The 114,068-nt window shown below is 43.0% G+C and overlaps 2 protein-coding genes across 6 annotated transcripts; one reads left to right on the forward strand and one right to left on the reverse strand.

The window, feature by feature from the left end:
- The first annotated feature begins 19,009 nt into the window (after positions 1 to 19,009).
- Positions 19,010 to 73,184, forward strand: PASD1 (PAS domain containing repressor 1). Of its 4 annotated transcripts, none has more exons than XM_065846539.2 (21): positions 19,010 to 19,192; positions 42,339 to 42,430; positions 43,914 to 43,970; positions 45,361 to 45,515; positions 46,073 to 46,164; positions 48,003 to 48,092; positions 49,181 to 49,301; positions 50,010 to 50,123; positions 50,816 to 50,934; positions 51,782 to 51,864; positions 56,077 to 56,183; positions 58,958 to 59,105; positions 61,162 to 61,243; positions 62,373 to 62,496; positions 63,263 to 63,372; positions 63,830 to 63,916; positions 64,854 to 65,012; positions 65,570 to 65,767; positions 66,613 to 66,809; positions 67,904 to 68,111; positions 69,363 to 73,184. In XM_065846539.2, exons 3-21 carry the CDS (start codon positions 43,939 to 43,941, stop codon positions 69,525 to 69,527), a joined length of 2,391 nt encoding a protein of 796 aa, XP_065702611.1. In that variant the 5' UTR covers positions 19,010 to 19,192; positions 42,339 to 42,430; positions 43,914 to 43,938; the 3' UTR covers positions 69,528 to 73,184. The 4 variants fall into 4 exon arrangements, with proteins under 4 accessions (XP_065702611.1, XP_071669587.1, XP_071669588.1 ...); XM_071813486.1 differs by having other exon boundaries at positions 50,013 to 50,123; XM_071813487.1 differs by lacking the exon at positions 63,830 to 63,916.
- Positions 73,185 to 74,593: 1,409 nt separating this feature from the next.
- Positions 74,594 to 112,090, reverse strand: TBC1D8B (TBC1 domain family member 8B). 2 transcript variants are annotated; one of them, XM_065846176.2, is made up of 21 exons: positions 111,876 to 112,089; positions 103,395 to 103,505; positions 99,292 to 99,410; positions 98,440 to 98,665; positions 97,255 to 97,495; positions 96,427 to 96,634; positions 94,663 to 94,830; positions 93,281 to 93,430; positions 91,489 to 91,639; positions 89,925 to 90,139; positions 89,363 to 89,480; positions 88,393 to 88,678; positions 87,018 to 87,147; positions 83,666 to 83,764; positions 82,447 to 82,515; positions 81,994 to 82,234; positions 81,084 to 81,149; positions 80,642 to 80,725; positions 79,783 to 79,839; positions 79,369 to 79,466; positions 74,594 to 79,018 (listed from the first exon to the last, which is right to left on the reverse strand). In XM_065846176.2, the coding sequence occupies exons 1-21, from the start codon at positions 112,003 to 112,005 to the stop codon at positions 78,608 to 78,610; spliced, it is 3,378 nt and encodes a 1,125-aa protein (XP_065702248.1). In that variant the 5' UTR covers positions 112,006 to 112,089; the 3' UTR covers positions 74,594 to 78,607. The 2 variants fall into 2 exon arrangements, with proteins under 2 accessions (XP_065702248.1, XP_071669590.1); XM_071813489.1 differs by lacking the exons at positions 74,594 to 79,018; positions 79,369 to 79,466; positions 79,783 to 79,839; ... (3 more) ...; positions 82,447 to 82,515; positions 83,666 to 83,764 and adding an exon at positions 83,788 to 84,605 and having other exon boundaries at positions 111,876 to 112,090.
- Positions 112,091 to 114,068: the final 1,978 nt, after the last annotated feature.

Here is a 114,068-nt window from a genome sequence, read left to right on the forward strand (position 1 = left end):
CCTAAAAATTAAAAGGTTTAGGCCTGACTCGACTGCAGCCTAGAAGGAGCAGCTATTCCCAAGAAGGAGCACTTGTTAATAGGGGCTTCTCCTGTTTGGCAGATAAAGGCATAATGAGAGTGAATGGCTAGAAGGTAAAATTAGGAGAATTCCAAAATCAAACCAGTTTTCATGGATTGTTGTGGTTCATCAAGAGTTGGGCCACATCTTCGTGTGCAGGGAAGGTCCAAGTCCACACAAAATGACTTTCTAAAATGTCAGTGGATGGCTTGAAGGTTCTTTCAGCCCTAGACAATGGCAGCACTACCTGGCAGCAAGATTAATGACTGTCCTTGTAAAGACAGCATGGAGTGGCCAGCAGTCATGTACCACACTGAGCGGTGGTGTATCACTGCTCTAACACTCCTGGTGTGCTTCAGCACTGGCTCAGGCAGGAGTTAATCATCCAGAGATCATATTTCCTGCATTAAAATCCAGAGCCCTGATGAGATGGCCAAGGTAGATTTAGGCTAGAGGAGCAATATTAGCCCTTATAAATGCTGCAAAGAAATATAACACTGTTTGGCCTGATTTTTCAAAGATAAAGAGTGCCAGGGATGACTTGAAATTTGCTTAGCATTTCTGAAAATCAAGCCATAACTAATTAATCCCTGCACACCTGTGTGCTTAATTCTTTTTTCCACTTAAGAGAGGAAAAGAGAAACTTTAGTCTTCTCAAAACTTCGTAGTGAGTTTGTGGCATGATCAGAACTCAGAAGATCCTGAGCATTCTTCACATCACTACTGTTTCTTCCTTCTAATTACCTCAGCTTTTACTATCACCAATGCAGTCTATTATATAACATAGACCATATAAACTACAGGAACAAACCTCAAAAATACACCTGACTGCATTCCTGTTCAGAACAGTGATAAGACAGCCAGGTGTACATCCTGCCTTTAATTATACTGAAGAGGTCTTGGTGATCTGGTGTCCTACATCAGTATTAGGAAGCTTGGGCATTGAATTGCTATAAATCAAGAGCTTTGCTGTTCTCACAACAAGCCCAGTGGGAGCCTGACTTTCTCAAAGAGCTTAATTAAAGAATGCTTATTGTCAGCTCACCCCTGTAGCCCATTAGAGCTCCACAGAGATTTCTGTTCTCCAACATCATTGTGAAAAGTGGGACAGCCCTTGCTTCTTAGGAAGCTCTGTGTTCATAATCACTTCCTCACATGTCAATACAGTCCTGGTGATCTTATAGTCATGTTGCAATTAGTTGGCAATAGGTGTGAACAGGGCATATGTGAATAACTGTTTATGGAGATCCTATTGGCTAGACAGTTATTCAACACAGTCATAATTTTCCTCATAGCTAGTACTTTGTCTGCATCTCTGAGTGCTTGGAGAAGCAAGATTAATGACTGACATTTCCAAAAAACATCTATTTTCTTTTCTCAGAAGTGTGTATGTCCTTGCCCGCTGATTAACAGTGCCCTTTTTGATTTACAGAGAGTTAGAGGAACCCAGGTTTCCATGTCACGGAGACCCTTCAAAATGTTACTGACTTGTGGCTTGAAATCCATGTTAGGGTAGAGTTGCACTGTGGTATAGTTAAATGAATTACTCAGACCACAACCCCTGCTGGTTGGTAGCGCCAGCTGAAATTCTTTGTGTGCATAGGGCTGATAACACTTGGGTTACAATCAATCTTGAATGGAGGATTTGTATGACATCAGGCTGCACAGGTAGAGAAACTGGTGGGAAGCGAGCAGTTATGTTTTAGGCCTGTACCCATGCTGTCCATTTGTAGTATTATCACTCACAGATGTGGAACAGAGAGGGGGTGTTGTCATTTGGGTTTGACTTGCACTGCCCATGGCACAAGGCCACTTGCAGTGTGTTTCCCAGGCTTGTCCCACCTGCTCCCAGAGCCATGCAGAAGCTGTCATGCACTGTCATCACCCACGTGTGACCCTGTAGTGCTGAGAGTGAGTTTTTAAAACGTGATTCAGAGTGGACACTTCTCCACATTGTGGAGACAGGAATGGCCACGCTAGGCTTGGGCAGTGTTGCAGCCGGGCACGTTCCACTGCTCTGCTGGGGATTACACAACTTCAGGCTCTGCTGGCTAACCCACATCTTAAAGGAGCTGAGAGGACTCTTTGATTCAGGTTTGTCCATTACTAAGTATTATTTCCCAATGCATCTATGGAGCTATCCTATCTTCAAATTTCAACCCAGAAAAGTCAGAGATGTTTGGAGGCTTTGAAAGAAATTTTGGATGGCAAAAATGAGAGGGAAGTCTCATGGGTCTAAAAGTTGTCCTTATTCTGCATGTCCTCCTTACAATTTTCTCATCTTTCACGATTGCAGCCATGAACCAATCTAGTATTAATTTTAATTAAACTCTGGCCGACTAAATGTGCCAAGAAGGTTAAGAAGCAAAGCGTGGGCTGTCATCCCTCCAGTGGCCATTCCCAGTGCAGACCTGACTTTACAGAGTCAACTGATACACAGAAAGCTCTTTGCAGTGATACTGCAAGGGAAAGACTTCTCTGAATTGTGGTCTTCACTATTACGGCAGTGTTTATCAATTTCCTATGGGTACGTGTGTCCTTCGCTGTACGGTAAGCAATCCACAGGATGCTTTCATTGTATGCGTCATCATTGTCTTCATGACGTCTATTTTTCCACCCAGGGAACTGTTTGCAGGATTCTCACGGAAGAGGCATTCATCCCAGAGACAGAGTGATCCTGGAGGGGAAATCCTGCCTGTCAGCAAGTTGTTAACATGGAAAGTTGTCAGTCATTTGCTTACACTTCATGTCTCATGCAGTGATTTGTCCAGAGTGCCCTGATGTTTCACCGTGATGTCGTTTGTGCAGATACAGATCTGTACAAACACAAATTCTTCACCTGCCTTTTGGCGCAGGTGAAGAAACAACGCAAACTCCACTACGCCCACACAGCAGATGCTGTGCCACAGTTCAGGACAGCCTTAGGTGTCAGCCACAGCATGCTGGGTTTGGGAGCTGGCTAGGGAATGGAACGAGGGAAGTGTCACCCCTGGCTGGGGACATCTGCCCATGGCAGAGTCCGTGCGTCAGCGGGCAGCTCGGGGAGGCAGGATTTCCCCACCCAGGGTAGTAGTTTTCTGCAGTGGAGCTGTGGAGCGGGACTGACTCCTCAGGCACGTGGAAATGGAAATCCCTAGAGACCTGGCAAAGGGAAGGAAAATGTGGCTCCTGTCATCTTGGCGTGCAACTGGTCCGGTTTTGCGGAGCAGGTGGGCTTCTGGTTTTAGAGAAGAGATGTTAAGCAGAAGTTTCTGAGCTGGCTCTGGTGGAGTAGTTCCTAGGATGGTGCCCAATGACTGAAGGGAGCAGCTTTTGAGGAATACATGTAATGAGTGATTAAAATTTAATTGTCAGCTCAGTTGGGCTTAATAGTATATTTAAAGAAACAGCCAGCCAAACCAAACCAGTCCATCTTATCAAGCCAAATTTCACCCTATTCCCCTTTTACCAAAGGCAAAGATGTTCCCCTGATTCAGTTGAATTTTTAAATGTCCAGTGATGCTGTTTCTCTGCCAGTGTCTACAGTTCTGGTTTGCTATAGACTTGCTTCCTCTGTTGCATATTTGGGCTGTTATGGCCCAAGGAAGGGCGCTGAGACCCCGTGTGGGGTCACACCAACATGTTATAGCCATGGAGAACCAGTATCCATTTTCTTCCAATGTCTTCATATAAAATTGCACTTTGTTGGTGATGAAAATGCATTTAATAAGAAAACCAGAGCATTAGAAAATGTGTGTGGAACATAGCAAAGCATGTGAGGAAGGTGAAGTGCAAAGTAAGGCACACTCATAGCTGCCCTGAGGCTGACCCAAACAAGTATGGATCACAATCCAAGCTATTCCAGCAGCTCAACTTTTCTTATTCAGAGACTATGCTCTTCCAAGCTCAGAATGCAAAGGTAGCTTTCTCTTGTTCGCTGTAATAGCTGTGGTAGTGGAGGCTGCATCATCTTTTATTTTTGAGCCTTTCTTGAAAGCAGATGACTGTTCCACCGATGTTGAAATCCAGAGATGTTGTAGGCTAGTGCTGTGTGCTTGATTGACCTCCTGACCGGTATATTTTGTGGATGTTATTGTTGAGTGAGTTAGTCACAGGTATGGCTGTGCCAAATCTGGAGTTATTATCAATAGAAGAAAAGACTACTTGTGCGTCTGGGTTATATAAAATGGAAAGAACTTGAAACACATAGGGCAGCAGTACTGCCATTATCTTTTTAGCTTTGTGCTTGCGTGGAGATTTAAGATTGCACTTACATCAAAGGGCTGCAGGTATGAATTGAGGATACTGGGTTGAACTTCAGATTGAAGAACATTTAAGTTACTGAATTTCTACCCTAAAAGCAGCTACATAAAATAAATGAATATAACTATGCATTGACTGAAAATTCTGAACCGTTTAAACAAAAAGCAGTCATTTAGCTCAATTTAGTAAGTGTGTTAATAATGGCAGCCTAAATGCAATGGGGCTTTTTTCTTTTTAACTAAACGTAGCCTGTTTTTTATCCATCTGCAACTGGCATATGGTTAGTAATAATAACAATTTGGTATGCAATAATAACATAATAATTTGGTAGCAATAATAATAATGGTGATGATTATGATTATGGTGGTGATAACAAAAGTAATAGTAATACTAGTAATAATAACATCATTGATAAGTGTCAGAGGCCTGCTAGATTTTGCCACAATTCACCCTCAAAGCCTTTCTCTGTCCTTCATCTATGGGAGAAGAGATCATGTGGTTTCTAATGATTGTAGACTACAGACAGAAGTTCTTATTTCCAGTGAACTCCAAAAAAAGAATTTTGTTGAGGACAATGATGACTCTTAGAAATAGTAACTCCCATCTTCACAGTGTTTTATCAGTGTAAATAAGGGTTTCCACATACAAGAATAGCTAAATAGCTGTCATAACATAAATTTTAATGGTGTGCTGCATTCTGAATATTTTTGCAATGTAAGTGCTCCATGCAATGTTACAGTTACATTGTAGAGGTATTTTCTACCTACCTGTTTCAGGATTGGGTCTATTAGTTTTATTCTGGAATGGAGCAGGTGGAACAACTGGAAAATGCATGCTTTTTTTTTTTTTTAATATATTATGTTTACTCTGCTCTAGTATCCTGTGTACTTTGCCACTGCTCATCTGATGCATTTAGGTCTCAACTCATCATTTTAGAGAAGGATAATTCTCAAGACTGCTTACATTAAATTTCTCAGTCTAGGCTGATTGCGTCCCAAATTGAAGGATATTGATTAATTTTGACAAGCGCCTGAAATACTCTCCTGCATTAGCAATGAGCTGCATACTTGGCAAACTTGTGGTACTGTAGCAACATCTGGAATTCTGTTCTTTATGGATAAAGGGTGAGAACAGAATTCTGTTTGGCGTGGTGGTAACAACAGGTAGCGCTACACATGGGAAACGATGCTGGATATCAACGGGCACCCACCAGCCTCCCAGCAGCGCTGAGGGCACCGTGCTGTGCCCCGTGCATCTGCTGGCATCAGCCCCAGGGTCTGTCCCCTCTCTCCTTAGGATGAGTCTTCTAAAATCTCCTGAGCTTTCTCTGTTGCCTGCAACATTTCACATGCTTGCGTAGTTCCCTCAAGTGAAACCGTCAGCCCTCTGAAGTTGTATGTGTCAGCTTTCACTGCAAATTGGCAGATTTCCACCTGAGAAAATGCCTGAACAAGCTTCAGACTCCTGAGCTTTGCCTGTTCTTTGTCCCCAAAAAGACTGACACGCTGCTCCATTTATTGACTGTTGAATCTGAAATTAAGATCTAAGAGCCTGAGTATACTAAATGTCATGGTGCTTCTTATCAGTGCACACCCAGAGCTACTCCTTCATATCCACTTTAACCAGATTATCTATAATAGTAAGTAGGATAAAATTTTCCTCCATATTTACTAAAATAATACTGGCAAGAAAACTGTGTTTTGCATGAACACTTCTTGGTCTAAAACACTTCTAGGCTAAATATATTCTTCTAAGATAGGTGCTGTGGGCATCTGTTTTCATGCTGCATTCTCTTTGCAAGTGGCACGGAGATGCCTTTCTTTGCCATCACTGTGTGCAGCGTGGGTAGATCTGAGAATTCTGCCTGAAGATTTCTGTTGTCTTTCTGTTCAGTCAAAGGATATGCCTTTCATTTTTCTCATTTGAAAACTGCACACAAAACGCAGAAATTTCAGTTATACCTTCCAAGCTATTCTAAGAATTTCAACTCAGGCCCTGCAGCCCCGAAAATTTAAATCCAGGGCTCCAACATGCTGGGTGGCCTAAAAGTGTGTGCTTCTTCACAGCACACAGATATCATCCCTGCTCTCTTTAGAGAATTGGTATTCAAAAAGGCTTAGTTCCCTTTAAAATTTTGCCCATTATGTGTTTTATAAGGACACAGGAGCAAAGATCTCATCAATTACCATTCTGAGAGGATTTTCTTCCTACCAGACTTTGTGAAGAAAGGGACACCTTTCTACTCCCTCTGGGAAGCTTAAGCAATACCAGTTCTGTAATCAAATATACCACCTGGTTGTTTGTCTCTATTTTTGCAAGTGTCAGACTCACACAAAGTTCAATGTCTCACCTTTACAGGTGAATAGTGCATACTATTCCAAAAAGCTCTCTATGGCAAGTCTTTTCAGTCTCAGAGGCCGTGTTCAAATTTGCCATCACGAGGAGGCAGCAAGCCCCTCCTCCCCCTAGCTCTGCCAAAAATTCAGTACTTGTTTCTAGTGGTGCTTTTGGGCTCTTGTTTGTAACATCAATCAAAATGTTAATTTGCTTACATTCCTCTGAACAAGGAAAGGTCACAATACAGAGCGATTAAGTCCTTTTGTAGATATGAGTAGTGGAAAGACTACATAAAGGAGAAAATTATTCTTCCAAGGATGACAAATAAGCATTATCTCGGATTCCTCAGCTCTGCCAGTCAGCCTTGGGATGAAGAGTCTGTCCTGTGGATATTCACATTTCCAGCGCTCAGTACACAGGCTGCAAATGCTTTTGCCTCTTATTTTCACTTGTGCAATCTCTGATTGCTGCAGCCTTTGTGAGCAGGGGACGCTGTGCATTCAAACTGCTGCTACAGCCTGGGCGAAGGAAAGCTTGCAGCACTCCTGGGACAGGCGTAGTTATGAGAGTGGCCTGGACATCAAGATGACTTGGTATAGGAAAGACCCATGTTCATGAGTGGGCTCCGCCAGCTGATCCAGAAAACCAGCCTCAAAAAACTGCAAACAGGCTATCCTTTTTTTTTTTTTTTCTTATTATAATTGACAGGACAGAAGCCGGTCCACTGAAGTCCCAGAGTCCAAAAATCTGAACAGCGAAAAGCAAACTATCCTCACAGAGAGCAGAGGTTCTCCCAGCTCCCTCTCTTCCCCAGCCTGTCAGCACAACCTTAGGCTTATCTGGGCTGGGTCACAGCCAGCTTGCCCTCGTTCAAGCCCTGATCCTGGCAAGGTACTGGGTACTAAGCCGATCAGCCGCTCTGGCAGCCGAGACCTGAAATAGAAATGCACAGCTGAGTGTTGGCCATGCACTGGAAGATCTCCAGTGTCCTCATGGAGGCAGGAGGAGGACACCTTGCTCGGAGATCATTTCATTGCTCTCTGGATCCAGTATGTTCTTGTCAGCACTAGCCAAAGTGTCTGATGCCCATGTGGACTGTGGGGTTTGCCTGTGGCAAGCAGGAAATTACTAAGTCAATCAGTTCAACCCCTCATGCTGTAGGCCCTTCTTTTAGTGGAAACCTGTTGGAAAGTTGAGGATTTCCCAGCCTCACCACAGGCTGTGACTCTAACCTTATGTACCCAAGTCTGAAGATTAAAAATAATAAAATAAAAGCTGTAGTCTCATAGTCCCTAATCTGCAAGGACCTGGGCGTACACGGGCAGCTGAAAGCTTGCGTTTAATCGTGGCTGGGCAAAAGTCCTTGCTCCCTTCTAAAAGGGTTGTCATGTTTTTAACCCCTTTTTGCCTTTGGTCCCACCACTCTCCCTGGAGGCACCTGGGCTCTCAGCACTGCCCGCCAGATGTGCTGAGGAGTGACTGCAGGACCCACACTGGGGCTCACATAGGAGCACCTAGAAATAGCAGGGTGGTGAGACACAGACAGTTATGCTTGCTGAGGATTTGCAAAAGGCACATAGAACAGAAACAGCCTGTTCCTTTCTCATCTTTAATAGGGAGTGGAGGTAACCTGCTCCCTAGAATAAATCCTGATTTGCAGTGATAAAATTCATTAGGACTTTTTATCACTTTAAGTATTTCAACCTGTCTGCAGTTTTTCATACAAGTTCTCATACCTCTCTTGTGTGATCTGCTATGGCTTTGTTCACAAGAAGCTACATATTAATATTTATTTACTGAAGAGAAGACAGCCAGAAGGGTTTCTGAGCAGATGCAAACGTGTGAACAGTCAAGCTGAGTCTACTACGACAGCACAATTGACGGACAGGTAACATTTAGTCAGCTGTCTGTCTGGGGAGTCAGGATGGAGAGCACTTCACTTTCTGAAACATGGAAACTACACAGGCTACTCCTGCCAGGGTTTGTGGGTCCCCAGAATTACTTCTCCTTTCATCTTTCCTCTTTACTGCAAAACTGATCTGTCCAAGGAATAGAAATCTTTGTCCATTCTATGAAAACACACAGAGATCGTGGGCAGTCATGATGTCAAAGTGCAGTTTGAACTAAGGCCTGAAGTCACTGTTAATTATTTGTAAAATTTACCACCTACAGAAGCATGAAGTGTTAAAGCCACCAATTGGTCAAAACTCTTCCTTGCCCATCAAGGCCACTGTATTCAGACAAAATATCTATGTGATATGTTACTCAGCTGGGGCAGCACATGAACAGCGTTTCATAAGATGCTGTTAAAGAATACATTGGCTCCTTGCAGTATGTATTAGATTCCACATCTTCAGAAAAAATGTAAAATTAAAAAAAAAAAAAAAAGTACACTATTGCCTCCCCATGTGAATGGAAAATAATTTAATTATGAAATGAAACGACTGTGCAGCACTGCTAAGAGGGCAAACAAATGAGAACTTAACCAAAAGGACAAAATTGTCAGTCTTTCAGTGCATAACCATTTTGTTCTGAACAGCAGCAATTATGGAAATGTGCAAAGACTGCTCCACTGATGATAAATCTGCAATATGTCAAGCAATATTTGAAGACTCATATTTAATTACTGTGACTGCACAAATTAAATAGTGGAAAAAAGTTGTCAATGCTGTTTTTTAAAGCAGAGAAATAGATCCAGTGCCAAAAGCTACATAGTTAACGTCAGTAACTAAAAGAGAGTTTCCCTCTAGGCTAAACCTTGTGATAAAGGAGAGATGTCACTTATTATGCACTTCTGAACAAGTCTGGTAAGGTTAAGAGGTAAATAGCCAGAATTATTATTGTCTGGGTTGGTAATGGTTTTCTCAGCCACATATTGACTCTGAGCATGTTCTTTGTGTTCCAGGTTACTCATAACTCTTGATCACAATTTGTTGGGTTTTTTTTCCCCTCCCCTCTAGAAATCATTCTAAGGCAAACAACTTAGAAAACTCCATGCTCCCCTAACGGCCAAGGCAGGACAGAGCTTCAATGAGTTCATATGATAAAGTAAGCACACCTCATCCATCTGACTCAGTGGTGTTCATTCGGCAGCGCTCACAGCGCGTGTCCGGCGGGGAGCAGCAGGGCTCTGCCGCAGCCGGCAATGCGCGGTTGGGCCCGTCTGCCAGCGCAAAGCATGGGTTTGTATGGTGTTTGGAGCTGCGGGCTGACCAGAGTGAACAAAACAAGGAGAGCGCGTAATTTATTCCAACACGCACAGCACAGGTCAGTGGCAGCAGTATGAGTAACCCCTCCGTGTGAACGGGGAAGGATGTTTCCAGAAGCATCTTCTGGAACAAAATGTTCCAGGGAGTGTCATCCTTTTCCTGCCGGGTGCTGGGTGGCATGGGGAGTGCCCCATCCCCAAGCCCGCCTGCAGCATCTGTGAGCCTGCAGTCACCCGGGTACACCACAAACCGGGGTTCAGTGAGAGCACTATGGTGTGGTGCTCATGTTTAATCAGCGGCATGGATGCACTGTGCTCACGGAAGTTTTCCCCAGCAGCTGCTCTGCCCCAGTGGTGCAGATTTTGGCCGCAGAGTTCATGGGGACATCCCACCCTGTTGCAATGAGAGCTGTGCTCCTGTTACCCTGCCATACTCACCCAAGGGACATGGGCACAAATGCCAGTCCTGATACTGCTGTGCTGTGGGGCCTTGTGTGAATTTTTTTGCCTGTATTGCTCATCTGTAAAATAAGCAGGTATTTTTTGTAAGGATTACCTTTGCAAAGTACTTGCAGATCCAATACTGAAAGGGATATGTAAGAACCAAGTAATAAATAATACTAGACACCAGGCAATATCCCACTGTAAAATGCAGAAGAGTTAATCACTGTGCCTGAAAATCCCACACTGAATTGCTCTCAAGGACACAGAATTTTGCAGGATGTATGAATGAGAGCAGTTCCTTAAGATGCTCTGTGTGAAGTGGATTGTGTGCCACGCTTTGCTGCAGTTGTCATGGCGAGTATTCGTATTTCCCATAGCAACAGAGCCAGTAAATAACTGCATAAAAAGCTGCATTAAGCGACCAGGGCACAAGTTAATTCTCTCATCGGCATCCTTAACTTGAGCACTCTTCTGTAGATGAAACACTCCACTGAAAAGCAAGCTTTTCCTTCGGCTTGTGATATGTTTCCTTTTCATAGTTTCATTATGATTCACCCACCAGTTGCTACACTAGTGACACTGTCTGCACCACATAGGTAGGACTGCATGGTGTCTGAATTAACTGAAGGAGATGATGACAGGGCAGCAAACCTGCAGTGAGCTCTGGTTTTGTAGCACTTCGTGCAAGTGCTGTCTAATACAGGTCAGCCGAAGTTCTGCAAGTGAAAGGACTGAAGCTCTACAGGAAACAATGCACTTTTTATTTATTTATTTTTGGAGTCTCTCTTGTTTTTCCTCAGCTGAATTGACTTGTTATTCTGCGAACTAGGCACCACCACCAGTGTTAAGGACAGGCAGGTGTAGTAAATGGACAAAGGGAGGACAAAAACTAGGGGGAACTAGGAAATGTCACTACAACAGCAATGATGCTCCAAAGCAGGACAGTCTTTCACATTAATTTAGAGAAATGTGTTGTAAGCCAGCATTTTCTTACATAGTGTCATGCAGAGCTCTGAGAAACCCTGGGTGGGCTCTGGTCTACAGAACCATGTTGTTTGTATACTCTGCCAAATGCAAAATTGGGTGCAAAGGTCGATGTCATCTGTGAGAAACACTGCAACTTGACAAAAATCAGTTAGTCCAAAACAACTAGGAACCATTTTTCTGAAACAAACCACTTTGGGCTCATCTGTCCACCCACAGGTGTGCTGGGAAGGTGCTGCTTGGCTTGCTACAGAAGATGGGTGCTCCCCTGGAGGAAGAAGGCAGAGGCGGTGCTTGATGTGGAGAGGACCAGCAGGATCTGTTGTTAAGACAGCCAGGGATGCAATGGAGAGTCTTGGGGTCAGGATGGGAGGAATGGCAGTACTTCACTGTCCACATGGCTACCACCATACTGGCACCAAGAAAAAAGACAAGCTGTCCAAAGAAAAAAAAATCTAACCCATTTCCTGCAGGTTTTGCTTCTCGTCTCAAGTTTCATGACAAGCATGTGCATTAGACAAATCCTCTCATCAGTCGCAGCCCCACATTCATGAGCCCTGACCAAAACTGATCTTGATATTCATGTTTAGATGAGGAAATTCCAACTGTCTTGCATATTCAATTCTCACAGAGGCACAAAAATATGACCAGTAACTTATAGTTGCATAATAGAAACTGATTTCACTGGATCAGTTGGGGATTTGTTTCCACTATTTAGGACTGACTTTTTTGTGACATTGCTTGTAGACAAAATCTGTCACATAATACTAGTTTCTAGAATCATAGTCAATTCATCGATGGTGTTCAGCATCTACCCTGTGCCTAGAAAAAGCACATGCATTTCTGTGAATAGAGAGTGCAGTAACATCCCACACAGTTCTGTATTTTTTTTGACACATTTCAGTATCATTCAGTGGTAAAACACAGTGATAAAGTCTCGCAGACTTGCGTTTTAACTTGCTTTTGTTTAGGTATGAGCACAGCAGCATAGCATCAGCCACACATGATGCTTTCGGTCCATCCTGCTCCCAGGGTAAAATCTCTGGCGAATATCAGGCTACTTGTTTTATGAGTTTATTAATATTAGATGGTTTCTGTGTTTTTAAAGAAGGCAGAAAGAAAACAGTGGAAGTTACCTGGGAACTCTGTTGACTTTGGTGCACTTGGGATCAAGCAAACACATTCTTTTTTTTTCTTGCGTATCCTAAAAGACCATTACAGGAGGTGTTTGCAGAGCTGTGCCCTGGGGCCTGTGCTTGGGGCCCCTGTCCTTCTTAGCATCTGGCCTTGTTGTCAGTGGTCCCTTGAGACAATCAGTTTGCTCAATTCTTCTAAAGAACCACCAGCACAGCTTTTGCTTAAGAAGTCACTGCTTGACATTTCTAATCTGGCCATCTAACTATACCTGGTCTTTCCTCAGTGGTTAAGTACATGCAACTGCTTGTGGTGAGTTTGCATGGTATCAGATACACAAGCAGTTACATACGTACTGTTTTATCAGTCTTTGCAATCAGGGTGTAGTAGAAGGACTGTCAACCTAGCAGTCTTCTAAACATGAACACCCTGTCTGCTTTCTACTGGGTCCTTCTGTGGTCTTCAGTAGTCTTGATTTTAATATCTTCTTGTATGAGCACAGAGCAGGGAAATGACTGTACTGGTCACTTTGCTTTGGAGAGGAAAATTTTACTTTCCTTACAAATCAAAACTGAGCAACAGCTTCTCTCAGCACCCCGTTGCATGTGGTTTTGCAGTGAAAGGTCTCCTGCCAGCAAGGCTTTGCTGGGGATGAGCGGGGCTGTGGGAACCACAGTACTTTGTGACTGCAGGTCGCAGCCATCCTAATGCCACTCTCCATTCCAGTCACCCAGTTTCCAAAGGAGATTAGGATGTTGTTGGGAGCCCTCTGGCTGCAGACCAGTCCAGCCAGAGCAAAGGAGGTGAATGTCAGGAGCTGGGAGACTGATGGAAAAGTCTGGATGAAGGCAGCTCCTGTCCAGAACAGCCTGCTAGGCCCTCACAACACGTGTCCTTTGTCACCCACGTGTGTGCTTGGGAGTCTGGTCAGACCCCAGGTTACAGAAGGAAGATCGGGTGACAAGGACAGCCAGGAACACATTGGCCAGGAACACATTGCTTCTTGCCTTGGAGTTGGACGCTACTGCTCTAACCCATGATGTTGAAAACTCAGACGACACTGTTAACAGTGCATTTGCTCAGGATAAAGGCCAGAGTGGAGAAGTGGAAACTTTTCAGTGCAAGGAATAGTTGACCTGTAGAATTCCCAACTGCTCTATATGGCATCAAGCAACTAAGAACAGGCAAGTACCAGAGAGGAACTTTGAAGTGTTACTGTTTTGTACGAATAAAGCTTATCATCAGCAGAAGTACGAATAGGAAATATCCATGTTTATCAATGTAGATTTAATGTGCTGATCAGTAACAACTGTGATTTATTAGAAAGAATGCACTTGCAGGCGAGGGACAGTAATTCTGCACTGACTTGCCTGTTCTTCCTGTGTGCTTCATCCACCGGTGATCCGTGCTGTTGCCATTACCTGGTGCTCCCTCTGCCCATTCGTCTTCTAACTGCTAAATTCAGGGGGATTTGGGCCTTTAGCATAATTATTCTTAAGTTTCTATTTTATGACTCTGTTCATGAGGCCCCTCAGTAGCTGATTATACTAATCAGAGGTGATTATTGCCTGTGCTCACTTAACCCATATTTAAATGCAGCAGCCTGAATTTGTCTTCAGCAATCTCCAGAAGATATGAACCCAGCATCAAAGAAAATTAATTCATAGGTACATTATCTTATGGGATCAAGCTAAAATATGGTGTCATTCTGTGGTCGGAGAGCTTTAAAGTCAGTGTATGTTCACATGGAAGGATATGGGTAGAAGCCATGTTCTTGTTTGTGCAGGTTTTTTTTCTCCACTTCTTTGAGTGAGGCAGAATAACAGATCACAGGAATGCTTGTCCAAGAATATTTTACTGCAGTTGAGAGAGAACACTTTTTCCTTAATAAAAATAATAATTATTGTTAAAAGTATGATCAGCTACATTAAAATTATTCTTTTACACTTTTTCCTGGCCAGATCTCTGACTTGGGCACCTCTCAGCTTTTCAAACAAATATATTCATCTGGCCATGCTTTTACTCAAGCACAAGAAAATACATGGCCTTAGATACACACGAAATTTGGATACCAATCTTGCCTCTACAAGAACCATCTTAAACCATTTTCTACAAAATATGGTGCTGGATCACGGAAACAAAAATATTCCAGTTGGTTCTCAAAGGTGGAATTTTGTCCTAAATGGTGATTATCTCATTTATATTTCTAATCCTTTTAAGCAGTTGCATAAAGATTTGAAGTGGTGCTCAAAGATGCTGGGGAGGACAGCAAGTATTATAGCTCCTTCCAGCCCACAGGGATGCAAGACTTTATACTAAGGGGGAAATCCTGTTCACACTGGAGTAAATGTGGTTTTTGCTCTGCCTTTAATGGAGTTTCCATTCCTTTTTCTGAACTTAAATGAGAATGGGATTTTACCCATCTTCTCACATGATTGTGGTGTAAACCTGAATTTTATTTTTGAGTCTTTTTAAAGGCGGAAAATGGAGGTGAAACTGCATAAGCCCAGAGAACAGATGCATCTCCAGAGGGAGAAGGACTCTGATTAAAGTGCAGGGTGTTGCTGGAAGTGGAGGTGTGAGCTCTGAGCACACAGACACTGCAGCTCAGCAGCAATCGCAGCAGCGCTCCAAGGAGAAGGTGCTGCACAGCCTGCGGTTCTCTTACTGGTGGCAGAGTTGTGTCTGACCAAAATGCACTACCTTCTCCCCACTGGGGGGTATTTGAGATGGGGAGAAGGTCATAATACCACAGAAGGGAAAATGCACTGCCATTTCCAGGTGTTTTCAGTGAAACTTTAGAATTCACAAACATAAAGATAGATGAGGAATTGCAGCGACAGAGTTCCACCCAGGCAAACTCTTGGGCAGTATATTTTTCATGTTGCAAGTAAATGTGATTAAAATATTCCAGAAACTTCAACTATATTCTTTACATTAATTTCAATAATTATTTATTCATCTCCCAACTTTGATTTTGTTAAGTAACCAGCACCAGAATACAGTGGCAAGAATGCAACCCACAGAAAATTCTGTCCTTGAAGAAGATCAAAGTGAGTCCTGTGGTGTTAAGCACACACCTACAGCACTTGATCCTGAAAAAAAAAAAAAAAAAAAGGGTGTTTCAGACAGCCTACCCTTTTTTTCCTGGTTCCTATGCATTAACCTAAGCCTTTGCCTGAACATTTTCAGTGCCAGGATCAAGGACCCTTGGAGATCTCCACACTGGCAGAGTAGAGGTCTGAAAATGTAGCAAGCAAATGCAGAACACCAGCCAGCTGTGGTAGCAACGCCTGCTCGTTCCTCCTCATCTACCAACCCCACAGTACAAGACTGAAAGCCTCTTGGGTGATATAAATATGAAAGATAAGTGCATACAGTGGAACACAAAGGTGAAATGGCTCTGTTTATCAGGCACAATTAAAATGAATAGATGATGACTAATAGAGAGGCAGTTTAAAATCTTTACATGACACAGTGTCAAGGCAGCAGTGTTGTGCAATAGCACTGACACAACCAACGCTGTGTCCCTGCCTTGGGCAGTGCTGGGAGGGGGGTTCCCTGCCAGCCCCTCTGCACGCCCCCATGGCAGGGACTGGCTGGGCTCCAGTACCTCAATTCTGCACTCGCTGCCGCATCCCAGAGTCACAGCAAAACCTGCACAGAACCAGCCTCTTCGGATCGAGGCAAGGGTATTTTATCCGCTTTGATGTTTCATTATCCCAAGCCTCACAGTTTCTGCTGCGTGGAAAGCAAGAACATCATGTTGAATTTCTGGGCATACTCGGGAGTGAGACAAGGCTGAGGTGCCTGATCCTGTACTGGAGCTGGTTCTTGACTTAGCGCTGTGCAATGCAAACATTTTCTGGCTATGAATTTTTGCAATATGTAATTTAAAGGTTAGTTTGGACAACCCTTTTCTTCAGAAGAAAGGTTATGCATGAGTGTGACCTTGGAAAATGCAGCCCAAGCTATCCTTCTATTTCTTTGTTGGTTTTTTTTCTGTTACTCCTTTATGGTGCCTGCTAGGCTCCAGGACTCTCCAGTGTGCTTGCTGAGTGCAGCAGGTACAGGCTGATTCTTTATTTTTATACATATATATAAAATATATACATATATTCTGTGCTGTTTCTCGGCAAAACTGGTTTTCTCTTGGCTTTATTGCTGCTGACATAGCTTTGGAACACAGCATTGTTAAAAACTAATAACATAAACAAATCTGAGGCTATGCCAACCACCGCAGAGTACAGTCAATGCTGCCAAACGCTGCAGCTTCTGAGCAATGTGTGAATGTTGTTGTGTCAGAAATGTCTGTTTCCCTGTCCTTTTTTAATTTTTGGAAAGATCTTAGTGGAGAGTGTGTTTTTCTAAACAAGGTAATTAATGTCATCAACATGTAAACTCTTCCAGCTTAGTAGCCCCTGCGTTCCCCCGCCTGCTGTCTCTACCTGCCAGGAGTTCTTTGAAACACCTCAAATAAAACATGATTTCTGGCCAGAAAATCATGTTATTGCAATTAATGTTTAAAGTGGTATTTCTGAGTGTTTTGCTTTATTAGAACAGTGCTCGTGGTGTTTGCTGTTTCTGCCGTGCCTGTGGAACGATGGGGTGGCCACAGAAGTGTCCCAGATGTGGACCTGGCCAGGCAGTGCCAGCACAACTGGGGCCATGGCTGTGGTACTCAGTGCCTCCAGGGCAAATCAGCCCCAGCCCAGACCCTCTGGGGCCACATCCTGCCTGCGCAGCCCACAGCATCCGTCCGCAGGTGCTTAATTTTAAGTGTCTCAGCTGCAGAGTGCAGTATTCTCTTTATTCCTGATCTAATTCCCTGATGTGAGTCCACATGGCCACATACGTGTGCAATGGCATCTTCGCAGTGACCGTCCCTCAGGTGACAGGGCTGTACCGCAGGCTGCAGAGACACACCTTAACTTGAGTGAAAAAGGAGAGAAATGCCACATTCGATACCTCTTTATACCTTGCCTGAAAGAGGGCAAGAAGGATTTTTCCCACGTGAATGAGGGAAGGGTTGCTGTGTTTTGTGTGATGAGGTTTTATGCCTCAAAAACCTGCTCTTGGGGGAAAATGAGATTTGCCACTGGTGGCAATCAGCACAACCATGCTATTTGCTTTGCCTCTGATAAGAAAGAAAATAAGAAATATTAACTGCATGCAAAGGTGCCCTTTCTCTTGTCTTCATCAATAATAGCCAATGTTCCTCAGGGTTATTGCTGTAACCACATCAGTTCCCTTCCCTCAGTGGCATCAGGTTTATCTTAAAAACCTCATAGCAAAGCCTCTTGTTCGCTGTCCCCTTTTTGGTTCTGCGCTTTGGGGCACTGGCACATGCAGAGGATGGGGCCATGCCCCTGATCACCCCCTTCCCCTGGCAGACGGAGGGCTGGGAGAGGAACAGGAATTTTAGCTGAACAAAGAATGGCAGAGGTCAGGTATGCCAGCTGTAGGAAAAGGCTACTGGGCAGGAATGTGCTCTCAGAAGAAGCAAATCTCCCAGCATTGTGCAGGTTGAGGAGCAAGTTTCCAAGAGGAGTTGAAAGGGGGAAAAAAAAAATCTAACTTGATAGTAAGGGAGAGTGCGCTCAGTTTTGGAAGAGCATTACATGATGCAGCCACTTGCAGCAGCGCGGGGCCAGGGTCAGGGGCCCAAGCGATACCCCCAGCCTCGCATAACCCCAGGTCACCCCAACTGTGGCGTAAACCACGCGCTTCCCACTGCATCACCCCAGCGAGTGCTATTTCCCCCTGGGGGTACCTTGAGAAGGGAGAGGAGGAGGCTATAGACCAGTCTTGAAGACACAGCTTTTGGTATCCAGTGCTTCCAGAAACAAGCGGAGTATAAATCAAGTCCCCGCAATCAGCATTACCTAATGGAACAAGGGAGAAGCGGCCCCACCCCCGACTCCCCGGAGCTCCCGCGGCAGGGCCGGTGGGACCCGCTGCCTCCTGACCCCGGCTCCGGCGCCTCGCCCGGGGCTGGGCACGGCTGCTGTCGCGGGAAGGGGGAAGGAGCAGCTCGCTGTCCCTGGAGAAGAGGGAAAATAATTAAGGTAGAGAAAGCGAAGAAGAAAAAAGTCGCATGAGGAAGGCAGCAGCAAATGTTAAATCAGTGACTCATGGCATGGCATGACTAATTCCGTCAAAGCGCAGCTCGCGCCGGGCATGGAATTGGTGCCCAACGCCTGGTGGGGAGAGCAGACAGGTGGGGAACACGGGACCACGGGGGCAGCCCGGGCGAGGGCGCATCGGGCGCGCCGGGACCTCCTGCCGCCCCCGCCTGCTGGGCAGCCTGAGCCGCGCGTCGTTCCCCTCCGCAGCGCGCTCGGCCAGAACCAGGGCGGGGAGGAACGGCCGGTCCCGCTGGGCTCCGCAGCCCGGTGCCCGTGACCTACTTCCCGGCGGCGGCCCCGCCGCTCCCCGCGCTCCTGGGCGCTCCGCCGTCCCGCGGGTGCCGGTGCGGCGGGCGCGGGGGAGGAGCGCGCGCCTGTGCAGTGCCGGGGGGGCCGGGCCCAGCCCGCCGCCGCGTTACACAACCGGCCGCCGCAAGAGGCGAGTTTCACAAGTCCCGCCGCAGCTCGCCGGCAGCCCGCACCCACCGTGCGCCCACCCCGCCAGCCCTGCGCCGTGCCCTGCCCGCGTTCGTGCCATGTCTCCTCCGGGCAGCGGGAGCCCGGGGCGGGCGGTAACCCCTGGCACCGGGGGGACACCGCGCCGCAGCTGGGTATGGCACTGAGAGCGGCTCCGCGATACGCATCCTCCCGGACGGTACGTATCACCCTGCGGCGGGGCCACGGTGCCGCGGAGCCTCTCGGGCTGTGGGAGTGCGGGACGGGGGTCTCCTCACCCTCGGGGAGCGACGGGCCGGGCTGCGGGGTGCCCCGGGAAGAGCCCCCGCTGTACGGCGGGGTGTGCGGCACCCGCCGTTTCGCCCTGCCCTCACCCCGCACCTCCGGGACGGTCTCAGTTAAGTTTTGGAGAGGAAAATTTACAGCCGCAACTTAAGTCATCTGGTTTCCCCAAAAAAATAAAATTGTGTCTGGGCAGGATGGGGCCGGGACTGCAGCGCAGGCTGCTTGGCGGGATCCCGTTGCGGAGGTGAGGCGGGGAGGGGGCTCCGGGTGCGGCGGACCCCGGGTGAGCGGTCGGGAACAGCCACGGGACTGAGCACGACTGAGAGCTGCGGGGTGTTTGCGTGGGGGACACCGTTTTTCTGGAGGCTAAAATAGGCCCGATCGCAGTTTTTTCGTTCTGTCTTGAAGTTCTGTCGTTCTGGGAATGCGTTTGTCTGAAAACACGGCGGGGGAAAAACCTCCGAATGGAGTCTCACATCTAAATATAGCAGCTAAAATCCAGGTTGAAAAGTTACTCCTCCCGCCATGGTTATTGTGCCATTTGATTTTACAGACTGTTTACCTTGTAAGTGGGAAATTATGAAGGCTTTGAAAGTTGCTCGTATGTGTCAACTGTGGATTTGTGAATGATAACTCCAAGCCTTGGTCCTTAATGGTAGAAATTGCGAACAGATTGCTTTGAGTAGCTTGCACTGGAAGCGTGCTTCAAAGCTGAGCCCTGCGTGATTCATAAATGAGGTGTTATAAGCACTTCAGAGAGCACTTGTCCTTTGTAAAATGCCACCGTTCTCAAAGACAGGAGGCACCTGGGCCATCTGCAGAGCAGGTCCCTCCTAAGTGGGTTTTGGAGAAGTCCAGCACAGCAGTGCCTTTGGTGGGGCAGAACTGGCACCTAAGTGCCAACTAGCAATTATCCCTGAATGAAGCTGTCTTCTTCAGCAGGGGAGTAGCTCTGGAGATGAGATACCTGAAATCAAAGCTATTAAAACATGCCATGCTTTAACTGCCTGCGAAGGTGCAGTATATAACCAGGGAGGGGAGGATTATTTATTAGCCTGAGTTTGTTTTGTCATGTGCAGTGAAAGCGGAGGTGCTGATTTTACTAATTGGACAAGACATTCTGGTGTATAGATTGGAAAATGTCAGGAGTCACTTCATTTTTAGGCAGAATGATGGTGCTCCCCTGTCCTTATTTTGCTAGATCGCTGTTTGCTAATCGTAGCTCTGGAAATGGAAACTTGGCTTAAAGAGACAGCTAGTTCTTCACAGTTCTGATGTGTAGGCTTTACAGTCCTCATAGGTCCCTACGGATGCTGTTTGAAGCAGGAGATAATTCAGGAGTATGTGGTGTGAACCCCTTGTACTGAACATACTACAACAGGTGCTGTTTCGTTTGGGAATTTGTGTAATTTTACAAGCCTCCTAGGCTGCAATGCCTCACTATGTTATCCAGCCAGAAAAATACATTTGGATTCTTAGTTTTCTAGAAACCGTATTTTTTGAAAGATAATTTTCCTGGAATGTGCTAATCAGAGTAGATCAGTGTGTCAGTGATGCATCGCAGATGAACAGAGCACCCTGTGCACTGATGCACCATCGTGACAGCACTCGGGGCTCTGTCGCTGATGAAGTTCTGACAAATGCAGCAAGCACTAATGAGGAGAGGACACTCAGGAGTGCAGCCAAAAGTGGGAGTTTGTGTGGAAGGGAGGCATTCGTATCTCCTGGGCAAACATGTTTACTACTGGATCTTTAGAGTTTTTCTGAGAGATGTAATAGGAAAAATGCAAATGGCTTTCAGAGTGGTTGCTTACTGCTCATTTATTCTGTTCATTTAGAGCTGTGGATTACAGTTACTTGATCTAGAGGAAAAAGTAGAATTGGATAGAAATTTTTTTGATAAACTGCAAACTTCAGTGAAATTTGGCAGTAAGGTTCCTGCCAAATGGTTCCTGGTTTTTAGCTGCTCAGACTATGCCTGTACTAAATTATTTTGCTGGTTTAAGACACATATCAAGTTCTCAAAAATAGCTCAGGGTTAAAGATTAAAATTAGCAAATAAGTAGTTCATAATTAAAGTCTCATGGTGTTGGAAGCAGCATTACATTTCAGAGATACTGATGTCAAATTCAACTTCTGCTCATTAGTAGTATTAAAAAAAAAATGGTTGAATGTCTTTACGGTTTGGAGCTAAGGCTTGCCTATGCACAGAAGTTGCATTATTTTGCCCTAAATTACGCAACCTCCCGAGATTCACATATAATGATACAAAGGTTTTAATGCCAACATACCTTATTGCCTCAGTCTTTAAGGAATGAGCAATGTGCCTATACCAGAACTGAATCCAGGCTTGTACCGGAACAGTTATGGATTCTAGTGAAATAATATGGCTTTAACCAAAATAATAAAACCTATAAAAACCAAAAAGTATGGACCAGGCTTTGCTGGTAGTATTAAAATCATACACCTCTGTATCACTTCAGTTCCAAATATCTATTAAGGAAGTCAGGCAGGTATAAAAATGGTATTTATTTGTTATGACCTGGATGACACCCTTCTTTATGTGAATCTTTGTCCAACCAAGGCCATGTTCTGCTCGATGTGTCCCTCATCTTCCCTCTGCAATAGCGACTGTGCACGTCGGCACAGCCACAGCCGGGGGGTTCTCCTGGCTGCAGCTCTGCCATGTCTGTCCCGTTCTGCTGTCCAGCCTGAGGCCGTTTCCCTTTTTTTCTTATTTCCCTGCTACTTTTGGTGCACTCAGGACGATGTAGTATGGAGCAACTTCTTGCCCTGTGGCCTGTATGCTGAACGAACAGTGCCGCTGTGCAGAAGTTCTGCAAAAGACTATTATTACTCCAGTCCCACTTGAACCTCGTTTTAAGTGAGGTTGAGCTGGTGGCGAGGCCTCAACAAGCACTCTGCACAAAGCTGGGCTTGCTGGCTGTGTGTCTGCTCAAACTCAGAAGCACCAGATTCAGTCAAACTGCAGAGGTGTGTGCAGTTCATGAGAGACATTGACCTACTTCATATTCCATTATTTGCTTTGGCCTTGTCTACATGGGGAGATTACACCAATTTACTTTAAGTCAATTTTTAAAGTGATTTGATTAGCCTAATGTGAGCTCACCTAAGGACATTCCTATTTTGGTTCAAATGAACTTATTTGGGTTCAACTAAAACCTGCACTTAGTAATTTACATCAAACTGAAATTAGCTGTGCCTAAACTGAAAGGAGAACTGATGCCTCTAAATAATGACACAACTTTCTCATGAAAGCAGAACCTTCTGTAGAATCTGGAACAGAGTGTAATTACTAACAAATGTGCAGAGGACTGAAAGCTATTCATAGCAAAGTTAAAAAAAAAAAAGAAAAAAGAAAAGAAAGAAAACAAGCGAAATTTAAATATCTTCATGAGACAAATGAAGACGAGCCAATTTAATTCCAGTCCTGGAATACTGAAAGCAGTGGCACAACACTTCCTTGGCTTGCAGCAAGGCTATCCCATGGCTCTTCAGCTGCAGAAGAGGGGAGGCATTTGTGTCCTGTACACAGAGTCAAAAAACCTGATGCAGGGAACTATAGGCCTATTGGTTTGAATGCAGTAGTACACTGTGTCTCATGGCATATTTTGTAGGAAAGAATAATTAGACATGGAAATAATGAGGAAGCAGGCTAAATTACAACAAGATTTTTATCAAAGATGGATTGTGTTAGACTTATCTAACATCTTTTTTGTATAACAGATTATTTAGGTGGGGTAAGGTAGGAATGTAATTTACGTAAAGCCAAGCATTTGATACCATGCCCCACAGGACATTATTGCTTAAAATGAAGATGGTGATTCAATATAAGAAATGAAAGGTGGAAAAGGAGCTGGCTAAGGAAAAGATACAACAGTTGCATGCAAATAAAGTCTGAATGGAGAGAGGTATTTAAAGAAAGTCATCAGAATGGAGAGAGATGAGTGTTGTTGCTCCCTTGGGACCAGGCTTGTACCTGCTGAATGGAGCTTGCTCTGTGGGCAGGATTTGGGTGTGTGCACGGGAGTTGTGCAGGATTGACACGAGGTTGGGAGGTATTGTCAATATGGAGGAGGATCAGATTATCATATGAAAGGAATTTAGATGACTTTGTTGATCGCGGTGATAGAAATAAAATGACATTTAATAGTGCTGAGTGCAAAGTCATACGAAGTTCTAAACATGGAGACCAGTAGCAAGAATTTCCAGTGTGAAACAGGAGGTTGTCAGCTGTCTGTGACAGAAAGGAGAGATGTGGATGCACTGGCTGGTCAGGAGATACCTGTGAGCAAGCAGTGAGATACAGCGGTGAAGGAGACCAATGACATCCTTGAATATCAAAGGAAAATAGTGAGCGAGATTCAGGGAAGTGTGGTATTATCCTTGTGCAAATCACCATACAGAGCATCGGTACAAGAGCTCATGAAGTAGCCTGTTCACATTTTGCATAGCTCTGGACACCCCAGTCAAGAACATATTAAATTACAACAGTAGGAGGGCTGGAGGTATTGTTGCACAAATGGACCATTTATTGTATGAAGTGAGGTTAAGGAGTATAATTTGTTTAGCTCTGGCCAGTTGAACAAATGAAGGGACAGGTTACAGTAGGTCTTTTTATGCATGGTTGGGACTAACTAGCAAGAAGACAGAAAAACTAAGTCAAAAGATAGCATCTGCACAAGATCAAATTGTCTAAGTTGATCATGAATAAATTTGGATGGGAAATTAGAAGAAAACTTTTAGCTACCTAAGGATTGAGGTTGCATAATAGTCTTTCAATTACGGTTGTTTTGAGACAGATCTTTATAATCTTATGAAAGAGATTATACAATTAAATTAGAGAGTTCCTGGAGATAGGAAGTCAAGTTCGCAGAGTTAGTCCTTTGGTCTCCAGTAGAGTCATATCTTTAATGTAAGGTTGAAAGGAGAATGGACCTCATTTTGTTTGCACTATTAACCCCACGCATCAAGGCTTCTGCTGTTTTCTTGGGAACCAAAGCAAGAATGAGTTTTCCCTGTTGCTGCAGATTTGAATCTTTTTTCCCCCTTATTTGCCTTCCTCTCAAGCGACAGAAGTTGGAAGTGTGCAGTGCAGACTCCTTGTAGCATTAGACAGGCACAATTGCCTGCATTTTTTTCTGGCATGCTCCCTGGTCTAATTTGTTTGTCAGATTTTGGGCCAAAGAGGCATTTTTCCTTCAGGTTGTCTTGCCAGTAACTGTATTTTACTTCATGGTATATTTTTGTGGGATCTGTTGCTAGCACTGTTCACCCATCCTTTTGTGTATCACAACATGGTTTAAACTTTGGTGCTTCTGATGTGTGTCGTTAAGTTTGTTGTAGGATGTGAGGACATGTTCTGTGGCTCCTGGTGCATCTGGGCAGGTACTGATCAGAGCAAAACTTTGTATATTATGCAGAATAACCTGTAGAAGAGGTAAGAGATTGCTGACCATTAGTGATGGATTAATAATTTTAAAAACACGATTTTGTCATAGGAATGTTGAATGTATCATGTGCATCCTATTACAAGAAAGAGAGATGGAAAGGGGAAAAAAAAAAGGGACAGGAAGCAAGCAAGCAAGAAGGAAAACAGCTTGGCTTAGCCTGAAGCAGAGATCACATACTTGATAAGCTGCCGATAAAGAGAAATTGAAATATGGAAAAATGACGGTGCAGACAAGGATAATATTGAGATGGTAGAAGAGTAAGTATGTTAACCAGACTCCATGGAGCTGTTGAAATGCATTTAATCATATGGCTGTGACTTGTATTCTTAGGCAAACACAATTGTATAACTGATTAATTTGCCAACATTTCTTTAGTGCATAGCACTATGGTAACCAAGAGGCTCACTAAACATTGTCCCAGAGAACACTGTAAAATACATCTTTCCTTAGGAAAGGATCCCAAGCAGGCAAGGAGAGCAAAAGGCTTGGTCTTCTCCACACCACTGCTCATGTGGCATGGAGGACTATGCCACCCTGCACATCACCCTCCATCAGCCCCTGGGACCTCAGGCCTCTAAGGATGCTTCTCAGAGATTTGTTGCATAGAGCAGAAGCATGTGCAGTTTTATACTGAGCACTGAGTACCCTGGACCTGGCTGATAGCTGGGTTGTCTCTGCAGTTGCCACGTGGGCTGCTCCGCGCCCTGGCTCGGGGCAGGGATTTAGGCAATGCCCGCCTGGCTCAGCAGACACTGACACTAGACCTTCTGTCTCCCCACGATTTGTGTTCTCTCTCACCTATAGATGAATCCATAAGTCAATGTGAGGTGCTTTGTTGAGTGCCAGATATAGAAAGATGGAATAATTGATTGACTAGTAGATAAATGCAGAGATATTTGTAGGTGTGTTTATTCTTGTTTACAAACTGCCCAAGCTTAGGCAAGCTTTTCAAGTGTGTAGCAATGGCAGGAATCATATGCATAAAAATGCTAATCTCCTCTCTTGCTTCATCAGTTCAGCCCACAAACGCAGGCATACACATATGCTTAAAAGAAATTAATAAGGTTGGTTTGTTCTCTGCTGGACTCAGCCTACTTTAATCTTAACTCACAGTACAGTGTGGCACATTGCTTCAGGACAATAAAGTTTTGACCATAAGCAACATTCCAAGTAAACTTTTTTTTTTGATAACTAAATGAACAATAGATGAGCTGATAATAGCTCTCATTGCCATTAATTGTTTTGTATGGACATGGCAGCATTATAGGAAGATTTTTAAGCAAATGCAGAGACTTTATCTGAAGGGGATGAGATTAACCCCTGTCCCTAATGAAGCCAAAAGTTGAGCGTCCATCAACTTCTCTGCAGTGAGAACCTCTTCCAGAGTATCAGCCAAAGAGAAAAATAAACATCCCTTGGATTTAGGCTGTTTAAGGCTCTACTGCACAAACGGTAAATACATTTTTATGTATGGAGGAGAATGCTGTGTGTTTGTTCCACTGTTGGCTTGTTGCAGCAAACACAGCAATTAGAGAGGCTGTAATAGCTGGGGAGGGTTACACCCCGTGCTGAGGAAGTTTGGCCATGAACCTGTTTGTCCTGTCTCTGAGTGCAGTGTACACTGGCACACTTTACAGTAAATTAAAAATATTCACTCTGATCGAACTGTTTCAAATTAAATTTTGTTAGGTGATGTATTAAGTGTGTGTTCAGTGAGTCATGTGCAGCAAAATGCAGGACGTCGGTTGACTCTGCTCCTGATGTATATGTTAAAGATGACTATTGACAGTTTGCTTTTTCTCTCAAATAGAGTAGGTGGAATGGCTTCATTTTGGGCCAGGCTTTAAGTGGAAGGGGCACAGTAGGAAGTATTAATAAAACAAACTCTTTGTGCTGATCTTAACACCTACATTTTCTATTTAACCTTGCTCAGTGCAGAGGGCAGAGCCTTGTCATTAGCGGAGACAATGTGTCAACACAGGAAAAGTGAGCTACTTTATTTTCTTTCTGTCCTAAGTGCCGGGGTTAACCTCCCACACGGCAGCAGTGACTTGGAGCTGTGTAGTTGCAGAGGGAGTACACATTGGCCCTTGGGTGCCAGTCCAGGGACAGATGAGTCTCATTGCTTGTTCTGCTGGTGCATGGACTTCTGTGAAGCTGAATCACTTTCTTATCTGGGGCATCTTCATGTCTCTTGGGACTTGGCTTTTCCACTGCAAGACCTCCTTCTGCTCTGGACCCAGTGAGACATAGATAGAAGTCTGTTTTGGGGGGAAGTTTGCACAGCTCCAGAACCCTTATTGAAAATGTTGTGATGTGGGAAAATTGCCTACAACTCTGTTTTTATACTTTCTGGAAATAATTCAGAGTTCAGAAGGAGGAAATCCCAGAAGAAGGTTGTTAGAGTAGAAGAGTGTATATGATTCTGTAATAGTCCTGGCGTGCTGTCTGGAAAGGGCAAAGGTCCGTTGCCTAAAATGGGAGAATAATAAATGCAATGGACTAAAATTGCCGCAAAACCATTTGGAAACAAGAAATGTGGCTGAATCGCGACTTTGTCGTATCCAGAGCACGTGCTTTGAATCTGGAGCTGAATTCCTTATCTTAGATATATTAATGGTTAAAAAGACAGCTAGTGGGGCTATCAAGATCTAGAGTATTAGACTGATTAGCTTGTTGTGGACTGTTGTGACTAGAGCAGAATCTCTGGTTTTGCTTGTGGGGTGGAAAAAAATATTAACAGAAGAGGAACAACTTCTGTGTTTTAATTTTTTTTTGAAGGAAAGCATATTAATATTAATAAGTGATCCAGCTGGAATAGCATCTTCCTTAAAAATTGTCCTTAGAGATAGTGTGCAATCAAATTAATGTTAATATAATATACTAAGTAAAGTTTTATAAATATAAATCATCTTCTTATTTCAAGAGCTGAACTGCTGAGGAAACTATGCTGGGATTTTCTAATATAGCCTGATTTGAATTGTTCGAATAACAAGAGATACCAGTGAATAAATCAGATAATGAGCTGCTTTACACAGAAGGCATAATACCTATTTATGATGTATAGAAGTCCTACGAGAAATGAATTGTCAGTTTAATCTTCTTTGGTTGTGTTTGAAATCTACTTTTATGAGGCATTCCTGACTGTTCAAGTGATTACTGTTCAGACTCTTATATAGAGTTTGTTCATATTTGATTTAAAGCTCTAGAAGTTCCTTTGCAGGCAAATGTTCATTTTCTTCAGTTGTTTTTATTTGTTTCCTTGCCCTTGAAGTAAAATTTATGGTGATTACAGGTGATGCCAAAAGTTTTCTTCTGACCTAGCTGCTCTTGTCAGAACTTAGGAAGCACTGTTATCTCAAAGGATGCACCTTCCCAGAAAGAGCAGTAGTACAGATCATTCCCTTCATCATTGGCATCTTTGACACAGTGTTGAAGAGCTTTGCGGTTGACCTGAGAGGGACAAAGATTTCTCCATTGCTCTGTGCGCTAGTGAAGAATATTGAGTTTGAAGACACTTCAATAAACACTGCTTTTTCCTGCTTTTTTTTTTTTGTAAGTTCTTGTGATAAATTTCCTGTGGAAGAGAGAATTGTTGGATGAATTAAATCAGATTATCTAAACATTCAGTTTCTCTGTCTGTTTCTAAGAGTGCATTGATATTGACCCTTTACCCATAATACAGCTATTTTTTGAGCAAAAATGTGGAATTTATTTTTGTATCTGACATGAGCATCACGTTTTATTAGGGAATTGTATCAATCAGTTTTACTAACAGCTGATTTTCCTCCCAGCTTTACAACACTTGCAGTGGCTTCAGTCATAGAGCCCTGATGGGGAAACATTGCTGGAAGGATGATGTGCAATGCTGGAGTCTGGTGGGGCAGGATTGCTGCTCTGCATAAAGCAAGCAAACATCTCTGAGATATTAAAAACTTTTGACAGGGATAGGAAGATAATTCTCAAGATAATTCCACGTCAAGCTCTGCTCTAACTTCTGTCTTCTGCCAGGCTTCCTAAGCCCTAGGTCACAAGGTTAGAGAAAATTGTGGGCTGATTGTGTCATCCTTCACCTGTAGATACAGAACGTCCCGATCACAGTCAATCACCACCAGACCCAGATAGCCTGTCGTCACCCTCCTATTAAGGATGACTGTTTCTAAAACATTAACATTCATGTCAGGTCTAGATATGGATCAGCGCAGGCTAAAATCATTGTCAGGAACAGATGTGAGATACCTAATCAGTTATTTCCTAAGGAAAATGAGTTTGATTGCATGAATAGTTGTAAATATTTCATTCAGCAATTCAGCTACTACGGCAATTGTAAACAAGCTTCTGAGACTGAAGAGAAACATTTTGTGGCACTGTACTTGATTTCTTATTCATTTAAACTTTAGTGTGGAAGAAAGCAGCTTAGGTACTTTGAATTACTTTTTGTGACAGCGTTGATCATAACCAGGGACTCACTCTGAAGAGAGCCTGCCATGCTTAACCCTAATAAACATGGCCAGCTTCATCCTGGTTTACAATGTTTGTCCACAGGATGAGCACAAAGATGTAGATTTTGCTACTGTGACATGATCACAGCACAGGAATTAGTTCTGGCTTCAGCAGGGGTTTGATAGTCTGAGCATCAAAAGCCCATCCTCTGTCTTGGTTTTGCACTTGCCCACCCAAAGCCAAGCTTTGGTCATAAGCCTGGCCCGTGGCTGGGAGTTGAGCCAGGACTAGGTGCTCTGTGCTCCTGTCATGCAATTGCTACATGATAACTTTGCTGGCTCTTCCAAATGTTGGCTGTACGTAAGCAATAATTAAGGACATGGCTTCAATTTCTTGTTTGTTTTGTGCTTATTTGCTGAAAACAAAACTTAATTAAATTGGAAGGAAATTTAATGTTAAATCAGGATCAGGGTAGTACTAATTTCAGTGAAGCAGGCAGGAATTTTATCACTGATCTTTTGCAGAAGAGCCGATAAGAGGAAGAAAAGGAAGGAGAAAGTTAGCTTTTTCTCTGCCTAATTGAGTGTTTTCCCTGCTTGAGTTTTGGCTAAACTATTGTATATTTTGATCCTGATTTTTAGGAGACTTGCACAAAAACAGTGCATGAAAGAAGGATGTTTGCAGCACAGATGATATTTGCCTCTCAAACACGGTGTGAAATTCCGAGGAAACTGGGACTGTCAGCTAAAGGTCATGGGCATTTTTAACTTCTGCTGCTGGCTTCATGCTACTGCGTACATGTTCGTCAGGGATCTTGCTGGCCTTGGTGGTATTGCATAGTTAGATTATTACAGAAACAAGCTCCCTTTATACCCACGTGTTTCTTATGCATCAACATTACAGTTTGGTTCTTTCCATCAGCTGTTTTTAATGTGTATTTTCTCAGCTAGCATAATTCTGTTGTGTACAGTATGAATATTGTTAGTATCTGGATATATCGTTTAATGTGATTTGGTCAGGAAAGCTCTAGGTAATAAATTCATGTTTATCCTCATTCTGGAAAGCACAAATGAATCCCATTGTTTTCACTCAAGAATTACACAGATGGTTAAAAAAAAGAGACATGGACAATGGATCTGGCTAAACGAAGGGCCAAGCTTTCCCATGTTCTTTTCACTCTGTCCTAGGTAAGAAGTGATCTCACACTGCAACTTGTTCAGCTGGCCCAGCCTCTTACTTGAAAACCAGTGACTACAGATATCTATAGGTACAGATCTGCTGTCCTTGTCAGCCACATCCATACAGCCAGGATTGCTCAGCAGGACAGCAGTATCCATTGCTGTTGGCATTAGCTATCTAGTAGAGGAGAGTTATCCTTTGAGAGAGATAGACCCATTTATTTAATTTACTGGATGTATTGGAGTCTTGGTTTTGGCTCATACAATGAGGATTCTTAGTACTGGGCGTTGCAGATGTGAAATAAAGCATGTTTTAAAATGTTCTGCCTGCATGCAGAATTGTAATCCATAGACATCATTTAGATGTCCAGAAAAACCCATATATCCTTAATTTCAGGGACACCTGTCCTTAGTTTCAGGGATGCCCATCCTTCTGAGACATGACCAGTTCTCTGTCTTGCATCTTCCTCTGCCATCAGTGAGAGGTCCCCGCATGTCCATGCTGCAGCGGGTGACAAGGAACTGTGGCTCTGCAGCCCTGCGCCTCTTTGAGGGCAAGGTGGTTTGGTCTGTTCCCTTTACCCCACATCTCTGTGTTTACTGAAGTCTTTTTTACATGAACATTATCTGGTAGGGATGCATATTTTCTGTTCTCAAATAGTTAAAAAAAACCTGCAAGAGAATCCCCAAAGCAAAATGGACAATCAGTCGTGCTGAGTCATATTTTGTTATTATGCCTGATTATCCAGCCAGCCGTGCAAATAAACTGCAAGGAGAAATAAAGGATGCGTGTGAATATCTTATCTATGATAAAATGAAGTCTTGGGTCTTTGTGCGTAAATGTGTAACAATAATGACCTAGTATGAAAGTGTTCCAGTGACTGACATATTTGCAGCCTAAAAAAGATAATGAAATAATAAGAGAGAGATCTGTGGATGTTTGTCTTTCTGAAGGCAAGGTTTGCTTTCTCATTATATGTCTAGTGCATATCAGTAGTACCGTGCAGAATGATCAATATGATTGCAATTAATTATTTAAATATTCTTTTATTCCTGAAGCTTTCAAAACAAATAACTATCTTTTGAGGAGCTAGTTGAGATGTGAGGTGGGCAAGATAGCGCAAAAGAGAATATTGGACATGAAGTTAGAAGTGCTTCACAGAAGAGAAAGAGAAGTGCATGTATGTGTGGGGGTGTTTTGTAGAAGGAAAAAGAAACAGTTATTAACAATACCAGTAACATAAGTGGCAGTAATTCTTCTTTTAAAAAAAAATTTAAGCTTCAATAGCTCAAATCCATCCTTGTTGTAACATTGATGGAATTACACTTGGACCAACATATTTTCTGGTGCATAAGTCTTCTAGTGTTACTTTAATGCAAATACTACAAATAAGCATGACTTTGTCCAAAATGCATTTGCTGACCATATTTATCATCTGTATTCTTCATAATAAACAAGGAGACACATCTGTGGAGGAGGTCTGGTAGCTACAGAAAATATTGCATCATGGTGTCTGACTGTTGCCATTATGAGCTATTCTCAGCTCAAAGGCCTGGTTTTTAGGGCAGCTGAAACACAAATGTATATTTGGTGTTTGTGACCCTTTGCAACCGTATTATATATTTGTAATGCAGGAAGTAAAACACTGGATGGAAAAGTGCCACTTCAAGACAACCATGAGTGATTTTGGAAATTCTGAGTAATGAGATGATTTTTCTCACAGTAATGCTCAGGTCTAGCCCTTAATCATACACCTGAAACAAGTGGGCTCAGACCTTATGAAAGGTGTTTATTTATCCAGCTTTAAGGCACAGGCCAAGAAATAACTTGATCGGATTAGCCAAGTTTGAATAGGAACAGCAGCAAATAGAATCAAATGAGTGTGAATGATGCTGCTGTGCTCTCTCTCAGAAAAATATCTGCCAGCTGCCGTTGTAGAGTATAATCCTGCAAGATGCTGATGCCTCCAGTTCCCATTGCCCGAGGGAGCTGGACTGGGGCACTTCTGACGTGCAGCTCCCATTACTCACCTTAGTCAAACAAACGTTTTTCTCTGAAATCCTTCTTTTTCCTGTTATATAAAAGCTGCTTCTTTTCTGCCTCCTCTTTCTTGAAAGGCTCTTGACGTGCACAGGGACAGGGTGCGTTGCTGGTTATTCTCAACTGCAAGATTACAGAGATGGCAGCAGTAAGGTCAGTGGGGCATGAACGCGGCTCAGCTGGAGAGCAGCTGTGAGCAGATCATTTAAGGAAAGCAGCTGAAATTCTCGGAGCCAAATGAGGATGAGACAAATTTTGAAATGTAAGGGCTTTGTTTAAATTCCTTTTGACTTATGTGCACATTATACCTGGAATGCTCCAGAATTAAACATACCAAGAGGATAAAGAAGTTTCTTATGCTTGAACTTGGATGTGTGAAGCCAGATATGTAAAATGAGGTCAGTTAGCTCAGCTGCAGTGAATCTTTTGATATTCATTTAATGGATAAGTAGATAAAACTCTAAGTAAGCTTGCATGGGAGACTTTGAATTTTAACTACTAAAGCTCTTTATAATTTTCTCACAGGTCTTTTACATAGTCTGGACACGGGAAAGCATTTCTTTACTGAGAGTGTAGTCGAACAGTGGAACAGGGTTCCTAGAGAAGTGGTCGATGCCCCAAACCTGTCAGTGTTTAAGAGGCATTTGAACAAAGCCCTTAATAATGTGCTTTAACTTTTGGTCAGCCCTGAATTGGTCAGGCAGTTGGACTAGATGAGCACTGTAGTCCAGCTGAAACATTCGATTCTCTAGGGCAGTTTAACTGTTCAGACAGCTAGTGCTGTTCCACTTGTGCTGCAAATACCACTGCAGGTCTTCTCAACCTGTTTTCTCATTTCTTCTGTCTCTGAACCAGAGGTGAAGCAGTCTTTGGGTTCAAAATTTGGACTGTAATCAAGAAGTTGAATTCTGGATCAGGAGCTGAATTCTCATCTGGTATAAGGAGACTTTCAATCTAGTTCAGACCTACCTCTAATCCTTTTGTCGTAGTATTTCCTTTATTTTTGAACAGCTTCCTTATGTATTGAGTACCAGAAATTCCAAGCTGGTGATACACATGGAAAACAGATTGCAACAGAGAGCAGATTAAATTACTCAGCTCTAGGATTACTGAGGTAGAACTTTTTTTCTTTGTGTTGTTTGGAAAGGGAGAAGAATCTTCCTTTTTTTTATTTAATCTATAGAGAGAAATTTGAGATCAAATTACTCTGAGCTGCCCTTTCATTGATCAGTCAATGATCACTTAAGGAAGAAATAACGAACTGGGGTTTTTTTTCCCCTCCTTCATTTGAAAATCAGCTCTTACCAGTGCTGTGTATTTAAGGGAGTTCTAAGACTATAGTCTTAGGTGCTTCAGGAAGCTTACTGTAGGAGGGAAGAATTGACTGAATGCCAATAGACAGGGCTAATCATGAGGACATCTGGATTCACTTCTTAACTCTGCTGCATGATATTGGGTCAATGATTTAGGTCAAGCTTTTCCAAAATGTGTATTGTTTGTAAGTGCTTATGCTGGGTTTCAGCATTACTGAAAATTAGGCTGTAACTGCATTTACTGTTTCAAATTCAGTTTACCGCAACTGGGACACTCGTAAAAGGAGACAGAAGTAAAATGTGTGCCTGTTTCCTCACTTACGGAGTGCACCAAGTCTTCCTGATGCACAAGCATTGGAGGAGTGAAGGGATGGCAGCAAGCTGCTTGCAAAGCATCAGAAAAGTAAATGCTGTTCAGCACAAATCAAAGGATGCTGAACAAGAACCAGACTTTCAGCCTTACCTGTCGAAGGTCTCCCCGGGCAGTGTAGAGGACCAAGCAGATTAAAGGAAGTGCGGGAATGACGGAGTCAAGGATAGACGGCTACCTGCAGGCTGTACAGCATCCAACCCAGCCAGCTGCCTTCCCATGTGTTGCCCAACAGCAGCAGAGGAGTTTCCGTTTCTTGGAGAGGGGATCCGGGGCCATAGCACCGAGTGTGGACAGGACAGGGCAGGTGTAGCAAGCCGTGTGCTTCCAAGAGGCTGATTTGTGTCACACTCAGTCAATGTGTGCATGCTGGAAAGGGGCAGGCCTGCTGGGCAAGTGTGGGTCAACTATGCTAAACATCCGTTCATGTAATGGACATGTCCTGATAGTGTCAGGCTCCTTTCATTGAGCGGGCTAGGGAGTTGGTAGACTCTTCTTGCTTTCACAGGTGACAGGAGTGTACATCCCTTGCACAGGTGCATCCTGACTCCAGGATCAACTGTGGTTTGTGTCAGGCTTTGGCGTGAGCTGAGGCACATTGGCAGGGCAATGGCCAGTGGAGTACTGTACATAGACAGATGTTCAAGTTTGAAAGAAAATCCTCCAGTCCACAAATAGCCCCCACCATCTGCTGATCCTGCAACCTGTAAGCTGGTGGACTTTGAAGCCAAGTCATATACAGCGTTTTTCTGCTCCCTGGAGCAGAGCAGTTTGGGAGCATGGTCCTGGAACCACCGAGGACCCACTCCTGACCCAGCTGAAGGCCCCGGCTTTTACAGTGCAAGGTAAACAACCCTCAGGCCTTCTGTTTATTTCTGCATTAGAAGTTCAAGTTCCGACACAAGCAAACACAAAGCAGAAGTGCTCATCTCCTCATCTGTACTGTCCTCAAGTGTCTGAAATGCATTGTATATACAAGACTGGGAAAGGCAAAGAAGAAACAAAGCCAAAAATGTGTTGTTTGAGAAGAAAAAGAGAACAACTAAGGACATGAATGCTACTATTGCCACTTTCAATGAACTGGTAGTTGCTGGGGTTGTTTTTTGCTAAGAAAAGCAGAGTAGAAGGTGTTTAGTTTAATTAGATAGCTGGTTCCCTTTGTCTAATGATTACATTTATTCTGTGCACAGGGAGAGCATAAGGCATAAAAGTGGGTATTTTAATGACACATAGACTTTATGTAGAAGTCTGCTGGGAAAGGCTTTCAACCATAGTAAATAGAAGGGAAGAGGGATTTCAGGGTAACACATCAAGAACGACAGCTTTGACATGTTTGTCCTAGTATCTACATAGTTGACAAAACAAAATCCGTAACCAAAAAAGGAGCCCCTGACCTCATTTAATGCCATAAATGCAGTTGATGCAAGCTGGGTCCTCTTGGTGGGAGTAACGCACGACACCTCCCAGGGAGAAGCTCCGGCTGGTGATCCCTGAGAGCAGAGCACGGGGTGTTGGGATGCCCTGCACCCATTTCACAGGCAGTTCTGCAATAAGTGCAGAAGCCAATGCTGTCAAGTTAGCAGAGAGTGCTGATCTCTCTTAAAAATGTTCTTTGCTGCTTTGCTCTGGTAGTGTCGACACTACCAGAATTTTTTGAATGAAACCCTGAATTATCCAGAATTTCAGCAGTGGGTTTGTGATCAGATGTTGTCCGTATTGTTTAAGCTGCAGAATAGATAGCTTTGGGTTTGTTTGTTTCATTGCTGAAATTTACTGGGTTAACTTTCCCACATGCACCCCATCCTTTGTGGTTTGCCAGAGAAGTGAGCATGACAGAAAGTGGCCTGAGGTGTGAGAGGAGGAGCTCTGCTCACCTTCCCCTCACTGCACTCAGCAGGAATGGTCACTTAACCTCTGCATCAGGAGGGGAGCGGTGCAGCAGTCATCCTGAACATCATCACTGCTTTCCTGGGTAGAAATTGCTCTGGGTATCTTTTTGCAAATTGCTCTGAAATAAAATGTGTGTTTATATATGTATGTCTATGTACCCACCTACACACATGCATTTGCACCATCAGGATCAGCTATAAGCAGCAGCAGAGCTACTGTATTTGATGAAAATTTTGGAGAACATTCTGTTCAAAAGACTTCTGACTCTTGGGTTTCAATGTTGCTGTATTCTCTTTAGCTCTATGTGCCTTTCCTGGAAATAGTCCCACGAAAGCACACGTCTCAATTTCTGCTGAAGGATTAACTGCAGAAGAGTGCCTTTGCTCCCATCCTACATGAGGGAAAACTGTTATTTTTTGAGGGTTCTTTGGCTCTATGTCTGACTGAGTCAGATGTGCTAAAGAGTTGTTTACAGGTTACATATAATTATTTCATACTACAGCACACATGTACCTTTCCTGTAGCAATTGAACGGCTACAAATGAACGCAAGTGTTCATCCAAGACCACAGAAGAAATATTATTTTTATATGCATTTTTATCCTAGCCTGCTTGTGCCAGTAGAAATACAGTTTTGTACTACCTCAGGTTGTGAATCAGCAGTTCTGCCTTTTGCCATGTTTTGAGAATTTTAAGGGGCTATTAGACAAATTGATAGAATTAATTTAATGCATGCCCTTCTTGTTACAGAAACCCTGGAGACATCTAAGTAATATTCTCTAATGTTGTATCTTTACCCTGAAAGGTTCAGTAATTTGCTGGAACAGAACAATCTTGGCCAGTTATTTTCTCCAGGATCTGACAAAAATCCTAGAGAACAAACTCTTCCAGTAATCATCTTTTCAAGTGTCCAGTTTTAATCTTTTTTTCCCTTTCTTTTGTCAGAATGGCATATCCTGGTTAAAAATAAAAAGAAAACAAAAAAAACCCCAAACAAAACAAAAAAACTCCCAAACAAAACCAGACAAGCACACTGCCATTGTTCCTCCCTGTATCTTTCACTTAATTTCTGTGTGAATCACCGTGCTCTGATACAGCCTTTTTCATGGTGTAATTGTTTTCTATAATCCATTTTCTTTGGGCACCTCTTAGCTTCTGTCTGAAGCTGTTACTGCTGTAATGAATGTAGTCATAAACCTGTCACAGATAACAAGCTAAATTTAGAGCTCGATAAACCAGGGGCTAGTGTGCTGTAGGTAAGTGAGCACATTGGGGTGCAATAGTTACAACAGTGGCACAAACTTCTGGCACTTCTGACAGGTTAACAAAAGAGCACACAGGATATTTGGTTCCCTCAACTGATTCACCACCATTTTCCATATTCCGGTAAACAAAGATGCTGTGTGAAAATCCAGGTACCGTCATGGCATGTCACCCTGCCTTGGCACTCCCCAGAGGGACAGTGTGTGTCCGCCGCCAGAGATGAGCGTGTTGCACGGGACCGTTTCCCTCAGCCCCCCACCGCGGAGATGCAGGTGGCGTAAAGGATGCTGTAAAGGATGGAGCTGCACAGCTACCACAGAACTGAGCGGGTCCAGCTCCTCCAAAGAGGCAAGCGGTCTGAATCTGGAATTAGGAGCTATCAGCGGGGCAGGACCTGGTGCTCCTGGACCTGGACCACGGTGGTGTGGGAGCTGACCGTATTGAAGACTCTCTCTGATCCCCACCAGCATAATTTCTAAACAGAATTTGGCAGTCCTGTATGCTTCAGACCTGGGCAAGCCAAGAATTCCCACAGTTAAATGGCTGATTGATGGTCAATTCAGAGATCATTATAACATTTTTATTTCTCTTTTGAGAAGAGGAAAGTGAAGAACACGGAGAGGAAAAAACAATGAAAATATGAAGGCAGGTAACATAAGAAGCAACAAAATGGAGAGGAACCGCATTCAAGAAAGATCCAGTTCTCTGAATTGCAAACCAATGGATGTTAAGTAAGAGGGATAAGTGAAAGAAGAGCAGGAAAGAGTAAAGAAGAATGGAAGGCAAGGTAAGGCATGGCAGGGAAAGGAGAGGCTAAAATGCAAGCAGGAGAGAGAAAAAAAAGGCAAGTAGGTCAAATAATGCAGAGGTGTAGCTCCTTTGCCACATCTGCTTTAGTCTTTGCATTTCCATGTCGTGCTTCACCCTGAGCTGTGAGGCAGTGCCAGGTGGGGACTCCAACAGGGGGTGATGCGGTAGCAGGACAGAGCAGCTGCTGCCCCTATTGCTGAAGTGCTGGGACAAAGCCTGTCCAGAAACATTTGTCCCAGGGTGGGTGAGTTTGTCACTGCAGTCTGCACAGTATAAGAGAAAGACCTTTGCAGCAGAGGGCTGTGAGAGCCACTGCCCTGGCTTTCCTCCGGGCTCTGTAAGATGGGTGGCTTGGCAGTGGGCGGCACAGGACAGGCAGCAGGGCTCTGGTGCTCCATGGTGATCACTTCTTGTGCTAAACAGCCCTGTTTGGTTTTTCAAATGTCATTTACATTAGCATCTTATAATTGAATCAGTAGCACTTTACTGAAAAGGTTAAATTCTGCCTTTTAAAAATTAAATCAGCTCCCTAGCTGTCAACCACAGCTATGCCCTCCTGTTCCCTCAAGAAGAATGAAACATTAGCGTATTGACATATAAATCGTATTGCCAGGGAATACATTAACTCTCGTATTTATGACTGCATTGTGCCACAAAGTGCTGCATGTTGTAATTGAGGGCTCTCTGCTGAATTCGTTGCATGTAAAATCTGTGGAAGTTATTAGCACAGCACATTTCCATAATTGAAATACTTTCTATAGTATACATTTGAAGACTCCCTATCTGCCATGTGTTACTCAAATGCAAAATTTTATGAAAATAAATACAAGTACAACAAAGTTTTTATGCATAGGAGATATTTTTAATTAGACCAGTTGATAAAGTTGGGAAAAACAGTCAAATTACCTGGGTTCAGGGATCCTTTTTAGGTGATCGATGAAAGCTTTATTTGCTGCTGATCACAAAGAAATGTGCAGTGTTGCACTCATAGAGTGATCTTTGCCTTGCCAAATAATTAAAAATAAAGCTATAATGAAGCATTAATGGGAACTGTTGGTTTCAGGACATGATTCTTACTAATGTGATGTTCCATTAAGAGTGATCCCAAGGTAATGTTAATATTTTGACAATTTACAGCAAGCCAATAAATAAACATTTTCTTTAGTCAAAAGTCTGCAGGTTTAGATAGCTCCTAAAGCTGGGCAGTTCTACAAAACGAAGGATTTTAAACAAATTCCCTCTCACATTCCTTCATCAGTAAAAAATGTGCCATAATATTGCAGATAGCATGGAATAGTGCTTTATCTATTAGCTGTGTGTCTGAGAAGTCCATTTGTCTTGTTAAGGCTGTCCTACTACCTTACCCTTTCTGTAGCCCTGGAAGCAACTTCAAATACTGCAATATTTGAAAAGCCTAAAATATAATTTGCCATTAAAATGCTGTGAGTGTTTTTTGAGACTACCTGTACAAGAGAAGAAAAATCTTTTCCCTTTACAGAGGACATTAAGTAACGATGGATGTGCCTTTCTTTGTGGGAAAGCTGATCCTCACCTGTTGTAGGTGGGGTGATAAAACAATACCAGCAGCACTGACAATTGTCCTCTCTTTACCTGCCCATAGATTTGAGGAATCCTTCTCTCCAAGTGTTGCATGAGAGGATTTTCAGGAGGCAATAAATAAATTTTGATCCCTCTGGTTATACAGTTAAGGTCAAAGACATTCTATCTGGAGCTATTTAAAATATTCTTAACATGCAGACATACTGCTGTCAGTAGTGCTAAGTGCCTTATCTTGCTGAGGAGTGTCTACAACTGTTATAAAACTATTCTTAAGTATTCTGGTTACTATATTTAGCTCTGGCTCATAACATTAGACAAAAAGCACTTAGCTAAATGTAGTCCTGAAGTGCTTAATCCGGTTAAGAATATTTTGTCCTTAGGTGTCTTCTATTAAGACGTTTTGCAGCTCACCGTCCTGCTGCATCGTGCAAAAAGCCTCTCTGTGTGTTTGGGCCTGTGCAGTCTTTTCTGACCATTTATTCTGTTGTAGCCTCAGAGCCTGGTGTTGACCGAGGATGTCTGTCACTTGGTGTCCCACTGGCACTGACTGGGAAGCCTCGTTCCTCTGCCCCTTGCAGCTCACACCAGCCGTGCAGCCACGGGATGTGTTGGTGCTACTGAGGAATCTGGGCTTCATTTCCCAGTTGAGACTCGGTGATCGTTAACCACAATGGTGTCTCTCTCAGTGACCAAACAGCTTCCCCTAATTTACCACTGTTCAAACTGACTGGGAGGGCAACCACATGTACAAGGCAGAAAATCTGTCAGGTTTCTTGGGAGCTTTGAGTTGTTAGAGAACCTATGGGGGAGGCAGCGTGAAGGTTTCTGCATAAAGCTTTGCACTCAAAGCTCGGGAAGAATCCTTTTGTTTGGCTGAATTTTCACATACTTAAGCCCGTGTGGAAGAAATTTTTCCTGAAAAGTTGTGATAGATCTGTTTGTGTATTCACAAGTATTTTTTAGAATTTAACCCATTGCTTTGAAAAGGCTTTTCTTTCTACCTACGTATCTCCTAAATTATTACAAGTTAGCAAAACTTCTGTACAAGTCATTCTTCTAGAGGAGGAGCAACTGTATGATTTTGATAAGACAGGACTGACCGATGAGCTGTGGTGACTTAGGTAAGCATCTCAGTTCTATGATAGCTCAATAGGGTAACAAATAAGGTCACACCCTCCTTCTGAGCTAGGTTAATAACTTGTAACTTGACCAGTGTACAATGACCGTGAGAAGAGAAGCCTAGCAGAGCCACCATGTTTAAACTCGTTATGTAGCTGTTGTTTTCAGTTGCGGCTTCACTGGGGATATTGGGAGTTGTGTGGAACTGTATGTTTCAAAATGAGAATGCTCACTTCGTCCCAACTGCAATTTTTACTGAATCACTTGCCACATTAGATATTTTATATGTTACTCTTGTACTTACATGAGGAGGTTCAAACCTCTTGCGGGTAACTTCCATATGACATTTACAACCACTGTATTATGCTTTATCTGAGCTGATAATTTTGAGCAAACAGACTGACATAAGGTCATTTAGCTGCAATAAGCACGAATTTGGCTTGTTGTCTCATGTTACTCACATAAGCCTGCCCTACAAAGCACTCTCAGGGTACCACTGGTCGGGGTCTGTGTTGTTCATGGTGTTTAGCAGCGGCCCCACGCTGTCAACCCCTACCCCATCCCATCTGCCCTTGCCAGCATGTGTGCCTGACTTGTCTCTTGCAGTGTTTCTTCAGCCACCTTCTTGTGTTTTCTTCCCTTTGAGGTGTTTTCGCTATTTGGAGAAACGAACAAGCTCTTGCTAGTTCTTTAGATGATCAAAAATGCGGGGTATGTTTGCTTGTTCGCCATGGTTACAAGTGTGTAAACCTTGGTAGTGGCAGCGAGTTTTTTGCAGTGTCTCGAGCTGATGCTGGAACCAGTGGTAACAGGAGGAACAGGCATGAACCTGGGCTTAAAGCAGAGAGGTCACTTCAGGAGCATAAAAAGCTTTTTAAATTTGCAAGCCCAGTATCTGCCTCTTGTTAAAGATATTACTGTCAGTCACGGGCAGCCTGGTTGCGTCTGTATCCTTCCTGAGAACGAGGCTCATCTGAAGCCAAATAAATTTCAACAGTAACAGAGAGATGGGCACTGTGGTGTGGGAATAGTCATGAGCTCAGGTTGTTCATTAGTAACCATTTAAATCACAAGCAAAAAGGAGATGCGTGTGTCCCATAAGTAGCAAATCTTGGTAGGAGGACTTAAATCCATCAGGTGGGCTGTTGTGGCTTGTGCTGACTTTAAGTAATCATATTCATCTTGAAGGAGGTTTGTGATTGCAAGGCTGGGTAGATGAAGTATGGACTGTACTCACTGGTTTTCATAGCACACATGCCAGGTAAACTGCCATACTTTGGAAGGACTCCAGTCGATTCTCTGTGACCCCAAGCTAGTTGGACCATTCCTCCACTCTGCTGGCCCACATGGCTTTTTGGACATGAGAGGTCCTGTTGGCCTTCCCAGTCTACTTCTGCAGCCACAGGTGGTACACACAGAGCCAGGACCTTCAAAACATGATCCAGCTCCTGTTCCTGGAGGCTTTGCTGAGCTTTCACCAGTTATACTTCAGCATGTTTCTAATTTATGGTGGTAGATTTTTTCAGCTCAAAGTGATTACTGCTCCGTAGGATAAGTCTTGCCTACAACTGTGTTTTAAATGCATTTACTTTCCTTCCAGGATTAATTTTTCTCCATCTCTATTTACATGGTGATAAGAAGTGTTAATCCTACCCCGTCAGTCTGGACTGATGAATCTGAGGAATAGAACAGGTAATTTCTAATTTGTCTTGTAGCTTTCAGTGACTCAGGCAGTGACAACCACTCCTCTCTCCAGGGAGCACATTCATATTTTGGGACAAAAGAAATCATGCGGTTTCTTCTGCCAAGGTCATCTGCAGGAAGGGAAATCCTTGTCCTGGAGCAGGAAAGGAAGGGTCAATTTTTGTAGGTTTTACTGTGAGCAGCATCTTTGACTTGTTATCAGTTGTGGGTGTTTTTATTTCATGTTATTTCTATAGCCACCAAGTTGTTCAAGCTTGGAGTAGTCTTAAAGCAGGGAGAAACATTTGGATGTACCCATTGAAAAATGTTCTTTGAGTGCTGGATGGTCTGGGAGGGTTTTGCCAGTGAAAGTGCTCACTAGAGATGGAGGGAGATTGGTGCTAACACCAGGAATGGGTGCAATCTCCTCTTCGGAGGTGTCTGAGGTGGGTGCAACCCAGCAGAGCTGACCCGGCTGACATGACATGGGGTGATGGCAGCTGCCTTGCCTGCACCTGCCTGGCTGCCTGTCCCTTGGACTTAGCCTGTCTGAGTCACAGGCAGCAAGTCACTAGTGAAGAAGTTACCCTTGTGTTGAATTTTCCGTAATTTCACAGGATTTGACAGTACTCTGTCCTTACCAGGAGTTGTTACCAACTGTTCTCCTTACCTGTGCTGCAGGAACTGTTAAGATAAAGGCAGCAGCCCAGAATGACTGTTCTGGTGCAGGGACATGCACAAGCCAGGGAAGAGAGGTCACTTTCCCTTCTCTTCACTGGTTAGTGCCAGGTCAGGGATTTTTAACTTAAAGTCTTGGGTGTAAATCCCAGCTCAGATAATGTGGTGGAAGTCCACCAGTGCAAGCAGCAGCCATCAACTGCAGTGTGCTTTGGATGAACCTGTCTGTCATATCATCTCTTAGATGTCCTGATAGTACCCCGCTGTTGCCTAATACTAATCCTTTGGGGGATTAGCACAGTTTTCTTCTTCCTCCTCTACCCTTTCACTGTGAAAAAAATCTCAGATGCTTTTCAAACATTGCCATGCTTGAAATCAACCAGCAGCCTGTTTGGTTTTCCAAAACAGGACCAGGCGCAGTGCTGCCTGATACAGACATCAGAGTCAAATCGGCTCTCAGATTTGCAGGGGAGATGCTGATTCCTGTGCAGAGTTCAGTGCTTGGGCAGAGTTCCCCGTCCTGTGGTGAGTGGAGCACAAAGGCAGGCTGTGGGGCTGCTGGCTCCTGGCTCTTTCTCTCTAAAGTCACGCTTGTTGTAGCTGTATGTTGCGGCATATAGCAATGGTTTCACTTCTCAAGCCTTACTGGTTGACAGAAGAAGCAAGAAACTACATAACAAGAGTGGAGTTTGGGAAAGGGAAGATTGAAACATCCAGGAGATCATAAAGTACAAAGCAGTGAGCTCCATATTCTGACATCCCCAACAAGATCAGGGAGTATATCTCAGTAAGTACTTCTGTCTTTTCCTTCCAGAGCCCTGTGCTGTGTAAACGAACTGATGGATGAAGATGAGAAGGACAGGGCAAAGAGGTACGAAGGGATGCAGAGAGCACTGGGAGTGGAAGCTCTCTCGAGGGAGAATTGTAAATGTCGTGTTGTCTGATACTTGAAAAAGCACTTGGGACCACTGATGTCAGAGGCAAAACCCTCATGCCATTTACAGGCTGTGTATAGTGCAGCACAAGCAGCATAATTAAGTCACCATTTTCAAGCTTCTTATAGTGTGTTTGACCACCCCTACAATGGGCTAATCTGCTGAGCAGTCCTTAAATTACATTGTCATGCCCTCAGAATCTTGAGCTGTTTATTATCTTGATGCAGGACTCCTGACCTGTGATTTTACTGGCATCATGCAGTGCTGCCCACCTGTAGAGTTCCCTGTGAAACGTAGAGAGCAGTCCTGCTTTAGCACAGGCATGAGTTAGTTTCACTTCAGAGAAGCATTTGGTTCAGTTGTAATTAGTCATTGTACACAAGTGCCAAAACAGAGATGGCTGTGAATGTAAATGCTGGATCTGAGAACCTCTAAATGCCACGCTGAATGTGAATGGAAATGCTTTCTGCGTACCACCCTTGGTCTAGATCACAGGAAGCATGTATAATCATGAACACACTTGTAAAGAAAATTAATTACTACTGGAAAAGATTGTATGAAAATAGTGTTTTTTCAGATATAAGCACTGGAAAGATCATTTTGGAAAATATTGAATGGATTTGTTTTCTCCTTTATTGTTTTTAAGGGAGAGGAAAACCCTAATAAAACATTCTTAAATTGTATTAGAGAAAGCTGGAAACTATTCTGTGGTTTCTGCAGCCAGACTCTTAACATTCCCAGTTTCGTATATCATAGCAGCAGATTTTCAAACCCACATACAAGAGCATGTGCTTGACTTCATCTTGCAGCTGAGTTGTCTCTGCACGGTATTGTCTCTCTATAAGGTACTTTTGCAAGTACCAGTCAGGGAGTAAGGTATCCTTTGGATTTCGTGCATCTACTTACTGCAAAACAAAAGTTCTTAAAAATTAGGTGGGAAGAATGTGAGCAAGTAGATGCAAGGACTTCTTTCTCGTACTGTAGAAATTTCACCCATAACACCTTCACCTCATTATCCATGGCCTTTGAAACAATGGGAACTGCTGCTGAAATGTACACAGGGATATGGTTTGGCTCAAATGAATGTTAATCCTATTTGTTACCTCCAGATTCGTCTTGCTAACAGTGAGCTCAGTCCTGCTGCAAGGCTCTAGGCACCAGCAAGGCATTTACACCCAAGCCTAATTTTAAACAAATGAGCAGTCCCAGCAAAGTTTAGATTCTTGTATCTGAAGTGTTTTGTTGAGCCAGGGCCATTTACCTTTCCTTGGGTCAAGCTGTACATTCTTCATTTTATTCAGTGGCATTTATGTTTCTGTCACCCAGGGCATCACGCAACAAATCTGAGAAGAAGAGGAGAGACCAGTTCAATGTCCTCATTAAAGAGCTTTGCACAATGCTGCAGGGCCATGGCCACCCTCTCAAGATGGACAAGTCCACAATACTGCAGAGGACCATCGACTTCTTACAGAAACAGAAAGGTACTGGAGGGCACTGGCTGCTCCCATCGAAGGCACTGGCTCTGCATCTCACTGCCCTCCACGTCCCCTGGCCCGCCTTGTATGCTATCAAACAGAACATGGGGGAGGAAGAGCTGAGGAACAGCATGCAGTGCAAAAAAATGGGGGAAAAGAGTTTCTGTGCCATGTTCCCAGATCTCCTGGGGCAGGGCATGGTTGGGTGCAGCCTGTCCTGCTGCCTGGGCACTCCTGTGAGCCTTCCTGAAATGGCTCCAGAGTCATACACACCCTCTGCTCACGGTCATGCTCAGCTACTCTGAAATTAGCTCATTGACCTTAATTTTTGAAGGATATCGTCAGACTACTCAAAATGTCTCTTCTTCCTTTTCTTGATTTCTAATGCATTTGTATCGTGGTGGCGTGGGAAATGACTGTTGCATACAAGAAGGCTTTGTGTGGAGAATGATCTGAGGATGATTCCTCTGAAAACCTCTTAAAAGAAATCTAGTGTTACTTCAAAATGAAAAAAAGTCCAACTAGAATGAGTCACGTTCCCTTTTTGATGTTTTCTCTTTAAGAAATCACAGCACAGACAGAAGCCTGTGAGATTAGACAAGACTGGAAGCCTTCATTTCTTAGCAACGAGGAGTTCACCCAGTTGATGTTAGAGGTAAGAAGAAATTAAAGCTGCATAGATCAGTGAGAAGTAATCAGTTCAGTGGAGTAGTTCAGAGACATATTTTTCCTTTTCACCTGTAGGTCCCGGTGTTAATGTTAATAATTTATACTCTGCTGGCATATATAATACAAACCTGACAGAGACCCATGTTGTGCTAAATGCTTTGCAGACACAGAACTAAAAATGTGAATGCTTCTCCTTAAAGATAAACAGCTTTTATTTTAGGAATGAAGACCAATTTGGCGCAGATTTGGCCCGGTGTCAGAGGAAAAGGAGAACTGCTCTTCTCAGAAGAGCTGCTAGAGCTAGCAGTTTTGGCAAAAACTTGGAAGGACCTGAAAAAAGCAGAGGAACTCTCTTCCTCCCACATCCCATTAGCCAGACAGCATTTACTTTGCTGCCTTTGCTGCTGCAAGCTGTGTGGTGTTGTACCTGTGATGTGAATGTTGTATCTTTTGCTCAGGTTGCCTTTAAGTGCACTCAGGAGAGCAGCTCTGGTACTCTCACCTCTGAAATGCTTAGCTGATCTAGAGACACCCCGTGAGCCTTTTCTAAGGATGCAGCTTTTGGTTTGTGCTGCATTTTCCTCTGGTGAGGACATCTCCTACCCTGCGTGGGCAGCTGGTGCTCCTTGCCCCACCAAAATAAGGGTGTATGCTGGGATAAGCTGGGAGGTGCTACAGCATCTTAGTTACTCCTTTTTGTCAGGATGTCATGACTCACCTCCCTGGAAAAGTCTGTTCATTCTTTCTGGGAATTTCTCTCACCAAACAAGCTAGTTTGTTCAGCTGAATCGAAACAAATTCCCCCCTTAGAAGTGGCAGGGGGAAGACAGCCCTTTAATAACTGATGGCTTGCTAGACTACATTAGACTGTTGACCAGTTTACTTAAAAATCAATGGTTTTTTTCTGGTTAGAGCTTATTTTCAGCAAAGGCAGAATATGACAATGAGGTGGGGAATAACTGGCCGTGAGGGACGTGGTGAATGCTGCATCTCTGGCTCCCTGTAGCTAAGCTGCAGAGCAGCCTCATGGCATTTTTGGAACAGTTGGCTTTGTCCACACTGCTGACCAGAGATTAAACCTCTCAGGCCTTGGTAAGTGTTAGAGAAGAATAAGGATAGACACTGGGTCAATAGTACAAGAAGACGTTGTGAAGAATAGGGAGCACACCCAAAGAGGAAATCACATGCAGTGACATAAAAGGGACAGAGAGCTTAAACTCCAGGACAGAAACCATTGTAAATAAGAAAGGAGAAACAAAACGGATTTTAAAATTGTTGTGTCACTAGCCTAACAGATAAGTGCTTTAAGCAAAATAAATAAGGCTTTAGATCTTGTCTATATTGTCCAGAAATTGCTAAAAATACAGCATTGTATAATTTTTCCATTTCTCTTTATCCATCCACCCACCCATCCATCCACAATGCTGGGTTTGCCGTGATGCTATCTAACATTTCCTTACGCACAGAATTGGTTAACTATTGTGTAATTCAGAACACACAATGAAGTGACTGAAGTCACTAGGATTGCGTGGGTGTAGAAATTTTAACCACCACTGTCTTGCTTTATGTTAAATAAATACTCGCTGAGTGAAAAATATGAGACAATTTAATATTAATAAGCAAATAAGACTATAAGAAGAATGTTGAATTAGACAGCATGTGTAATATTTATTTTTCTACATTGAACTATTATTTCGTAATTTATTTATGTTAGTTTTAGGCTGTTAAAAGCATCACCAAAGAATAAATTAACCTGTTACATTTTAAGTTCCCTTGCATAATTTTTTTTTTTTTTTTTTTTTTTTGCCTGCCTTTTATCATTAGGCACTAGATGGCTTTCTCATTGCTCTTACCACTGATGGGATTATTATTTATGTATCTGATAGTGTCTCGTCTCTGCTTGGACATTTACCGGTAAGTTCTGACAACGCAATATGTTGAAGAATCATTCCTCTGCCTTAACGCAGCCCCATCACTGCAGGGCTGGGGCTTGGTTTTGTCCAACCAAAGAGGCAGCTGTTGGTAGGGGATAAATCTACAAACTCTTAGGGACTTTCTCAGGCTCCTGTGAATAACAGATTCTCTCTTGGGGTCTGTGAGTTAGCTAAAAAAACTATGCAAACTCAATGTACTTGTAGCTCACCTCTTGGCTGCACATCTGCAGGAGGGTCGGGGTGGTGTTCATCCCATCAGGTATATGGAAAATCTCATGCTTGTGAAATCTGTGCATGCTGTAAAGATTATTTCAGGGCTCAATCTCTGCTGTTCTAATGATGTTGGGATTTTCTACTTTGAGTCCATGGCCTTTAGTAACAAGAATGTGGCCTCAGAGTTTTCTGGGAGAATTTCTAGAAATCAGTTAGCTGTTGGGTGAAGAAACTTCTGCTGGCCCCTCAAAAGTGTTTTTTAATTTTTATCTAGTGCCAAGCATGAGGTATTAAGGATGCTATGATATATGATGGCAAGCTTGAGCACACAGTTGTCCTGGCTGAATGTCCTGGTGTGCAAAGAAACAAATATGTGCTGACGTTTTGGTAGAACATTTAGTCAGGATGTGTGGGTTTATCAACACTGAAACACTTGCAGGTCAAGCTGATTTTGCCAGATGTTCAGCCTAGAAGACAAATAGAGGATATGAGGAGGAGCTCTCCCGCTTCTATCTTGTGCTTCCAAAGGGAAATGTTTCACATTTTCATTTTGATACAGTATTTTTCATCATGTTGTATTCCTGTAGTACCAGGTTTTCTTCTACAGCTTGCATCTGGCTGAACTGAAGGGTAACTCCTGGGACCCATTCAACCTTTTGCAAAAAGATAGCAACCCCAGGGTAAAATAATCTAAGGGTTGTATTCTGCCCTAGATCAAATTGCAGATTGACTGGGCTTCCTTGTCTTAAACATTTGTGCCAAACCGGCAGCGTCCGTGCTTTGCTGTGGGGTGACAAAGCGTGTGGTTGTGTCGGGTTGTACTGCTGAACATGACAAAGCATTCTTTTGTATCAGTCAGATTTGGTGGACCAAAATATATTAAACTTCCTGCCTGAGCAGGAGCAGAGCGAGGTGTACAAGCTCCTTTCTCCACACGTGCTCATGACAGATCCTGTTGCAGCTGATTTCCTAAACGGTAAGCTCTGCTCTTGTCTGGCGGTCAGGGAAGTTTGCCAAAGGCAAACAGCTCCTGGGGGAGCATGCACAGGACTCTCCAGCTATTTAATTCTCCTGCCTGACACTTCTGTTTTGCCGCGGTTAATATTTCTGTGTTTTAATGTAGCACATTGTCTAATAATGTTCCTACGTGCTGCTAGTGCTTGGTCTTTGATATGAACAGACTGGGTTTTACTCTCTGATTTGCATCACAGGACAGTGAAGTCACCCTCACTAGATGTTTTACCCAGGGCAGGATGCTGGTCTGAGCTTGTAGAAGGAGTGAGGGGCTTGGGGGAAGGAAAAGTGTAGGAAAAAATCCCCAAGGGTTTTGGCAGAGTCTTTGTCCCTTAGGAAGCTTGCATGTCTCAAGGCACTTGAGAAACCCTACGTGTGATCTAAGCCACAGCCTTCCTATCTGAACACTCCATCCAGATCTCTACCTCTGGCTGCTGTCCCACCCCCAGTATGTCCCTTTCCCCCAGAAAACATCCCCAGCACCAGAGCGGGCAGCAGCATCTTCCTAACCAACATTTACTTACAGGAATCAGGAGCGTCCCCAGCAGGTTGTGCTCAGACACCACAGCAGCAGGGCTAGTATAAACATGTAGATAGATTCAATATATGGAGTGTGCTAAAGTGCAGATTTCTGGTAACATTGCATTTGTCTCACTCTCTTTCATTTCAGCAGAAAAACAAATAGAGTTTTGCTGCCATTTAGCAAGAGGCAACTTAGATCCAAATGAACCCCTGATGTATGAATATGTGAAATTTGTAGTGGATTTTAAATATTTTACTCATGGTAAGTTACTGCTCCAACCTGCCTTTACCTCTCTACCTCTTTCCTTTAATTTGTGTGTTGATTTGTAGCCTTCTAACGGCCTTGTTTCTGCTGAAAATGCCCCATAATCGGCAGGGATGGAATGAGCTCTGGATATATTGAAGATATTTTTCTTATAAAAGTGGTGGGGAGGCAACTGGTCAGAAAAGTGCAATCTTCTGCATTCTGTGCCTAAGGAAGTGATGCCAGACTGATCCCACCTCCATTTGACCCACTGCCAATTGTAAAGCAGCCTACTTCACAGAATCATAGGATCATACTTATTCAAATAACCAGTAAAATACGCTACTCTGCCTCACTTGTGGCAATCAAATGACTTTTAAAATATTAAATAGTTTGAGAATCCTGTAAAATCTTGAATCGTGCAAATGTTGTGCTGGAGAAAGGCTGACAAGGAGACTGTAGCTGCATACTGTGAGCTGCTCAGAGCTCTTATGAAGCTTCCCTGCTAGCCAGGAGTAGGTGGTTACAACTGTGTAACTCAGAGCCTAAAGGGTCATGATTTCAATAACATCAGCACGTATCAGTGTGGCATCACCCTATGAGTAGGACGGGTTTGCTGCTTGGGTTTCATCAGTCATTGTACTTGCCTTAACATGAAAAGAAAGCTCTCCTTCCTCTTCTTCTTAAATAAATTGTCTCGTTGTGTCTAGTGCCTACACCCTCCTGTAATGGCTTTGAGTCAGCTATTGCACGAGCTTTCAGGTCAGCCACGGAGGAGCAGGTTTGCCTCGTAGCAACTGTTCGTCTCGTCACCCCACAGCTGTTAAAGGTGAGAGCTCTTTGATTCCATTGTCCCTTTTGCGCAGGGACGGTCGGTGCTCAGCGGCAGAGCCGCTGCTGGTACCACGAGCCGTGTTGCAGGGGCCTCTTGAGGAGGGAGCTCAGCAGCACAGACTGTTTGTGCAAAGGGTTGGTAAATGAGAGAGGACACCACTGTGTTTTTGGCAGGAAGATGACATAAAGTGTGCATTTTGGAATGACGAGGTAAAGCGGGAATTACGTTTGAGAAGAGGTGGTGGTGTGGTGGGGTGTCCCAGAGCAGTCAGCCCAGGAAGTGCCAACACAAGGTGACCAGCTAAACTGCTTGAAAAGTTGCAGCCTTTAAAGAAGCACATCCCACCTCTCCTTTGTATAAGAAGTCCACTTGCGTCTTGAAACACTGTGAGCACCATGTTCTGTGGACTCTTTCCGCTCGTCTGTCAGAGTTCTGTAGTAGAATGCAGTGTGGATGGGGATAACGACTACAGGTGCTTCTTGCTCAAGAAGACATTAGCCAGCTGGGTTTGAGGCTGGACCTGGTGCTGTCATCCATCTTCAGATACCATTATCTATAAAAAGCTGAGGACTTTTGCCCACAGACTGCAAGATGAGTCCCTTGGACTATGTATCCTAGCTCTGAAATTCAGCCCAGGGTAAATATTCAGCCACTTTTCATCAGTTTATGTATCTATAAAACTAGGCTTATACATTCGTTAGAGAAAATAAGTCAAATGCTTTAAAAGTCCTGTATTTTGCTGGGTTTTTTTATACCAAGAAGATGGATCCTTAGTCTTGTTAGAGGGCTCCTTTTGGCATTTCATGGAATTAAATGTCTGAATGTGCCAACCGTTTTGCAGGAGCTCTGCAATGTTGAAGAGCCATGTGAAGAATTTACATCGAGGCATAGTTTGGAATGGAAGTTTTTATTCTTGGACCACAGGTAAGACATTTGGTTTTAGCCACTTAAGAATAAACAAAAAGTAGTTTAAAACCGGAAAACTTTGTATAGCTGTTGCCTGACAGACCGAGCAGAATAGCTCTAATTAAATGCAACTTATTAGGCATCCTTAAATGCTTTGCTCCCTTTCATATTTTAGGAAGGTAAGAAACCATATTAAATGGTGGGAAAATATCTAGAAAAATGTCTAACTTCACCAAGATATTAAGTCTTTAAAACTGAGCAGTGTGGGTCCTGTTCCTTGTATTGGTTTAGTTCCTCTGTTTTCCACCTGCAACTTTCAGGAAACCTTCTGAATCTTTTACAGTGTCAATAAACTTTTGATTGTCACCTTGAGAAATTGTGGAATTTACAGAAATAAAATAAAAGGCATGAGTTAGATGATTTAATTGTAGATTTAGTTTTGACAATGCATATGGTGGACTAGGGTTCAGCTTGGTGAATGAAACAGACTGGAACCATTTATTAAGCTGATTAATATAGGATTCATTTTCTTCAAAAGAAGCTGGAGGGTTTTGTTCACTCGCTTCTCTGTATTTGACATGTAAACATAAACGCATTGCAAAATCCTACCCTTTCCATTATCCCTCCCTTTGCAAGCTTTGTAAAGGTGCTAATTTCATTTCTAGAAATAGAAGACTAGTAAATAAGGCTGTAGGGAAAAAAATATTTGGGAGGAAAAAACCTAAATATCATCTGCACAGTTAGATTAAGAAAGAGAGAGAGCTACTATAAACAAATAATAACTTGCATTTATATGGTAAACAAGGTGTGTACCTAACGCATCAAAACTTGAAACATGGAGGAACTGACCCTGCGACAGCTCTGCGGTTAATGCTGTGTGGTTTGTGACAGTTGGCTTGTTACTCATGTTGTCAAGATCTTGCTGGAGTGACTTTAGCTAGCCTGTCCAGTAATGCACATTTCCAGAATCAGGCAATTAATGTTAAGATCTGTAAAAGAACCCTGAGCCCCCTGTTTCACTGTTTGATGAGATGAGCTGTTTTCCAAAGAGCTGTGCCCTAGTGTCCTGCTTTTGGCTAGGGTAGAGTTAATTTTCTTCTTAGTAGCCGGTATAGTGTCGTGTTTTGGATTTGGTATGAGAATAATGTTGATAATGCACTCATTTTTGGTTGTTGCCAAGTAACATTTAGACCAAGTCAAGGACTTTTCAGCAAGGAGGCTGGAGATGCACAAGAAGTTGGGAGGGGACACAGCAAGGACAGCTGACCCCAGCTGACCAAAGAGATATTCCACACCATATAATGTCATGCTCAGTGTATAAAGTAAGGAAAAGATAGCCAGGCAATTGCTGCTTGGGAGCTGACTGGGTATTGGTTTGCTGTGTGGTGAGCAGTTGCATTGTGCATTACGTGTTTTATATATTATTATTATTTTCCCTTTATGTCCTATTAAACTGCCTTTACCTTAGCCCACGAGGTTTACTTCTTTTTTTCTCCTCCCGATTCTCTCCCCTGTCTCAGCAGGGCGGGGGAGAGTGAGAGAACGGCCGTGTGTGCTGTTGAGCTGCCTGCCGGGTTAAACCACAACACCCAGCAGCTCCCGTGAATAAGGCGAGCAGGAGCTGCTTTGAAACCTATCAAAGAGTCTTTTGATGAGTCTGGGTTATGACTCAGAGAGGAATCTCTGTGCCGGCTGCTTGCAGCCACTCTGGTTCCACTGATATCTCCAGTGAGGAAACCATTGCTACAGAGAGTAAGTTAAGCTGATGCAGATGCTGAGGCAGAGTTTGTGACAGCCCCAGGTGTGAGCAGTGAGCCCAGACTGAAGAATGAATGGAGGATCATGTGGGTTGTCTCATTTAATCACCAGTTCAAACCTCTCTCCAGCACAGTCCGCAGGACCCTGTGAAATGGTGTTGGGTATTTTGCTATTTCTTGCTTATTTGTGTCAACTCACACCGCCTGACACTGAGGTGTGCCATCAGCAGGGGCAAAGGATACCCAGCATGAATTGAAATCAGGACCTTTGCTCTCATGACAACAACATAAATGGGAGTAAAGATAGATAATGCAGAAAGCACTCCACAGATCTGGATAAACACTAGAAAACCAGGAAAAATCTTTATTCTGGGTTTACATGAAAATAGGTGTAGAGGACGAAAATCTGTCAGCTTTGATAATGGTCTCTTTTCTCTTCTGCACTGTCATCCTCTCCTTTATTAAAGGGCTGCATTCAAAAGGTTCTCTGAAGGTCATGCATGACCATTTGCACAGTGAGTTGCAGGCCTCAAGGCTGGAACTTAAGCTAACAAGACACTTCTAAACTGTTCACAAACAAGGCAGCTCCTTGTCAAATGACAGATGAGGAGCATTTTGTGGTTGCTTTCTCATTTAAAGGATTCTGGCAAAAGTCTGGAAAGCATAATGCTTTCCTGATCAGCTTAAATGTTTATCTGATGTGCATCTGAAAGACTTTGTTGTCTTGAATATAAGCATGTCATTAAAGATAGGAGAGACACTGGCATGTTCTGCCAAAGAGACAGCAAGGAAGGACACTTTAATAAATACATGTATTATCAGCATTAACAGAAATCTGGGTCACATGAGGAAAAGGAACACAGTGCTCTGTGAAATGATATTTGAATAAATAAAGCTGTGTTGTGATGGAGACCACTGTGTTTCAAGAGATTTGCCATCAGAGAGTGTGGAGGACCAGCTCTTCCATCCAACGCCTTGTGCTGGGGCTTGGGAGCTCCTGCTGAGACCTCGATCCTCCTGGGGCTGCTGTTGATCGGATCCCTGGCTCTACTTCCCTTTTCCCCTCTTTCCAACTTGGTGCCAGACTACCCATAGCTGTGGGGAACAGAGAGCTTATAGACCTAGACCTGTCTGGGCTCTCTTTACTTGAATAATTTGTGCCTTCTATGCCTCTCAAGAGTACAAATGTGGAACTGGGTTGCTCAGCCAGGACAGGAGAACTTCCCACATTAATATCCAGAAAACTCAGGATCAATCCATCCAAACCCAAATGTACTTACACTTAAATCATTTTTTGCTCATATTCTTGGCCACTTTATGGCATTCAGCCTTCCTTAAGAGAGTCTCTTGACAAACCAAGAGAAAGGCAGCGGGAAAGACATGTTTGATAGGCAGTGACACCTTCAGACTGCCCTGGTTTTGAACTGTTAACCATTTCGCTTACACATCACCACCTTATTCCTGAGGAACAGGCAGAACTTGGCAGGTGAGCCTCATGCTGTCAGCACATCCAGCAGCCAAAACAAACAGATGAAACCAAATTAGCACAAATCCTGCCTCACCAAGGACATGTGATGATTGAATTGGTGCAAGCAGGAGTGTACTTGAGCACTAGGGGACAGAAGATGGCATGTGATCTAGGCAGTAGTAGCAAAAATAGTGGTTTTCTCCTCACATTTCAGTGTAGTTTCATAATCATAAGCTAGCAGGCTCTGGTGAAGGCAAGCTCAGTATTGCTAGGACACCTGCTTAAAAAAAAAATCTCATATTTTGCCTAGAAAATGGAAAATGTAGCATTGGCAGCAGAACAGTCAGGTAAGTCATTGCAATGTGCCCATCTAAATGTTTCCTCGATTCCTTATCTACCTGCCATTGAAATAACAGTCTTTAAAATCAGCCCCATGCCTATTCTTATCTTAACTACCAGCACAGACGCATTTTTCCAGGTGAAAATTTCCCGAATTTTTCCATAGGAACAACTACTTTTTCATTTGTCCAAGCTGGTCCTGACACATATTGCAGCTTCCCCACTTTTCCTTCTGCAGTTACTACCCAGATGACATTTACATTCAACCTACTAGATAATTTTACTCAAGCTCCAAGTTATTATGCACACGAACAGCCGTAGTGTTTCTCAAGCTGTGTGTCTCACAAGCGTGCTTAAAGAATTGAGTCACTTGTGTACGTACATGCCTTTCTCTACACCCACATAATGAATAGGCTATGAAACAGTAAACATACACCTTTTCATTTTCTTGATTTTTACCTCTCCCTCGCTGCCTCACTGGTGTTTTGTTTTTTGTTTTTCTGCTTGTATATGAAAATACATCATTGTGTATATGAAAACTCACTTCTGATTTCCCTGCCAAGTGAACACAGAAGATGGTTTTGGTTATTAGTGTCACAGCGTGTCTGCCAGGATGTCAAAGTGTCAGATTTTGTGCTCACTCCCTGCCCTTTGCTTCCCTTCCAGGGCTCCGCCTATTATAGGATATTTACCCTTTGAGGTCCTGGGAACGTCAGGGTATGATTACTATCACGCAGATGACCTGGAGCTTCTTGCTAGGTGCCATGAACACTGTAAGTTCCTCTCCCTCTGCAGCATGCCTGTCTTTGATCTTGTCACTCATGCAAAACCTTTTACTGTCGTCACAAAAGGCATCTTTGTCAGGAGCACAAGGGAATTCTCTTTTTCCCATGACAGGCTGTCATAGCTGACACTTACCTGGGAGGCTGAATCCTTGCAGAATTCACTCAGATCAGGAACTGTTTGTGCAGGTTTCCCAAACTGACAGATACCGTGTTTGAGCACAGGTTGTCTGAGGAGACTGAAATAAGATTAATAGATGGGAAGTCAGAACTTTACACCCTCTGCCCTCAGCTTGTTAGGGCAGCCCCAAACCCTGGTAGTTTTGTTGATTGTCACAGATCATGAATTCTTGCTGGTCCCCAGGGCTCTGGAGTCAGCCAGGAGGCTCAGCTCACCAAAATGCCTTCCAAAAGCAGCACTTGGATCACCTGCCTGTGCCGTTAGATGTTGTGAAGCTCACTGTTAGCAAAATGCTTATGGAGATTCAGACCCTTTTTTAAATACAAAAGTACTGAATATGGATTACCTGCGGGTGAAGGTGGCACATTTTTGGTCAGCCTGAAAGTAAAACAGAAAAGTCCAGTTTGGGCTGATGTGTGAACATCAGGGAATATCCACGAAGTTCATCTTCATGCAAGGTGGAATACTGTGACCTGCAAGAGCCCAGGAGGAGCCAGGCAAGAAGGAGTACTTAGCCCAAGCACTGCAGCAGTGCAGCCGGCTGCTGAAGCACCATGTCCTGCTGAAGGCTGGCGATGATCTGAGGAAGGGCAAAAGGTGGCAGCAGACATGGTCTGCTGGTAATCAGTATGCTTTTCCTACCAGATGAGCGTGTGAAATGCTTTATCCCTGAGACTGTATTTTTCCATTTTATTACATGGACTTTGGACTGAGATATTGAGCCAGAATTAGGTCTGTCCTCCAGCTGGTTTGCATTGCCAAGTACTCTGATGATAAGTAGCTACCCATTTTGTAAAATGCATCTAGGTAATCAGATATTTTGCCAATAAATATTATGTATAGGTTTCCTGTTGGACAAACTCTCTGTCTGTTTGCCTCTCTGCTCTGTCCATTTGTAAGGAAAGTGTTTTCTCAAAAGGAACACCCCAGAGAACAGAGAAAGTGGGATGCTGTAATTGCTCTGAGATGCAGAGCAGTGTGATGCAGGGACACCAAGAAGCTCCACAGCCCCCCAGCACAATGGAGCTGGATACACTGAAACAGCTTGACATACAAACATCTCTGACATACAAACCACCCCCATCTCTACCACTTACCCTCTGCCACCTACATTGATGGGATGCTCAAGGACCTAGTAGAGAATGGAGAAAATGGCTTCTTCACTGAATGTCAAGTTTCCCCACTCCACTTCTCTGCCAGTTTTTCTGTCAAGGCAAAACGCTGGTGCCAAACAGGCGGCAGGGACATGGGCTGCCTGGCTGAGCACACAAAGGAAGCTGTGAAAGGGGCTACACACAAGCCATGTCAAGTGTAGCAAGCATGTAGATGGGAATATTAAAGGAATATTTGAGTTTCTCTGGAATATAGTACTTTTTAGTGCTGATTGTTTAAAAGATGACTCAGAGAGAAGTGAGCTACTTAACCAGATGATGTCCTTTTGGTAATATGTGCATGCAGTTTGAGGGAAACGCTAACTATACTGAGAGTGGTGTCAGATCACTCAGCAGAGAATCTATTTAGTGATTTATGTCCTACATCTCTACTAACTGTGGATCTACTCATATATTAAGAGAGCATTTGCACAACACACTTGAAGGAAATGGTGCTTTAATCTTACTGTGCAGGTTGACAAAGGTGCTGCAAAAGTGACTTACAGAAGTTGCTTTAGGAAATCTCTGCCAACACTAGTAGCTGAGTGACCCCCAGCATGGCCTGTTAGTCAGAAGACCTTCGCTAAGTGCTTCTTCTAAAGCCCATCACTGTTAATGGGATCACTGAAGAAGTTAGTCCTGGTATTTAGCATACAGGTGTGCAGGAGAATAAAAATACTTGGGTTAGTGTGACTTGATAAGTTCCCATTCATCAGGTTGACCACTCTTGGCAGGCATCTTCCCTACCGTGAAATTGTATGGGTTTGCTTAGACCATGTGAATATTTTACTTTGCGTTAAGTACGGCTATTTTAAGCGAGCATGTTTCATTTTGTACTCCCAGCAGTCTGGGAACAATTAATGTAGTTATTTAATGTAGTTCCTCTCTTTATTTTCCAGTAACACCACTTGAAATTTTTCTGGACATACCCTGATAATATGTACCAGGTCTGTTGTATTTGGGTCATCTTTCAAAAGAAAACTCTCAGTTAAACTGCTAAAACTCCACTATGTTATTGTTTTGTGCCATTAGGATCCTGACTTCAAGTCCCCGATCTTTGAAATTTGTTTTCATGTACCTGTGAAAGGCCAATACTTTTTTTAGTTAATATTATTTATGCTTATTTCAGAGGAGCCCACAAATAAAAATACAGCTAGTTATGTAGTTATGCAAATTATTAGTTATGCCAATTATTAGTTATAAGAACAATCTCAAAATAGCAAAGTGCAGTCTTGAAAATCTGTGGCAGAAAAGAACCCAAATAAGAGCTCAGCGCATGGTTGTGTATCATCTGTCATGTTTATAAAGCCACGAGACCCATTTTAGTGCAGTAGCAGACTGCAAGGAGGGCATGGGGCTGAGTGTTTTTTCTGATTGCCTTTGTACCGTGAAATTTCTGTTTGCTCTAAATTGCTTTCTTGTTGGTTTGACAGTGATGCAGTTTGGAAAAGGAAAGTCCTGTTACTATCGGTTCCTGACCAAAGGCCAGCAGTGGATATGGCTGCAGACACACTACTACATCACCTACCACCAGTGGAATTCCAAACCCGAGTTCATCGTTTGCACGCACCTGGTAGTTAGGTAGGAGCAAGCACCAAGCACTTCACAATGTGTGTCCTATGTGCTCATCCATTATTTTTTCTAGTCCTGTGTTGTGTTAGCCAAATATTTGCTGTGCGTATTGACAAGCTAAGATTGTATGTAATTGTATAACGCTATTATGACAGGGAGCATAGGGAAAAGCATAATGTATTTTCATTACTCTCTTCTTTTTTTTTTTTTTTTGGCAACCAAGCCAAAATCCTGGAAGCCACCATTGGCCGAGTCTATCAGTGTGTTACATTCCCCTTTTATTCCTAGCCATGCCATGGCCCTAGGAAGAATTAAAGCTATTAGGAATCAGATGGATTTACGGGTGTGAATGGGATCATACATTTCCTACAAAACCTTTTGATCAGAGCTTTAAATATTTATGACCTGCAGTTCCCCGCTGTCCTGCTGGCCCTGTTCCTCAGCTCAAATTCAGCCCAGGATCCCCACCTAGTGGGAAGCTGCTTGTGCTCCGTGCAAACCCGAGCTGGAAGGCAGCGTGGCTGGGATGCTCTGTGATCCACACCTCTGGGGGGAATCTGCTGATTACCACTGTCACCTCAAAACAGACTGTGTTAAGACTGAAAATGTATTTACCAAAGGACTTGAAAAATAGGGACATTCTGGTTTGCTCTGTTAACTCAAGTAAATGTATTGCTCCCTGCATCTTTCTTTACTGTCAGGAAGCAATTAGTGAATTTTTTTTCTGGTCCTCTGTTTTTTTCTTGTCAAACATCTGGAAGAACAAACACCAGTAAACTGGGATGTTCTGAGACACAGACTGAAAACACCCTACACCACAAAACAGGTGTAAGTGATTAGAGCTGTGAGTGCTGATACACAGTACATGTCAAGTGTTATTATAAGCAAATGTTAGACAGAGGGATTGTTTCTGAGTTGTGTTGCTTCTGCTGTCCTTCAGGGAGCTCGGCTTCACTTTAAGCTCTGAATTTATTGTACATGAACTTCTTTGCTCTTTCTGCTTCCAGAGCTTCTGAAACCTAGTGATATAGTCCTAAATAGATTTTGAAATCCAATTCTGTCTCATGTTGTTAAGGTTTAGAATATGTTATTGAAACACACAAGTTAGAATGCGATTTCAGGAAAATTCATTGTCTACAATGATATAAGTGAGTTCAGTTTGGCAACTTCTTTTGCCTCCCACAAAGCTTATTACTCATTAATATTTCAGCACCCTAAATTCTGGCATCTTTTAGTGCCCACGTCTTTAAAACATCCTCTCCAATTTATCCCAATGGTGAATCATGTGGCATTGCTTCCTGTAAATATTTTATTATTTTAAGAGAAAAAATAGTAAGGAAAGCAAATATACACTTTTAGACCCACGTTCCCGGGGATTCCTGCACCTCGCATTGCAGCTGCTCAGCCATCAGAGCTTCCACCAGCGTGAGGGTGTTAATGCTGCTGTGGCAGCTGCACGGCACCGTGTGCACCCTCAGAGAGACCTGACCTGCTTCTTGCCAAGGCGCTGCCTTCGCTCTCACTCTGCTACCATACCACATGCAAAAAATTGATTCTTGACCATCAGCAGGTTAGAAAATGAATGTTCATTTGCTGTGGCATTTTACATGCACAGAAGGTGTAGGATCATTTTTCTGCCTGATTATGGAAAGTAGGAATCTCCTTTATTAGCAAAATTGTACTGAGGGCAAAGACACCCATTTTGTCTCCAGTAGCCAAGTGCGCTTTGCTTTTAAATTAGTTTTGCTTGAAGGCATTCAGAGCCAAAATTTTCAAAGGAGTGTCTACATTTGTGCTTGAAATGATTAGTGCAATTAATCATGTAGCTTCTGCAGTCCTGGGTGCAGTGGGACTGGGACACTGCCCTGTTGTGTCTAATCTGTGGATATTCAGTTATTTGTGTATTTCAAGGCTGGATGATTACGTTCCTCGAAGCAACTTTGATGTGAGAGTGTGTGTGCTGTGCAAAACTTACTACTCAACATGAAAACTCCATAGTGATGTGTAACTATGCAGTAAACAACATCCAGGCTGAAAAACTGGATTTTATTTTTTTTCTTTTTAGTTATGCAGAAGTTCGAGCTGAAAGAAGGCGAGATCTTGGCCTTGAAGAGTCATCGATTGAACTGGCATCCTCTTCTCTAAAGGTACCGTGGCCCTTCACAGTTGAATGAGTAGGTGTTTAAACCAAACTGAGTAATCGCTTACCAGTCTTAGGAAAATATCTGTTTTGTCTTCTCCTTCACTCTCCTCTCCTTCCAAGCCTTCAGTTGGGTTGTGACTCAGGCAGGCCCTGAGAAGTCTTCCACTGCGTGGCTCTAAACTGCCCATCTCAGTTCAGGCATATAACTGCAAATTCAGCAGTTGCGTTGCTGCTGTTCTGCTCTTTGTTATCTTTCTGAGACTGTTACTCAAACAACAGGTTAAAACATCTCAGCTCAGAACCACAATAATTAGAGCTGGAGCCAAGATTGCTGAACCTGTCACCATTAGTAAAGCGCAGGGCTGTACCACGTGGTACCTGTTTTTTTAATGCCAGCTCATTACTGATGCTCAGATGAAGATTGGAAGTGAAAACATTCTAGATTTTCAGCTCTGTTTTCACTATTGGGCAGGATCGCATCAAGTGTAGGATTGTGACAAGAGCAATAATTTCCATGGCTTGAATCAGTCTGGCATCCCAACGTACTTGCCCAATCAACAAGGTCATTTCTTCCTCTCAGTAGTTTACAAATAAGACCGGTAATCAAAGTAATTTCAAGAGGATTGTTATCATTCCATTAGCCGCATTGTTCTTCAGACATTATCTTATAGAAGTGTTTATGGGATGTGTAGGGGAAGCTATCTCAGAGACATATTGTGCTTGAGCGAGGACCGTCTTGCAACCAGCTGCTTCTCTGTCACCACAGCACACTTGTATGTCTTCTTGCCCTTTCCACATGATAGCTATTTTTCTGCAGACCTTAAGCTGCATCTGTTGATGTAAGGCAGTTGGAGGAGAGCCAGAGCAATCACTCCCATTACTTGATCTTCTGGAGGGGAGTGTGAAGCTGGGGAGCACCCTAGGAGGCACAGGGAGGGTGGTGGCACAGCCATCATAGTCACCCGTGTCCTACAGGTGAAACACTCTCCTACTACCCAACAGTTATGGGCTGCTTACCATAAACCGTCTGCCACGTGGCATCTTTGCAGACAAGCCGTCAGGGAGATGAAGGTCCCCTCCAGCACTGTCCTCTCCTGCTGACAGTCCCGATGCTTGTGCTTCCCTCCCTGCAGAGCCACAGCAGCTACCTGGACGTGGGGCAGTGCGGCAGCAGCCAGGACGCCAGCCGGGAGGGACTGTCGCTGTCATCCCACAGCTCCCGGCACTCCTCGCACACCGCCCTCTCCGACTCTGCGTGTAGGTGCCAGCATGGCCAGGGGAGCCTGGCACGGGAGCGAGGAGTGGGCTGGAGGGCACAGCTGCCTCCAAAATACTGGGGTTTGGCTGGGAGTGACTGAGTCAGGGTGGGAGGGGGGTGCTCAGCACCAGGACTGATGTACTGTACCGTAACAAGTTGTGGTGCGGCAGCAGAGCTGTAGCCTTGTGCCGCCTCCTCCCTCTTAGCTCACGGCCAAGGTAAGAGCAGCTTTCCCATGTTTAAGGGTTGTGGTTGTTTGTTGTGGCTCAGGGGACAGGAGGTGACTTACTGAGCTGCAGCAATTTGGTTGAGTCCCAAACCTAACTGACGAAACTTTTGTAGTGTGGTCCCTCATGATGATAAACCCCTGCTGAAGGAGTGCAGAAGGCTGCCTGCCTTGCTGGCAAGCTTCATCCCAGCTCCCAGGAATGTCACCCCCACCCTGGGGTCAGCAGCGAGGTGACCACAGTGCCCGTGCAAGGTCCTGGGTAGGAGCCAACTCAGGGGGCTTTTCTTGAAACATGTGCTAGGGAGAAAGTGGGAAAGCTTGTCTGGAGACACCCATGGAGGAACAGCTGAACCGGGGCATTAGCATCAGAAAGGAACCCTGCGAGGCAAGGGAAGAGCCAGCGGGACCACAGAGTGTTAGTCTGGGCACCTGGTTTGGCAGCATTAGGGTCGCTGCTCATCTGCATACATGGAGTTCAGGCTTAGTCATGGGACCAAGGCACGGGTCTGTATCACAGCAAACTGTCTCTTTTCCAGCCACATCGTCCATGCGACACACGGACGCCAGCACTCCCACACGGCCGTCAGTGCCGGGGGGACAGGCGGAGAAGGCAGCCCTGCGGCTGGCATCGGCTGCAAGTGCCCAGGTCAGTGGTCCTGGCAAGCAAAAGCCTTTCAGATGCTATAAAGAAACAAGCTGGATCTCCCTCCTCCGAGTGTGCTGGGGATGGGACTTCCCACGGCTGTGGGGAAGGCTGCTGGCCGGCAGAGCCGGTGGAGAGCTGCTGTAGGCTCCTCTGCTGCCTTCTTTCGGGATTCAGTTTGCTTCTCCAGGCCAAACCCCTTCTCACATCATGAGCCCCCTGTTCTTGGAACTTGTACATGTGAAATGGCCTTTATCCAAAAATGGATGCTGACATCGAGGATTTGCAATTAGCAGGGGGCGTGCAAGAGCTTAAATTCTCCCTTCAGGCTCATCCTCAGGTGTCCAGGTGGAGTTATCTAATTCCCTGCACTTGTTCGTCACCAATATGAGCTAGTAATGCACCAAGTCTGCACTAGAGGTGCTATGGACCTACAGTAAAGCGAAGTTTTCATTTCTAGGCCATAGCAACTCCTCAAGCCCCTGGTGAACACCTTCCCCAGCATCCCGTGGCTCAGCCGGCAGTCCCCTCTCAGCACGCTGTGATGGTACGTGGTTTATTTTTGTTTAACACACTGGTATTCCCAGTCAGGAGGGCAGACTCGGTGGCTTCAGTTCACTGCTCCTACCTCCTTGCTGGCTGTCACTGTGTGGGGCAAGGTTTTAATGCCATTGCTGTTACTGAGATTTACCTGCAACTAAATTATTGCAACCACCTGTTTCGTTGAGGAGACAAGAGCAGGTAAGACACCCAAGGAAATAACTTAGGAGGAGGTTTACGCTTGTCAAAACCATTGGGGGCTGCTGAAGGCTCATCACTGAATTGCTAGCAACTAGCTGGAGACTGATAGGATGCTGAAGAATTTTATTGCCCTGGTAGAGGAAGGGGATGCCATGGAAACTTTGAGTTAGGCTAGGGAAAACAAAGCAAACAAACAACAAACAAACAAACAAAATGTGGGCATCATAAACCATAAATATGAGGCCTGTCCTCACAGAGTTTTGAGGTCAGTGTGGTAAACATCCAGACTATAATACAGGGATTGAAGACTGCCAATGTGGGTATGAAAAATTAATTCCAAAGTGGGATTACAAACTAACTTGGCCCTGGCATCTGGCAAATACAATTAGCAGCACAACTGGAGGTGTGGCAAGGGTTTGCATGCAGTGTCTGCCATAAAACGCATGTGGTCTGAAATCAGCAGGGTGTCACACTGAAAGGACAGGGGAGTCTTGTGCACAGACTGTGCAGAAGTTTAACAGACCAAGATCTGGAGTGAGGCACTGAGTATGAGCCTGTTGTGCTGCTGCTCTGGAAGTGCAGTGGTTCCTTGGTTAGATATGCAATTGCCACGGGTTTTTTGCCAGCATCATACTTTCTATGGCAAAAGCTGCAAAGCAGTCATTCTTCTGAAGCCAGGATCACTATGAATGTGAGTAGCAGAACAGGTCCTACCCCGCGATCTTGTTCTCTGTTCTCCACAGCCACTGTACCCTTTCCCGACCCAACTGGGAATGATGCACCAGCTGAAGGAGCAGCTGGAGGAGAGGACACGCATACTGCAAGCTGACATCAAGACGCAGCAAGAAGAACTCCACGTCATCAAGGAGCAGCTCCAGCTAGTGCAGGACTCCAACCTGCAGGTACCCACCGCCTCCAGGCTTCCCAGACCCACAAACCATTTGCTTTTCCTTTCAGCACACAGATCGCTAACAAAACCGTCAGTGACAAAAACATTTAGAAATGAACTCCGGATAAACTGGGAATTTGGTCTCAGATGTGGGAGTAGTGTTTCCTGAGAGATAAGTGGCGTCAGTATCTGCTGAAGTACTGAATCAGTAATTTTTGTGATTTAGAAAAAAAACAATCCCAAGCTAATCTGAAGTTCTCCTGCACACAAAACTCATTGGTTTGGTAGCTGGTTAGTGCTGCTGAATCACCAGTGCCTTTCCTGCAAAATGCAACAGGTGTAATGGAGTTGGAACGGTCATGGCTCTGAATAAATATGTGGACGCAAACTAACATTTGATTTTCTATTATTTGTGGTTCACTTTGCCCTGGGATTTAGAGACATTGTTGCTGCAGTGTTATATATGTTATATATGTTGATAGAGACAGCCTGAGAGTCAGAGGTGGCGTCTCCCAGTCACTACAACCACCGTATGCATTGCAACAACTCACATGTCTCTTTGATTTAAAGATGCTGATGCAGCAGCCGATCCCAGTCGTCTTTAACAACGTGCAGCACCCCAGCCCCCGGCGGCCGCCAGGGACGCCCAGGCAGACCACAGCCAAGAAGTCCCAACAGCAAGGCCTGATGGGGACGAAGCACTTCTGCAGCACCCGCCTGCCGTCACCGTGCCAATTCCTCAGGGACCCCTGCAGCACGGCCACCCAGGTCACTGCTCCTTCCTTGTCTTCATCGGCCGCTTTCTTGTCTGCTGTGTCCCCGTCCCTGTGGTCCTGTGCATCACCTTGTGCTGGTTTTACCCAGTAGCTGGCATTCTGAAATTTGTGTTGAGAGTCAGTTGTGAATGATGTTGTTCAACTGTAACACTAAACGTCAGGTGGCCTAAAAGCACTAAACCCTGGAGACAGCTGGAGCTGCCCTGGTGACCTGAGAGGAACTGAGTGGGAGATCAGAGTTCTCATTTGCTTCTGTTTGCAATTGCAACATGATGCTTGTTCATAGCCAGTGAGAGTTGTGACTTCATAACATGGGGAAGCAGGCATAATTTTAAAAGATCAATTTTCTTCTGCCTAAGAAGTCTTCAAAGGCAGCTTTGAAAAACAAGTTTGTCATCATTACACCTAAGTCCACAATATAGATGGTCACAGCTCCTTGGGAAAGAATTGACATGTCCAAAAGCAAAAAAAAAAAAGAGGAAAACTACTGCTTTAAAGGAAGGATGAGACATTTTGCTTAGGGACTTCATATTTACACTCCTTCTCCCCTTTTAAGCTGGTCTCTTCTCCCTTAAGCCTTGCGCCCTTACCCTTTTCCTCTGATTTCTCAAGAGACCATCTACTCCTGCCGCTGGGGATCCCAGCACTCACCTTGCAGGGGCAAGAAATATAACCAGGTTGGTTGTCCTGGATGGATAGACTGTTCCTACAGCTGTCTTCAGGGAGAATATCCTACTGTTCCTTCTCCTTTTCTCATCTGCATGCTGGAAGCAGTTATTTTAGCCTCCTATTCAGGAACTTCAAAAGCTTACGTGGTTATCTATGTCTTCATTTCAGGTACAGCAGCAGCACCTCATGAGAGGAAACCAAGCCCAGCAAATGTGTCTGCCGGGGCAGACGAGCATTTCGGTGCCCCTCTACAACAACCCCGTGGTGTTCTCACAAGCGCGTCCCATTACGGTGGCTGCGCAGATGCCGACTGAGGGCAGCGAAAGGCAACCGCAGTCTGACTACAGCCAGGACAGGAGCCTCAGGTAGGAACGCAGCCCTGCTGGGACCATCCTGATGGCGGTGACGGAAATGTCAGCAGCCGGGTGGTGGGGAGGGCAGGCACAGCTGGGCTCGGGGCAGGATGGTCTCTGGGTGGCACAGCAGGGATGTAGGGACGTTCCCTCCTGCAGAGATCGGGGTTACTGGTGAGCCTGGTGCCTGTGCAGACTGGGTGCTGGGCACACCACACTGTACCCTCAGGGGCCTGAAATCCTTTTCTCTCCATATTTCTGTAAGCTGTCCATGTAGCTCAGTAACCTTTGGATATCTCTGCTGTCAGAGGGAGCGAACAGTAAAAGCTGTCAGGGACAGCCTTTCCCAAGCCTCTGTCTGCTTCTTCTGAAACTTCAAGGTATCTTTTCTCCAGCCAGGAGAAGTGCTATGGCAAAGCCATTTTTCTTCTATACAGTGCTGTAAACATTGTATAAAACATACACAACTGCCCCAAACTATTCAGGCACCTTTCAGGGAGGTATCTGCAGACACTGCCTACAGGATCCAGCCATTTGAAAGTGTTGTGTAGGGAAGCAAGATAAACAGAACATGTCTTACCATCTATAAAACTTATTTCTTACATGAAAGATTTAGCAAATTTCAGGGTGATGTCTTGCATGCTTTCAGGAAGGATTTTCAGCGGTTTGTTTCTAGAGACTGACAGTCAGGAGGTAGAAGCTCTCCCTTCTCTCACGTTTTCCCTCCACCGCAGGATGCTGTTGGGTCAGTCTATCCAGGCCGTGATCCCCACTGGCAGCGGCAGTGGCCAGTCCACATAGACCAGTGCCGGGAGAGCCTTTGCTGGCCCTGGTTTTCACATGCTGTTTTAGCTGGGCACTTTATGGCACTGAAAATTGCCTCGAAAAACAGTGACATAAACACAGTCTCAGTCTTAAAAGAGACAAAAGCTCAGCTGGTTAGGAGAAGAAGTAATGAGAATATTTTTAAATTACAAATAGCTTTATGACAACTAAAATGGTTTTTAAAAATATTTTTAAACTGGTTTTTTACTTTTGCCAAGTGGCCTGCTCCAGGGGTGGGTCTGGGTTTGGGTTCTCACACCTTATTTTCCTCCTCGTGGCAGATTCGTTGCAGAGCAGCAGATCTTGCCTTCCCCAATACAGATGCAACCGATTACATGTAGCACCGTCCGACCTCCAGCCCCATCGCCTGTTTTCTCCCCATCTCTGATGATCCCACACACCAGCTTCACATCCCACCAGGCAAACACACCGGTTCATCTCCATCAGTGGCCACAGCAACAGGTTCAGCAGCACCGTCTCTACCTTCAGGTAATGGAGCTGGAACAGGATGCACAGGGATGGCTTTGGGGTTGGGTTGGGTTGGGGTTTCTTTTAAGAGATGGGACTGACTTAGCTAATCAAACTTGGTCAGTGCACTAATGCATCCTCTATTCCCACCATATCTGCATGTACCCAAGTTCTCAGCCTTTCCAGGCTGGCTCTGCACCCGTTCCAAGGCCATATTTTCTGACAAGCTCAGTGATCACATAGTGTCTAGGAAAAATACCCAGTTCTTCAAACAGCTTCTCATCCAGAGGAGCTCTGGTGGGAATCTTGCTGTAGACACGAAACATAAGGGATAAGCTCTTTTGAAAACATGCCTCCTGCTGTTATTTCTCAGCGTAGCAAGTTTTTTTATCAGCTGCCATCACTACTTTCTTTTAGTAAACAGTTGTTTCGTAACGCAAGTCTCTGGAGAAAGTGATTTTGATTTTTCAAAGCACAGCTTCATCAGTGCATACCGAACCAGCGACACTGCCAAGGAGAGGGGTTGTTGAAAGTAATAATCAATTAGTAATATACTCTCCAATATACTCTCTGCCTGGTTGGCAGAGTTAAAGATGAAGACAGTATAAAACAAAGCAGGAAGAGGAGGTGCAGCTGAAAGTAGCTGTGCAGCAGGACTGGATTTAGAGTAAGAAATGAATCATTGTTGTCAGTAAATGTAGACATGAGCCATCCCTACTTTGAGTACATGTGCTCGTGGGCTGCACTGAGGTCCTGAGGACTAACGATATGGACAGCAGAATGATGATGCTGGGGGAGGTAAATAGCTCCAGGGCAACAGAAACCTAGGCTTTGGTGCCACAATGCCTTTCATGGGGAATGAACCAGCAAGTCCAGGTCTTTGGGGTACCAACCACAGGGTGGTACATGGACAAGGTCACTCTACAACCTCTTAATTGGTTGCCTGAAAATCCTTCCTATGAAAGATGGCAGTTGCACGTCCTGCAGATTTAACCTTGCGTCCAAGTAGCTTTTGAAGGTCTCCCTCCCTTCTGGGCTCCCCATTGGGCTGGTAGGACAGATGGGTCCTGCTTCCCCTCTGTACTCTCCAGGCATTGTTAATTGTGCTGATAGCACTTGCATCCCAAGCTGCTCATCCACAGTGTGTACCCTTGATGGGTAGGAGGTTGCCTTTAGGACTGGGTCCAAGCCTCAGCATCAGCCCTGCAGCAAGTCAAGGAACAGAGGAGCTGTAGGGCAGATCTGACTTGTCCGATTTGTGTCTCCTGACAGATGCAAGGTCCTGAGCCAGTGCCTGGGGGCCCGACACAGCGCATTTTCCAGCCTCCCCACACCCCGCAGCAGAACCCCCTGAGCTACTTTCTGCAGCCGCAGAGTCGCCACACGCAGGGCCAGGCCTGCAACCTGCCCGACCTGCCCGAGATGCAGCTGCCCTGAGCGCCGGTCGGGAGGCAGGAACCACCTCGGCTGGAGCCGCCCGGCACCACAGGCACAGGCAAGGGGAGGACGACGCCGTCAGAGCATGGGACGGGTGAGGCTGTGACCGCGGGGACCGTGGTGGCTGGAGGGACGGTCCCACGAGGGACAGACAGCCCCAGGGGCACCTCGTGGGCTGGGTTTTCCACACAGCCGGTCCGTGACGCTGCTCCGGCAGCTGTGCGTGCTCGTGCCCAGCACAGCGGTACAACGGGAAGGCGATGGCTTCCTGGCCACCGCGAGGTTGTTTATCAGGTCGCCACGAAGATTGCTTTGCATCGCAGAAAACTTTTTTCCATTCAGGACTTCACTGCTGAAAGTCACTGTGAATTCAAGCCCAGCATTTGGGGCACATACACAGACTGTATGGGTCCACAGGACACCATTGGGTTACCATGTACATAACTTGTTTCGCTGTAGTAGGTCCATTGTGGATTTTCTTTTTTTCCTTTTTTCTATACCTCAGTCCTACAATTTTTTGTTTTCCAGGAGATTGGATAATGCTGCTAATTTACATAACACCACTTTTGCCTGAATTTCTTACTGTTATACCAGCTCACATCGCAGCTAGTGAGATATTTGCCGTGTTTTATTTTGGTTAACAAGTGTAGATAAATTTATATGGTTTTTACTCCCTGTAGCTAAATATTTTTCAGGTTACAGACAAAGTATCCTTACTCCTTATTTTTTTTGGTTGTTTCGTTTCAAGTGATGTACTTGTGTATGTTTCTATACATAAAAACAAGCAAACAAGCATAGAACAGCAAATGACAGCAAACTTTATGGTTTTGCTAGGTCATGTTTCAATTTGGCAAACCCGAAACCTATGGTCACAATGACACAAGCGACCTTGCAAGCCCATAGGGTCAGCAATAAATTGTATTTTTGTAAGCCGTCACTTTTTAACTATATGTTTATATTTATGAATTGAAGAAAGTTTATTCCTCAGTGGGTGTATAGTTGTGTCCCTACTGTTTGTGTCTTTCCAAAGGAAAAATGAAAATGTACACTTTTTTGGAGTTAGCTGAATACTAACTTTGGGCACTGTTAGAGCCTGAATGTAGGAGATGAGTTAGACCATTACTATCAGCTTTGCAAAAAATGGTCAGTGAGGACCATGTCCTTCTAGCAGCAAAGCTCCATCTGGCAGTCAGAGCAAGGCTTAGGGCCAGGTTAGTTTGTCACCTCTGAGTCCAAGCAAAGCGTGCTGGCTTTTTGCCTTTTTTTTTCTTTTTCTTTTTGGCATTTTTTTTCTCTTTTTCTGCTGCTTTCTTGGTTCTTTGCGCCGCCGCAGCAGCTGGATGCTGGTGCTTACAGATCGAGCAGCCTTTGGCATGAGCAACCCCAAGAAGCCCAGTGTTTCAAGAAAATGGGGGAAGTGGGAAAGTGAGCATGCAAAAAAATAGGTATAGGTAATGGTGTATATGTCTATAGCTAGGTATTAATGCTGTAGGCAATATCTACAACTAACTAGCTTGCATTCCCCCACCAGCCACACACGTTTTCTGCGCTGGAGCACTGGAGGATTGCATTAGTGTTGGGGCCAGGAATGAGCGCATGGGCTGGGTAGCACGGCGGTGCAAACACCTGAATGGTTTCAGCCTGCCTGAAACTGGTTGCGGCAGCTGGAGTTTCCCGGGGAGCTCAGGAGCCCCAGCCGCGGTCTGGCCGCAGCGTCCCTGCCGCCTGACTCACCGCCTGCCCCGGGCCCTTGCACAAGGGGCTGTTTCCCAGCCACCGGGTTTTTCCTGGGGAAGGGGGTTTGATGTGTTGCGTTGTCTGTGGTGGTGGTGGGAAGATTGGGTGCACCCGCAGCAGCCGCCAGCTTTTGTGGGGCTGCTGCAAGGCACGGGACTGCTTTGGTTTGCTTTGGTTGGTTTGGCTGGGTCGTTTGGGCACACACCTCCCAGGGATGCCAGCGGTGATGGATTGTGGGTTGCAGAGCAGGCGGAGGGAGGTGCAATCTCCTGGCCATGGGCAGTGGTTTTGGGGAGTGCAGTGGGCCATAGCACAGATCCGAGGAGGTGCCCAGTAGCCCTTACCCTTTATTAGGCCTGATGCCTTTGTGAGTGCAGCCCCGGAAGGCAACCCGCTCAGCACAGGCAGCCCCTGGCGTCTGAGCAGCTGCTCTTGGGCACAGCCTAAACTGCCCCGCCGCCCCCATTTCAAGCCCCTGCAAGTAACCACAGCTATGACATGGACAGGGACATCTCACTGCGGGCAGTGAGACGTGGAGCACCCGCCTTTGCAGTACAGGGTGGAGCTAAAACAACAACAGCCTCAACCCTTGGCGCTCAGAGCCCAAGTCCCCAGGAGAGTGCAGGGTCTTTCCTGCCCGCGGAGGGCTGTGCTGCAGCATCGTCTGCAGGGCTGCAGCACGGGCCAGCACGGAGCCTTCCAGGTAAGAAATACTTTTTTTTTAAATATAATTTTTTTAAAGCACTGTTTTAGGGTCTCCCCGGCTACAACACAGTATGGTTGCTCATGAGGTTGGAGCAGGAGCGGGTGCTGTATTTTTGGTGTTTGGTTGTGTTTTTTTTTCCCCTAACCTTCCCACTTCATGGGGATGCAAACACACACACTCATCTAAGGGAGCCACTATTATACAGTTTGTGGCTGGCAGAAGGGAAGGGCCACGCACCTCCCTGTCTTGCCTGTATTGCCCCAACACACCACCGTGGCTGTTCTGCAGTGTCCCATCAGTGTACATGAGCCCAGGCATGGCAGGTGTCACTCAAATGTGTCTCGGAAGTGGTGGTGATTGGGGTCAGGTCATGGGGGGGGTATGAAGAGGGATTTTTTTTTATTAACAGGGCGGTGGCCATGGCAGAGTAGCTTTTTGGCACTGCTGTGGTTTTGAAAGCAAGTCCAATAGCAGAGGGTTGGGAAGGGGCTTGGGGGGGGCTGTGCCATGGACACAGCCCTTCTGCTGGCAGCACAGGGCTGCACGGACAGGGAGGGGGGGCTGGCACCTCTGCCCACCCGCAGCCTCCGTGAGGAGCACAGGAGTTTTGCATGGATGTTTACATGTTAGATTGGCCTTGTTGAAACAAAGGACCTAAAATGCACTTTATCATGTGCCCCCCCCTTGATTCCCAGTGCTCCCCCAGCTGCTGGCAGGCGGTGGGTGCCTGTGTGGGCCCATGGGTAGAGCCGCTTTTTCCAGATATGCTCCGAAGGACAAAATCCCACGGTCCCTGTTTTTGGGGCTTGCTTGGTTCCTGCTCCACCTGGCTCCGGGCTGGGGGAGGGCCGAGCCAGGGCCATGGGATTTTTGCCTTACCTTATCTCTCGCTCTCAAAAAAAAAAAATTAATTAATAAATCAAGTTCTTTATTCAGGTTGATTTGTATTTGTTTACCTCGCTGTTAGCTATGACCTGTGCTTTTCTGGGACCCATTTGGAATTGGGGGCTGCTGATGGGTTTGGTTCATAAGCCCTCGGGTGCTTACAATTAAACACAAGTGTGACTTGTTGGTGACAAGCAGGGGCAGGAACATGCCCAGTGGCACCTGTGTCAGGGTCAGGCTCCAGTGGTGGTGTCAACCTGTTAGTCATTAATGTTCAGAGACTTTCTTGTACAAAGGCACCTATATACTATATTTCTCTCCATATATACAGATATGCAGATATATGTGGGTTTAATATATATATACACACACACACACACACACACACATATATATATATATATACACACATACACATACATATATATATATGTGTATGTGTATGTGTATATATACATATATACATACATATACATACATATATATATACATATATACATATATATACATATATACATATATACATATATATACATATATACATACATATACATACATATATATATATGTATGTGTATGTGTATATATATATATACAGATATATAGGCCACACAATTCCAGACCTCTGAAAACACAGGCAGCTTTAATTAATGAAGTCTTGCACTTTTAGCGTATTTGTACATATAAGCTAAAGCCTGATGCTTATAATCAGGCTGGTTTGACAAACACATTGAAAAATTACTGTGTATATTGTATATACTCCATGTAAAAAATAAAAAAAAAGAAAATATGAAAAAAAACTTAGAATTGAGTATAAATCTTGGTTTATTTTATATGATGTTGCATATAGATACATTTATAAATGTTACTGTTCTTTAAAGTATTTTGTAATGGGAAAAAGGAAGTGTCTTATGAAGATGAACAGTAAAGATTTTATTCTTGTCTTGAATCTATGTTTCTGCACAGCTCCATTGAATGGAAGCCTGTGCATTTTGACAAGCTTTAAACAGATTGTACATAGTATTTAAAAAAAAACCCAACAAACCAAAAAAATACCAAAAAAATAATAAAAGAGTACTTGTAAGACCTCTTACACAATTTGTGCTGTTGATATTCCCTGGGTGGTATGGGGATCTGAATCGGCTCCTTGCTCTTGGGGAGGCACAAGGGTGTCACATGTACGTGGGTATAAACAGCTGGAGGGACGGGGCTCAAGCCAGAGACTGGGGTTTCCATCACCAGCGGCAGAAGCAATAGGGACAGCACATAAATTAGAAAGAACAAGGCACCAGAGTCAACACAGACATGTCTGCAGACTATAAATGTTTTCATTTGGCTGTAAAAAGTGGGTACCGTACTCATCCTGTGCTAACGGGCTGCTCTGGCACTCACACTGGTTGTGAGGCCAAATTAGTCCCAGGCTTCAGAATCTGGGTCTCCTCTTCATTTTTCTGGTATCCTAACACAGTTCTTGGCTTGGTCCTTGCTTTGGAAAGCACTGACTAAATGTGGCTTTAATGTGATCAGTGTTCTTGCAGGAACTTCTAAAACAGTCCATCATGGGAAATAATAATGCCTCAAACACAGATTTTATTTTTTTTCTTAAGTGAAGCAAATTTTTATTTAACACCCCATTTGTCTTACAATACATTGTATAAAAAGCCAATCTGCCAACACAAGCATGTGTTGCCTTCTTGGTAAAGTGACAAAGCCATAGCAAAAAGGACAAAATAGCCTATTTTTGGGAAAGAAATTGAATATTTATTTTTGTTTCAGTCCAGATAACAACTGCAATCGCAATCAAGACCTTTTTTAATGATACAACTGAATGAGAAACTTCTAATAAAGTCAACACGCAGCTATTTCTTAGTCACAATGGTAGCAAACTCTTCTAAAAATACCTTTGTATCTAGCTATTAGAATGATGAAGAAGCGGCTTGGTTTAGGAATGGACAGACACAGAGTGCTTTTTCTGAACCATTGCCCTGTCCCAGCAAATGCTACCGGTTGAATTACAAGCAGTTCTCGCCCATGGTGAAAAAAGCTCGTATTTTTAAGACTGAGTTGAGCTATTCCCGCACCTCGTGGGGCCACCAGAGGCCACACAAGCGGTTCCTGGAGGGGGTCAGGGCTGCCCCTGTCACCCAGAGCGGCTCCCCAAGCAGCCCCCTCAGCACAGCTCTGCTGGCCACCCCTGGACCAGCGATTATGTTTGACAAAAGGCATCTTATGTGCACAGCAACAATAATAATGGCCCGGCCACTAGAAGGACTGTGCAGCGTGTGCTAAAACAGCCACCGAGCATGTTTCAGGGTAAATAACCATGGCACGGCTGCCAAGTCACACTGGTGATGCTGCAGTAGATAGTGCAATTTTAAAACTGTATAAACAGCATCACTAGTTTTAGCAGTCTGTATCCTACCTACAGCTATCTATTTTGTACTGAATGATGCACATTCACTTATTTCGTATGACTGATGCAAAAAATTTAAAATTACCTATAACTTCATGAAAACTGTTAAGAAAAACAACAGAGATACGTGCCATGTTACACTAGTACTCACTCAACCACGCTGCTTCCTGCTGGTAAATGACCTCTTCAAAAGTTCAAACACACTTCTAAATAACTTCAAAGTTACAATTTGAAAGGAAAGCCCCCGCACTTGGGAAGTAGCTGACTAATTCTGGGTCAGACCCTGAAACCACCAGACTCCTCGCTGGCACTTCTGCTTAATTTCCAGCTCCATGAGGCCACTGACCTTTTTCAACAGACGTGTGCGCACCCATCATGTCCTAAAGCAATGCCATGTGCATCTGGGTTCATCTTTGCAGCACCAAGAACCTCAGATGGCCAAAAAGCTGTAGCAAAGGACCTCTGTCTTTGACTATGCAGGGCGTTAAAGTCAATGCCCCTCTGAGACTCAACTGAGGACAAGAGCTTCTATTGCTCCAGCCCCCAGCTCCAGCCTGCACGTGTCTCCCCACACCAGGAAAGGGCAGGAAAACAGCAAGACACCAACTCCAGAGTTCCTCTGTCACAAGCAAAGCACAAAAGTGTCCCTCAGTGTTACAGCACACCTCTGGGTCACACTCATTGGAAGCAGCTGGCATTGGCTACATTGAGATCTCCCCAAAGGATCAGCCGGTGATCCATGTGCTGCAAAAGGAAGAGAACCTACCACGACTGGATGCCCGGGCGCTGGCTGGTCCTGCTAGATCAGCCTGCAGGGGGATGGCAGGAGGAACTTAAACACATCACCCTTTTGGGGAAAAACAAGGAAACAAACTGAACAGAAAAAACAACATGTAGTTAATAAAAGTTAGTGTTCCCCTACATACCCTAACTTCTCACCTTAAATATATATATATAAATATATATAAATATATATATGCTGGTAGTGTCTCTATACATACATCATAACCAACAAGAGCTACTACATAACTAGTAATGACTCTAAAGTCTCTTGGATTGACACTAATAGAAAATGGTCTTTTTAAAAGGTGCTCAGTTTTGCCTAACCAAACCAAGTAATGTCACACGGCTATTGTAATTCGCAAATTCCTCCAGCACAGTCTTCTGTACTTAGATCTTAACATCCTGGCTCTCAAACCAAAAAAACCCCCAAACAAACAAACAACAACAACAACAAAAGTCATTGAGTTGCAAACCTTTCATGCCTCTGCTACCTTGCTGAGCACATAGTTCATAGCTTTGACTACTTTTTTAAGTGAACAACATCCATCATAAACCTACAAAAGCTTTCTGGCTGGGCAGCTGCATCTGTTTTCATGAGGCTCCATTCATTTTGGCATGGCTATTTGCAGAATTACTCACTGAGCAAACCTTATCTGAGTACGTTCTGGACTAGAACAACGCGATCACCTGCTTTGTATTTCTAAAACAACACCAGTAAAACACTAAGTAAATACACTTGAAAATTAGCATAGTGTTGCCCTGCTTTTCCTCAGAAAAATAGCTATAAGAATGGATAAACTAGTTTTTAAAAAAAAAGCATAAAAATACAAATCAGTATTGTATTGTACCAAGTGTAATTACTTTGTGAAGGCTTCTGAAATAAGCTTCCTCATTTCCCATATATATGATATAGTTTTTAGAGTTACTGTTCATTCATTCAATAAAACTTTTACATTAATACCTGAGAGTATGGCAGAAAGTAGAAGAAATAATTGATAAATTGACTGCTCCTGGTCAAAACTGTATTCTTTAGAAGCAGCACGGGAACTTTAACACCAATTGCAATGACAGTATTTCACCAAGTGCTTGTAACACAAGTCAGAATTCCAATTTATCCTTCATTCGTATCAGTGTTGCAAGAAAGGCCTCAGTGAATGATACCATCCCTATTTTGCATCTTTCCAAAAAAAAAAACATGCACAGTATAAAAATAATGCTGCGCTGCAGAGAATGATTCTAATACAGGCTTTAGAAACAGCAATTTTTAACTAGTTTAGCAGAGTCCCAGTTTACTTTTTTGTTGTTCTTAAAATACAAGCTCTTCCCCCCTTTCTCTAAACCCATTCTAGCACCAAAGTCTATCAGCACTAACACTGGCAGAGCTTGCGTCCACAGGATCTTTATCAGTTTTTATATATTACAACTTTCAAGTCAGATCCAGAGGGTATATCCTGGCAGATAGAAAACATGACAGCAGCAATAACCCAGAGAGCTGTAGAAAAGACAGAATAATTACGAGGTTGAGGTGTGGACTCAGAGTAAGCAAAGGAGCAACTGCAATCTGCCCCTAGCAGTTTAATAGCCAGAATTCAGCCAGCTCTGAAGCAGCTGAAGATGGTCAGTGCTTGGGCTTCCCAAACACAAGCAAAAACCATATATTTCATCAACACGCTCCTAAGAAGTTACCTATGGCACCTCTTGCAAGATGAATGACAACCACCACATGGTTAGACAGATTTAGCCACTGCTTTCCCTTGATTTCATCGATCTACGCTAGTGTTCACAGCCCTGCACAGCCTGGACGGTCAAACCACCTTCCATCCTTTTCACCTGCGTTGTAGGAGGACTGGTATGAAAACGGGAAAGAGAACTCACATATAGGCTGAGTTAAAAAAGTGGGAAACAAATTGTTTGTTGCAAAAATTGAGACATGGGCTGGGAGAATGCAGCCTGCAAACTGCCGACCAGGGGCTGGAATCGACTAAGAGATCAGGACCACCAGTACCACCAAAGCAGAGGAATGGAGAGCAGGGTAATGTTCTTCTCTAACCTCATGCTCTTGTGCCTACCACAGCCTCTGTTCTTAGTTTTCACCCTGCTCTGATCCCAGGCCACATGCAAGTTTGGAAATAACTAATTAAACTAACCTGGAAGATAACCTCTAAGCTGTCACTACTCCTTTTAAGCAAAAAATGGGTAGAAGTCATTCCTCTTATCACAGTAATAGAAATGAACCTGCAGAGCACACACTGTAACAGCTGTCATTCAGATAGGCTTGCAATAGGTCACATCCAGCCTTTCCAAGCAATGTTGCATATTTTAATAACATGGTAACAATAGTTTATTATTCAGTCCTTTTTTGGAGTGAAACATATGAGCAATGCAAGAAGGTGATTGTGCTTCAAACTATTTTTATTTACATTACATACCAGTAACCTGATAATTAAAGACAACTATTCACACCCCATTTTCCCTATGTAAACCCTAGACTCAATTTCCATAGTAACAACCTTCATTTGTAAACGCTTTATGTGGTTAATTCAGAGTAAAGAAAAATCACACTCTGGTTCTTGCCTTAAGTTGTAAATTTTTAGCACTCTCTATTTTAACTTTTATGTCATGAGGTTTCTCAAAAAATCTCACAAGAGCTGGCTCATTTAATAAGGAAGCCAGAATCTGTTCGAAGGCAAAAGACCATTCATGGTTCCCTCTCAATCCCTGTGCTCTACCACCTTCCGTCTGCTCAGAGCTGCTTTCCTCCTGCCCTTTTGCGGGGGTTTCAGCAGCCACCTCTGTAACAGCAACCGGACTTTTGACCAGTGATGGTGGACTCTGCAGTCTTCTCCCAACTTCTTCCATCTTCAGCAGAAGGCTGGTTACCACCGCTATAGCCCGATACAGCAGCTCTTCCTCAGGATCCCCATGGAACAGGTTGTACAGAGTTTTTGAGAACTGGATGAACTGAGACTACAGAGAGACATAGATGGAGGAGACTGTTCAGAGAACAGCAACACAACTGTCCTGTTTCACCACACGTCGTGCTCTCAATCCAGCGCCTGGTGCTGCCGCTCAGCACCTGGTACAACAACTGCTCTAAAGACAACATCGGCACGGACCAGCCCCAGTAAATCCAACTGTATCGGAAAGTCACCCTCTTCATAAGCTTACAGTTACAACAGTTAAAAAACCACAGTCTAATGATTAATGTGGAGGTCTGAAATTCAAGGGAGCTTAACAATCCTTTAGGAAACTACTAATAGGACTTAATGGATAAACAGCAGTCAAAAGTAGACTTTAATAAGACTCAAGCAGTTTACCTGATTCATTCTTGGCAAATCCTTAATGTTTTCTTCTCTTCTAAGAAGTTCATCTTGCCATTGCTTTAGATATGCCTGAATATCAACCTTTCCCTTCCCTACTTGACCAAAAAAAAGAGAGAGAAAAAAGAAGTCAAGAAACAAGAACTAAGAGCTTCCCATGAGGGATGAGGAGCAGAAGAACTGTCAACATCAATGTCATTCCTTCCCAATAGAGTGGTGGGGCCAAGGACTAAACACAATCAGAGTTTACATTACCCTCTCGCCTCCCAGAACTACACTTATAAAAGCAGATTTAATGTAAGCACTACACTCGAGATGATGTTACTCAGTATTCTTTGCCACCACACACTTCCCCAGCTCAGCTCGCCCAGAAGACACACAGTTACCAAGTGTGTCTCCAGGATTCTTTACCTTTTTCTGGGCTGCTCTTCAAAGAATCACTTTCCAGACTATCCCCAACAGATGAAACTACAGTTTAGGAGCAGAAAAAGAAGAAAGAGTTATTTACTTGAGAAAGGAGGACCAATAGTTCATTTCCTTTTATCAAAAACTCCTTCCCTGAGGAACAAGACCCTCACTGACTCATATGTTCCCAACACAGATTAGGCCACAAAGAAACCATATGGTACCATTTGTGTACTTTCTATAAAAATAGAAGCTGCGGATAACAGAAGCAACTGCAGTCAGTTATATCAAGCAAATAACCTTCATGATGGTCATGGCCCACATTTTGAACAGTGGCGAAAACAGCACCCACATACTACAGATAAGGTACTTTGGGATAGTTTTTAAAAAACAAAAAGGATCTGTCTTCCAAAGAAAGAAAACCGCACAGCTTTCCAAGCAGAATATTTTATGAACACCATAAACTTAGACCCCACAAAACTTTTTTCGACTTTTTTTTTTTTTTTAATGGAAGCAAAGGATTTTGAAATGCTTATGTGCTTCAAAATAGTTAAGGATTTGGATACTCGATTTTCTTGAGGTAGGAAATATCATCTCTTTATGCTGAAATATGCTGACCAAATGCACGTCCCTGTTTCCATCTAAACACCCATGGCCTTTGGATTCCATCATCAGACTCACTACCCGCTAATTCTACACTACTTTGTGAAAAGGTAACCATCTACAGAAGAACTCTGCAGAGGATTTACAGTGATATGATTTCCTGGCTTTACTGGTTTTCAGAAGAGAGCGCTCTATTTTTCACCATGAGATATCAGATTCCTTCTAATACTCTGCAGACAAAGCCTCACACTCTGGAGCTTACCGCTGAGTTGGCTGAAGTGGATCAGCTCTTCTTTTGAAAGATCATCACCTTTGGAAGGGCTTAGAGATTCTACTTCAGTAAAAGCTGCAATAAATAAATGAACAACATGGTTTTAGTGCTCCCAAGCATTACCAAATCACTGATGAAAACGAACAGCTTTGTACAGACAAATGGTCCCTATGAAGAGAAATGGCATTGGGGCAGATTATGTCCTTCCCAAAGAATACGTCAATCGGGAAGAAATACACATCTGTATTACAGCTGTCAGACTGTACTGTAGCCAGTAGCCAGTTGACTGGTGTCCACAAAAAGTAAAGCTAATAATAATAATAATAATACCCACAAAACAAAACCCAAACCAACCAACCAAACAAAACAACACCATGCAAAGATGATAAAAGCCAGGAATAGCCCTCCCCAAATGCCACCACCTCTCACTTACCTGGAGGGATGTGCAACTTAAAAAGAAGCTTGAGTTTGTCAGTGAAACTTCCATTATACATGGTATCTGTTAGAGGAGAGAGGCAAGACTGTTCAACTGGACCAGACTTTAAAACAGCCTCATAACCTACACAAATACAACCCAGGGAGGTTAGAACTGGACATTTGTCCTGTCTTCCATGGAGCATAATTAGACATAAAGCTTAAGGAAGGCAGTATCACCTGCAGCTGAGCCTGGGGTTTGATGTACTAAAATGAAATCACAGCACCAAAGAAATACAGCACTAATGTCTTCTCGGCATTTTCCCTTTAATTTTTGTTTCCTGACCAATACCACTTGAAAAGCAAGAAGAAAGGAACATAGCGGTAACTCGAGAAAACTTTCAGTTCCCCAGAGATATAAGGCATTGGTCATCTTGCATGATCTGTCTATGAGATGGCTTAGTATGAGGAAGCATTTATCATCAACTAAACAGGCTGGGCAATGAGATCATACCATTTCCTAATTTTCTGATATTTTGGTGGTAAAGCCATATTTACATTTAATCTCAAATAGGAGATTATTCCCCAGGGGATTAATGTCTCAGGAAAGTTACTAGTTTGCAAAGCCTTGTGTTAGCTATTCCATGTGAAATACAGACAAAAAAAATGAGAGCACAGTTCCACAACTTAAAGCCTTATAGTGCAGGTCCCACTCTCAGGCTTGTAAATATACTTTGAGTATTTGGTTTGCCATTTAAGCAGTCTTTGCATTTAGTTTCACATGATAAAAATCAGACTATTTGATCCTAAATTAAGAGGTTAGTCTCCTTAGACTCTTAATATAATGTGTGGAAGATGATACACTCCAGGACTACTCTCAAGATGGAGTTCCCTTGTGAATGTGCTACATACATGTGTTGTTCTCATACCAAGAACACAGGCAAATTGTTTGAAGTTTATAAGGCAACTGGAGCTCTCATCCATCAGTCTGAATGTCCACAATGCAAGTGAGTCTCTGTTTGCACAGTGTGACCAGGGACTCAAGAGATGACAGAGAATCCTGAACTGCTGGCAGTCAATCCGATATTGGTCAAGATACGGCAGGCTGGCATCATGATGTTGCAAGACAGGACTATTTACACTCCAATAACAGGAAAGAAAGTGCTCCTTCTGCAAAGGAAAGATAAAATGTTAGATTTTCTGAAACAACAACTCTCTCTGGGTGAAAGACGTGAGAAGGTAACTATGTAATTTGATTTAAAGCTGACACGTAAAACGTGCTGAATCTCGCTTTTATTTCAATTTGTTAGAACAGTTTCACACCCATAACACAGTCCACCTTTAAGATGGATGGTTGGAAAGTGAGGAAGATGGCACATTACCTTGAATAATTCATAAAGCTCTTCAAGATCACTAGGACTGAACCTTACATCCTGGGACACAACCCGCAGCTGAAACAAAATTAAGAGAAAATTAATGTTATGGGAGACTTAACTTTACATTAGAAGACACGGTTGGAATATTCCATGTTTTGGCATGTTATAACTAGGAGTAAGAATAGGACTTTTTTAAAGCAATCAGAGGATTATAGACTGAGAGAAATACTTTCTCCCAAAAAAAGGGAGCTTAGGGCTAGTTACATTACTTGTATACATGGAGCCTACAACATGAAACTCAGTTATTTGTAATGTAACATATAGCTATAGCTTCCTTTATAATGGGCAAGTGCATGTTCAGCTCTCAACAGAGAAGTTGAATCCTCATTTTTTAAAAACTGAAAAAAACAATAAACAAAAAACTTGTTCATTGCTTTTAAAAACAAAGTTAGCTACAAGACCAGTTTCTATCCTCACAACATGTATGTTTTATAAAATGAAGCAGAACAGTTATCATCTCAGCACAGCCAACAGCATTTAGTATCAGCTGCTACAAGCCACATTTACTACAGTAAGCAGTACTGCTTGTTAAACAGAGTAGTATTATCATCAGTTATAGGAAATTGCCCACTTGAGAAAACAGGCACACAAAGGGAGCACCTTGCAGCCTCCACCTTCATTCAGGAGTCTGAACTTAAAGGATGATATTGGCAGCTGAAGCGCTACCACACCACACATGTTACTGGACAGACAGACACCACAGACAAAAAGCCCTGTTGTACAATAAAAAAAAAGACTTACAGTCTTTGGGGACATTTGGGATTGCTTCCCAGAGCAAAAATGGAGGTGATTGATTGTTTTACTGTAGCACTGTGGACATTTTACAGTGCTCTATGCCTCTTAAAGAAATGCGTTAACAATTTAACAACAGCAGACAGAAATATAGGTCAGGCTGTTCCAATCAATGCAAAGTGCCAGTGATACGCCAGCCTTTGGAAGTTCTCTGTGATGGCCTCACTTGTGATGAGACCAGAAGGTCATGCTGTGTTTCACTGACCAAAAATGTCAGAGGCCGAACATCAGGTAACAGACACGCTGCAGATGAGAGCGACTTCAGCATATAAAATTATATATTTGGTCCTGGAAAATGTAGCTCTTGTCAGAATTTTCCAAAAAGGAATTAATTTTATCAGAGGGAAGGGTTTAGCTCTTCCAAGTCACTCACCACATTCTGCTTGGTCGTAGCTTCCAATGTCTGGATCACATAAAGCCTGTTTCTGCAGCGCATGCTCTCAACATCCTCATATCGAATATCGCCATATCTCTAAGAAGAAAACAATCATTCCATGCAACCAACTGTTGCTAGACACTTCTAAGCAGCTATTTTTGTCTTTCTTGCATCTAAGTACAATACAGGCGTGGACACAAAACAAGATCCCAAAAACTCTTGAGCAAAAGAATAATTTATTAGAATACTAACAACTCTGCTATCACATGGTGACCACTGCCGCAGGGTAGCAAAGTGTATGTGTTGTTAGGGCTTGAAGTTCAATCTAGTAACATTAGATATTAGCTGAAGTAATTTTCAAGTCATTCTTATCTACCTCTGGAATTTCTGAAGGACAGGGAAGGTGTCTGAGCATGGGAGTAGAACAAGGACATTTACCTTTAAAGAAAAGTAGGACAGTAGGCAGAAACTAGAAACAAGCTTCCAGATAAATCACAGAACAAATTATTAAACAATTAAAATCTAAATAGAAACAGATAAATCAAAACGGGCCAACATTTTTAATCAAGATAATGTCAAATCAATTTAATCTCCTCATATGATGAAATGCTGCCTAGTGTGTAGAACTGAAATAGCGGATAGGACACATCTTTACTTCTGTGAGGTTTTTGACACTGTTCAACAATGTATGCAACCAGGAAAACATGGCCTAACCGCAATCACCGTGCACCCTGTGCGCAACTGGTTCTAATACCAAACTTTGAGAAGAAATGAGTGATAAATGAACACTCTAGGCAGGACTTGCAGAAGTTTTTTCACGGTGCGTTTTGTTCCCATAATCAGCAATGCGCTTCAAACAAGATATGAAGAACTGCAGCATAAAGAGTCTGAGCATATAAGCTTTGGGGAAAGGCTAGAGGAACTGGTTGTGTTCAATCTAGAAAAAGAAAAGATCAGAGTTGAAAGGGTAAGTGATGAACAACAACAATCTGATTGCAACAAGGCATTGCAGAGAAAACTGCCATTGACGATCCTCAGTAGCGCTTTGTGAGCATCCAAGAGGAACTATACTGGATATTAGGATATTTTCTGACAAGAGCAGAGAAACGCTACAATGGGCTAACGTCGTTGCAGATTCTCTTTTGCTGAAGAGTTTTAACAACATATTCCCAGGATGATCTGGGCGTATGCAGGACAGGGAGCTGAACTGGGTGACCTGTGGAGTTCTCTTCCAGAACTGTATTTCTGTGTTCCTGTGAAGACCGCTACCAGCACACTTCTGACAGGGAGCAAGGAGGAAGCAGAGAGAAATTGCATCTCTGACTCAGAACTCATTCACTGGTCTGGCTTCTGGGCACTGATATTATGCAATGGCCTCAGTAAGAATATACAAAAGATACATAATCTAACTGCATTAGTGCAATGTGATAAAATGTTAACACGTTCTTCCATTCACTAATTAAACATGACTTCTTCATACCTGATTAGACTGCCAAAGAATGAGTCTTGCATTTGTGCCTGACTCATAAAGGCATGAAACTGCACAGCATTTTAAAATTCAATTCCAAACCTTTCCACTTAATCGCATTTATCTTGTGAACACCCATGCGAAGCAACAGTATCACAAAGAACATCTCTGTTCACTTATTCATGATTTGTACCTAGACCCATCTGCAGAATGACTACTCTCCATTGCAGCAATCTCTCCATTTCGAAATTTGTTTTATTTTATTTCCTCAGTGATATGAAAATAAAACCCTTCACCGGAACACAATTGTGTTGAAATTGACTGTCTGGTCAAAATGGGAAGCAGGACATTGACTCTCACCCTGTAACAGCAGTTCTCAAACAAGGGGTTGTGACATTTACCAGCACTGAAGAAATTTGGTTTCAACCGAAGCTAAAAATTTGCATCCAAAATGAGGCTATGAGATACGGGCCTAGGAACAGGGCTGTCAGCTTGGAACTGGCAGATTCGGTTTCAAAGATCTGCTCAAATCAATGTTCAAAAGCCGTAACAAATCAGAGGCTGTTCCTTTGGTCCAGTCACCTGCCTGCAATGGCAGGGGAAGAAGAAAGGGAGTTTCTTCTGCTTTGTCTTTCCGTTATGCTTCCAACCCTGTGAAAACTTCAGCTTGCACTTCAGAATGCAATATACAGCACTTCATTATTTACGATCTTTATTCTGCAAGTATTCATCCCCACTATGAGAGTTCACCATGACAAGAAAGACCCATAATAGTTCAAATCTCTTCTTACAAGAATCTTAAAGCATTTTACAAACACAATTCTTCAGCACAACATTCTTGTGGGATGATGTTGACAGCAGAAACAGACTTTTTATATTAGCCCAATGCTACAAAGACATTTCAGGAGTTTCTAATTCTTTGTTCAACCCACTAAAGGCAAAGCTCTCTCCTCAGTAAAAATCAAATGAGACACTTCTTAAGTTATACAAATTGCATTTAGTTAAACTTTTCTCAGTCAAGGTCAGGACATTTTTCCAAGAGAGATGTAATATGGATCTTTCATTAGAAATATGTGACTGAGAATCAGAAAAGACACACACACAAGTATAATCTAGATAAAAGAAAATAGCTAATAGAAAAAAAAAAAAAAAAAAAAAAAAAAGTGAAGAAATCTTTTCCCTCAGCTTGCCTTTCGGTTATGGTGGGCTGAGCAGAAGTCTATCTACAAGTGGATTAATACCCTGATACAAATCATGCCACGGAAGGAAATGCCTCATGATAGTCTGAAGACAAAAGAAGAAGAAGCCAGACCTATTTCCTCCCGAGTGCGAAGCTGCAAAGCTAGACGCTGCAGAAATCAAACTTGCAAATTGAAAGAATGTGCTAAAAGACCGTAACTGGTCTTCCTCAACCAACACATCTCACAACAGTCATTTAACCTGAAACTACTCAAGCACAGTTTCCCCGCACGGGTTGTTATGTCAAATGTTACCACTACCTGCAATGTGCAGTAACCAGTTTCAAATTATTATAGTAAATGCAAGGGCCATTTCTGCTGTACTTTGTCATTTAGTTGACCTGCTAATGAAGTGGATGAGGGATGGCACCACCTGACCCGTGATGAACTTACGGAACTCCACTCAGGACAGCCTAGCAAGCACATTCCAGACAATTCAAAAAACCAAAATAATACAAAAACAAACCTACCCCATAACCTATAAGGTTTTCAATGAGGCTCAACAAAATATAGAGCCCAATTTCTACCAATTTAGATAGGTCTCCTACTCTAGTTTGCACAATGCAGCTGCACTATTTTTAAGGTAGCCCATGCAATGCAAACACTGCATGGGATACAAAAACATACCCACAGGAACACATACTTCATTTGACTCTCGGATCAAATCGGTAATGTCCACTTTGGGGTGGTCACTCTTTGTGTCGCTGAGGCTGGAGCCCTGCTGCACAGCTGGAGGCAAAGGACTGTCTTTGTTAGTGACACTGTCAAAAAATCTGCACAAAGCAAACACACAAGAAATCAGCAGGCACCAGTTTAACTCAACAAAACAATAACATCAGCATCTACTGAATAAAAAGCACACAAAGAATGGGAAATAGCAAAAACATTAGTAGCACAAACATGCTGTAATAATAACAAAGATATATAAAAATAGGACCCAACTACCCAGAGAAGGTTATAGAGCTGTAATAATTTTTTAAAATATACCAGCATGCAACAGAAGTGTTACAGCCAGATAAAAATGTTGAAAGCAGGAGTTCAAAAGGAGCTCATAAAAATCATCAGCATCTTGGGTGTCAAGCGGAAACAGCAGCTTGTTTGGTGCAAGTGAAAATTAAACTTTCATCACACTTCTGGATTTTAAATTTTAACACATTTAAACTGGGTGAATGTACTCTTACTGTTAGGGATTTTTAAGTGTTAAATATTTAAATGAGCATAGCTAGGTTTCACAATAAATACCTGGCTGCATGGGCTCGTAGAATAAAAATTACATTTTCCTCATTAATTCTGTAGCTCCTATCCTATATTCAAACATGCAACAGCTAAAAGTCTCACTAAAAGGAAATTCTTACTATCAGTTCCTAACTGCTACAGCACAGGCCTTTTGCTGTGTTAATACTCCGTAATACACAATCACAGCAGCCACAACAGAATTTAGGTAGGTAGTGAAGCAAAAACTGTGCAAGTTTTGCTTGCAATACATCAGTTTAAAATGCACTTTATTTTGCATATATTAATTTATTCTTCAAATGCAAATACAGAACCAACATCAGGTCATGATTGTCCTCATCGCGTTTTTTTGTATTATTTCTATTTAAAGCCATTAGCAGCACAGGAGCCAGTAGCCTAAACTACAAGAACTGAGCTGCAGAAGATGTTGTCAGCAAGTTGATGCCTGAACTGTTTGGAACGGTCTAAGTGTGCTCTAGATTATTTCATCATTAAGGAAAGCCACCTTCTATAAGCGATATAAAGTCCAAACACATTGATTTTACTTTAAAATACACAAAATGGCGATGGTTTCGAAGAACTTCAATGGAGGATGGGATTTTCAGAGGATCAAGCACACTTTCCAGCCACCCCTTCTGGAATTTTGGCCCAAGATGAAAACTTAATTCCTATGAAGCCCTTGGAAGTCTTGGCCAGATGTCTTCTCAGCTGCCCCAGAATGACTTATCTATTTCCAATTGTAGCAGCTGCTACACAGCCTGTAAGAATAAGAGTTAAACTGATACCTGTTGAGAACACTGACTGCTTCTGCATCATCCTTACAAGTCAGCAACTTCTCCATGTTGTATTCCAGCACTGCGAGCCCCAGCTGCAAGATTGCCTTTATTCCATCATAGAAGAAACAGTCCACCACATTGACTGCACTTTCAATAGGCAGCACACTGATAAAAAGGGTAAGGAACCAGGAGAGAGAGACCGAGGAGAAAAAGGTCATGTCCGTCATGTGGCCTGCCAACTGAGGCAGATGAAACCTGATGAGCTCCTCAAACACTGCCTGATCTACCAAGGCACCTGCAGGGAAAGGATAACAAAACCACCACCCAAATCTTAGTACAGAGCAGCACACTTTTCTCCGAGCACCGACCAGATGTCAAGCCCCCCGTCCTCATGCAATTTTGTTGTAGAAGTGTGGAACCGCTGCGTCCGCTCCCTGGGCTGCACGCTGCGCGCTCTGTGCGTGTGCCCGGAGCCGTGCTGCGCGCTGTAAGGTGCGTTAGTGCTTTTGGGGGTGTGAGCCCACTTCCAGTGGGTCTCCTGACAGCCAGTACACCTGCTCTGCAATTAGAGAGAAACCTCATATCCAAGTTTCTTCTAGCACATACACCTGCGAGTAGCGAGTATGAGATCAAAGCGTTAAGTCTGGACCTGAAGTAATTCTTTTTCCTTTATCTAAGCCAACTAAGTTTCAAATATATAGTATGAATTGCAGTTATAATACCAAAAGCACAGTATAATAGCCTAAGTGACTATTTCCTGAGTAGTTATGCCTAGAGTAATGACAATATCTGAAAATCATATCCACTCCTACTTAAGAGTCTTGAGATGCTCTCTGTAACTTTCATTTTCTACTTCAAAATACAGAACCAAATGCAACAGTTTCTCTCCACTGTTCAGTCTTCAGCTCATTCCTTACACTTGTTCTTAATGAATGAACATTTATATTCAATTCTAGATAGAAAGACAGATGGATGTTACCAATGATTCGACGATTGAAATAATCGGGTAGCATCCTTTCACACACAGCAACCAAAAGCCAGAAAGCTTCCTCCTCTTTAGCATACAGCAGAAGCACTGATGTCAAAATATTCATTGCCTGTAACATTTAAATAGGAAAGGAAGCACTTATGAGGAAAGATGGCGAAAACACAACTGTTGCCATTTGTTAAAATTTATATTCCTGAAAGCACTTTACAGCACATTTTGAGTGCTAGGATAACTTACAGCCATGCCCAGTATAAGACCTGTATCTCTGTATTATTAAATATAGAGCATAGTATTTAAACTACATAAAAATATTTTTCAGTGCTAAAAGTCTAGTAAGAATGCAAAGGCATATATGAAGTAGACATGACAGAATTTATCAACAAATTCAAGTACAATGTAAAAACTCATGTCACATAGTGGGATGAAATAAGCAAGGGAACCACTGAGCAAGAAACCATTACATATTTATGTGACTGATTTTATGAGGTGCCACTGAACTGCCCTCATGAGCCAATATTTAGTCAATCAACACTGAGTCTCGAAACTGCTGTACCTGACAATATCCAATCTGGGGATTCCTGTGTGCATAAGCTGTAAGAACTCTCCTGAGCGCAGAAATTCCGGTGTCACTCTGAAAAGCAGGATGCTCAGGTAAGGAGCGACGTAAATCTCGTTCAATTTCATCAGTTGCTAAAGTGCAGGTTCCTAAGGACTCTTCCACCAATTCAGTGTAATAGCCAGGGTTGGATGCCATATCATTTACAGCACCTGCCAACACATTGTATTGCACAGTATTAGAGGACATCAGTGAAGTATCTGCAAATTGTATACAAAGTTTTGGTGACTACAGAGGTATCTCACGATCTCCAGATATTACTGCAGTAATGTATCAGAGTAATTCTACTGAAAATAATTTAATTACTCTGAATCGAAAACAGAAAAGTGACATAAAATAAGGGTTGGAGGAAATCTAACTCACTTTCCATTATAAAGTTGAATTCTAATTACTTTTTTGTTTCATTGCAGGGAAAAAATTTTAAAAAGGCTTCCTTTCACCTACAATTTTGCCCAGGTTTTCTGGAAAATACAATGCCTTTCCATTTGTAGAGCTGGAAACAGATTAGAAAACCAAGGCCAAAGACTGACATTTACCTAATTAATTCCGTAACTTTTATGTCAACACCTTCCAAGACAGAGATATCGGATTGGTAACAGAAGCATAAATGCCTTTGTAAACGCTCAAAGAACATTAGCAAAGATAAATTCACGTTCACACGTGGAACTACCATATAGTAGGCTGAATGAAGAGTATAAAATGCATTTGTCCCGACAAACAGATCCTCTGGAACAGCAGAAAGGGAGTACAGGTAGCAGATAAGGTCTTGGGTGGCTGCTCAAAATCTGCCGCTTCTTTTCTGAATCCAACCCAGGCTTCCTGTAGGACCCTGATAAAGTCAGTGGTTGCTGCTTTTCTAGGTGTTTCAGTGAGCAGGAACAGAAAGTGCACAGAGGTGTTGTAAAGGGGTGTCCTAACTCCCTGGGCCTTCGTTCCCTCAAGTTAAGTGCTCAGATGCAGGTGTGTTCTACAGAAGGAAGCCACAACAACACACTCAGAGCTTTGGCAAGAGATCCCCTGTGTGTGAGGAAGTCCACAATTCCTATATGTCTCACTCTTTAAACCAACCAATAGCATATGGCAAAGAGCTGCCAACAAACATGGCCAAATTCTCTGCCACGAAAACTATTTTTTTTCCCCTGTGTGTGGTAACACTATCCTCTTAGAAAGCTAAAATCAAAACCATCGACATGCTTTTCTTTTTAGCAAGTAAAGAGGCTTTGTTGAAACTGATTGTACCCCAAAACAGCATTTATTCTTATCATTATTTTTCAACTGAGCTTGTTATAAAAGAAGCAGATGCAGGTTTGGTTTGAATCAATGCAAAACAAAATAATAGACAGAACTATCCTGTTCACCATTTTGAAGTGTCTTTCTTCAGAAAGATTTGGATAAATTGCCAGAGGTAAGAGCATTCTTTGTCAGACTACTTTCATCCAGAACTAGAAGATCCATACAGGTGAATCCACAAAATGAATCAATTATACTTGCTATGCAATACCTGAGAAGAGTAGCCAGAGTTCTCCTCTTAATGCCTCCGGGATCCCTCTTACAACTAGGTCTCGAGTCTTCTTTGTTCGAAACATGGTGACACCATGTCCCCGTTCCACAAAGAGGATGTTCCAGGACTGTTCTTTCATTTTTTCTTTCAACTATGAAAAGCAGAAAACAAGAAGCATTAACTATACTGACCAAATTTTGCTCCCAGTTATATTCATATAAAGTGAAAATGGCATCAATTTTGATACGTGAAATGAACACTGATGAAAATCAGAGCAAAATCTAACCTGTGCATAGCATAAATCAGCTCACTGTCACAGCCACCTGCTTAATCACTCTGATAAATTAACATACATGTGTCAATTTTAACATATCTATGAACGGTTCTTTGCCAACAGCAATAAAAATGTACTAACACTGTTACAGATGAAATTATATCCCACTGAAACTCAGCAGGCAAAACAGCTTGTGTCCTTTTTTTGATTCATCATGATTTCTTGCATTATATTAGTTGACAGATTTGGAACAGAACGGCTACAAATGGTGGAAAGTACACAGAAGGATGGCATGACATCAGTGTCATCATTCTCACAGTTTTTCAGTCTCTCCTCAGCTTATTTACATGAGCTCCAAATAACACGAGGAGAGAAGCAATAGTCAGGAAACTCTGCAGGAGAGTGAAGTCTAGTTGGATTAAAGAGGGGAACTAATAGCTGAAAACACGCTCATATAGCTTTTATATTTAACCAAATATTTATCAATCAGAACGTTTTACAAGCTAGCAGTTTCTGTTAACACAGAAGACAACAGTGTAAACATCTGAACTTCAGCAGGACCAGCCATGCAAGTAAAAACCGCTTTGCAGAATGAACATTCCCATTTCAGACAAAACTGAAGTTACAGGCATTTTACCCGCAGAGCAGAAGGAGGCAGAGATAGTAGAAGCAGTGAAACAGATCCTTCATGAAGTACAGGATTACTAATAAACTCTTGATGATGTACCTAAAACGCAATTCAGTTTCTCTGAAGCAAAGCAACTGACGACTGGGTGCTCCAGGGCTGAGGCAGTGTGAACGCTACCACTGTATTTTCCGTGCATGCAGCAGTAAGATTTAACATTGTTAAAGCAATTAAAGGTGCCAAAAGTAGATTTTGGCTACTTTTGTTTAACATACTATAATAGGTAGAACTCAAAAATCTGGATTCCCTTTTCTCCTGCCCAAAGGGTGTTTATTTTCTGATATTTCTAATATCAAAAATTCCATATCTTAATTCACCCAGTTCTGCTGAAAGACTTAATTTTAAAATAGTACCTGTCTTCTTGCATACACTACAGACAAGCAAAAATAGGATGTCCTACTGCAAAAACAATTAAAGAAACACTCTCCAGAGGATAACTTTGTTAGACAGTAGTGTAAAAGAATGAAACAAGGAAGAAATGAAGTCAGTTTCTAGATAACATTCTCCTTGCCCCCAAAGAGCTTGTAGTGACTTTGTATCTTGACAATTCAGACAGATATGAAACACGTTCACTATCACAAAACAAACAGACAACTCTTCCCTGAGGGGTGGAAAAGCAGGAGGAATTAGCTCCACAAAGATAAGGCATATCCTTATTACACAAGATGAGCAGAAAATTGAACGGAGCCATGAAGCAGCGCCCTGTGGATTCCAAATACAGACAATGCAGATGAAGGAAGACTGGCAAAGCCCCAGAGGAAATCAGCAGCCTTGCTGGGATACAATCCTTTCCAATTAAGATTCTGAACACTGTTGGCCATTTTATCTCTTACCATTTTAGGGTCTAGATTCTCAGTATCCTGAGGATGATAGACGGTCATTAGGGCTTCTGTACCAACAGTTTTGCTGTTATCTCTCTGACTCGTTTTTGATGGTGCCGCATCAAAATCCTTTGGAGTGTTCGAGGCAGAACTAGCCACAACCTTGAAAAAAAATTTAACACTGGTAGTTATAAATACCAAACATCATTGTTTATTACATTAAGTTACAGGTATTAGACACAGACTTCCAAAATAAATGAAAAACAGCAGTCCCTACTCTGCACAGCTGGGCTTTAAGAGGCTGCACTTCGACAAAAAAAACATCTCTACAGCCAAAACTCAATTATGAAAGGACAAATGTTGACAATGAGAACTGTAACAGATAGGGAGGTCTGACCATCCATCACCACTGAAGTCAAAAGAAAAGCATTCATTTAAATAGACCCATATATTGAACTATACAGAAGTGCTGAGAGCATTTAAAAACCAGCATCAGAAGCTGGATTGTTTTTCAAAACCTGATGGAAAACAACGTAAAAGAACCAAAACCACAATCCATTCACAGTAGCACCATTGTTTAACACATTCTCCTTCATATGGGCACAGTTATTTTTCCACACCTTAAACCCAGAGGTACATGACTTAGCATGGTATGTCAATATAATGCAGATACAACCAAAACAAGGTAATCTAAAAGGGAATGCCCCTTAACACTCAGGGCTGTGCTGCACCCTTATCAGCTGAGCATTGCTGCTGATATCAAACTATCTCGCATTTATTAATCATTTTTGCCCTTTAATCCTTAAGAATCAAACCTCAAGATAGAGATTTTGCTGATACACTGATATTTTCCACAAAAGGCACTTATTTGTACACTTCTCCACTCTTACAACTGTTACTTCAGAGACTACTCGAGCTGATTCCATTTGTTCAGGGGAAAATTTTCAGGGAAAAGATACAGCAACTATGTAATTCTTGTAATGGATGTTTTGTCATTGCTTCCTTACTTCTCCTGCATGAAACTATACTTACAGGTTTCTTCACATCTAGAAACAACCTTACAATCATTCCATCAACTTTCTGAGTCAAATAGCTGGCAAAAAACAATACAGCTACACATCATTTTCCATCAGACTGGTGGACTTTTGCTTTAATGTGAAGGGTCTGAAGGCAAGAGATGGGACCATGATGTTTAAAGAGAAAAAAATATTTAGACAACTTGAAATCTAGAGGTACAGCAGACACTGTTACCCATCTTGTGTCTAGATTCAGGCTTACATATAGATGTATTGCATTACACAGCAGAACACTAACAACAATACATAAACTCTTAGGAAGTCTAGACAACTTATGCCTAGGAGCAGGTAATAAAACAGAATTAGCAGAGCAGCTACCTCTGCATTTATGATGTGTTGTGGACTTGAAGTTGCACTGCATTTCATTCTGAGCTTTGCCACAAGCTGTTCGAAATCTCTAACCTCCGTGAAACGAAAAGCTGTTTTTCCTTTGGTACTAATGCTGACTCCTCTGTTGGCTGGATCTGCCTTATCCACCCCTGTGACCTACAGAAGCAAGGACACATAAATTAGGCAACAAATTTTACCAGCTTACTTCTAAAAGAGAAAACCTGTTAAAAATACATGAGTACATGAAACAGTACAGGTAGAATTAGTAACCCAGGTAACAAACTCACTACTTTAAAGCTCAGTGGTCTGGAGCTATTTTAACACAAGATAATAAGTATTATGCGACAGATTTTCAAAAGAGTATAAAAAAATCTTCGAAGCTGTAAGTGCTGAGCTGCTTTGAAAATCTCACCTCCTTATACCTGCTGGAGCTGTTACTCTTTTTTTCTTACCATCCAAAAGCAGACAAAACATGGCTTTTGCAAGTAATCAAAGGAATCAAGCTTCATAAGAATGAATTTCCAGTGAGAATACCCGTTCAAAGACAGCTGTCATAACACATGACAGCTGGAGCTGATTTTAATTGCCGTGATGGAACAGTTAAGGATTAGAGCAGTTAATACACTTTAAAAATGCAAGTACAAGTGAGACAATCATGAAGAGCCAGACTGACTGCTATTGCTGATGGTTTTACATTGTTACAGGCAAAGAATGAAATACCACTGAGCTAAAGGTACTCTGCAGTACACTATCACTGTGTAATAGTGAGGGGCCAACAATCCACAAGAAAGAATTCAGAATCAGCTCCTTTAACTCAGCCTCTTCTTGTTTTCACAGGTTATGGAAGTGTCTATTGTTTGCAGAACTATTTATAGACAATCAGTTAAACTGCTTTATCTGGGAGAGGAACACCACGTGTATTGCTGCAATTGGCTCAGCTCACCCCCCTCCGTCAGGTGTCTTATGTCAGGCAGCGTGTACACAGAGTATGTAGAGCAACCACAGAGAAATTACAGAACCTCATTAATTTTTGGGTGACTGTAAAATATGCCTGGGTGCTGATCAAAAGCTTTTAACACTGGAAGACTGAAATGTGGCAATGTCCCAGGGCACATTAAGTCAAGAGAGGGATGAAGGGCTTTTTTTTTTTTCTCAGAAGTTACTCCACAGTCTAGCTATAGTACTCTATAGAAATACGAATGCTGCACCCTTTAAATATGGTCCTTATTCAGTCTGTTGAGACTATCAGCTGTGGTGGCATTGATACACTGATGACTGTCAATGGATTTTCCTACAGACTTTTGCACAGGGAGCACTGCTCAACTGCTGCAAAAAGAATGGCACTACTCAGCTAAGAAATAAACACACCAGAGAAATTATTAACCTTCAGGATCCTCTACCTTTACTTTTTATCTTGAGAACCTCCCATTCACTCAACTTCAAGAATTAAGCATAAGTTTTTTCAATTATTTAAAAAACAAACACACAAATGAAATTACAAAATTAGGATTCTGTACCCAGCTACAGACATCAGAGTAAATATAAAAAGGGCAAGAGGATACAGGGAACAAAGCTGAAACATGACAGCAGTTCTACAAACCTACAAACAGAATTCCTACATGCAGTATCCAAGGTAGGGGGAAACATATCACATAAAGTAAGCAGATTCTAATGAAAACCTGCTAAACTGGCTTTAAACTACACAAGTGCAAAACTTTGGTATAACTGGCTCGGACTTGTAGCTTGCATTACCTCTCTTAATGGAATGATTACACTGCACAGGCTGCCATCCTGGCTGGCAAAGCAAACGTAGTTTTCTGAAATGCACATTTTCCCATGGGCGTTGTAATGACTGAAAGGAACCCATAAGAAGCACTCATGAACTTCCTTCAAGGTCTCTTCTTTGGGTAGTCTGAAGAATGCGCTAAACTGCTCACTGTGGGCACGGCTCTCTAGGCCTCTTTGTTAAAAACAGAACAAAAGAATAGGGTAAAAGATACAAAAGAAAAATTAAATCAGTTTAAAATGTCTTTACAAATACAAAAGTTAAAAATACCCTGGGAAAAGACAGTAAAACATCATGTTCTCCCATAATCCATGGGCTCTGTTTGGAGGGTTCTACATTTTGCTTGAAGATGTAACAAAGCGCAAGACTACACCTACCTATATAATCCCACCTAGCAAAGTCATTAAATACTTAAACACTTCACTAAACAGGAATAGACTCAACCATATTCTCACACAGTGAAGCACTCTGCTGAATCAGGGCCCACAGGCAATGCAGAAAAACATACTAATAGCCCAACCTGCTCTGTGTCCTCACCCATCAAAATAGTCCATTTAACCCCAAAACAAGTTTGGGCTTGACAGAGGTTAATTAGCTAGAAGTGTAGCACATGCTATCAACATCTGCTGTGGGCTAATTCTTCACAAATAACTGCAGCCAGAAAGAATGTTTTGATTGTAAAGCAACATCCCTCTCTGGCACTGCTATCAAACTGAGCTCTCAATTACCCAGGAAATACAACCTAAAACGGGTTTTATTATTACTTACTATAGAACTAAATAGTAATATATTACCTCTTGGTGATCTGCAAGGGGTCATGAAGGACTAGGTCATTTTCAAATGTCTCCTTGTCAAAAAGTCTCCTAACAGCATAGTTTGCCAGCTGCTCCATGAGAAGGAACGTTTCACTAATGTGCAAAAACATGGAAAAATAGTGATCTTCCCCACGGGAGCAGACATGAATGCTCTCCGTCAGAATCACATTGGAGGTCTTCTCAAGTTTGGATATTTCATCCCAGGAGATAATAAGTTTTACTGAAAATACAAATATAATCAGACATGAGTAACTTCTTATGAACTGCTACCCTCATAATAAAAAAAAAAAAAAGTAGTAGTCAACAGCACTAATAAAATATAATTAAGCAACACAGCTTAACAATAACCCTCTTGGAAGGAGCTACAAATTCACAAGCACAAAAGCCAATCTCTTCACAATTCCTTTAAAGTAATTCCATTAGAAAAAAATTTATAGAAAGAAAAACATTCAAGAAAGACACACGATGTATGAAAATACAAGCTTACATCACCTTTTCTTCACTCTCATGTGAACGTGCAAATTGCAAACAAACACCATCATATAAGCTACCCCACTTGAAGAGTTTATATATAGGGCTTCTTAAAGTAAATTGATCATCTTCTGAAATTCAGAGGAACCATGTCCATTAGCCAGGACATTTTTTGTTACAAATGAAAATTAGCTTAGAAAGCATCCTAATGTCTTTGTGCTTTCTAGTTCTCAGATAAATACAGTTACAGCTCACACTATCAGAGGCATTTGTTTGGGCATCTCTAACTTTACATAGGACAAAAAAAACATAAGCTCAATTATCACCACTGCGTAGCGTGCCCATGTGAAAAATTAAGTCTCTGTGTGTGAAGAAATAACTGTAATCCTCACAGACTGAATTAATATGCAGCATGAACTAACAATGACGGGCAACTTTCAGTTACAGTCAACTGCAAGAGGTCTGCCTTCTCTCTAAAGATTGTATAGAGAAAGAAAACTAATGGACGTTGTGTAGTAAGTTACACAAATGTATTCCTTTCCATAAAGTATTTTATGTTTGCAGTTTTTTCTATTCTGTATTGACATCTGCTCATACAGCAAAATAGCTCCCTTAGCATGTAGGAAGAATTCTTCCAAACCTGAAAGATAAACAGTAAAGACGGGATTAGGTTTAGCATCAAGGATTACTTACTTTCTGCTCCCAGCAAAAATGAGTAAAAGCTAAGGAAGTTGGTACTAAGATACAGCCATCCTTGACAGGGCACTCTGCCCTTCCAGTAACTGCACGAGTAATAGGTAACCAACTTCTCCTGCTCTGGTAAGCCAAAACATTTTTCAAACTTCATAAGACCTTCACGAAACTTCTCGGGATCATCTTCTTTTACAAAAGAACCTTTTCCCTCTTCAGCAATCAAGCCCTAAAACAAAATAACCAGTTACTTTATATATGCGTCCGTGTGAATGTGTGCCATATAAGCACCTGCACACAAACAGCACAGCATTCTCCTAACAGGACAGTAAGTTTTAGAACAAGAATAGTCTGACGATCAAAACACAGGTCACAAATCAAATGCACTATTTCAGACTCATTCACCAAGTTTCCCACACAACTCAAGCAAGACACACATTCTCAGGTCTCCTCTTCTGAAATAGATGTTTTCCTCACTTAATCACAAGAACTCCTCAGCTAAATATTCAGCATATATTAAGTGAACCATTGCACCTTCACAAAAATACACCATATGCTTCCCAGGCATTATTAAAGTTATTATAGAATAATTTATCATCAGCGTTAGGTCGCTATCTAAAAGCACCTGGTGTATCAATTACCAGAAAGAGTTTATGTCAAACAACCTTAGTCAACTGTGAGGCAGATAAACAACAATAGAGTGTGTCCAAGTTAACAGCCACGCACTATTCAATCAGCAGTATGTAGCATTACAGTGCTGCCCTTTGATATTCTAAAGAGGATGTATTATTCGTGTACATTTAGAGGAAAAAAATACTTGGCCCTTCCCAATTATATTATGTGCCTGTTACTTACTCTTATCTTTCCCTGGACAAAGCTCGTAATATCTTCATTTGAATCAAATACTGATAAAGTCTTCATAACATTGTCTTCTAACCATTTCCAGTGTTCTGTTATTTCCTCTCTGCTGGCTCCTGATTGAAAGAGAAAGTTAATATTACTTAAAATTAGACCAGACTTCAATCACTTCATTAAAATATTAATCAAGAGCATACTTGGCAAATTCCTGATTCACAGAGTAATTGAGATACACAAGTCCAAATCACAGGTCTCAAATTTATTGTCCAACTCTTGTGTACACTAAAAATGTATTTGGTGTACATTAAAAATGTGCACTGCTGTGTTTTTATCGTACGCAGCTGTATTTCTGGCCTTCACATTCAGAAGCATGTCAGCTTTGTCAACATTGTGTGGCTCGGCGCTGAAGCCTGAACTGGACTGACAGTTCCTTCAGCTCAGCAGTACCTCCCCAACACAGACAGCACAGCATCACTAGAACACTCCCAGTCTAACAGTCCAGAAGCTGGGAAATGTGAGATCAAACTCACGAGATGAAGAAGAAAATGGAATTTGCACCTTTGATATGCGCACCTGCAAGCAGAGCTCCAAGACTTAGATCTGCTGTGCAAAGTCCCTTCTACCAAGTGCAAGGATGTAAAGCAAACATCACTGTAACCAGGAAGGCAGCAAAGATTTCTCTTTGGATCCACGAAACAAGCATTTATGCTGCTTACAACAGACACTTGCTACTTACTTGTGTACAGATCATGGTTTTATCTCATTCTCTATCAAGTCACATTTTAACTATACCTCTAACCACGCTAAAGCTCAGGCAATTGCCATTCAGGAAACAATAAAGTTCTGCTTATGCTGTAATTCCAAACAGTGCATTGTTTCCATATATCTGCAAGCAGAGAAGTAACTTAAGAAACCTGTTATCAATAATCACCAGGAATGTACAAACCATAGAGCCAAGATAAAATTCAATGTTCAAAAAATATAAATACTGTATTTTCAAACACATAAGAGAGAAGCCAGCCTTCTTACTTTCTTTATTTTACACTGCTTTTTAATCTAGGTTTCAGAGAGCTGGCGCTTACTATATGGTGAATATCACTGTAACTTTACAAAAAACAAAAACATTTCTCACATGAACTTCTCAGAAATACATTTAGATTACTGGTTTAATTTAAATAGAAATGAACAATCTTACCCTCTAGTTACTTTTATAATTAGAGAAATGTGGTAGGCCAACTTCAAAATGCTTACAGTAATTAATCTTATTCTTTTCACATACTCAATTACAAATTATGCAAGTGGTAACAGGTAATACGCAGAGATGATACCAGGGAAACAACAGTACAGGTCCATTAAGTTCAATACCGAGTCAGTTCTTTAAAGACAGGTGGCTCCCCATCAGATAGTGGGGGACAGGGAAAGAATTTACATAAGTTTGAATAAAGGGATATTAGAATATAAACTATTCGTCAGTTTCATCCTCCACAGGACTGCTCACAAACAAAATCAGTCAGGGTGATCACATAATACCTATACCCCTAAGCAAGAACACACCTTTAACAATTTCTTTTTTCTCAATTTACTTTGTAAAGACTAATTAAACAATTTTCAGTGGACACGAAAGAATTAGTTAAAGTTGTCTTGGGAGTGAATAGGAATTGTTCTAATTATGGTTAAACAGTCAGACTGCACTACACAGGGTGGATTTGCAACAACACTTTAAAAATTCCATGAAGAGTAATTAATATAGGAATTAGATTGCAAACTAATTATTTTTCTCAGACTACACATGTAGACCAATTATTTGAGTCACAGCATGAATCAGAGGCACAGATGTGACACAGTAAAGATGCAACATTTTAATACATATTTAAATGATTTAGGATCACTGTTTCAGATCCTTAATATGTAAGAGCAGAGACAAAATTTAGCCTTTTCGATTTCTTCACTTCACAGAAGGAACAATCTGCTTTCTAACATGAACATAACTACATTATGTAGCCTTTTGTTGTAAAGTATACTTACATAGCACAGATTTAAGATAAATTCAGTCCTAAAGTGAAGATTATCCTTTGTGTTTTCCCAAGGGCTGACCTGATGGCATTAGACTTCTCCAGAGTATATTTCCAACAAATTTATCAAAGTATTCTTTTGACAGCCTGACATGAATCAGTTCTCACTTCTTCAGAGGTAGTCCTAAAATTGTATTTACTGCCAATTCACAAACTGTTCAAATTCTATCAACTTTATAAGGCTGTCCTTTAAAGTGACATGTAAGGAATGACATTAAATTGTTATTGAACAGTTCTCTCAGTGACTATTGCCCTTCAGAGAAGAGCACTGGAGTGCTGTGACCAGCTCTGGAGCCTCAGCACAGGACAGACATGGACCTGTTGGAGAGGGGCCAGAGGAGCCACAGAAACGATCTGAGGCTGGAACAGCTCTGTGGGAGAACAGGCTGAGAGAGCTGGGGTGTTCAGCCTGGAGGAAGCTCCAGGTAGACCTTAGTGCAGCCTTTCACTCCTTAAAAGAGGTCAATACGAAAGATGGGAACAGACACTTCAGCAAAGCCTGTTGTGACGGGACAAGGAGTGATGATTTTAAACCAAAAGAGGGGAGATTCAGGCAAGACATGATGAAGAAATGTTTTACACTGAGGGTGGTGAGAGCCTGGCCCAGGTTGCCCAGAGAGGTGGCAGATGAACCATCCCTGGAGACATCCCAGGCCAGGCTGGATGGGGCTCTGAGCAACCTGAGCTGGTGAAGATGTCCCTGCTCATGGCAGGAGTGGCACTGGGGGAGCTGGGAAGGTCCCTTCAACACAAACTATTCTGTGATTCTAAGTCCTTGCAGAGCATGAACAGGATCAGATTAGCATTACACTATGAAATGTGTAAACTACAAGAACAAATCTGTATTTAAAAAACAGCTAAGCGTATAGAAAAGAGAGAAAGAGGCACAATTTTTCATTCAAGGTGAAGCAATGAAGATTCATAATCAAGCAATAACAGCAAAATCCAATGTAACAACTAATAGAATTACTCATGCATATGTTTGCAGAATGTTAGATTTCCTGCAAAGCTCAGCTTTTGCCACAGGCAACTAAAAGGAAGGTCTAGAATCCAGAGAAGTCCCAGTGGAGTTCCGTTTCTTTAAAGATCACTACTAATTAAAAAAAAAAATTAAAGCATGGAAAAATGGTTCTTTTTCACTGTAATTATAGATGTTTTCAGAGTTTCAAAAAAGCCCAAGAAATAGATTAATTCCACAACAATGACGTTTTTAGCATTAGACCACAAGACAATACTCATTTCAATACAAAGACAAGACCATGACTTAGAAGAAATAACAATGATGTATGGAAGGAATAAAAGAGCCTTCTCAACTTGTGGAGTGGAGTGGACGGCCAGTAGTTAAGCAGCCTGTATAAAGGAATTAAGACTTTATCTTCAGGACAAGCGGCAAAACTTTAAAAAAAAAATTAAAAAAATAAACTCATGCACACTATCAAAAAGCACACTCTAGGAAAATTCACATACTCTACTCTCAAGGTCAGCTTTCTATTCCATTTCCTACTCATTAACAACACGAGAAAGAGAAAGAACTTCTTACACTATAAGAGCAAGAGATAATGCAGAAGAATTCAGCTCCAACCACCATGAAGCACCTGGCTCATTTTAACTAGCGAAGATAAAGTAGGAAAAAAGCATCAGGATAAGCAGCTCCCGTTACTCCTACCTACATCACACTTAGTACTCCCAAGGGTCAAGTTATCCCTATCACACTGAACAGTTACAAGCTTGCAGCTTCCAAAAGAAAAGATTGTGCCTCTGTTACTCTAAGAGAACACCAAGGCTTTAGTGAAGTATCACTGCAGAGACCAGGCAACCCTAAGCTGTAATATAAAGAGTTCATAGACATTCTGAAAAACTGGAACCACACACTACTGTCCATCTCCAGTTTGCAAATGATTTTAAACCATCTAGAGGTCACAAGAATGAATAATGATGTGAGAGGATTAACCCAAAAATGGATGCCGTAGTTTGTACTCTCATTTTGCACTTTATAAACTCAGTTTGCTTCTAAACCACAGTACATACCGCATGCAATGGACCAGTAGACTTGAGAGTCTGGTGTCTGATGCAGGATGCGAAATGGGGCGACTTTCGATGTAGAATCCAACACCGCATCTAATGTTCCCACGAGAAGACCTGTTGCGATCAAGAAAATGTATACAGCAGAGTGAATGTAAGGTTCTGAAATGTACACTTGCTTCTGATTCCTTTCTTATTGAACAGGAATGTGCCCAAGTAAAGACTAATGAATGCTGAGAAAATGAGAAGCACAAATGAGTAAAGCAAAAAGTGCTTCCAGAGGAACCTCTTTGGGAGGTCACGATATTTTGGTCCAGTAAAAGCCATTATAAACATAAAATGAGGGTGAAGAAGGCTTTTGAGATAACCCCTTAGCAGCAACAGCCATGTAGTATAGTAAACTGGAGTACAACCTGAAACGTAACATAGTAGTTCCCAGCCTTCAATGAGAACAAGCAGTAATTGAACTGCCTCTCAATTAGTCATTTACTGTTGTTCTGTTTTCCAGTCACAGGAAACAGCTCTGAGGAGACTGTAACTCCGTTATGTCTGAATTTTATAAAAATCCCACTGTCTTATATGAGAATAGTGTGTCATGTGTTCTGTACATAAAGAAGTTTTGCTGCTCATACCACACTATAGCTAGAAAATGCCTGCCATTCTTCATAGTCCATCAGACGACTCCTACGTAAAGTATGGAACACTAATATTTCATGCTACTACCACATGCATAAGTATATTATATAAAATGCATTATTCCCATATAGATTATACACCAAAGACACAACGGCCATGTCACCTCCAGGCCAGAATTAGCTCCTATTAAACAGAGTTGTGATCAAAATACATTGACTTCATTAATGAGACATACTTCATCTCTCCATAACTGGGAGCAAAAAGCTTCCTGAGAAAATGAGCATGCATTTTATCTTGGCTGCCAAAATCATCCTTCCTGTACAGTAATAAAACCACTAACCCAGATATATTAAAAGTTCCTTCCAAATCTAAGAATCAGGGAATTCTAAAAGAGGAAGAAAAATCCACACAGAAAAAATACAAGCTTTTGGATCCTGATGCACAAGTAAAACTTTTTCTTCTTGTAACAACAGAAACAAAAACCCAAGTAACAATATCCTATACTTCCTTCCTGTATTTCCTATGCTTGCCATTCTTCTAGTGTGGCCACATAAATGGAAAGCTCAACTAAAGCAAAGCTGCCAAAGCAATCACACAGAGCTTGTATGCTCCTACAGAAGAACTGCAAAATAAGAGACAAGATTACCCCCAAAAATATGAGACACATAATTACCCAAAGACATGATGCAAAGTCTGTTCCACAAACCTGCTAGGATCACGGATGCAGGGTATTCCCCCCCAAAAAATGCTATTAAGGTCAAAAGCTTATATGCAAAGTTAATATATCCCTTGTAACACCTCTAAGTATACTTTCATGTTTAAGGGAAAATAATCTTTTCATTCAGGTCCTTAATATCTCATAGAAGCATTAGATTTAGATTATTTCAAACACATTCCTCAAAAGTTATTTCAGAATGTTTAGGTTGGGTTCTGGTAGTTTTTGTTCTACTTTCTTTCCATTAACCCCCTCTCAAATTCCGAAAAATAATTGTGAGAGAATGCAAGAAAGCGAAGTAAGACAAAATTGAGAAGTCTAGGCAATCATCCTCAGAACATGGTTTTCCTAAGGATACACTTCCAGCATAGAGCCTGTGTGACTACCTTACTGTGGCTCTCCAAGTTATAGAATGGTTTTTGCCTCTCTACAATAAAATGGAAGTGAATATTAAAGAAAAGCAACAACAACAAAAGACCACTACATTACATCAATCAAAAATACTATCTTGTCTTGTCTGCAATTCATAGATTGTAAATTACTGTTGGAAAGTATAATTTTTTTGTAGTTTCTAACTGAAGTCAGGCATTGAATAGATAACGACATTTATGTCTGTTGAAAGAGCTCTGGCTTACTGAATGAATCATAACACTGAGCTGAGCTCAATGATGGCTTTGTTTCACCAAATGTTTTATTATTTCATTCACAATTCTCCTAATACCATTTTCTGTTATGATACACCGTACAAGGACACTAGACCATTTGTAAGGCTGATGGTAAGGCTCAGTATGAGAGAACGATTACAACAGCACACCAGAAAGCAGCACTCCACCAAGTCCCTAACAGTTTCCAGCTACTTGGAATGAACTGCCTCAGGTCAGTATCAGCCATTTCCACAGTCCCACGAGCCAACACTGCTTTGTCCATGAACGCGACATAGACTACAGGTTTGTGTTTAAGTCAATAAATACTCAGCACATTACAAACTTATTCCACAGCTATGGCCACTGATTCCCTTTTATTGCTATTTCCCAATGGGAAATCAAGAACCGTGTTCCCCCAGGCAACTGGCACTCTGGTTGTTCCATGCACACAAGCCTACTGAAGAAAGACAAACTTACAGGCCTGCAGAGATTTAAAACTCACCTGTATTCACAAGGATATTACTTGTAAAATAAGGGAGTAGGTAGCAAAAGAATCAGTAACTGCTCAGCCCAGACACTGGCATTATCTGGATAAGGGAGGCAAGGGGAAAAAGCAGCTTGGGCCACACTTGTCAAGCCCTCACTAAAGAAAACTGGTACACGTTGCTCTCAAACAACCAATTTTAAGGGACAACCTACAGAAGGTCATCTACTCTCATCTCTGCTCAAAGCTAGAATCACAGCGTCTACTGAGGATTCCACCTAAATCATCCTCTTGCCTCACCTGGGGAATGACTTTGGCTGTAGATACGGACGGTCATGCACATTTACAAGAAGAAAAGTCTCTGCATTTAGAAAACATTTTCCATTTCATAGTTACTTGAGTAAAACTGCTGGGAAATATCAATACTTAAATAAATAGCATTAAATACCCTAGAAATAAAATAAAATAAAGGGCTAGGAATCCAGAATAGCTTTGAAGTAAAGACTTGTTCTTCTCAAAAGTCTCTAAAACACTTGGTTAACAAAATATCATGCAGAGACATGCACCAGAACACATCAGCAACTAATTTATTCTTCAGTTGTACTGATTTATGGCAACAAAGCCAATATGTTGCATGAAAATAACTGTCCAGCATTTTGCCATTTGGGACAATACCACTTTGTTATCCTATATGTATTTCAGCAAGTACATCAAGAGAGTACTAATACTCACCTTTTTTTTTTTGGTCCTATTCAACCCACAATCTCAAAGATTTTTTTTTTCCTGGAATAGCTGTCAGTTACATTTTTTTTACTGCTGACAATCATCATATACAGCAATCTGACTACTTCCTATCCTTTGGGACACTAGTGTAATGCAAACAGACTAAAGTAAGCCCCATTTTACCGATGAAGAACTGGAAGTAAAGAAAACATGGCTGTCTTTTTTAAAAGGAGCACTATTGTTCTGAAGTTAGCACAAGCCTGTTCTCTCCTCTAACACAAACAGTACCTTTGAGGTCAAAATTAGTTACATTAAATGGCATCAGACAGCCTCCTGATTTGCTAAATTAGAAGTGGGAAGGGACATAAAATATTTGTAAGGGTTCCACACAAACAGAAACATTCTATTAGCACAACATTGGTCAGCCCCATTACACAGTGGACTTCGAAAAGCAGACACTTCGATGTGCAATTGAGTTCTCTCGTTTACATCATCATAAGAATGAGCTGTTTGAAAATACTCTAAGAGCTTGCTCTGAGCAGCAACAAGTGCAGAAAATGACAATTCTGCAGTTACAGTCAGCTTCATTTTGGCAATAACCGTTCACCTCTACAGTCTGAAGAATTCGAAGGTTAATCAGAGCAGAACCAAAGGGGGAAAAATACTGGAAAACAAGTTTGTGACAGATAGCTGTGGTGGGTTGACCCTGGCTGGATGCCAGATGCCAACCAAGCTGCTCTATCACTAACCCTCCTTGTCTGGACAGGCGAAGAAAAACAACAACAAAAGGCTCATGGGGCGACATAAGGACAGGGAGAGATCACTGACCAATTATTGTCACAGGCAGAACAGACTCGACTTGGGGAAATCAATTTAATTTATTGTCAGTCAAATCAGAGTAGTATAATAAGAATTCATTAGTAATGAGTTTTCCCTAAGATACAAATACATACCATATAAACCATGAAAACCCATTATCTCCATGTATTTGATTTAAAGCACATGAATGCAAACTTGCGGATAAGACCCTTTTTTCTATTCCCTCAAATTAAATACAGAATTCTTTTTTTTTTGCCTAATTTTATTTCCCAAGTGAACCTGCTCTCAAGACTAAGAAACTTCAGCTTAATGAAGCACTGAGTATGAGCTGAGATGCAAATGTTCTTCATCAATTGAGATGTAACACAGGTCAGTTTAAGCCTTCAGTGAAAAAATATTTCATCTCCATTTACACTAACTCAAGTACATATTGTCAGTGGTTATGACTCAGGTAAGGCAACAGTAACTCATTACACTTAGGGGAGTATCCAAGCCCTTGTGTGCAATCTATCTTGCCTAGCTGTGGCCAAAAAAATATCCTTGAAAGAAGGGAAAATGAGAAGCACAACTCAGAAAAACAAGGTATTAGTCTCCTCGGTAGGTACAGCAAAAAGTATCATGAATATCACACCTCTTCCTTGTCTTTGCTTCTGTACAGCTACAAAACTGTATAACGCGAATTGGGAAGTATGTGCTCGTCATTTTCCCACCTGTCATTCCCAAATGTAAACATGCTTCTTAACAGAGCAGTGTTATTTGTCTCACAAATATTTACACTGCAAAATAACCTCTGCTACAGCTGCCAGAAAAAAAAAAATATAGCAGAGATCACTTCAGATCTTTATTAATCCAGCGAGTTTTCCTTTTGATTCCTGTCACAGTTGAGGACCCACAGCAAAGCGAGCCCCACCAAAAGCTCAGTGTGCTGAAACACCGGCAGGTATCAATGATTTCTGTCATTTATTCTACTACTGTATATTGAGTGATGTCACAGCACAGACCTGTAAGTTCTGAAAAGCAAGTGTCTTCTTTGCTGCATTCTGAGTCTAGCTACATCGCAAGTTTCCTCTCCTGTCCTGCAGTTCCTACCAAAATAAATTCCTTTAAGTTTCTACAAAGATCACCAAGTCCTTTTCTAATTGGTCGACCATAAAATTCTGTTAGAGACAAGGTCTTTGATGTTGACATCCACTACTTTTTAATACTTTAACATTATTCCTTGTGACAGAAATCAGGTAAGGAAAATTTCCCCAGGACACACATACAAGCCCAGCTCTGTTTCCTCTTCCTCCCCTTCTACAGATTCAGGATGGCAGTAACCGCTGCAGGAAATCCAGGACTCCAAGAATCAGGGGTTTCCCCTACGTTTCCAAGCACAGTACATATGACACACAGGGAAAACTAGTTCCAACCATGTATTTCATTGATAATTTTTTCTCCTCTCACAGCTGCATTTTACTTAATTTCTCAAGCAGAAAGAGGCAAATTGAAACTATGGAAGCTGAAAACAAATAACTTGTTTCCTGACATTTCAGTGAAAGACTGGTATTTTATTACACCAAATACATTTGTAAACTACTTCAGGAATACTTGTCTCCTAATTAAGCTGCTGTCTAAACTGTAACCAAAGCAACATCTCTGTGGCCAACATGCTTAATCTCACTAGATCTTTGTTACGGCACATGCATACACAACACGGGTTTTGTGCCATTGTAACTATGCTTCAGCACACGTGCCATTCCTCCTAGCCATTCTTACCTATAACACTCTAGAGAAGCTGAGCAGTTCTCTCATACCAGCTCTGCAGAAGACAAAACAACCAGTGGTCACACACTTGCACTTGCAGACACAGGGCAACATACTTTGGGACAGTCTATTGCATGCTGGATTATCAGATGTAGAACCACTCAGGTTACAGCATCTCTGTCCTTGGATGAGGTCTAAGAAAGGAAAGAGAAAAAATGCAATCTAAGCAGGCACATGCCTGCAGGAAGAGAGCCAAAGCCTAGCAAAACCAGCGTAAGATATTTCTGTGCATTTTTACCCACACTTGCCAACTCGGAACTACACTGTGTGTGGACACAAGCCGAGAGATTACAAATTGGTCCTGCTGTAACAGTGCAGAAGGGTCACACAAACACACCCACCTGCAGCCCCAGAATACCCTGCCTTCCTTCAGGTAGATGTCTCTGCTGTCATTTATCTTTTCCTCCTTGGTCTGTACCCACTCCAGCTTTGGCTGCTGCCTCAAAACTCACACCTTCCCTCCTTACAGTCTGTCTTACAAGTACGCTCCTGTATCCTCAGGAATCCTTTCCTCCTGCCTCCTCCGCCAGTCCCCATTACTGCTGTTCAAACCCCGCAGCACCGCTCATCCTCTTCCATCCCTGCCTTGCAGCACTGCTCCTCTCTTCCCCCAAGCCTCAGTCTTGCCTTGCTGCCTGCCCCTTTCTCTCCTCCCTCCCCAGCCCCTCACCTCCAGCCTTGTCTCACCAGCTGAGAAATGCTGTTCAGGAGAACAAGACTTGGCACATTTGCAATGACCACATAAGATAACGGCTGTTCATTGTTGTTTCTTTTTTTTCCTAAAGCGCTAATTTTCTTGAGTGACACATAGTAAAATAACATTAAAATCAGGCGTAGCAGATTATGCTTTATCATACCTAGGAGGCTTGAATATTTTCAAACCTGCAAACACAAATGTAACTGCATTTTTTCCTATCTTACTGTTAATCTGTCTTAATCACAATTCAGTAACAGCCTATTCTTTTTGTTTCTCTCCAGTGAAAACCGTAACTTGCACAGATGAAATCTGTACGAATTATGAGAAAAGCTACAGAAATAAAAGGTGCAATGCCACATAAAAAACCATACCACAAGAACTAGCCCATTCAAGTGTTTTCCCATGCTGTCAAATGCCACCAAGGACAGAAGACTGGTGATGGAAGCCTCATCTCCAACAAGAACAGAAGGGCACTATGAGGCCCCAGCTGTCTGTCCAGCTGTAAGCCAATGAGGATGTTTTTAAATGAACACCTGATTCTAGTTATCATTTCACTATAGCCACAGTTCATAAACGTATTTTATCAAACAGAAAGATAACCTTCATATCAACTCAGCCTCCCTGGCTTCCAAAGATACCAGGACAGAGAATGGCCAGTCTAGCCTGATGACCACAAGACTTCCAAGGTTGCAAAATATCACCCTTGGTTTTAAGCCACAGCCTAACGTTATCTATCTATCTATCTATCTATCTATCTGTAATATTGTGATATGCCTAGAACAGAATCTGGGATTTTGTGATGCTTTCTTTTTACACTTTCCTGGTTCCCTGCAAGTAGTTCAGATGCCAATGAAGAACGCCATACCTCCAGCCGGGAAGGTTATTTCTACAGCTGAAATTTACCAGCCAACAGTTTGGACATTGTGTTCTTGTCCAGTCGAATTAATAAATGTTTCAACAAGACAATTATGTTTAATATAGCTTGCTTTATGACGACACAATTAGAGAGAGCTCAGAAAACCCAGAGAGATGCAACTCTTGCCCAAGAACCATATCACACCCAGGGACAACTTTACTCTGCTTCCCTGAAGCATTTCTCCTTGACAGGGTCAATGACAGACAGCACCAGTCTATGAAGGAGTCAGTTCTAGTCTGAATAGCTACCATTATAACAGAGGTCCCAGTGGTAGCTGGGCTCCCTGCAGTGTGCAATGATACAAACAGACAAGAATTAAAAACAGAAACTTAGTTTCATACCTTGAAGTTTTCGTGAAATGAGTTTATTATACAGTGGTCAATGCCCTGTCACTTTCCTGACCCACCCCTCTTGACAAGCCCCATCAAGTCATATACTTGTTTCTAAAATAAGTGATCAGAAATGCCTGAGCAGGAGCTCACTCCAAGTAGTCTCAGATGCACGCAGGAAAAGGGACTTGAAAATGAGCACCTTGCCAAAGCAAGACATATCTGTCAGTCCTTGCAACAAGCTGCAAATATACCTCTGCCAGGCTGTCCGCCGGAGCAAGGGGCCCTTAAGCCAGTGTCAAGTGTTGGGCTGCACTGCCCTCAGCTCTGCCCCAGCCTCCCGGGCAGCCGGGCCGGCTCCCGTCCCCCTCGGGCTGCTCTGCCCCGGAGCCGCGCTGCAACGGGCACCGGGCAGGGCCCACCCCACACCAAGCGTGCCGGGAACTTCATCACACCGCCCTGTCACCCGTGGGGTGTCGTGTGAGCCAAAAGGAGAGGGCGAGGAAAGGAGGAAAGCGAGAAGCACACGGGAAACCCCAGGAACGTCAAGGGCTGCCCGGCTCGGCCAGGCCTATCCTCCGCCTTGACCCTGCGGAGAGCGGCGTCCCAGGCTGGGCAACTGGCCCGTCCTTCTCCCTCCAGCCCTTCCTCCCGCCCCTTTTCCCCCCGGCCCCGCCCCGCCGCGGGGAGCCCCTGCCCCGGCCGCCGGGGTCGGTACCTGCCAGCCCGCCTCCGTCCTCCTCGCCGTAGCCCCGCCGCCTCTGCAGCACGAAGTACTGGTTGGCGCGCTCCTGCACCCACAGCTTGAGGGCATTTTTCAGCAGCACCTCCTCAGGCTTCAGCCACATCGCGGCGGCCCCTCACTCCCCGCCGCCGCCCATCCCCGCCGCCCGGCCTCCCGCTCCCACGTACACAGCCCCGCTGCCAAGCGCCGCCGCCGGGCGGGGAGGGCGGGTGCGCGCCCCTGCCCCGAGGCATGCCGGGAGTTGTAGTCCTCGCAGCCGCCTGACTGCGCAGCGCTGCGGCCTCAGGACTACAGCTCCCGTCGGGCCTTGCGCGGCCCCGCCTGCCGGGCTGTGCGGCAGCCGCCCGCGGGGCTAGGGGGAACGGGGCGGCTCTGCTAAGAGCACCGCGGGGAGGCGGCCGCAAGTTGTTGTTCCGTCCGTGCCACGGACCCGGTAGAGGCTCTGCCTCCCGCTCCCCGCACACGGCACCTCCCCTGCGCCTGCCGGGGTGGCAGGCAGGGTTGCAGCGGGCTCGGGCTGCCCTGACGGCTCCCCAGCGTGTCCCTAAAGTCCCTTCAGACCGCGGGCTGGATGTTTGTCCGTCCTCTCTGCCATTCAGAGAAGTCCCGTTTTCAGTTTTGGCCAAATGTTATTCCATTTTCAGCCCAGAAGACAGGTAGACATCCCCACAGACTTCACTTGGTCCTGACATTTGTCCTCCTGTCAGCACTAATCTTTCCGCTGTAGCAGGAGACTCAGGTGCAGGATAAAAACAGGAAAAACCTGCCACCCAAGGACAGAAGCCATGACCCCCATCCCCACCGAGCACAACACCCCAGTGACAGCACCCGCGTGTCCCCTCCTGGGGCACAAGCCACGCTGGCAGCGCAGTGGCAGCTCCGCCAGCTGCCTGAGCTGACATATGGTCAACGCTGGCTATTTACATTTCACATTATAAAAACACAAGCTGCCTCACTGCTACTATCACCCAACACAGTTCAGCGCTAATTTGGAGTAGATGTTTTGGTTGCCTGAACAACAGCTTGACTCGTCACAGTGGTTTCATTATTTGCCAGCAAGACCTTCGGCATTTGTCCTCAATGACTAGCTCTTCAGAGCATTTGCAGGCTGATTTATTCTAGTGCAAAACAACTGGTTAAAGTCAATCTGTCCTGTTAAGGAACAAGACAGTGGCTTTCATATTCATAGGGACTTCACGTGAGTATCTGCTCTTACTACTGTCTTCTGTTGTCTCCCGATTTAAGCAGTAGTGTAACTCCCAGCTCCCCGTGAAGCCACAATCGCAGCCACCCAGCTGCTCAGTCCACCCATTACCGAGCCCCACCTCTTGCTGTTTCTGCTCCAATCTCTTTACAACATCCAAAAGAGCTCCACATCTCTCTCTGATAGCACTCTGATTCCTAAAGAGCATCATTTGATAGTGTCCAAAAACATAAACAAAATCCTTCCAGGGGTGAAAGCCCCAATGCCTCCTGTACTCCAGGTCACTGGTGCTGGGGATTTGTCACTGTTACCATCTCTCCCACCTCCATGCAAGATTTGCTCCTGGTATTTACTCCTGTCCTGACATGATCTGTCATTTAGTGCAAAAGGAGAGAGTAGGACATTCCTGTTTCTCAGAAACTTCTCTGTGGTTTGCTGTCCTGTCAGGTCCTTTCCTTAGCACTCTCTTTTCAGCATAATTAAACTTCCCAAGATTTTGAAGAATAATGCTTTACTGATTGTGTATCATACAAAAAAATTCAGCACACAGTTGCTTAAACAGCCTCTAATTTGAGCTCTTTCTAAAAAAATTTTGCACACCATGCACTAACTGTAGATTGCAAACTTGGCACTTTTGCTTCATCCCATCTTTTATCCCTTTCAACAGTCCCAAATGTTCTTCACTACCAAAAATGCTTCTGCCAGCACTGGTCTATTTGCAAGCACAGGCACGGTGAGATTTTGCTGAGCATCCACAGAAGGATGCTTGGCAATGCCGGTCCAGCTCCAGCAGCGGGAGGAACCACCTACCCGAAAGCCCCAGTGTGAAGGCAGAACTGAGTGTGCAATCACCTTTAACTCACTAGAAGGCTTCAGAACTGGGTGAATTGCACTGGTATGAGACTTCTTGTTTTTCTTTCAATTACTCATTTCACCATAGCAAGAGAAGCTATAGTATTGAA

Source organism: Patagioenas fasciata, chromosome 11 (genome assembly GCF_037038585.1).
Source record: "Patagioenas fasciata isolate bPatFas1 chromosome 11, bPatFas1.hap1, whole genome shotgun sequence".
Lineage (NCBI taxonomy): Eukaryota > Metazoa > Chordata > Aves > Columbiformes > Columbidae > Patagioenas > Patagioenas fasciata.

Coding starts and splice junctions, on each gene's coding strand:
- PASD1 (XM_065846539.2), top strand. CDS start 43,939: ATGGATGAAGATGAGAAGGACAGGGCAAAGAG. Junction 63,373..63,829: donor CATCGGCTGCAAGTGCCCAG/GTCAGTGGTCCT, acceptor TTTCATTTCTAG/GCCATAGCAACTCCTCAAGC. Junction 65,768..66,612: donor CCTGCAGCACGGCCACCCAG/GTCACTGCTCCT, acceptor TCTTCATTTCAG/GTACAGCAGCAGCACCTCAT.
- TBC1D8B (XM_065846176.2), bottom strand. CDS start 112,005: ATGTGGCTGAAGCCTGAGGAGGTGCTGCTGAAAAATGCCCTCAAGCTG. Junction 99,411..103,394: donor CTACTGGTCCATTGCATGCG/GTATGTACTGTG, acceptor TCTTTCAATCAG/GAGCCAGCAGAGAGGAAATA. Junction 79,467..79,782: donor GAAGAGCAGCCCAGAAAAAG/GTAAAGAATCCT, acceptor TTGGTCAAGTAG/GGAAGGGAAAGGTTGATATT.